The sequence below is a fragment of the Tripterygium wilfordii genome, chromosome 13 (assembly GCF_013401445.1).
Source record: "Tripterygium wilfordii isolate XIE 37 chromosome 13, ASM1340144v1, whole genome shotgun sequence".
In the NCBI taxonomy this organism is placed as follows: domain Eukaryota; kingdom Viridiplantae; phylum Streptophyta; class Magnoliopsida; order Celastrales; family Celastraceae; genus Tripterygium; species Tripterygium wilfordii.
Window position 1 is genome coordinate 10,879,429 of NC_052244.1, and position 105,888 is coordinate 10,985,316.

General features: G+C 37.1%; 13 protein-coding genes and 2 pseudogenes across 21 annotated transcripts; 8 read left to right on the forward strand and 7 right to left on the reverse strand.

The window, feature by feature from the left end:
• Window positions 1-6,933: 6,933 nt before the first annotated feature.
• Window positions 6,934-12,956, forward strand: LOC120013241 (annotated as a pseudogene).
• A 250-nt stretch (window positions 12,957-13,206) lies between these two features.
• On the reverse strand, window positions 13,207-18,574 carry LOC120012569 (origin of replication complex subunit 2-like). Its single transcript, XM_038864012.1, has 9 exons — window positions 18,509-18,574; window positions 18,226-18,333; window positions 17,580-17,650; window positions 17,184-17,323; window positions 16,764-16,786; window positions 16,474-16,722; window positions 16,251-16,357; window positions 15,049-15,431; window positions 13,207-14,655 (listed from the first exon to the last, which is right to left on the reverse strand). The coding sequence occupies exons 1-9, from the start codon at window positions 18,572-18,574 to the stop codon at window positions 14,363-14,365; spliced, it is 1,440 nt and encodes a 479-aa protein (XP_038719940.1). The 3' UTR covers window positions 13,207-14,362.
• Window positions 18,575-23,984: 5,410 nt separating this feature from the next.
• Window positions 23,985-26,272, forward strand: LOC120012570 (protein FAR1-RELATED SEQUENCE 5-like). The gene is made up of 3 exons (XM_038864013.1): window positions 23,985-24,217; window positions 24,467-25,709; window positions 25,791-26,272. The coding sequence occupies exons 2-3, from the start codon at window positions 24,479-24,481 to the stop codon at window positions 26,270-26,272; spliced, it is 1,713 nt and encodes a 570-aa protein (XP_038719941.1). The 5' UTR covers window positions 23,985-24,217; window positions 24,467-24,478.
• Window positions 26,273-27,988: 1,716 nt separating this feature from the next.
• On the reverse strand, window positions 27,989-28,801 carry LOC120012571. The gene has a single exon (XM_038864014.1). It carries the CDS (start codon window positions 28,799-28,801, stop codon window positions 27,989-27,991), a length of 813 nt encoding a protein of 270 aa, XP_038719942.1.
• A 4,159-nt stretch (window positions 28,802-32,960) lies between these two features.
• Window positions 32,961-39,660, reverse strand: LOC120013238 (kinetochore-associated protein KNL-2 homolog). Of its 2 annotated transcripts, none has more exons than XM_038864983.1 (9): window positions 39,413-39,660; window positions 39,215-39,288; window positions 38,628-38,772; window positions 37,917-38,049; window positions 36,344-37,263; window positions 35,148-35,223; window positions 34,566-34,624; window positions 33,837-33,891; window positions 32,961-33,264 (listed from the first exon to the last, which is right to left on the reverse strand). In XM_038864983.1, exons 1-9 carry the CDS (start codon window positions 39,500-39,502, stop codon window positions 33,257-33,259), a joined length of 1,560 nt encoding a protein of 519 aa, XP_038720911.1. In that variant the 5' UTR covers window positions 39,503-39,660; the 3' UTR covers window positions 32,961-33,256. The 2 variants fall into 2 exon arrangements, with proteins under 2 accessions (XP_038720911.1, XP_038720909.1); XM_038864981.1 differs by having other exon boundaries at window positions 39,215-39,300.
• Window positions 39,661-43,962: 4,302 nt separating this feature from the next.
• LOC120013246 lies at window positions 43,963-44,599 on the forward strand (annotated as a pseudogene).
• Window positions 44,600-47,765: 3,166 nt separating this feature from the next.
• On the forward strand, window positions 47,766-51,660 carry LOC120013243 (anamorsin homolog). 2 transcript variants are annotated; one of them, XM_038864990.1, is made up of 8 exons: window positions 47,766-47,919; window positions 48,739-48,886; window positions 49,534-49,700; window positions 49,773-49,877; window positions 50,539-50,698; window positions 50,797-50,933; window positions 51,207-51,281; window positions 51,372-51,660. In XM_038864990.1, exons 2-8 carry the CDS (start codon window positions 48,751-48,753, stop codon window positions 51,408-51,410), a joined length of 819 nt encoding a protein of 272 aa, XP_038720918.1. In that variant the 5' UTR covers window positions 47,766-47,919; window positions 48,739-48,750; the 3' UTR covers window positions 51,411-51,660. The 2 variants fall into 2 exon arrangements, with proteins under 2 accessions (XP_038720918.1, XP_038720916.1); XM_038864988.1 differs by having other exon boundaries at window positions 47,770-47,933.
• Window positions 51,661-51,926: 266 nt separating this feature from the next.
• On the reverse strand, window positions 51,927-55,483 carry LOC120012572. The gene is made up of 5 exons (XM_038864015.1): window positions 55,409-55,483; window positions 55,127-55,216; window positions 54,325-54,529; window positions 54,163-54,206; window positions 51,927-52,632 (listed from the first exon to the last, which is right to left on the reverse strand). The coding sequence occupies exons 1-5, from the start codon at window positions 55,481-55,483 to the stop codon at window positions 52,096-52,098; spliced, it is 951 nt and encodes a 316-aa protein (XP_038719943.1). The 3' UTR covers window positions 51,927-52,095.
• A 70-nt stretch (window positions 55,484-55,553) lies between these two features.
• Window positions 55,554-57,540, reverse strand: LOC120013244 (large ribosomal RNA subunit accumulation protein YCED homolog 2, chloroplastic). The gene is made up of 7 exons (XM_038864991.1): window positions 57,330-57,540; window positions 57,066-57,251; window positions 56,338-56,427; window positions 56,142-56,225; window positions 55,984-56,064; window positions 55,853-55,898; window positions 55,554-55,776 (listed from the first exon to the last, which is right to left on the reverse strand). The coding sequence occupies exons 1-7, from the start codon at window positions 57,468-57,470 to the stop codon at window positions 55,700-55,702; spliced, it is 705 nt and encodes a 234-aa protein (XP_038720919.1). The 5' UTR covers window positions 57,471-57,540; the 3' UTR covers window positions 55,554-55,699.
• Window positions 57,541-58,055: 515 nt separating this feature from the next.
• On the reverse strand, window positions 58,056-62,555 carry LOC120013239 (eukaryotic initiation factor 4A-3-like). Of its 2 annotated transcripts, none has more exons than XR_005471382.1 (8): window positions 62,199-62,555; window positions 61,090-61,330; window positions 60,890-60,970; window positions 60,209-60,316; window positions 59,986-60,105; window positions 59,085-59,398; window positions 58,469-58,555; window positions 58,056-58,327 (listed from the first exon to the last, which is right to left on the reverse strand). XR_005471382.1 is itself a non-coding variant. In XM_038864984.1 (8 exons), exons 1-8 carry the CDS (start codon window positions 62,522-62,524, stop codon window positions 58,214-58,216), a joined length of 1,245 nt encoding a protein of 414 aa, XP_038720912.1. In that variant the 5' UTR covers window positions 62,525-62,555; the 3' UTR covers window positions 58,091-58,213. The 2 variants fall into 2 exon arrangements, 1 of the variants encoding a protein (XP_038720912.1); XM_038864984.1 differs by having other exon boundaries at window positions 58,091-58,327; window positions 59,231-59,398.
• Window positions 62,556-62,717: 162 nt separating this feature from the next.
• LOC120013240 lies at window positions 62,718-66,313 on the forward strand. 2 transcript variants are annotated; one of them, XM_038864985.1, is made up of 7 exons: window positions 62,718-62,923; window positions 63,732-63,896; window positions 64,094-64,154; window positions 64,279-64,414; window positions 64,530-64,845; window positions 65,326-65,454; window positions 65,538-66,313. In XM_038864985.1, the coding sequence occupies exons 2-7, from the start codon at window positions 63,803-63,805 to the stop codon at window positions 65,990-65,992; spliced, it is 1,191 nt and encodes a 396-aa protein (XP_038720913.1). In that variant the 5' UTR covers window positions 62,718-62,923; window positions 63,732-63,802; the 3' UTR covers window positions 65,993-66,313. The 2 variants fall into 2 exon arrangements, with proteins under 2 accessions (XP_038720913.1, XP_038720914.1); XM_038864986.1 differs by lacking the exon at window positions 63,732-63,896.
• A 1,101-nt stretch (window positions 66,314-67,414) lies between these two features.
• LOC120013236 (probable splicing factor 3A subunit 1) lies at window positions 67,415-71,823 on the forward strand. 5 transcript variants are annotated; one of them, XR_005471380.1, is made up of 7 exons: window positions 67,415-67,586; window positions 68,134-70,365; window positions 70,490-70,786; window positions 70,943-71,011; window positions 71,222-71,311; window positions 71,410-71,482; window positions 71,594-71,823. XR_005471380.1 is itself a non-coding variant. In XM_038864979.1 (4 exons), exons 2-3 carry the CDS (start codon window positions 68,236-68,238, stop codon window positions 70,757-70,759), a joined length of 2,400 nt encoding a protein of 799 aa, XP_038720907.1. In that variant the 5' UTR covers window positions 67,415-67,586; window positions 68,134-68,235; the 3' UTR covers window positions 70,760-70,786; window positions 70,943-71,117. The 5 variants fall into 5 exon arrangements, 2 of the variants coding, with proteins under 2 accessions (XP_038720907.1, XP_038720906.1); XR_005471379.1 differs by having other exon boundaries at window positions 70,490-71,011; XR_005471381.1 differs by lacking the exon at window positions 70,943-71,011.
• Window positions 71,824-73,221: 1,398 nt separating this feature from the next.
• LOC120013242 (protein S-acyltransferase 11-like) lies at window positions 73,222-83,797 on the reverse strand. The gene is made up of 4 exons (XM_038864987.1): window positions 83,630-83,797; window positions 82,473-82,695; window positions 80,284-80,582; window positions 73,222-73,968 (listed from the first exon to the last, which is right to left on the reverse strand). The coding sequence occupies exons 1-4, from the start codon at window positions 83,645-83,647 to the stop codon at window positions 73,486-73,488; spliced, it is 1,023 nt and encodes a 340-aa protein (XP_038720915.1). The 5' UTR covers window positions 83,648-83,797; the 3' UTR covers window positions 73,222-73,485.
• Window positions 74,996-80,276, forward strand: LOC120013237. The gene has a single exon (XM_038864980.1). It carries the CDS (start codon window positions 75,675-75,677, stop codon window positions 77,907-77,909), a length of 2,235 nt encoding a protein of 744 aa, XP_038720908.1. The 5' UTR covers window positions 74,996-75,674; the 3' UTR covers window positions 77,910-80,276.
• A 1,718-nt stretch (window positions 83,798-85,515) lies between the features above and the next one.
• Window positions 85,516-105,085, forward strand: LOC120013232 (MAP3K epsilon protein kinase 1-like). Its single transcript, XM_038864973.1, has 24 exons — window positions 85,516-85,819; window positions 86,568-86,702; window positions 88,004-88,024; window positions 88,457-88,530; window positions 88,646-88,736; window positions 88,819-88,902; window positions 89,911-90,012; window positions 90,548-90,679; window positions 91,169-91,240; window positions 92,368-92,471; window positions 92,645-92,759; window positions 92,837-93,235; window positions 94,871-95,203; window positions 95,297-95,341; window positions 97,352-97,531; window positions 97,647-97,730; window positions 98,711-98,802; window positions 98,892-98,975; window positions 99,592-100,478; window positions 100,886-101,274; window positions 101,374-101,508; window positions 102,575-102,981; window positions 103,514-103,628; window positions 104,727-105,085. Exons 1-24 carry the CDS (start codon window positions 85,760-85,762, stop codon window positions 104,901-104,903), a joined length of 4,317 nt encoding a protein of 1,438 aa, XP_038720901.1. The 5' UTR covers window positions 85,516-85,759; the 3' UTR covers window positions 104,904-105,085.
• Window positions 105,086-105,888: the final 803 nt, after the last annotated feature.

Below are 105,888 nucleotides of genomic sequence, written 5' to 3' on the forward strand. Positions count from 1 at the left end.
GCAGAGCTGTATTTCAACTCAGTAAGGATGTAGTAGAGATTGTCATAGATTTTGGTGACGAGTTTACCATAAAGAAGACTGGTGTCTACTTATTATATGAGGAGGAAATGATTGTTGATTACACGTTGAGTTTAGTTACTGACAGTGAAAAGTCCAGTTTAGTAACTGATAGTGAAGATGAAGTAAACGATGATGCAAGTGTTACGGCCAAGAGAGGCCGCGATGACGCTGGACCTAGCCATGGCTGGTCTAATGAGGACCAAGCACCAAAGCACAAAAGCTTAAGGTATGAACCTAACGTTTGAAAAATGAGCATCATTGATGGTGAAGAATTCATGGATTTGTAAAAGGAGGCCAGGTTAAGCAGTGTCTCAGTACTTGATGCTTCATTCTATGTATAACTGGCAACAATATGATTCTTACCACTCGATTGGACCTTTACATGGTATATATGAAATTTTGGCATTTGTTCTCAAGTGAAATGACATGCATTGCAGTGAGTTCTAAGGATATTCACTAGTTTTGCTTTCTTTTGTTTTATCATAGATTAAGAAGACACACCTCTAGATGGTTTTAATACATGCTTGTCTTCCTGAATTCCAATCATATTGCGATCCTGAAAATGGGAAAACAAAAAATTTCAGGTCCCAATAAAAATGACCAAAAACATTTGTTCACAAATCATGCACCTACCCGATAACTGATAAATATAATATCACAAATTGCAAGTTAAATGAGGGGACATGTCATAACATAAATTAACAGAGATACTCTATGAAAATAAGATCCAAATATTACAAGAATATGCACAATTTAGGGTCTGTTTGGTATCACTTTTGTTTTTTGTTTTTTGTTTTAGTTTTCAAAAAATAGAAAACAAAAGCAAAAAATATTGTTTGTTTGTATTTTCTGTTTTGGTTTTTATGAAAACCAAAAACAGGTTTTCAAAATTTTTGAAAACAAGAAAAAAAGGTTTTCAAAAGTTTTGGAAACAAAACTAGTTACACTTATTATAGATTACACTTTCTTTATGATTTCAGATTACAAATTGCATAGAGATATGAAAACAATGATCAAGTATATTTTGCATTATTGTTTCATTTCTTATCTTTTTTTCTTTCTGCTGATGTTTTCAATGGTGAAACACGACAAAGACTGCAGTTATAAAAAATATAATGGTGTGCATATATTCCATTATTATGAAAATAAAAGCATAAACACATATTTTTTTCCTTCAGTTTTTGTTTTCAGTTTTAAGTGTTCAACCAAACAAGTTTCAATTTTATGTTTTCATTTTATGTTTTATGTTTTTGTTTTCAAAATTTTTGGAAGTGATACCAAACACAACCTTAGTGTACCAAGAATGATAACATGAAGTTTACATCAACGAGTGTAAATATTGACATCCACGAGTATATAGCACACTATAGATGGTGATTGGTGAACAGGCTTGGTTGCACATGTTCCTTTTAGCGTCTTATGCCTTTTATTACAGATCCAGAGGCCTCCATCATAACCAGATAACCACCAAAGAGAAAAAATTGAATAGCAAGTAAAAGAAATGGCAGATGTCATGGCCACAATAGAGTACAAAAGCAACATAGAAAAGCTTTTAGCTCTTCTAACAATAGGACTATATCATCCCTCCAGATAGTAGAACTTTAAGCGAATATAAAATTACCATAAACATTTTAGTGCCAAATTTTATACTTATGCTTCATTGGGGAACATAAGGTTCAGTTCCATATTTATACTACCCAATGTTACTGTCCAGATTTAGTTATCTCAGCATCTAAGTGGAGCAGCTATGCACATGCAACAAAAACACTAACCAAATCATATATGGGGATTTGGTTGCCCCAAAATTGAAGCGGTGGTACAACTAGTCTCCCTGCAATATATACAAGTAAATACACGGCTTAGTAAGCAAAAATGCAGATGCAGAGAAAATGATAAGTACCCGTAGATAACATTTAGACATCTACAAAATTGAATGTGATACTATTTTGAGTAGGCTTGTTTGGTACTCCTTCATATTGTAAATGAACCAGCTCAATATTTATTGCCTTCTCTCTCAGATATACTAAATATTCAGAACGTACATCATTATGGTCTATGCTTTTACATATTCTTTCAAATCAGTGCTATTTACAGCTTATCTGAAAACCTTTTTCGTTAAATCATTTTGTTTGTAACTGTGTGTTCATTCATTTAACATGTTCCTTGCTAGCTTGTATACTTGAAGTTCATAAATGGCCTTGTTTAAGTACTTGTGAGCAAGTTCATCAGATATTCATGAAAAAGGTCCACTCTTGTCTAGACAAAAATCATGTCTACCCTACTTTTCAGCAGGTAAAGCTAGATATGTGGAAAATGAGATATCATTCCAGAGAATCTAGACTTGATGGCTGATATTAAAATCACCTGATCTGGATCTTTTACTGCTCAGGGATTCTGGAGAAACAATACATACTTCTTTTTCCTGAGTAAGAGGACTTACCTGAGTAGACATTAAAATTGTTAGGTTTTTGGAGTGGAGGAGAGAATTGTCACAGTAACTCACTTGTTGTATTTCATTCACTTCCAACGCAGATACATATATAGACAAGCATGTTACTCTAAAATATTCCTAGAGACCATATACCCATGACATATGGCTTTAATAATGACCACACATAATAAGTGTTGACTAACATTTCCAACACTCCCCCTCAAACTCAAGTTGGTATACAAGTATACAACATGAGTTTGTTAAATACAATCCAATCCAAAGAAAATAAAATACACCACACCCACAATGGTGTCTAAAATATCCATCCTACTTGTTACATCGAACCCATGCTCAGAGGTACTAATCCACTTGTCACATCCCTTCGTGTGCTCAGAGGTGATAATAGACTTGTCATGGTCGTGTCCGTGTACTCAGAGGTAGGAGGCCTAAAATTTTTCTTTCGGTCGGATCTTAACTGGTTCACACATTGGGGATAAACATTACAACGACACCATCATATCGCAAAACATTAAGTGGGGTCCACTAACCCATCAATCAGTCCCACATTGTCTAAACACTCCATCTTCTTACTCTCCCAAAGTCACATGTTGGGACCACCATAAAAAAGTATATTCAACACAATGTCTCTCCACCACACATTACTTGCAGTGTTGGACACGACACATTACACACTTCTTCCATCACACTTATCAACATCACATAGTCGCACATGGCCCACATATCTTTTCTCAATACAAAACACAACACAGCTGTCTCCCTCTTTTCCACTTCTTGCCCATCTCCTTAGAACAACCGGTCTTCCAACCCACATCGTCGGACGCCGTCGTCTCTCAAATCCAGTGTTGATCTTGGTGTACCTCCACACACAACCCTTACCTTCAATTTAGGGTCAACAACAACAGCCCCTTCCATAGAGCCCTTCAACATTCTTGGGTCACTTGAGAGACCCTTAAAAACATAGGACCACGCTGGCCTTCCACAATACAACCTCTGTTAGGCTGTCTGACATACGGACTCTTTGGAACGAAACTTGTGAAGCATAACCTTCACCGGAGATGCCACCAAAAAATTCCATCATGAAGATAAATCAATTCTTCAGAGAGATGACCTCCAGTTTGCTTAGCTAAACGCTTTTTGTGTGGTGAAACAAAAAATAATTTGGTGAAGAGAGAAACACGACATCATAAAAACAACATAAAACATGAATGCTACCACCACCCCTAAGGGCAGTGGCTGCAGCGGAAATCACTCACAAAACCTCTTAAGATCAAGGGGCTCCGATACCACTTGTTAGGTTTTTGGAGTGGAGGAGAGAATTGTCACAGTAACTCACTTGTTGTATTTCATTCACTTCCAACGCAGATACATATATAGACAAGCATGTTACTCTAAAATATTCCTAGAGACCATATACCCATGACATATGGCTTTAATAATGACCACACATAATAAGTGTTGACTAACATTTCCAACAAAAATGAACACCATATTAAAAGAAAGCCAGAAAAAGACAAGTGCATATATCAATACATATAGTGGAATATACCAATAACTTCCAGTCAAATGCTAAATGGATTGGTTTAGTTGTATCAAACTCTAGACTTCCCTTTGTGAAAACTTATTAGGGGCCATTAGCTTAGCATCCTAGTAATTATTCTCTGCACCTTCTTGGTGCTTTAATAAATTGACTTTCCATTCCAAAAAAAAAGTTATCTCAAACTACAATTACTACAGTCACATGCCTTGGGAAACAAGTTTAGTAATAATGAGGGCTGATAAAGATTATTCAACATTTGAAGCATCAAAATAGTCAAACTGTATGCAGAATCAAGCCTCTTTCCTTTGTATATTCTTTAATACACACACACACACACACATAGAGAAGCCAAGCTACTAAAGTTGCTACAACAATATTGTTAAGTGCAGCACACTACACACAAAACAAATGCAACATATGCACAATAAAGATGAGGTGTAGATATTTATATAAAGGCTTAGCAATAACCAAGATAATGAAGGATATATTGATAATCCTCAGTCAGTCAATAATGGAAGGATTCAAATATTAGACGAGTTCCACATTGATACGCATGTAGCATATCCATAATAATAGAGTTTGTTCCAACTAATGTGCAAAGTGTTCTACAGAGTTCACTCCTTTACTTACTATTCCAATTAAACTCTGTACTTTCTATTCCAATTCAATAATTTTTTGGCTACTGCAGTCTGCCAAACAAAATTAAAGTAAGCAATGGAGCTTATGTATCGAGGCAACATAACATGTAGTTGTCTGCACTCCTAGACATGGAAAATACTTATAAGTCCAGATAAGTGACAACACTAAGTACGAATATGCATATTAAGGTGGTCACATACTTACATCTTAATCAGTGATCAAAGTTGTTTCGATTAAGCAAACATTATTACTGGAAAAATATGAGCTTGTTATAGTCACACAGTATGTGATTTGTGCGTCACAAAACAATGCAAACTAACAAATCCCAGATGCGGAGCACGTGTATGAAACTACCATCCACAGGTTAAGGGAATAACCAATTACACATACAAACAGACAACTTTCCTCTTAGATTTGTTTGCCGATGAGTGTTGTTTCCTCCCTTTGCTGTTTGGTGTCCTCAACGGCTCAACTTCCCTTTGCTTTTTGGTGTCCCCAACAAATTTCTTGACCTTTGTCTGACATACTGACTAAATACTGCCTCCGATGCCTTAATTTTCACCCTAGAGCGGACAGCTGATTGTGATGAATTGTCCTTTGGTCTTTTTTCATCAGGGAGTTCAACTTCCTCTCTTACATACATTTTGTCTTTATCCTTCATGGAGCATCTGGATACAGGGTTCTCTCTCTGTTTCCTTCTCAAGTAGTTCCCCTTGATGACACTTCTTTTGCCATCGGAATTCACAGGAGTAAAATTTACTGCATCTATTTCCACTGCGTTTGGAGTTGCATCTATTCTTGATTGCACCAAGGGAACTGCCATGGTAGCAGTAGAATCAATCTGATTTCCAGACAATTCTGGAATGTTAAAATCTCCAACAACTGGAAATCTGGACACTGATCCATGAGTTACTCCAAGACACACACCAGCATCATAGGAACTATTGAACCCACAAAAATCCTTGTCTTTATAGTTCGAGGAACGCCAAGATGCAGGGTTCTCTTTCTGTTTTCTTCTTAGGCACTTGACTCAGATGCTACTTCTTCTACCACCCGAATTACTTACAGGAATAACATTTTATGCATCCATTTCTACCGCATTTGGAGAATTACTATTTAAATCTATTGTTGATCTAACCATGGGAACTGCCATTGTAGTATTAAAATTCTGATTTTCAGAAAATTCTGGAATATTAAAATCTCTAACAGCCGGAGATCTGGACACGGATCCACATGTTGCTCCAAGGCAAACACCAGCATTATTTGTCCCACTGACGCCACAGAAATTATTGTCTTTTATCATTCATAGAACATGTAGATACAGGGTTCTCTTTCTGTTTTCTTCCTGAGTAATTCAGCTCAATGCTACTTCTTTTACCACCATAATTACTTGGAGGAGTAACATTTAGTGCATCCATTTCCACCGCATTTGGGTTATCATTATTTCCATCTATTCTTGACTGCATCACGCGAACTGACATGGTTCTCTCAGTAGCATTTCCGTCATCCTCCTTTTCGTTGTCTCTTGACCTATTCTCCGATCCTGTAGGTTGTTCTGTGCCTTCAAGGTTACCATCTGAAAATTTGGAATCAACACTGACCCTTACCTCTTCAACAGATCTTGAAAATCTAGCTGCATGATGAAGCAAGTTAGACCTTTCTAACACCACCAAACCTACCTTCACCGTTAATATATAATACGATAACCACATAACATTAACACCACCACCAAACCTTAAGAATAATGTTTGATACCTTCAAAATATCACCCAAAAAACTTCAATTAATGTAAAAGGTTGGATGTGAAGTGTTTGATGTGAAGTGGGCTCTATATGCGCGTGTTTTTAATCAATAGTTATTTTAATAACACATAGACTTGAAGAAGTTTTCGGGATGATATTTTGGGGTCTCTAGCATTGTCCAAACCTAATACCATAACATTAACACCACCAAACCTACCTTCACCATTAATACCATAACATTAAAACAAAGGCCAAATGTCAAGGAGACCCCATGTGGTTTAGATCATTTCTACATACACCCCCTCATTTTGAATTTGTAAGAATTAGACCCCTCGTACTTTATTTTCGTGTAATGCATGGTCCCTCCGTCATTTGACTAACGGATGTTAGTACGGTGTCGTTTTAGACTTGAAAGAAGACAAACTCAAGGGCAAAACGATGTGTTTTGGCTTAAAGCAAAAAATAAAAAATGCAAAAGTACTATGTTTCTTCTCTATTAGCCACAGCTCCTCGCCACCGTCTCCCTCAACAATTCCAGCGAAGTTTTTGCAATGAAGTCAACAGAGTTTCTGTCATTCTCGAAAGCAAGAAGTGGCACTACTAGATTTTGCTCAACATTATGCAAATCCAAGCTCAACCTCCTCCTACTCTCATCAATCAATGATTGCTGCAAAGGTTTACCCATCAAGTTCAACCTCCAACTCGATCACCTTACTCTTATCTCCACTATAATCCAAACTCATTGACAAAACATATTCGTCCTTGAATTTACTTCTCGGGATCTGCTAGGTCACCGTTGTTTTTCGATGGGCTTCGAATTGTCTGTCTGATCTCTCACTGGGGTCGCTTTGCCCAGCTCGGGAGTGGGCATCCCGTTCGAGTAAGGGGTTGTAGTTGTCTTGGCCTCGCTAATCGGAAAGCTAACAGTGAATCAGAGAAAGACAGGAGTGAGACCTGGATCAAGAGTGAAAGCTGAAGGCTTGAAGGTGGGGGTTCGTAAATAATGTTTTATTTGAGTTTTTTTCTCAAATTTATTAAGTTGATATGACATCGTTTCATCCCAAGCCTTGTTTTAGAAAAAAAAACTCAAAACTGTGACGTTTTGCAGTCAACGTTAGTCAACTGATGGTACGGAAGGATCAGGTATGACACGAAAATAAAGTACGAGGGGTCTAATTCTTACAAATTCAAAATGAGGGGATGTATATAGAAATGACCTAAACCACAGGGGTCTCCATGACATTTGGCCTAAAACAAACTACTTATTTATTTAATTAAAAGCTCTTAAAACTACGGGTGTGAACCTAAGAGCATCTCCAATGCTAAAATAAATATCAAGTACTTCAAAATCATTCTCTCTCTTTTCTTTTATCCTGGGTGGCATAATTTAATTGGGTGAGTGGATCCCACAATATACATTATTCATCAACACTTCATACTTTCCAACACTTCAAACTCATTTCTCTATTTTCTCTCTCTTTCTTTTTATCATCTCTTTGTTACTTTTCATCATCTCTCTCTTACTTTTCATCACTTCTATCTTCATTTTCATCACCTCCCTCTTCATTTTCATCATCTCTCTTCACTATTCCTCAACTATATCCATACTTCATATTTCAAGTGTCATTTTCCACAACAACCTATAAAACAAGTGTCATTATCAATAAAGTGTGTTTTCAAGTGTTCATTTTCATCCATTGTAGAACTCCAACACTCTAAATTTTCCATAAAGTTCACTTTTGAACACTTGAAAACTATGTTTCAAGTGTCCATTGGACATGCTCTAATCCTCGACTGCTTCTGCGACCTCGTCCTCGTCCTGGGGTAGGTCTTCATCTGCAATGTAGCCCAGGCCCCTCAGCTTCTTCAGAACCTTGGGTCGGACTGATTTTAAGACGAGATCCTTCATGTCCTGGTATATTTCCTCAACGGATTCACTCATCTCCTGAATTATTCCACCTAGTTCATCCAGTTCGCCGGCGACAAGATCGGGATCGACGTTGCGAAGCTTCTGCGGCAATTCCTCCTTCAGTACACGTTCATCATCTTTCATACCTTCTTGAATATCATCGAGTTTGTGCCCAATTCAAGTCAGTCCCTCGATGAAGGAGAGATATTCACGAGAGGGAGAGGCCATTGCTGTTGCGGTAAATTTTCTTTTCTTTTGTTGTTTGTTTGTGCATAGAGATGAGCTGACCCCAGACCCCCTGAATTACTGTTTATAGCCAGAGAGCATGCTGCCCTAGCTTTCACTAGTCCAAAGCTGAGGCTTTTCAGCACCAGGCCGGCCCAAGGCGCAAAGGGGCACCATATTATTTTAGATAAAGTATATATATATATATATATACAAGCACATTACAGAAAACGAAAGTTGGTTTGGTGGTTCCAATGTCATTTCCTCTCGTTTGCCCTGTAACCCCAATTCGAACCTCCCATCCAACCCCATTAATTTTCGTATGTCTAACCAAATCCCATGTGATGTTCAGTTTTGTGTAGGCAGACGTGCTGCAGTGTCCTATCCCACGTGATGTTTGTTTTGTGTAAACACTTAATAGTTGGACTCACCTCGCCACAAATTTTGTACATATCAAATCAAATTTGATTGAGTAGTTTGATCTCTCATTTTATTTAGTGTTTCAATTGAATTAAGCATATGCCTGCCAAACGTTCAAATACAATGAGAAGCAATGAAATAATGTTAAAATCCAAACCGAATGCGCCGAACTGGTTCGGAACTGTTCGATAATTTTTGGGTAAAGCTCACGCTCATTGGTTTTTTTTTTTTACCGTTTTCCCCTTTAACAGGCGGGTTTTGAGAGCGCTTCCCGGTAACCCGGAACTAAAGGCGGGAAAATGAGGAGCAACTAGGGTTGGTTCAACTTTTATTCTCAGTATTCGTATTTCGTTCTTATTCGTTCAGAGGTTTTGTATTCTCTCTCAAATTGGTTTTGCACTTTGTTTGCTCAGTCCGGCTATTGGATTATCATGGACGAAATCTCCGACAGAGATGATGAGGAATTCGGATTCTCTAGAAATTATTTTCTGGCGAAGGAATTGGGCGGGTCCGGCAAGAAGTCAACTAACAAGGTCTCCGATATCGGCCTCGTTGATGAGCAGGTGTCCTTTTCGATTTTATCAATTAATATCTAATAGAATTTTATGGTTTTTTTTTTTGTACATTTTCCAAAAGAATGTGCTCTTTCTTGTATTTTTTATTTTTTTTTATTTTCAATGTACAGGAACTAAGAGCAGCGATGGTTAACACTGAACCCAAACATGAGAAGGAGATTTTGGCTTTGATGGGCAGTTACAAAAGTTTATATCCCCAGTGGGTTTTGGAGTTGAGGTATGATCTTGATCGACTGGATGGTGCAAGGTGAAACAGTTGCTTTGCCTGATATATAATATAACGAATTTGGGGGGTTTTCAATTCTTTTACTTGTTTCAGGTTTTCTACTAAATGGTTTTATATGCTGCTATATATTCTATTGGGTATTCCGCGGTCTTGAGAAGATAATATGACGATTAATTTTACTGGATGAGATAATTTACAAAATTGGAGTATAGAGTAAAATATATGCATATATAGGCACTTAAACCTGTATTGATTCTTGTTGTTGTGGTTGATATTTTTTTCTTTAAATATAAATTGACAAGGTTGGTTTAGTGGCGATTCCTTTTTCTCTGATGCATAGTAGATTTCCTTCATCAGTTCTATATATTTTGATGATTTTATGAAGATTAGATGGAACCTGTTAAAAGTTGTATGAACTTCCCTCATCAGTTATTTAGAGAACTATAGTTTGTTGTATGCCCTTCCCGTTGAAAGGGATTAACCCAAGCTATTGTTTTGATGGAACTTCTCTTTCTTCTTCTCAAAGTCCTTCCTCCCTTCTTTTATAATGCGATCATGTATGCATTTGTTTTTGTAATTTTGTCTTACTCAGTTCCAGACACTTTTGTTGTTGTGGTTGATATTTTTTCTTTAAATATAAATTGACAAGGTTGGTTCCACATTTCTTTAATATGACATGCCAATTTGCCTTTTTTTGTCATTTGCAAATTGATTGTCTGTGGGATATATCTACTAATTTGCTATTGCTTAGGCAGCCTTCCTTATCGTACCTTTTTGTATGTTATTCACTAATCATCTCTCATGTGTCAGATGTGGTTTTGCGCTTCTCATGTATGGATTTGGATCTAAAAAGGCCTTAATTGAAGATTTTGCATCAACTGCATTGATGGAGTGTTCTGTGATAGTAATCAATGGCTATCTTCACTCAATTAATATAAAACAGGTATGATTTACTAAAATTCATTTCCAGAGCCATATATATTTACCCACATTGACCACACACATATATAGATTAGAAGTTTTTACTTTTTACTCGTATGCTGTTTGGTACTTCAGTACTGTTTTTTTAGCTTTTGGTGATTTGTTCCCTTACGATTAGTTGATTACCATATATTGCGCTACCTAGTGGCACTTTCAGGTGTTAATATGTTTCTGCTAAATATATTTATGTTATTGTTCTTAGCTGATCTGACCAGTATTTGAGATAATAGGTGCAAACTATATTGTCTTTCTATTCACCTTCTGCTCAGTTACATTTCTATTATGCTTCGAATTCAGGTTGTGGTGGTCATGGCTGAACTTTTGTGGGATCAATTGAAAAGCAGTGGAAAGACTCCTTCTGCAAGTCTGGCCAAAGTTCAATAGCCCTTTAGTTCTCGATCAATGGATGATCTTCTTTCATTTTTGCATGGGTCAAGACAGTACGAAAGTGACTTTTTTGTATGCCTTGTTATTCACAACATTGATGGGCCTGGATTAAGAGACTCTGAAACGCAACAGTATCTTGCACGAATTGCTTCTTGCTCCAATATTCGTGTTGTTGCTTCTGTCGATCATGTGAATGCACCTCTTTGTAAGTATGTTTTTCCATTGTTTATGTTGTTAATAATAAGTTATCGCGTGTCAATTCCAAGTTAGCCATAATTGCTTCTGCCTTTTTGTTGGAATGTTGAGGTTAGTTTAGGAAATTTATTGTAATTTGTTTAATGAATGTATGCTAGATTATGACAGATGTATGGTTAGGATATATTGTCTAGAAGCTGCTCTGTACTGTCTTTTGTACTTGTGTTTTCTAGAGCAAAAGGCTTGTATCTTGTGTGTGTTTTACGAATGAAAAAATGTCAGTTTTTGTGGGTGATTCTCAGCTAAGTTCTTTGTTGATTCTTGTAGCTACTAACTGTTGTGCTGCTGGACTTGTATTTCAACTACTCTTGTGTTACTTCCTGAGTTGATTTGGATCACTGGTTGTTGATCGTGAGTTGCTGGAATCACAGAGTCAGTTGTGTTTGTTGATTTGTGAGGCAGTCAAGCTTACACTTTTCTCTTAAGTCCTCTTACCAAGTTTTGAGCATTTCAATTACTTCATGCATGGTCCTTGAAACTTGAATTGTATAGTTACTTTTAGATGAAACGTTCTCTTACCTTGATGAATTAAAGTATATGGTCTACATAAGGGTGGCTTTGGATGTACATTTTTCTTTCCGAGTCTCTAATGATGTAGGCCGTGATTCCGCCCATCATCTATTTTTCAATGTTATTTTAGCGCCACAACTAGGGTATAGCGATTTTGTCATTCTTCATGTGGTCCTACTACTAAAAGACGAAGCCTTTCATTTTGATTCATAGGTGATAATGTTGGTTTGCTTGCTTAATACTGTTTAAAAGTTTTCTGCTCTACTTACCTCGAGAAGAAGAAAAGTCCAATGGCACTCGTTTGCTTTGTTTACAGTGTGGGACAAGAAGATGGTCCATACGCAGTTCAACTGGTATTGGTATCATGTTCTGACCTTTGCACCATACAAAGCTGAAGGAGTATTCTTTCCTCTGATTCTGTCTCATGGTAATGCCAGCCAAGGTGCCAAAACAGCGACAATTGTTTTACAAAGTTTAACTCCTAATGCCCAGAGTGTGTTCAAAATTCTTGCAGAGTATCAACTGTCACATCCCGACGAAGAAGGCAAGTAGTAGCATTATTACAAAACATCGTCTATAAAACTTTTCATCTTTATGTGCTCTCATATTTATATATATATTTCAGGGATGCCAATTGATAGTCTGTTCTCAATCTCCCGCGAGCGCTTTCTTGTGAGTAGCCAAGTTACACTGAATTCCCATTTGACAGAATTCAAAGATCATGAGTTGGTCAAGACCAGAAGGCATTCTGATGGCCAAGATTGCTTACACATCCCCTTGCAATTGAAGCCCTTGGAAAGATCATAACTGAGATCAGTCAATAGTTGTGTTCTTTGACAACTTCAGTGCCTAACATTTAGAACATACGGCCCGAGCCTAACAACCAAAAAAATGATTTCTTTGAAATACATACGGACTGAAATTTCCGTAGTCAAATGATTCCCTGAAAATTTATGTTTCCTAACAACCAAAAAACGATTCTCTCTTAAATATATGCGGACTGAAATTTCCGTAGTCATGCCATCTTTGTTTCTTTTTGATTGTTGAGCCTCCTTGTACATAAGATCGTTGTAAATGTGTATTGAATTTGCGTGCTGTGCAGGTCTAAACAGACCTAAAATGGTTATTTTCTCTGAAATACATTCTGTGGTCAAATGATTCCCTGAAAATATGTTTCTGCTGAAAGATTGCAATATCTCGTGACTAACTGCTGCTCTGCCTATAAATCCAGGAGGCCACTAAACCTATATTATTCTTTTAGGTAAATCCTCAACAGCTACTTCCTAAGCTCATGAAACACAGAACAGAGACAACTAGGGTCAGGGTCGATAGTCTTCGGGGAGGACTCCATCAGGGACACTAAAACTATCGTCTGCGTGGATTGTCTCCAAGCTAAATTGCCTGTATGATGCGTTCCGTCATCTTCAGGCGAGCACGCTCTCGCTTTGCTAGCAAATCATCAATATTACTATGGATTCTTGCCAGCCAGAGTTCAACATCATGCAGATTTCTTGGGTATTTTCCATCACGAATCTCCTCATAAACTGAATCCGGCCGATACAAGCTCCCAGTAGCCCAAATTCACTAGCATGTCGAGAAAGAAGCTCAGGAACAATAAGGACATCAGCAGCAGAGGGACGGTTTCGACGGGGAGAATCAGCCATTGTTGTTGCTATAAGTAAATTCAAAAGGAGTTTTTTGGTAGGTTGGGTAGAGATGGCCTCTTGGATTTATAGGCAGAGCAGCAGCTAGTCACGAGATATTGTAATCTTTCAGCAGAAACAGATTTTCAGGGAATCGTTTGACCACGGAATGTATTTCAGAGAAAATAACCATTTTAGGTCTGTTTAGACCTGCACAGCACGCAAATTCAGTACACATTTACTACGATCTTATGTACAAGGAGGCTCAACAATCCAAAAGAAACAAAGATGGCATGACTACAGAAATTTCAGTCCGCATGTATTTAAGAGAGAATCGTTTTTTGGTTGTTAGGAAACATAAATTTTCAGGGAATCGTTTGACTACGGAAATTTCAGTCTGTATGTATTTCAAAGAAATCGTTTTTTTGGTTGTTAGGCTCGGGCCGTATGTTCTAAATGTTTTTCAATTACTCCTTTTTTTTTGGCCCTTTTTTCATCTTCCACCTCCTCTTCTGTATCTCTCCCTTCTGCAACACCATCACCACTTCACTGTCTTGAACCATTCTTTTCCGGTGATGGACCAAACACGTTAGACGAATAAATTGATCCTTGTAATTTTCCGGAGATGGACCAAAGGTTGAAGAACTGCAGATGATATGGTGATCACCTTTTAACTGTTTAGATCGGGGGTTGAGGATGAAAGCTTGCACAAGTGGTAGGTTAACTGGTATTTTGTGGGGAAAGTTATCCCATTCTGTTATTTATTAGAATCCTTTTATGCATATGGGATTTTAATCGAAGTTATTCCAGGTTTTTGTAAAAGAAGAACCCTTCTGGCCGTCTCTGCCATGCCATTTTATTTTGCTTAATCGGCTGCCTTTCCTTAAATATTACTAATTTGTTATAAAAATCTGTCTCAAACTCAAACAAACAGTACATATTAATACGATAAGTGGCTGTTTTGGCACTTTGGCTGGCATTGCCATGAGACAGAATCAGAGGAAAGAATACTCCTTCAGCTTTGTATGGTGCAAACGTCGGAACATGATACCAATACCAGTTGAACTGCATATGGACCATCTTCTTGTCCCACACTGTAAACAAAGCAAACAAGTGCCATTGGACTTTTCTTCTCTCGAGGCAAGTAGAGTTGAAATTTCAAGGTGTTGTGTTTTAGTAGGACCACATGAAGAATGACAAAATCGCTAGACCCTAGTACATCATTCGAGACTCAAAAAGGAAGATGGACAAAGCCACCCTATGTGGACTATCTAATCTCCTAATGACAAAAGAACTTAATAGATATCCCATAAACTTTAATGCATCAAGGTAAAAGGACGTTTCAAGGACCATGCGTGCAGTAACTGAAATGCTCAAGAACTTGGTAAGAGGACTTCTAAGAAAAGGCAGAAGCAATATTGGCTAACTTGGAATTGCCGAGTGATAACTTATTACTAACAACATAAACAATGGCAAAACATACTTACAAAGAGGTGCATTCACATGATCGACAGAAGCAACAATACGAATATGGGAGCAAGCAGCAATTCGTGCAAGATACTGTTGCGTTTCAGAGTCTCTTAATCCAGGCCCATCAATGTTATGAATAACAAGGCATACATCAAAGTCATTTTCATGCTGCTGTCTTGACCCATGCAAAAATGAAAGAAGATCGTCCATTGATTGAGAACTAAAGGGTTGTTGAACTTTGCCCAGACCTGCTGAAGGAGTCTTTCCACTGCTTTTCAATTGACCACACAAAAGTTCAGCCATGGCCACCACAACCTGAATTTGAAGCATAAAACCACAAAAGTCTTCAATTAAGGCCTTTTTAGATCCAAATCCATATATGAGAAGGGCAAAACCACATCTGACACATGAGAGATGATTAGTGAATAACATACAAAAAGGTACGATAAGGAAGGCTGCCTAAGCAATAGCAAATTAGTAGATATATCCCACAGACAATCAATTTGCAAATGACAAAAAAAGGCAAATTGGCATGTCATATCAAAGAAATGTGGAACCAACCTTGTCAATTTATATTTAAAGAAAAAAATATCAACCGCAACAACAAAAGTGTCTGGAACTGAGTAAGACAAAATTACAAAAACAAATGCATACATGATCGCATTATAAAAGAAGGGAGGAAGGACTTTGAGAAGAAGAAAGAGAAGTTCCATCAAAACAATAGCTTGGGTTAATCCCTTTCAACGGGAAGGGCGTACAACAAACTATAGTTCTCTAAATAACTGATGAGGGAAGTTCATACAACTTCTAACAAGTTCCATCTAATCTTCATAAAATCATCAAAATATATAGAACTGATGAAGGAAATCTACTATGCATCAGAGAAAAAGGAATCGCCACTAAACCAACCTTGTCAATTTATATTTAAAGAAAAAATATCAACCACAACCACAAGAATCAATACAGGTATAAGTGCCTATATATGCATATATTTTACTCTATACTCCAATTTTGTAAATTATCTCATCCAGTAAAATTAATCGTCATATTATCTTCTCAAGACCGTGGAATACCCAATAGAATATATAGCAGCATATAAAACCATTTAGTAGAAAACCTGAAACAAGTAAAAGAATTGAAAACCCCCCAAATTCGTTATATTATATATCAGGCAAAGCAACTGTTTCACCTTGCACCATCCAGTCGATCAAGATCATACCTCAACTCCAAAACCCACTGGGGATATAAACTTTTGTAACTGCCCATCAAAGCCAAAATCTCCTTCTCATGTTTGGGTTCAGTGTTAACCATCGCTGCTCTTAGTTCCTGTACATTGAAAATTTAAAAAAAAAATACAAGAAAGAGCACATTCTTTTGGAAAATGTACCAAAAAAAAACCATAAATTCTATTAGATATTAATTGATAAAATCGAAAAGGACACCTGCTCACCAACGAGATCGATATCGGAGCGCTTGTTAGTTGACTTCTTGCCGGACCCGCCCAATTCTTTCGCCAGAAAATAATTTCTAGAGAATCTGAATTCCTCGTCATCTCTGTCGGAGATTTCGTCCACGATAATCCAATAGCCGGACTGAGCAAACAAAGTGCAAAACCAATTTGAGAGAGAATACAAAATCTCCGGACGAATAAAAACGAAATACGAATACTGAGGATAAATGTTGAACCAGCCCTAGTTGCTCCTCATTTTCCCGCCTTTTAGTCCCGGGTTACCGGGAAGAGCTCTCGAAACCCGCCTGTTCAAGGGCAAAACGGTAAAAAAAAAACAATGAGTGTGAGCTTTACCCAAAAAATTATCGAACTGAACCGAACCAGTTCAGGGCATTCGGTTTGGGTTTTAACATTATTTCGTTGCTTCTCATTGTATTTGAACGTTTGGCAGGCATATGCTTAATTCAACTGAAACACTAAATAAAATGAGAGATCAAACCACTCAATCAAATTTGATTTGATATGTACAAAATTTGTGGCGGGGTGAATCCAACTATTAAGTGTTATTTTGTTTAATTTGGGTCCTTTTGAGAATATTCTTTTTTTTGACCTATTCTCAAAATTTATTTTTTTGACCTATTTGTGGTGAAGTGAGCTAAATTTCAAACTAAGTAAAAGGTGAAACGCAATGACAAAATTTACTTGACGCACCATTAAAAACATCAATTAGTATTGACCGCGTCGCCAACCCACCCCAATGAGTCCACAACGCGTAGGCGAGGTCCTTGAAAATCCCCAAATGCGAAAGCGAGGTTCTTGAAGATCCAGGCGAAAGCAAGGTCCTTGATTCCAGGTTTGGTTTTAACTCCAATCTATCTTAAAGCTAGGGTTGAAGATGAATCTAATTTATTTTTCATTTTTTAATTTTCTTTAATCTCAACGGTTGAGATTACCGGGTGTAATTTGTAAAATTTTAAAAAAGAATAAAATAAGGTGAAGTCATAATTATTATAATTTTAATTTGGTTTTATTAAGAGTGAGGTGTACTCAATAAATAATTGGTGCAAATAAAGTTCATCCAATCCAATTGAATAATACCCCAAGCCGAGACCTATTGGTACATGCAGAGCTGGCAGGCGCGTAGGGGCAACATGTCTTTGGCTAATTGGCTTTAATGAATCCATCAGTTAGTTAGTCAGAACTCGTAAATTAAATTCACACTTAGACCAATCATAATAGTAAAATTTTGTTGGGTCAAAAAAATGTATTGGATTTTGTGTTTTATTGATATGATTGTATTGAAAGACATGTTTTGTTGATGTGGTTATATTGAGATTTTGTATTTTGATGTAGTTTTGTTGAGGACAACATGGAGAAATGTTGTTCATTCCATGTTGAGTGAGAATGGATAATATATAGGAATTTATGTTTTGTTGATGTGACTATATTAAGAGATGTATTTTGTTGATATGATTATATTGTGATATATATTTGGCTTGATTTTTTATATAATAGAGTTGAGATTTTTGTTAGTCTAGCAAAAATATCCTATTGCATTTGCTTTTAGCCAGCAATTTATTTACGTGATTTGCCACTGCAACATATTTTTTAAAAAAAGACAAAAACCGCTTCGTTACTTGATGCGTTGGATTCCGAGCTGGTAAATCCAACGGATACTACTTCTCGTCGTGTATTATAATTGTGGGCCCCATTTTCCAGAAACTGTTTCATGAATGTTAAATACCAAAAATGCCACTGGCGCAAGAAATTTTGAAAGGTTGTCGAGAAGGTCAAATTTGTCCTTACACGAATAATGTTCTAAAAATGTCCTTGTTGCCGAACAAACAAAAACCTGAGAAATAACTACAAACAAGCAAACTCTGAAACTCATGGGTATGCAACCTGCATACCAAGTACAGTAGGAAGTCAAGGTAGTAAACTCATAGGAAGCAACCTCCATACACAAAAAAAAAAAAAAAGTCTGCCTACACAAAACTGAACATCACATGGGATTTGGTTAGACATACAAAAATTAATGGGGTTGAATTGGAGGTTCGAACTCGGGTTACAGGGCGAACGAGAGGAAAGGACATTGGGACCTCCAAACCAACTTTCGTTTTCCCTCGTAGTTGAACCCTCATATATATATATGTATATAGAATTACTTTATCTAAAATAATATGGTGCCCCTTTGGGCCTTGGGCCGGCCTGGTGCGAAAAGCCTCAGCTTTGGACTAGTGAAAGCTAGGGCAGCATGCACTCTGGCTATAAATAATAATACAGGGGGTCTAGGGTTGGCTCATCTCTATGCACAAACAAACAACAAAAGAAAAGAAAATTTACCGCAACAGCAATGACCTCTCCCTCTCGTGAATCTCTCTCCTTCATCGAGGGACTGACTCGAATTGGGCACAACCTCGAGGATCTTCAAGAAGGTATGAAAGATGATGAACGTGTACTGAGGGAGGAATTGCCGCAGAAGCTTCGCAACGTCGATCCCGATCTTGTTGTCGGCAAACGGGATGAACTAGGTGAAATAATTCAGAAGATGAATGAAGCGGTTGAGGAAATATACCAGGACATGAAGGATCTCGTCTTAAAATCAGTCCCACCCAAGGCTCTGAAGAAGCTGAGGGGCCTGGGCTACATTACAGATGAAGACCTACCCCAGGACGAGGACGAGGATCTGAAGAAGCTGAATGAAGACCTACCCCAGGAGGACGAGGATCCCATTGCAGAAGCAGTCGAGGATCAGGTTCACACCCGTAGTTTTAAGAGCTTTTTATGAGCTTTTAATGAAATAAGCAAGTAGTTTGTTTTAATGTTATGGTATTAACGGTGAAGGTTTGGTGGTGGTGTTAATGTTATGTGGTTATCGTATTATATATGTACTGTTTGAGGCAGATTTATAACAAATTAGTACAAACTAGTAATATTAATGTTAAATGCCTAGAGTGTGTTCAAAATTCTTATCAACTGTCACACCCCGACGAAGAAGGCAAGTGATAGCATTATTACAAAACATAATCTTCAGAAATTTTCATCTTAGGTATTCTCAGATTCATATATATTTTTCAGGGATGCCAATTTATAGTCTGTACTCAATCTCCCGCGAGCACTTTCTTGTGAGTAGCCAAGTTACACTGAATTCCCATTTGACAGAATTCAAAGATCATGAGTTGGTCAAGACCAGAAACATTCTGATGGCCAAGATTGCTCATACATCCGTCTTGCAACTGAAGCCCTTGGAAAGATGATAACTGAGATCAGTCAATAGCGTGTTCTTTGACAACTTCAGTGCCTAACTCGGAAATGCAAGCTATGATCAGATCGCTCTGCCCAAGTCTGGATCGCTTTACAGATTTTATCTCGTTAGCAAGAATTGTGAATGCCAGAATGGTTGTAACCAAGCAATTTACCAAGGAAGCCTCACAGAAGGGTTTAGGCATCATGGTTGATTGAGAAATTTTCCAGTTATGTACAAATGTTGTTCTCATAACCATTGTTTCTGGCCAAGAAAACGGGTGTCATGCATTGAGTTGCTTGTTTTGAGTCATCTTAATTAATGTAATTACAATCAAGGAGATTCAATTGATTTGTGTATACGGAGATCACGTGATCATGAGATCTCTAAATTTATTCTCTATCAGATCCTCTCTATTTATAGTGTAAAATCTACTATAACTATCCCAAAGTTCCAGTGTACAAAATAACAAAAGGGGGTAGTTGAAAAGTCTGAAATCAAGGACTGAATTGATAGTACATATATAAATCCTTAAGGGAAATAGTTTGATCTATGGAAACTTGAACATTAGGCTGTCGTAGTTGCTGGTGGATGTGGAAGCCGAATTTTGTTCTGAAAATGTTGAATTCTTCTTATCTTGGGAAAGGGAAAGTTGAATGGGTTCTTCTGGTTCCATTTCGTTGAGGTTTCAGTTGCTAGGTTACATATGATGACGGGGTTCCTTCCAAAGAAGGATCTCTCTGTGCCACTACCAGCCCATCAGAATGCAATTCACTTCAAACCATTTAATTATTGGATAATGCCTAATCTTAAATATATATATTTCCACAAATTATATGAGTTATATGAGATAAAGTCTATGTACATTCAGCAAGTCCTTGATCCTGTCCACTACGGAAGAAGATTTGTGTGTAGTAGTTGTTTACTTGTTCTTTTTGTCATATAATAACAACCCATTTGCAAGGGCTGGTGCCTAATGGCTATAGAACCCAAAAAGAAAATGAACAAAAAGCAATCTCCGTATCTTTGAGGTCTATCCCACTGTGGTAAATTTATGACAGGTCAGCCATTTTTGATTAGAAATTGACCAAAATTGGATCAGATCAGCCATTTTCGACTAGAAATTGACCAAAGTTGGATCAGAGTTACCTAATTGTTGAAATTAAAACATTCATGACTACCGATCGTTTTGGATGCAAGGTGTATATATATATAGTTTATCTATTGAACTTCTATTTTTTTAAAATGGTTCTCACACTTGTGTGGTGCTTCATGTGCTCCTGTCACTTTTGTAACCTACGACTGATTTTTTGATGATCCAAACCCTTGTTGCCATGCCATCTAATTTTTGCTTAATTGGCTGCTGCCTCATTAGTCATATATATATGAGTCCAGTACTCCAGTCCTTAAATATTACTCTTAAGTTGTTATATAAGTAGATAATTATACGAGATAAACATTGACACCACCAGTACCACCAAACCTAACCCATCAACACTTGCTAATTAAGAGACATTAAAAACAAACAGAGATAGTATTTATTTAATCAAAACGTCCTAAAATTAAAACTATGGTGAATACCATATCTACCATGCATGAAACTAGGTTGAATCCTCATCCTGTCCAACGTGGACTGCATCTTCGGCGAGGTCCAGCTCCTCCATCGGCTACAGCTCCCTCAGATGCTCGGGTACGAACGCATCTCCTCCGACCATCTCCTTCAGCTCCTTGTGTAGTTTCACAATGGTTTCATTCATCTGCTTAAACATTACATTTATTTGCTTCAGTTCGGGTCCAACTTCAGCCGGGTTGGACTGGTAAAGCACCGTCAACGCATCAACATTCACCATACTCCCTATTTCTCCAAAACCATCTTTCAAATCTTTCAGTCGGAGGGTAAGTCGAGCCATCTGCTCGTAGAAGTCCGGACAATCAGCAGGGGGAGAGGCGGCCATGGCTTGTGAAAGGCTTTCTTTTGTTTGTGGAGAGACAGAAATCCCTAGCCTCTCTATTTATAGAGACACTGCCTTTGCTTGTTCACAAGGGCGGAACCAGGAATTCACCTTAGGGGACTGTTAAAAGTTGGTGGGGGTCCGCTGCCCCCTGAATTTTTTTTCAGGCTATTTACATTACATCTATTTAATTGATAGTACAAGTTACTGAAATTAATTTATTAGACATTTAGACTTATTGTTAGTTGAGAGTCTTGAGACGAACTTACGAAGCAATACGGTTACACACTTGCACCAACGAATGAGAGTAGGTACGGAGTGTGTTTTTTTTAGGTGGCTAAGTGTATATTTAGGTATGAACCTGTATATAATTGTATTTTTATTTATTTATGTATAATTATATTAATATATATCTATATGTATATGTATGTATGCATGCATGTATCCATATATATGTGTATATATGTGCATGTATATATGTGTATATATATGTAAGTATATATATATAATTACCAAACATTTGGGGGGACTACAGCCTAGTGTAGTCCCCCCTAAATCCGCCCTTGCTTGTTCAGCATATGCGTTAAGAAACTGAATTTGTATGAAATTTGTGTTACCATATATATATATATATATATATATATATATATATATATAGTGATGTAGTTTCCTATAATTACGATATACGAGAGGAAATTGAATCACACACTAGTTAGGAAACTAAATCATCTTATGTAACTGATAATATGAGAGGAAACTGAGTCACAAACTAGTTAGGAAACTAAATCGTACACTAGTTAGGAAATTGAATCATCCTAATTAATATAATTACAATCTAGGAGATTCAGATTCAATTGAATAGTGTACAGGGGGCAGACGCAAGATTTTACCCTAAGATGGATAAAACAGGCCGAAAATCTTTTGGGGTTATTTTTTAGTTTTTAGGGTAACTCAAATTTCGCTTCCGAATTAATTTCACATGTAATGTCATTCAATACCAAAAGAAACCCTCCTCTTACAAGTCACAACCATGAAATCATGGCGCAAAATTTAGAATACATACAGGCTCCTCCTTCCTATATTTGTACTCAAAACCCATCTCTCTATCTAAGTGTATGTGTGGTGTGAAAACATAGTAACTGTAACCCTCAAAAGCTAGAGACAGTAGATAAAAAATATATATATATTAGTAGAGTCATTTTAAATAAGGGGTACTATCATATTGATGATCTCATATAAATGCTTTGGGGATCACTTTTTAACTGTTTAGTTGGGTAGATTGGAGGCTGAGGATGAAAGCTAACGAGTAATATAGTATCACACACTGGACGGCCCTCTCTCTTCCTCTTCCAATGCCGTGTTACTTTGCTTAATTGGCTGCCTCATTATACATTGAGTGCTTAAATATTACTAATTTGTTAGAGAACTGTGCTTAAATATTGCTAATTTGTTAGATAACTGCCTCAAACAGTACATAATATGATAACATTAACACCACCACCAAACCTTTACCGTCAATACCATGACATCAACACCACCAATTACCAAACCTACTTCACCAACAATTGCTAATTAAGACATTACTAAGACATTCACCATAAGTAATAACAATGATAGTACCCCTTATTTAATTAAAAAGCCCTAAAATTAACTATGGTGAATACATCTACCATGAAACTAGGTTGAATCCTCTGCATCTTCGGCGAGGTCCAGCTCCTCCATCGGCTCCAGCTCCCTCAGATGCTCGGGTACGAACGCATCTCCTCCGACCATCTCCTTCAGCTCCTTGTGTAGTTTCACAATGGTTTCATTCATCTCCTTAAACAATGCATTTATTTGCTTCACTTCGGGTCCAACTTCAGCGGGGTTGGACTCGTAAAGCACCGTCAACGCATCAACATTCACCATACTCCCTATTTCTCCAAAACCATCTTTCAAATCTTTCAGTCGGAGGGTAAGTCGAGCCATCTGCTCGTAGAAGTCCGGACAATCAGCAGGGGGAGAGGCGGCCATGGCTTGTGAAAGACTTTCTTTTGTTTGTGGAGAGACAGAAATCCCTAGCCTCTCTATTTATAGAGACACTGCCTTTGCTTGTTCTGCATATGCGTTAAGAAACTGAATTTGTATGAAATTTGTGTTACCATATATATATATATATATATATATATATATATATATATATATATACAGTCCTTCTCATATGCGCGTCTGCGTATTTGACAAATTATGCGAGCTTCCAACACCAACCGTTAGATCAATCTAACTGCTGGAATTTTCAGTTTTAATAAAAATTCAAAAGCCCAAAAAATCTCATTTTTCTTATGTCTCCCACACACATCTCGACAGAAGACACAGCTTTGTGACTTTGGCAGCTCCGTCTCCCACAGATTCCACGACGAAACTACTTCCGTCTCCCTTGGGTCTTTGAACATTTCGATAGACAGAAACGCTTTCTTCCTCACGAAGCTATTCTATGACGTCAGCGATTTCGCCTCCATCTCCAACAAAGGCATCACCGCACTGCAGACCCGTCCGATTAGGTTTGTTTTCCGAAGATTTATTTGTTGTCTGATTTGTTTAGTGAAGTTCTCTTTTGTTTGTTGTATGAGTTGTCCGTCATCTTCCTCTTCCACAAAGCTTTACCTTATTTATTTTGTATGTGATTTGTTTAGTGTTCCTTTTATTTTGAATTTAATTTAACTATATGGTTTGAACTATTATGCTTTATTCACCTCAATAGTAGCAGATGTAGGACAATTTTTTAGACCTCTGAATGAAATTTTATGCAGATTGTTTTTCAAATGGATGTCAGCTCTTCTTCTTCCAATGATTTATCTTTTATTCCTCAAGTAAGGGCTGAAAAAATTCCAAAAATTGGGCAAGAATTTGAATCATTGGATGAAGCCCAAAAATTTTACAATGAATATGCAAGGGAGGCCGGATTTAGTACTCGAATGTGGACTACTAATCGAAACAAAAATAATGAAATCATTAGGAAGGAATTTGTTTGCTATAAAGAAGGGGCTCGAGAAAAAGGGGAATTAATATCGGATGGTAGTAGAAGACGTGGGACAACTAGAGAAGGATGTAAGGGCAAAATGGTTGTTGTAAGGTCAACTTCTAAACTGAGTTTCATTGTTTCAATATTTTGTGAGGTCCATAATCATGTGCTCACAACACCTAGAAAGGTGCATTTGCTTAGATCTCACCGTTCTATGTCAACTGCTAAGAAGGCTTTGACACAACAACTCTCTGCAGCGAATGTGCCTATTCACCAACAAATTAGTATTATGGAGTTAGAAGCAGGAAGTCTAGCAAATATTGGGTGTATAGAGAAAGATTTTTATAATGCTCGAAGGGATGAGGTGAAACTATTTGCTGGACATGATGCTCAAATGCTATATGAGTATTTTGAAGCAGAAAAGGAAAAAAATTCAGAATTCTATTTTTCAATCAATGTGGATGTAGAAAACAAGATCAAACATTGTTTTTGGGCAGATGCAGAATGTAGAAAGGCATACCAGACTTTTGGGGATGTAGTAGTATTTGACACAACTTATAATACAAATCGTTATGGTATGATATTTGCACCCTTTGTTGGAGTTAATCATCATGGACAAACTACTCTATTTGCATGTGCATTCTTATGTGATGAAACATCAGAGTCGTTCCGATGGCTTTTGCAGCAGTTGTTGATAGCTATGGTAGTTGGTCCACCTAAGATGATTATCACTGATCAAGATCCTGCAATGAGTAAAGCTATAGCTGAAATCCTTCCAAACATTTTGCATAGATTTTGTATGTGGCATATCTTGAGTAAATTTTCAGAAAAACTAGATGCAGTCAAGTGGAAGGAACATTATCAACATTTTCATAGATGCATATGGAATTCAGATAGTCGAGAAGAGTTCGATGTTCAATGGGCAAAGGTTATCGAGTCAAGTGGGTTGAATACAAATGAGTGGTTGAAAGCATTATACGATATTCGTTCCAAGTGGATTCCTGCATATGTTAATGATATATTCTCTGCAGGTATTTATAAAGTATTTGTTGTTTATTGCTTTTTTTTTCTATAGTAATTACTTACAAAATAATTTGTTTTGGTTGTTATAGGTATGTCGAGTAGTCAAAGAGCAGAAAGTTGTCATGCATTTTTCAAGTCTTATGTTTCAAAGAAAAATACTTTGATGGATTTTGTGGTTAGGTTTAGTAGAGCTCTAAAACGCCAAAGACACCAAGAATTATGTCTTGATCACAAAGATATTAATGAACAACCTGTCATGAAAACCATGTTTGGTGTTGAGAAGTCATTAGCTGAGTTTTACACACAAACAATGTTTTACAAAGTTCAAGAGGAGTTATTCCAAAGCATGGCTTATATAGCGACATTTGACCATGAGTCTGGAAACTTGAAGTTCTACATTGTTCAGCGTGTTGAAGGGAATCAGAAAAGTGCTAGAAAATTAATTGAGGACAAGTCACTGAATTATATGAGTTGCAGCTGTAGGAAATTTGAGTCCTATGGAATTATATGTCGTCACATTTTTTCAGCTTTCAGCAAACAACTTCTACATCAACCACTGTCTGATATATAGTGATGCAGTTTCCTATAATTACGATATACAAGAGGAAATTGAATCACACACTAGTTAGGAAACTAAATCATACACTAGTTAGGAAATTAAATCATCTTATGTGATTGATGATTGATATATGAGAGGAAACTGAGTCACACACTAGTTAGGAAACTTTTTTTTTTTTTGAGGAAAGAATTCATTAGATAGAAGAGTCAGCAATAGCAAAGATATTACAATAGTGGGGAACATGTCCCATGAGCATAACAGAATCAAAACAGTTCATTCCATGACGCGCCAAAGAGTCAGCTAGCTGATTGTTGCTCCTAGAGGTGTGGACTATTTCACACTGACAGTCCTGCAGAAGGAGAAGAGTGGCATCCACACAAGAACCATAGGGGGCAAGCACGGTTCTATTGGAATTCAGGTCAGAAACAATAACAAGCGCATCACCCTCAAGAATAAAGCTCGTAAGATTCAAGGCCACGGCTAGCTCAACTCCGAAAAGAAAGGCAATAGCTTCTGCATAGAGACTTCCCCCAGCTGAGGGAATGCGTTTGAAGCTAGAAGCTAATATTGCCCCATTAGCATCTCTCACAACCGCCCCCACACCTGCATAAGAATTGACAACCGACCAAGCTGCATCAACATTTATTTTCAATCTCCCTATTGGAGGAGGAATCCAATGGCTAGGCGCAGGAAGAGGTGAAGAGTGTTGAGGAGAGGAACTGGAATAGTTAGACTTGAGAAAGGATGCCTTAATGATGACATCTTGGATGGGAATTAAAAGGTTCTCATGAAGTAATATGTTCCTTCCAAACCAAATGTAAAAGAATAACCTGAAGCAATCTTCTAGCAAATCCTTTGGAAGAGAAGCAACCAGTTGTGCCATCCAATAATGAGGAGAGAGAGCAGAGCCAATTAAAGAACAAACTGTAGCAATTTTTTATCTCCATATTGGAGCAGTCCATGGGCAATTCCAAAAAAGGTGGAAGCTAGATTCGAATTGCAGCAAATACAGCTACCATTAACCTCAATGCCTCTCTTGATTAAATTGTCTTTCGTTGGAAGTGCATTATGAGCCAACCTCCACACAAAATTAAGAACCCGAGGCGGAAGAGATAGCTTGTTTAGCTTGGTCCACGAAACCTCCTGAGATGAAATCTGAGTTTGCTCCAAAGGAGGAGAGATACCAAGAGCAAGTCTATAAGCAGATTTTACTGTGAAGTGGCCATCCCTATTATGAGTCCACATGTAGCTGTCCCGAGATCTCCTTTGAGAGAGAGGAATCCTTTGTATTGCTGCAACTGAGTGTGAATCAAAGAGAGAAGAGAGCAGGCTGCAATCCCAAGTCGCGGAAGTTTGATCAAAAATGTCGGAGACTTTCAAACCTTCTGAGACATAGTTTAGAGGGGTAGGAATGCCAGAGTGATGGTCAGGGATCCAGGGATCACTCCAAACATTAATTGATTCTCCATTCCCAATTCTCCACCGAACCCCACGAGAGACAAGATCCCTGGCAGAGAGAAGATTGGACCACACAAAAGAAGGATTAGATCCTCTAGAAGCTTTTAAAAAAGATGTGTGAGGATAGTATCTAGCCTTCATAATCTGACTGCAGAGAGAGGACTCATTTGTTAGAAGTCGCCAACCTTGTTTTGCCAAAAGAGCATAATTGAAGTGGAACATAGCCCTGAGGCCCAAACCCCCACTGGTCATAGGAGTACAAAGCTTTTGTCAACCAATCCAGTGCATCTTTCTAACATCAGTCTTTCCACTCCAAAAGAAGTTTCTAGAAAGTCTATTGATTTCCTCGCAAAGGATTTTGGGGAACCTGAAAATACTCATGGCATAGGTTGAGATAGCTTGAATGACAGCCTTGATTAGAATAGCCCGCCCAGCTTGCGAGAGAAGCTTTTCGTTCCAACCTTGCAACTTGCCCCAAATTCTCTCTTTGATAAAGCTAAGTAACTCTCTTCTGTTGCTCGTGACCAGAGTAGGTAAGCCCAAATATTTGGAGTCAGTTCTAGCATCATTCATGCAAAGCAAATTTTTTATAGATACTCTAAGCTCCTCTCGAACATTAGAACTGAAAGTAACCGAAGATTTGTTAACATTGAGGAATTGGCCAGACATGCGCTCATAAAGATGAAGAATATCAAGCAATCTCCTGCCCTCCACTAAATCTGCTCTACAAAAGAGGAGACTATCATCTGCAAAAAGAAGATGTGAGATAATGGGACCCCTGCTGCTAATTCTAATCCCATGGAGAGAAGAGGATCTAATACTTTGGTGAATAAGATGAGATAATCCCTCAATACATATAAGAAAGAGAAATCGCGATAGGGGATCTCCCTGACAAAGACCTCGAGTAGGATGGATACAACCTCGGATCTCTCTATTTATAATGATTGAAAAAGTAACAGAGGTCACACAAGTCCTGAGCCGAGAAATCCATTGGGCATTAAACCCCATACGGGCCATCATAAAGAACAAGAAGTCCCATTCAACACGATCAAAAGCCTTACTCATATCGAGTTTGAGAGCCATATAGCCTCTTTGACCTTACCGAAGGCATTTCAGATAATGGTAAGACTCAGCTGCAACCATCAGATTGTCAGAAATCAACCTACCAGGGATGAAACCTCCCTGTTCTTGAGAAATAATTTTAGAGATAAGAGGCTTCAATCTGCTGCATAAGCACTTAGCAATAATCTTGTACATAGTATTGCAAAGACTAATGGGACGAAAATCAGTTATATTTTCAGGGGAACGCACCTTTGGAATGGGAGCAATCAAGGTGTGGTTTATGGGTTCATGGAAAATCCCTCCATTTAAGAAATTGAGAGTAGCTTCAGTGACAGAGTTCCCCACAATATGCCAATATTTCTGGTAAAAAATGCCTGGAAGACCATCAGGTCCATGCGATTTTGTAGGATGCATGCTGAACACAACGGATTTGACCTCCTCCACAGTAAAGGGAGCCATTAGATCATCATTCATTTCATTGGAAATTCGAGGCTCAAAATCTTCAAAAAGGTGCTCAAGCAAGGCCGGATTAGAAGTAGAATAGATGGCATTGAAGTGGTCCAGAATAATGGGCTCAAAATGACGAACCCCCTCAATCCAAGAACCATCAACCGAGCGAAGACCAGAGATGAAATTCCGTTGTTTACGTTGGCTAGCTTTTCGATGGAAATATTTCGTGTTGCGATCACCAAAGCGGAGCCAATTCTGACGAGAACGTTGCTTCCTGGCAACCTCCTGCCAATAGTATAATTCATTAAGCTCTTTTTCCAATCTAAGCAATTGATCACGAAGGACATGAGAATGACGAAAGCCAACACTATTTTTTAAAGCTAAAAGAGATTTTTCTTTGCTGCGAATATTTTTCTCAAGTGTCCCAAAGGAAGCAGACTTCCAAGAGGCCAGGGAAGAAGTACAAAAAGACTGACAAGCTACAATATTGCTTATAGAGTGGTCATCCTTTACAGACATTCAAGAATTCTTAATGATAGATTCACACTCTGGAATGTTACACCAAAATTCCTCAAAATGGAAGCGGCGGGATCTGTTAGAAATAGTAGGACCTCTGGAGATAGTGAGCAATAAAGGAGAGTGGTCTGAGGCTGGGGAAGCCAGATGGCGCAAATAAGCGCCCGAAAATTGTTGACTCCAGGAATCCGACGAAACAATTTTGTCCAGGCGTTCCTCAACCAAGGCAGTCCCACTGCGTTTGTTAGACCAGGTAAAAGAGTAACCAGAATAATCAATATCACAAAGAGCACAATCCTGTAAAGCATCTTGAAAATTCTACATCAAGTATTTGGCCCTGCCATTACTACCGGCAATTTCAGAGTTTGATAAGATTTCATTACAGTCCCCACCGCAAACCCAGGGAAGAAGACTAGAGGCAGCAGCTAACCGCCACAAAAGAGACCAAAAAGCCAGCCGAGAACCAGTAGAAGGAGAACCATAAATTCCGGTGAATCTCCAGGGAAGACCATCCGGTAAATTAATCACGGTATCAATGTGGGAAGAGGAGAAAGAGGACACTGTCAAAGGGCAGCTAGCATTCCACATGACCAACAAACCACCACCCAATCCAGAGCGTAAAACAGGAAAGCAGAAGCTAAATTGTAATTTGAGGCGGAGACGTTCAGAGGAGGAAAACGAGAGACGGGTTTCAGAGAGAAAGAGAATATCAGGGGAATTTTGTTGCACCAGCCGGAGCAACGCATGAACTGTGCGAGGATACCCCAACCCCCGACAGTTCCAAAGTAGGATTTTCATTGCTCCCGGCGTGGCTGATTCTGGTCAGCCACTGCCGATAAAGAGTGTGAGGGTGTTGTTAACATTGTTAACAACACTTTTTTGGATAAATATAGGTTCGTTTGGTGCATCATTTTGGTGCGCCATGTATTGTATTTTGACAATAAATTGTGTTTGTCAACCAAACAGCAATAATAGGACCCGAATTCCAAGGCATTTTGAAGACAATTTATTGTCAAAATTGGAATTGTCCAATTTGGGACCATCTCGGGACAATTTCATACCCCAGTTCTTACTTTACCTTAAAAGTTGGCATAAATTACAATTATACCAGTTATGTATTTGTGGACAAAATTTTTTCTTAATTTACGTTTTAATAAATATGTATGATATATTTGATTATTAAAAAATAATATAATTATATTATAAATATTTGTTTTGCTTATTAATGCTATAATCAGTTTTTATAAAGTATTTACAGTTAAAATTGATGTTAATTAAAATATGTTAACACTTAAATGCATAATACCCCCTAATGTAATTTGCACACTAATTACAACATCATATATGCTACTAGCAAAACTTACACCAAACACCTACTAGCATTTTAGAAATCATTTATGCTACCATTTATTACCACCATTTATCATCTACAATATATGTTACAATATATGCTACTGATAAAATTGTGTACCAAATGGAGCCATAATGTTATACCATCACAATGGATATAATGGAGTGTATTTCAAGTACTTAAAATGCTACTTTTTCGATAAATATAGCCCTACATGCACACAATGAGTGAAAAATGATATTTGAAAATTTAGTTGTGGAAAAATGATACTTAGAGTTGGAATATATATATATATATATATAGTTGATGAATAGTGAAGAGATATGATGAAAAGAAAGAGAGAGGTGATGAAAAGAAAGAGAGAGAAATGAAAAGGAAGAGAGATGATGAAAAGGAAGAGTGAGAAAATAGAGAAAATGAATATAGAGTGTTGGAATTTATGAAGTGTTGATGAATAGTATTTATTATGGGACTCACTCATCCAATTAAATTGTGCCACATAGGAGAGATGAGAAGAGAAAGAATGATTTTGAAGTGCTATATTATATTACTATTACTGTGGATGCTCTTACAATCTAGGAGATTCAGATTCAATGGACTTGTGTACAGGGGCAGACGCAAGATTTTACCTTTGAATGGGTAAAACAGACAGAAAATTTTTTACATACACGCTCCTCCTTCCTATATTTGTACTCAAAAAACCCATCTCTCTATCTAAGTGTACGTGTGGTGTGAAAACATAGTAACCGTAACCCTCAAAAGCTAGAAACAGTAGATAAAAATAAATATATGAGTAGAGTCATTTTATAGCCTCACTGAACCATTCTTGTTGGACCGTAAACTTGGCTGATATAGCAACACAAAAAAGAACCAAATTTGTTGACCTATGTTCGTATGGGATTCACAGTCAATTGTCCCTTAAATTATTAGGTGGAATAGGTCAAGAATCTATATAATAATAGAAGAATAAACCAAAAAATAAAAAATAGAGATAGGGCAAAACATAGAGATATTCAAAGGCTACTACTACTCTACTTGTACTAATATTTTTTTAAAAAAAAAAAATCAGGGAGGGTGAGTACAAGTAGATCCGCCTCTGCTTGTGTAGGATTAGGGGCTCTCAAATTCCTAAAAAATGTGGGAGTCTCAAATTCCAATCTAAAAACTGTAATTTTGTCTCACATCATCTCGTAGAAAAAACAATTTTGTGCTTGTCTCTATATTTGTTTCTCTCCCATTCAAAAATCTCTCTCACAAGTTTGCAAATATAAATTCATATCTTTACAATTGGATAAAACCTTATGTGTCAAAACTACAACCTTTACATTTGAATTTGAGACTTAAAATTTTTTAGGAATTTGAGAGCCTCAAATCCACTTGTGTATACAGAGATTACGAGATCAAGAGATCCCTAAATTTTTAGTCTATCAAATCCTCTCGCTATCTATAGTGTAAAACCCCAAATTTTCAAATAACCAAATGGCGTAATTGAAAAGTCTGAAATCAAAGACTTAATTGCTGGTGGATGTGGAAGCCAATTTTGTTCAGAAAATGTTGAATTCTTCTCATCTTGAGAAAGGGAAAGTTGAATGTGTTTTTCTGGTTTCATTTCATTGAGGTTTTAGTTGCCAGGTTACATTCTCATGACGAGGTTCTTTCCAAAGAAGGATTTCTCTATGCCACTACCGACCTGTCAGAACTCATTCACTTCAAACCATTTAATTATTGGATAATGCCCCTCTCTGTCTCTGTGTCTCTCTGTCTCTCTGTGTCTCTGTGTGTGTGTGTCTGTGTTTACGACTTATATGTCTATGTACATTCAGCAATTCCTCGATCCCACCTACTGCAAAAGACTTGTGTATAGTAGTTGTTTACCTTTTTATCATATAATAACAACCCATTTGCATGGGCTGGTGCCTAATGGCTACAGAACCCAAAAAGAAAATGAAGGAAGAGTAATCTTTGTATCTTTGAAGTCCCTGATTTTAAAACCGAAAGACTTTCAAACTATTAGGATATGCATTAAAATTTACAGACAATACAAGTTGTCAATCAAAAAAGGTAAAGAGTGTGAGTGATATTCAGCAACACAATTACCAGCCACCAACACCGCCACAGGATCAGCCTCCTCCATATACACAAGCTTCCTGTTCTGATCTTCAAAAACCTGACAATATTAAGCAAATAATTCAGACCACCGTTGAAGAGCAACATTTTTCAGCTTGTGTATTCTGAACAAGATGGAAAAAGAAAGACGGTATAACATTATGCAAAACTTGTGCGTTTGAACTCTATTTTGGCATTAGAACCTAGCTTGGAGGGGTTCATGTCACCAAGAGGAAAAAAATCTATTTTCATTCTGCTGGTCCGTTCTTCCTCCTTTCTAATGTCAAACCAGATGGATATGCAAATGAGTTTTGATCATAGTTAATTATATTATTATAAACACTTAACATTGCCCATTCGGCTAGGGTCTCTGCTAAACACTCGTTAATAATACATTTCTGTATCAAACTACCAACCAAAGCTTTTAATTTTTCTCTGAAATGCATATAATGTAGCAACCCTATTTTAATAGATTTAGAAGTTAGAATCATAAATCTTCTACTTTTCCACTGTTGTCTACAACAAATCAGCCAAATTGGTTTTTCCAGCTAGTAACACTTGAACTTAAGACCTACCCAAAACAAATTTATGACACTACTCAAGGAACACTTATCATAGATTAAGAAGACACACCTCTAGATGGTTTTAATACATGCTTGTCTTCCTGGATTCCAATCATATTGCGATCCTGAAAATGGGAAAAAAAAATTTCAGGTCCCAATAAAAATGACAAAAAAAATTTGTTCACAAATCATGCACCTACCTGATAACTGATAAATATAAAATATCACAAATTGCAAGTTAAATGAGGGACATGTCATAACATAAATTAACTGGGATACTCGATGAAAATAAGATCCAAATATTACAAGATGCAAAATTTAGTGTACCAAGAATGATAACATGAAGTTTACATCAACGAGTGTAAATATTGACATCACAAGAATATAACACACTATAGATGGTGATTGGTGAACAGGCTTGGTTGCACGTGTTCCTTTTGGCGTCTATCCCTTTTATTACAGATCCAGAGGCCTCCATCATAAGCAGATAACCACCAAAGAGAAAAAATTGAATAGCAAGAAAAAGAAATGGCAGATGTCATAGCCACAATAAAGTACAAAAGCAACATAGAAAAGCTTTTAGCTCTTCTAACAATAGGACTACATCATCCCTCCAGATAGTAGAACTTTAAGTGAATATAAAATGACCATAAACATTTTAGTGCCAAATTTTATACTTATGCTTCATTGGGGAACAAAAGGTTCAGTTCCATATTTATACCACCCAATGTTACTGTCCAGATTTAGTTATCTCAGCATCTAAGTGGAGCAGCTATGCACATGCAAGAAAAACACTAACCACATCATATATGGGGATTTGGTTGCGCCAAAATTGAAGCGGTGGTACAACTAGTCTCCCTGCAATATATACAAGTAAATACACGGCTTAGTAAGCAAAAATGCAGATGCAGAGAAAATGATAATTACTCGTAGATAACAATTAGACATCTACAAAATTGAATGTGATACTATTTTAAGTAGGTGGTACTCCATATTTGTTAATGAACAAGCTCAATATTTATTGCCTTCTCTCTCAGATATACTAAATATTCAGAACATACATCATTATGGTCTATGCTTTTGCATATTCTTTCAAATCAGTGCTATTACAGCTAGTACTAAAAACTTTTTTCGCTAAATCATTTTGTTTGTAACCGTATGTTCATTCATTTAACATGTTCCTTGCTAGCTTGTATACTTGAAGTTCATAAATGGCCTTGTTTAAGTACTTGTGAGCAAGTTCATCCGATATTCATGAAAAAGGTCCACTCTTGTCTAGACAAAAATCATGTCTACCCTACTTTTCAGCAGGTAAAGCTAGATGTGGAAAATGAGATATCATTCCAGAGAATCTAGACTTGATGGCTGAAATTAAAATCACCTGATCTGGATCTTTTACTGCTCAGGGATTCTGGAGAAACTATACATACTTCTCTTTCCTGAGTAAGAGGACTTACCTGAGTAGACATTAAAATGAACACCATATTAAAAGAAAGCCAGAAAAAGACAAGTGTATATATCAATACATATAGTGGAATATACCAATAACTTCCAGTCAAATGTTGAATGGATTGGTTTAGTTGTATCAAACTCTAGACTTCCCTTTGTGAAAACTTATTAGGGGCCATTAGCTTAGCATCCTGGTAATTATTCTCTGCACCTTCTTGGTGCTTTAATAAATTGACTTTCCATTCAAAAAAAAAAAAGTCCTCAAACTACAATTACTGCAGTCACATGCCTTGGGAAACAAGTTCAGTAATAATGAGGGCTGATAAAGATTATTCAACATTTGAATCATCAAAATAGTCACTGTATGCAGAATCAAGCCTCTTTCCTTTGTATATTCTTTAATACACACACACACACACAGAGAAGCCAAGCTACTAAAGTTGCTACAACAATATTGTTAAGTGCATCGCACTACACACAAAACAAATGCAACATATGCACAATAAAGATGAGGTGTAGATATTTATATAAAGGCTTACCAATAACCAAGATAATGAGGTATATATTGATAATCCTCAGTCAGTCAATAATGGAAGGATTCAAATATTAGACGAGTTCCACATTGATACGCATGTAGCATATCCATAATAATAGAGTTTGTTCCAACTAATGTGCAAAGTGGTCTACAGAGTTCACTCCTTTACTTACTATTCCAATTAAACTCTGTACTTTCTATTCCAATTCAATAATTTTTTGGCTACTGCAGTCTGCCAAACAAAATTAAAGTAAGCAATGGAGCTTATGTATCAAGGCAACATAACATGTAGTTGTCCGCACTCCTGGACAGGTGGAAAATACTTATAAGTCCAGATAAGTAACAACACTAAGTATGAATATGCATATTAAGGTGGTCACATACTTACATCTTAATCAGTGATCAAAGTTGTTTCGATTAAGCAAACATTATTACTGGAAAAATATGAGCTTGTTATAGTCGCACAGTATGTGATTTGTGCGTCACAAAACGAATGCAAACTAACAAATCCAAGATGCAGAGCACGTGTATGAAACTACCATCCACAGGATAAAGGAATAATGAATTACACATACAAACAGACAACAGCTTACATGTGCATCAAAAACGATTTTCCTTTTAGATTTGTTTGCCGATGAGTGTTGTTTCCTCCCTTTGCTGTTTGGTGTCCTCAACTTCCCTTTGCTTTTTGGTGTCCCCAACAAATTTCTTGACCTTTGTCTGACAGACTGACTAAATGTTGCCTCTGATGCCTTAATTTTCACCCTAGAGCGGACAGCTGATTGTGATGAATTGCCCTTTGGTCTTTTTTCATCAGGGAGTTCAACTTCCTCTCTTACATACATTTTGTCTTTATCCTTCATGGAGCATCTGGATACAGGGTTCTCTCTCTGTTTCCTTCTCAAGTAGTTCCCCTTGATGACCCTTCTTTTGCCATTGGAATTCGCAGGAGTAAAATTTACTGCATCTATTTCCACTGCATTTGGAGAATTACTATTTAAATCTATTGTTGACCTCACCATGGGAACTGCCATTGTAGTATTAAAATTATGATTTTCAGAAAATTCTGGAATATTAAAATCTCCAACGGCCGGAGATCTGGACATGGATCCACATGTTGCTCCAAGGCAAACATCAGCATTATTTGACCTATTGACGCCACAGAAATTATTGTCTTTATCATTCATACAACATGTAGATACAGGGTTCTCTTTCTGTTTTCTTCCTGAGTAGTTCAGCTCAATGCTACTTCTTTTACCACCATAATTACTTGGAGGAGTAACATTTAGTGCATCCATTTCCACCGCATTTGGGTTATCATTATCTCCATCTATTCTTGACTGCATCATGCGAACTGACATGGTTCTATCAGTGGCATTTCTGTCATCCTCCTTTTCCTTGTCTCTTGACCTATTCTCCGATCCTGTAGGTTGTTCTGTGCCTTCAAGGTTACCATCTGAAAATTTGGAATCTACACTGACCCTTACTTCTTCAACAGATCTTGAAAATCTAGCTGCATGATGAAGCAAGTTAGAACTTTCTAAAAGACTAAAACATTAATTGTGATTTTCCAGAGACATATTGAGACTAATCTTTTCCTGAGGTTGATGTCATGCACACCTTCATTAATATCCTTGAAGTTTCTTAAACAGACATAGAGGAAAGGAAAACAAGGGGAAGCGATTCTTGTTAGTGAAATATGAAGAAGAAAAACCGAAGGAGGAGATTGTGAATTTTCCTTAAATGAAAGAAATCTGCGCCAAGATGAACGCCGGATTGAAGCTAATGAACAAAGGGGGGCTGAACGACAAGATGGAAGTCTCTTTTCTGCTAAGGCTAAAGCCGGGACCCATAAAGTTCCGGCATAGTAGCGCGAAAAGCCAAAGAGAAAGCCAAGCTGCAAACGAAGACCCACAAAAGGTACAGCAAGTTACAGCCACCTAGGAAGAGGGTAAGCGCGCTCAAATGGAGGCTTGGCTTGAAAGCTTTCTTGACTTTGAGAAAGAAAAGCCAACTATTTTTATTATTAGTCAAAGTAAAGGTGCGCAGCTTTCGAACCCCTTCTCGGAGCTGGCTGCAAAGCCCTTACGTCATAGGGCTAGCGGCATATTGTACTAGATCCGTACCCTACATTAGGAGAGCTAACCACAATGACAAAGTACTAACCTGGTTTGGTAGTTGCGTTCTCCGCAGTAGAGATGTTTCTTAAACCAATGCCCTTAGAAGGCTCTTCCCTGAAATACTTTTTAGCATATTCTTCCCAATACATTGGAAAGCCGAACAAGAAATGACTAGAAGCCTGTTCAAGTGAAAAACATAAATGTCAATTTTCCGTTTCAGAAAAATATTACGATGAATTAGTTAAAGAATATTCAGCCATTTATGTTTTTTTCTATGTTGGCCACATGCTTAAGATGGTGATTGGAAGTTGGGTTTTTTCTTTGTTTCATTTTCTTTGAAGAGAACTAACTCCCAGCAGCTTGACACATGATGTACATTGACGACCTAACAAAGAAGCCCAAGGATTCATTCTTTACGTGCTGTATTTGGAGGGAAATTTAGCCCAACACACAAGCTCGTGACATTGTACTATTGTAGGATAAACTTAATTCCTCACTACTGTTTTTTAACTCCTTTATTGAACATACATGGATCTTAATGTTTGTTAATTCCTCACTACTGTTTATGCAGCTCAATGCATACAATTGCTAATGTAAAGGATAAAGGCAAGCATGTTTGCAAAAATCTAATATTTGGAGCTTCAACAGCAAACTCTAACATTTATAATCAATGTAACATGAAATTGTAATCTAAGCCATAGCAGATGAAGTGAACATCAGACTCCAATTGGGTAAGGTAATCATTTCAATGAATCACCTCAGAAGAAAAACCATTTTCTACGGTCCTCAACTTGTTCAATAAGCCTTGGATCATGACATAAATCCCATCAGCTGTTTCAAGGGTGAAGATATCAAATCTTCTGGTAATGGGTGCAGAGTAAAACACTCTCATTTGTTGCTGCCTGTGGAGTAAAGAGTAAAGTGAGCCATTCTTAAAATGGAAAGAAAAAAGAAGTTCCCATATCTCTTTGCCAATCTTTATCTTCAAAATCAGCCAAAACGCATCACAAATATTTATCACAGTCAGAACCATTTGACTGCAGAGAAACATATATTTACAACTACAAGATTAAATGGAGGGATATAAACCAATACAACTTCAGCAATCATAGAGTTACACAAAATTGAGTTCATCTAAACAACTAAAGAAACTATTGCGCTCCCCTTCTTTTGAAAGAAAAACTAATTACATCCCCATGCCCCCAAAATTCTTATTAAAAAAATGTGAAACTTATAACAAACACGAGCATGGTACTTCAAGGAGTTATAATAGAACCTGAGTTGCAAAACTATTAAGGATTGGAAAAAGAAAGAAGAAACCCTAAGAAAAAAAAGAGATCATACCCTCTAGATGTCAAGCCCGCGACAGCCAGTCTTTTCCCCTCAAAGTCCTTATCGGCTTTAATCAACCACCAATCCTGCAAGCACACCTTTCCGACAGACATAAAAACTAAAAAAATCAGCACCAAGAACAGATGAGAAAAAAATTAAACCGAAAATTTGCTTGATGTTAAATTATTTTTAAAGGAGAAAAACGCTAACAGTTTTCAGAAAGTGAGATGAGCAGCCATCTTCTTTGTTTCCGTCGTTGTCGGTGGGGACACTTTGAGGGGGGAGAGGAGAGAACGCCATACAGATTTCAAAGACGTATTGACTGACAAGCGGAGCTTCGACCTCTCATTTCAATTTTCGTTTTCAAATTAGGGTGTTTCTCATCGAGAGGTTTTAGCCTTTTAGGATTTCTTTTTCCCGCTCAGAAACACTGGCTACGACGCCATTGCCTTGTTGTTACTGTGGGACTGGCTCCAGCAGTCAAATGCGATTCCGCATGAGCCCATTTATACGAAATAACACTAAAAAAATGATGCAATATTATTTGACAAACCTTAATTGCATCCCATTATTTGTTTTTTTTTTTTGAGATACAACACAAGCAGTATAAACAAACCTACAACTTGACACCTACGAAGAACGCAGGCAAAAAGTCAAGAGGTAGAAAGAGCTTATAAAGTGCTTGTGAGGGACACACACAACCGATGTGGGATTTATTTGTTGAGTACACACAATCTAAATAAACCTCAGTGAAAAATAAAACAATTATGAGTTCATCTTATTTTGTGTTTTTATCAAATTTTACATATTGCACCCTATAATTTCAGTCGTTGAATCTCATCAACGACTGAGATTAAACAAAATTAAAAAAACAAAATAATTCATCTTATTTATTAAAAAAATACGATTTTAGTACTCGTTTTCACGCCTTTTCTATTGGTTTCCTTTCCGGCAAGCAAATATGGAAGCGAAATTGAAATAAATAATAATCCTTTTGATTTACTGATGTAAATCCAGGCCCAAACCCAGCAACAAGCAGGCCCTAACTACCCACTAGAAAATCGGTTGACTAGTGTTAGGATTGGCCCACTTATATACTGCAACTTGGAAGCTGAATCCACCGATGTAGGATTCACGAACGATGTTCACATCATTCACACCCCCTATGACTCGTCGCTGCTACCCCTTGGGCCCCGGCTGACACGAGTTTTCAAAACCTGCTCTGATGTAAATCCAGTCCCAAGCCCAACAACAAGCAGGCCCTAACTACCCACTAGAAAATCGGTTAACTAGTGTTAGGATTGGCCCACTTATATACTGCAACTTGGAACCTGAATCCACCAATGTGGGATTCACGAACGATGTTCACATCACTTGCATTTCTTCAGGAGGAAGCTCTACCATCAATGACTTCGTCGCAAAATCGTTTTCCACCCCCTGAGGCGCCCTCGGGCTTCAAAAACCCTCCTCCTCCCCCTCCTTTCCCTTGGTCCAAGCTTAGCCCCAAAGGAAACAATGAACCATGGTACGCGCCACCACCAACAATGTGAGTCGAGCCGTCTCCGGAGCTGAGTTGAAGCGTCATAGGCGGAGGAGCTACGGGATCAAACAGAGGTGATAGAGAAAAAAAAAGAAGAAGAAGAAGATTGAAGTTGAAAGAGATATGGAGACGATTAGACGAAAGAGATAGGGAAACAATAGGGTCAACTGGGGGTGTGTATAGATAAGGGTTTTTTTGTGTTTTTTGGGGTGTACTTAGTGAAAGTTGGGGTGCAAATAAGATTCATCTATTATTTCTCATTGGATATACCAAATTAATACACATAAATGATTTTTTTTCCTTCACTAAGGTTTTTATCTTTCTTTCCTTTTTTTGCTTAGTAAGATTTTAGCGAGGCACATTCTATGTGTAAATGATCATCGAAGGAGGAGTGTTATAATCATCGTTACAACACTATAATTAGCACATTGTCAAAATAATATTATTTCTCAGGGTTTATGCTTCGCCCATAATTATGCTGCTGCAATGGAACTGTTTAAGAAAATTAAGAACCAAGGTTGCTTACCTGATGAATTTACATACAATATGTTGATTGACAGCTTCTATATTTAAGGTAAACTAGATGAAGCTTTCAGCTTGCTGAAAGGTATGGAATCCAATGGATGTGCGTGGAATGTTATAACCTATAATACTTTGATGGATAGTCTCTATAAAAACAAAAGGATTGTAGAAGCAGAGGAGATTTTTGATCAGATGGAAATGATGGAAAAAGGTGATCATTTGTATTCAGTTATGTATGAGATTATTTCCGTGGTCTCTGCAGTGGTGGTGGACCAATTGGGGAAGCTGTTGATTTTATGATTTAGATGACAGGAAAGGATTTCTACAAGAGTTCTCATCATTCTATATGCTCGTTGAAGGGTTGTGTGCCTTGTTGATAGAGGAAACCTTAGTTAAGCTTGTTGAAATGGTGATGAAGGCAGCAAATTTATCTAATGACAAAGTTTCCTTGATAAGGGGTTTTCTCAATATTCGTAAATACCAACAGATGCCTTGGCCACTCTCGGAGGCATCTTGGATCAACGAAAGCAAAATAATCATTGATGAAGATGAAATTCAATAATCATTGGTGGTCGAGGTTTACACGGTTAAGCCCACTCAACTGCCATAAGGGCATGGGCATGCTGGGTGGTGTCTCAGTTACAAAAAAAAAATCAAACTAAGAGTTTTACTGAAAGATTATTTAATTACTACTATCAATGTCAAGTGTCAACCCAACAACAATTCTTGGCATCAGTGCTAGTGAAAGGACGTCATGTATTGTAGTAACCAACGTTCTCTAGATCATAAACATCGAAACATGTGACTTCTTCAGATGGATGTAGAAAATAGAATTTACCACCTGTCGTTCTTGTTGCCGAAGACAATACAGGCTTCTTATTATCAACGAAAAAGCTCATATCATTGATTCGTTCTCTCTTTAATTCTACCCACAATCCTCTGTAAATTTTAAAGACCATTAAGTGCTTTATACACATATAATCATATTAATCCTTCCAGTTTATGCAAACTCTCAATATCTCTCCATCACTTTCCACAATGCTGACCAAGTAAGTCGAAATGACTCCCAAGGAGCATGGTGGGAGTGTCGCCTCGCTTTCTTGCGCTTGAAAACTATCCCATTGAAGATTTTTCATATTGAAACCAATTGCGCGACCATTAGAGACAACCAGATAAACATCTTTGCCTTCCACATTCAAACTAGTTTGCCACTTCCTCAAGTCTCCAACTGGGTTGTATGTATACTTTCTCTAGCATTCATCACCAGGGCAAGCGATTGCGAGAGTGAGAGAAGAACAGAAAATAGCTAGAACGACATGGGTATGAGTATCATTTACCACAGAGATTTATGCTATACGAGGATTCTGCAAGAGTATGATTTTCGCATTCACTTTGGCATTCCGCATTCGGCATCAAGACCTTCTCCTTACTGAAAAGGTGAAATAAGAACAAAGAGGTCGAATTACTTGCGTTGAAGAGTAATCATCCTTTTTTTTGGAACAAAGGAGATTGGCTCTATAGAAATCTTCAAGGTTTGTGGTATATTTCTTTTGAGTATGAAGACGGATAAACTCCCTCTAATTTTTGTTGATATCTTTGGTGGTCATTTGCCATAGCAAATCATCTCGGATGCTAAAGAGGATCTTTTTCGAGCCATTCTTGAACTCGTAGTGAAAATGTTTGCAGACCACAGATAAACTTAGAATGTCTATAGTATGTAGCCTTTCCATGATCATCCAAACCAGCAAGTTGGTAATTCTGCCCAATCTTCACTTTCACTCTTTGTTGCTATCACCATTATAGCAACACCCGAGGCTGAACACAACAAAATAGACTAATTAGCCAATACTCTTTTTTGGTAACCCAAAAATAGGACAAGCCCACAGAACTCGACTCTTAACTTCGAGTACCGTAGAATTTAAGTCCGGAGAAATAACCAATTAAGCTATCGCCGAGTGATTAATTAGTCAATACTCACCTAGATGGATGTGAAAAAGTAGAATTGCACACAACAAAAGTGAGAAATCAGTGGATCTGAAATTTGGCAAAACAAGTTGTTTATGTCTTATTGTGATGATGATGATGATGAGAATTGAGAAGGATTATCACAAAGCAATAATAAAAGAAACATACGGGATCGGGATGAATTAGTGCCAAGACTGATTTTAACTTACCTGGGCGAATGAAGTGGTTTGCTCAATAATCTCTGAGTAACGTAACCTTAAACCGATAGATAATTGCAGTCATGAAAAAAAAGAGAAACCTTCTTATTGTTTTTAATTTACAAAGTTCCCACCCCACCCCACTCTAATTCTAATCCTAATTAATTCTCCGACTTTATTGTCGTAAAACAAGTCATCACAAACACACAGACAATAAAATAACACAAGAACAATCAAAGCACTAAAGGGAAAGAAGAACAACCCACAATGGTTCGACAAATTATCTACGTCCATGGTTGTTTTCAATGATGGGATTTCAGTGGTGCAATTGTGCCTAGAATTCCCCCCTTATAATAAGCTACCCAAGTACCTAAAATATAATTATACCCGTATTAAAAATAATCAACTCACATCACTGGTATCCCCTCTCGCACAACTTTCCCCTTCCAACCCAAGCCCATTAAATTAAGTACCCTATCTTGGGCCCAAATAGCAATGATGTCATCCGGATCTTTATCAACAAACTTACACGACTCTCTCTCGTTTTTTGTTTCTCCAACTAATCTCTCTCTTCTAAACTAAAGTGGTTGAGCATTTGAGCTTCTCCTACTCTCTTTCTCGGTTTCTCCATATATTAAAACCCCAAGTTACCCACTCTCTGTCTCGTAATCGTCCACTTAATAACAATGTCCGTTCCCTTCTTCGCCTCTCTCATTCATCGACTCGCTACGGAATGGCAGATCCTATTCTACGCCGCCACGTGTACTTCTCTCCTGACGATGACGGTGGCTGTGGCGTCGTTCACTTCTGAGATTGCATTCATGTCCGCGATTTCCCCAACGTCGTCTTCGCGAGCATGTAAAGCCATTGGCGCCGTTCGGGTTCCGATGGACTTCCCAGGAGACGTTCTGAGCGTTCCGTTTCATTTGCTTGAGAATTCCAAGATTTGACTCCATTGCGCCGCCCATTTTCGCGGTCGTTTTGGTTGCGGGCTCTGCTTGGGTTGTGTGGTCCATGGCCTTGCGGGAGACTGACGAGGAGCGTTGATATTGGGCCTCTTGTCTATTGGGCCCCCTTCTTTCGTATACTGTTATTGGGCCTAGTTTTTATTTATTTCTGTTTTTTTTAATCTTTTTCATTCAATGATATTCATTTATTTGATCGTGACGTCCAGTGAAGCGCACAGATTGGATCTTTATTTATTTTTTATAATTTTATTTTATTTTATGTATTGGATATCAATCTAAAGTTCAATGCCTATAAGATTAGCAAAATAGAGAAGAAAAAAAATACAAAGTTGATTTATGTCATAAATTGTAAGAGCACTGTATAAACTTAACTGAAAAATTCAAAAACGTATTTTCCGCTCTCGTACGATTTTGTTTTTAAAAATACCCTTTTGGTTGAGATTAATTGGAGATAATGACTAGTCCTGTAGTGCACTTGGTATTTGGTGGATTATTTCCTTATCTATTAATAACCACAGCTCACAGAAACCACTGCCTTGATCATCTATATAAACTAGTTGCATGCCCGCGCTTCGCGCGGCACATATTTTGATTGGAAAATAGAGATGTGTGAAAAATTTTCAATACTTTGTTAACATGAAGAGCAGTAGAGTAGAGTTTTAATTGTAGAAAATAGAGATGATTGTGAGATGAATATGAAGATAAAATATATACAATACCTTTTTTTTAGTTTGCTAAGAAAAAAAATTTCTAATAGGGTGTAAGAAATTTGATTCATAAGAAATAAGTATGTTAAGAGTTTATCAATTTTTATTTGTGTCGTTAGTATCTACAAAGTGTTATAGGTCACCAAAACATGTTTATGAAACAATATTGTATGGTTAGTACAACATTCTCTATAAAGTGGCATTCAATATCGAGAAATACAATGTAGCAAAAGTAATATTTTTGAAATTATATTTTTAGAATAAAATTCTTAATATTTTTAGAATAAGACTTTTGAATTTATATTTTTGAAATGTTATGTATGACTGGTAGATTTATGCCTATAATCACTTTGACATTCAACAACTCATTGAATTCTATCATGCTTTCCTGTCACCACTTACATGTTCCAATACCAAATGTGCTGAATTTACTTACACATTGGAACAATATAACGTGAGAAAAACCTCTCATGTTGTGTATGTTGCAATCCAAACAGACTACTAAACCTGACCAAACTCTAAACATGCACAATACATCAATTAAATACTACAAAAACACACAAAATACATCAAAAACACACAAAATGATAAAAACACACAAAAATTCCCACAAAATGATGATAATTAATGCCAAAAACATACAAAATATTTTCAAACTAAATACTACAAAGGAGTTTCATTAATTGAGTAATATCAAAAGACTCTCATAATTAACAATACATGACCTTAGTGAAGCTGAAACAACATCAAACCACTTCCATGAAACATTAAATCCCCATTATGGGTCTTAAAGTTTTTCAATATATTTTAATTTTTTCTTTTGTCCTTTACATTTTTGTTTTTTTAAATTAATTCTCATCACTCAAGTTGTCAATCATTCCTTTTTATCAAGTTTAATTAGAATGTGTAAGTTTTTTTGTAGAGGCGTCCACGTGGCACCAAGAATTAAGGAGAAGCCTTGTGGATCCTCAGTTATATATATATAAACTAGTTGCATGCTCGCGCTTCGAGCGACCCATAGTTAATTTGACAAATAAAGATTTTTGATAATTTTTCGATATTTTGTTAACATGATAAATAACAGAGCTTGAATTATAGAAAATAGAAATAATTGTGAGATGAATAAATAACTATAATACCTTTTAAAAGGTTTTAAAAGGTTTTTAAAAGTGACAAAGTTTGAAGTGCAACTTACTTCACAAAGATTTTAATTATAATGTGAGTACATTCAGTAGCAAGATAATAGCAGTGTTATATATAACATCACATTATTGAATTGTAACATATGGTTGATCATATGAGACGGAAAATACATGATTATTGAAAGCGTTTCTTAATACAACTTCAATTTAATTTAATTTAATTTTTTTACATGTGGCAAGAGTTTGAACCATACAGAAGCAAATGTGGCAGCTTCTAAAGCACTTTAGTATTTTGTAATACACTTATCTTAATTATATGATTATGATTATGATTGTTCAATTGCTTAGCCGTAACTTTTCATTATTTTGCCTTTTTAATGACTTTTTGTTGTTCGTATTAGTATTTATGCACATTTAATTGGTGTTTAGCCGTTACTTTTCATTATTTTACATCTTTTATCACTTTTTGTTGTTCCTAATAGTGTTTATGCACATTTAATTGATTATCATTGAAATAACATTGATTTTCCAATAATTAACATCTTTAATATTATGTTTATTTAATTTTTTAACATCTTTAATATTATGTTTATTTAATTTTTGGTAGGTCTTTATTATTAGTATTGATGGTTTTCCTATAATTAAGGGGAAGCTTTTTACCCCTCTTTTAGCTATTCTCCACAATTCAAGGAGAGACATCCTTGAGGCTTCCATTTTATATATATAAATTGATGATTGATTTTTTCAATGAAAAAGATAATAAACTTGAAATCTTTATGAGCAGGTCAGAAGAAAGTCATTTATTTTAGAAGTTGGAAAACTAGGGAGGGGGAGGATGGAAGTTTAGATAAAAACAATAATGTTAAATTAGGATACAAATATATTGTGATTACAAAAAAAAAAATGTTAAGAGATAATAAAGATATTAATAAAGGATGCATGTTGAAAATTTTTAGAAAATTTCGTAAAGATGTTGAGTAATTTTTGAAGATTTAACCGGTTGGTCCAAAAGATCAATGATTCTGCATATTTTTAATACTTTATTTGATTTTAAATAATAATAATATTATAAAATATATAATTAATAAAAGATTCACATAATTAGTCAATTATATATGATTGTGTTGTGTGACATTTGTACTAACCAGTATGAAATTATCAATTAAATAAATAAACCTGTTGAATACTCAATTCTTTGTATCAAAGTAACGATAATGTCTTATCAATAAGAGGCGGTTCGGTTGATAATCGATTGGATTAGACATATCTGTGTTCAAGATTCGATTCTAATTAAAAGCAAATTTCTCAATGGTATTTTAAAAAGAAAGTCATGTCTTCATTCTCAAAAATAAATTCCAACAAAAAAGTAAAATTTAACAGCCCAATCCATTTGTGAGCAATTTGGGCTTATTATTTCACAATCAAAGCAGAACTACACAAATTAAAGCCCAAGAAGTCCCGGCCCACCTAGGAGTGACTAGAATAATCCACTGACGTGTGGCAGATGCATATCCCCCGGACGACATCTTGACCGTTCGTTCTCCAGAGAGCACTATGGAGCGGCATCCTTATTGCGCGAGTCGCCTAGTCGTTGTTCGGCACCGCTGTTTCGTCTTCACCAAAAAATACCAAGTTGAAGACTCTATTCTCTAGGGTTTTTCAGGCTTTCTGCGGAGGTATCATACACATGGTGAATAGCGCTTTCAGCTTCTTTTTCTGTCTTTCTCCTGTGATTGAGGCAATTTTAATGTTGTTGGTTATGTGATTGGCGCTTCTTATCGTCGTTTGGTAATTAGAATTGGGAGTTCCGTTTGTTGGAATTTGTCTGATTTTATTGCCCTATCGCTTTAGGGTCCCCCCCCCTTTTCTACGTTGATTTGACGTCATTGTTTAGATTTCTGTGGTATTACGCTCCTCATTTGAGAGTTATACTGCGTGATTGAAATTTGATTTGTATTTTATTGGTAGAGACGGGCTTCTCTTTTTAAGGGATTAAGACAAGTGAAATTTCTGTGGTGGCAATCAGTTTCAATACTGTGATTGATGTGTAATGTAAATTTTTTGTATGATTGAAATTGTTTGCGTATGAGAAAGGTTACTTTATTACTCATTGAATTCTGTTTCATTAGTGGCGTGAGCATTATTATATAAATGTAGTATGAATCTTGACTTTTTAAGGGATACACGATTCGATGTTTTAATGGATTTCCATTTTCCAAGTTCTTTCAAGTTTCGACATGGTTATAATTTTGTATGGCCATCAATTAACCTGGATATCAATGTTAAAATAGTTATTTGATTAATAAGTTATTGCATTTTTCCGCATCAAGGACCTGCTTATTGACTTATTGTCACTTTTACTCATTTTTTGTTTTGATTATAACTATTACAGTCTTGCACAACGGTGCAATGAACCGGTATTCCTCCTTTTTATTTGGGATATAGTGTTCAGGGAATCACTTACCACTGTTTGTTCTGGGGTCTTTGCTCTTTAGGATCCCGTAAAAATGCAGGGTACTGTGCTTGCATTCACGGATGATGCTGTTCTGCCATTGAAGGCAGTTATAAGTGCAATGAGGGAGCTGGGATATGAAGGTGCTGAACAGTGTGATCCTCAAATTATCACTCAAGCTTCTTCTTTAAGTATGTTGCTCAAATCTCATGGTTACTTTTAAGCATGCTTTATGCCTTTATCGATATTTTTTTTCCTGTATCCTTCCGAGGATTTTACCAACCCTATGTATGCCCTTATCCTCTCCAATTTGGAACTAGTTGTTTGTTTGTAAACAACCATGTTAGTAAAATAATTTTCAGCTATTTCAAATTGCTTTTTCTATCCTGTCCTGGCTTTATCAAGGACCATTATATTGAAATTGGAGCAGACGGGGAGGAGCTTTGAATTGAAGGGATCCCAATTCTTCTAAGAAGGACATTGCTAAGTATTAGTAATAATTTTTTGAGTTGTTGAAATTTAGCTAAGATAGTGAATTAGTGATGACCTTATTTGGATACCAATCTTATTGACTTCTGATTTTAATTTAAATCATGTTCTTGTTTTGTTTCCCTTTCTTGTGTTGTTAAATTGAAAATGACAGGGATATAGCATCCTTTCCTTCACCAAAAGCTTCTCGGTTGCCTGGTTTTACTTTTCGATACCTCAATTTCCTTTTTTTAAATCTGTTCCTATTATTTCTTTCCTTCCTTTATTATATTATTCCTTTCTTCTTGTAGTTATTTTAGTTGTAGTGGCTCATGTCCAAATGTTTGGTTCTGCTTGTAATTTATGACAGGTCGGCTGCCAGTGGAATCTTCCTCTGTCGACGTTGTAATTTCAATCTGCGGGTTGCTCGAATCTTCTGGAGATTTTTTGTTTGAGGACGTTTTAAGGGTGTTGAAGCCAGATGGGACTGTCCTTGTTTACAAGACTTTGCCGGCTGGTTCTGGGGAGACAGATAAGGTATGAATGACGCTGTTGTCGACCTGATTAACTTTACTTTATGAAGATATCTCATTAAAATTATCTTTGTAGGCAATCTCTGCTCTTGAGCGCAAGTTGCTTTTGGCTGGGTTTCTAGAAGCACAATCTCTAGAACCAAAATTGGTTGGACCACCCAACAGCATTCAGTCTTTTGTGGTGAGCTTTAGTCTTTCTTTCTTGTTGTGCTAGCTTGCGGACAGTAGAAATCCCAATGGCATAGTGTTGGGCCAGAAAATAAGAAATTTTAGTAGCATCTTCTCAGTTGTTTGTATTTTAAAGATATTGCTTCCCATCTTTTGGATGATAAAAGGAAGAAACAATCTTTTGGCAGGGAATTTTCCTGGATTTTAAAAAAATTTCTGGGATGGGGTTGCGCTATCATGTATTACACAGATCTTTGTAATAAAATTTGGAGTGCATGTTCAATTGAGCTGCGATTCATGGATATTGACCCAAAGGAGAGAAAACCTTTCGTTGGAAAGATCTTGCAAAACCGGAACTTTTTGATCTTCTTTGCTACTATTTGTAGACACAATAGATACTATAAACTATATAATCTGAAGCTTAGACTTTTCTTCCATGTCATGACACAGCACTTGCCTTTTTTTATCATGGCATCCTGTTTCTTGTTATTTGACTCTCATGTATCATGTTGTCTCTGGTTTTGACTATTTTCAACCTTGTGCCTCAATAGTTTTACTGGGATTCCAAATCTGAGAAGACAGGGAAATTTCTGATGGTTTTTAGTGTGTGAAAGTTATTTGTGCTGCAAGTTTCTCATATCCCAATGGCTAAATTTCTCTCTCTCCCCTTTTAGGTTAAGGCTAAGAAGCCTTCTTGGAAAATTGGATCATCCTATGCTCTTAAGAAGCCTTCAAAAAGTACATTCAAATTACAGATTGAGGATGATTCAGATTTCATTGACGAGGATAGCCTTTTGACCGAAGAGGATTTGAAGAAACCTCAGCTACCTACTGGTAAGTTCACGAGATCATAAGCTTATTTCTTGGCAAGTCTCTCATGCATAAGGATCCTTGGGATAACGATGTTCCATGCAAATGCTATGTTTCTGAAGTTGGCGATTGCGAAGTTGGAAGCACACGAAAAGCTTGCAAAAATTGCACATGTGGGAGAGCAGAGGAAGAAGAGAAAGTGCAAAAGTTGGGACTGACAATGGATCAGCTGAATAATCCTCAGTCGTCGTGTGGCAGTGTATGTACTTCTATTTTCTTCTGATATGCATGGACCATATATTTGTAGGGTCATTTTCAGATTAGTAATATGATGAGTTATTAAGATGATATGATAGGAAAATGCAGTAGAAGCAACATGGTTACGGTTGCAGTGTTTTGCCTCTATCATGTGGAATTTTTCAACCATTTTAGGATCTGTAGCTTGTGGAATGTTGACATCCCCCCATTTCTGAATTCTGCTATCATTGATCATTTTTTTATTGGTTCTGAATTTTATGTTTGCACTATCCAGTGTGGATTAGGGGATGCTTTTCGTTGCGGTACATGCCCTTATAAGGGTCTTCCACCATTCAAGTTGGGTGAGAAGGTATGTATGTCTCTGATTAAAAGTAGTTTCAGCTGGCCATTTGAACATGCGCAACAACAGATAAACAATAAACCATATTCTTTCTTGCAGGTTTCCTTGTCCGGGAACTTTCTTGTGGCGGACATTTAAACGTGAACTTGGAGTTTTCTAGTTTCCCATTGCGTTTTTCTAGATTCTTTATAAAAGGCCTGGCTGATGGGTGTCTTATTTTCACTTGAGATGTAGTTTATTCACTCTTATAGTCTTTGCCGATCCTACTTGAGTTCTATCATTTGATGTGGGCATATATACTGCTCAGTGATTTGTGTTATTTGATATATAGACTATATGCTATGCATAATGAAATAAATCATGAACTTTCTCCCTTGGAGTAGTGTTATTGGTGTTATCTGGCATTGCCCTCTGTTGGCTATGTAATATTGCTTTCAAAAGCACGTCTTTTTACTCTTGACTGGTTCGAACTCTCGACCTTAGCGACATACATTGAACTCCTGACCTTAGCGACATACATCCACCCTAAACCTAGAGATATAACCATCAACTCAACTATTGCTCCGTGGTTCACCTTTCCATCTCCATTGGTATTCTTATGTTTTTCTCTGATCATTTGCACAAAAAAAAAGTGTACAACAACAACACTGAACATTAGCAAAAACTATTAACATCACACATTTTTCTTCTTTAAACAAAGAATCATACACTCTACAATTAGTCCGGCAAAGAAAACATTTAAGATAGTCTTTGCAATGCTAAGCCCCTCATGGATGCCGGAGAAAATTCGACAAGATAAAAACCCCAACCATTGTCCAGTACATCAATTGACCTGTTGAGAGAGAAGGACAAGAAGCCCTTGAGGGCCTAGCAATATTTCGTTTAGAAAACTAATCAATCCAAACCACATAACAGGAGATACATCCACTCCTCCAACTGGAGGAATTAACTTTCGCGTCGGACCCAACAAAGGTTCTGTGGGAGCATAAGCTATCACATATGGAAATTTCCCCAGCGGGAGCTTGGGGTACCAAGACATCACTATTCTCAATATGAATAGAAAGGCAAATGCTGAGAGAAAGGGCCCTAAAATACTAATTGCTAGCTTTGCTGTAGCCGGGTCCAAATCTGCCAACAACAACAACTTATCCATAACATCTGAGGCAACTGCTGATATTTCTGGTATGTTTAGATTGATATTCCCCACCGCCCCCAAAACGACACTGGCGTCCCCTGTCATGCTTGCATCTATTTGTGGGCATCCAATATTATTAGAAGCTGTCACTCCAAGGAAACAGCATGCGCTGCAACTCGAGACTTGAGAATTCCGACTAGGACTTTGTGACCGGTTCGCCCATTCCTGCCACAAGAAAGAACAGTTTCAGACAAAAGGATCTTTGGAAAAGAGATAACTTTTGATAAAAGACATAAAGATAGTCTGAACGGTAATGAATTTTTGAGTCACCAATGGATCATGTACTTATTCAAAGCATTTGCAACTATCATTAATCCTCCAAAAGATACCAATTGCCTATTCTGAAAACTACAGAATGTATTTTTCTCTGTACTTTTCTGGAAAGCTTGTTGAAGCATAAGCCAAACAGATTCCAGAACTCCGTAATATATGGCCATTAGCATGAACATTTGGATAGTTCCTTTAATTATTTACACAATACATAATCAACAGTTAAAAAAAAAAAAGGAACTTTAGGACCACTATATTAGTATAAATATTATGACTCAAAATACTACGTTAAAATTTAAACCATTTTGGAAAATTGAAACTAGTGACCAATGACCGATAGCTATCAGGGTAAATACGGTGCCTTTATGAAATGCTAGCATAGAGAGAAATTTTCGATAGAATATCACAGCAACCAACTTTCTTTTAGTCATGGACACGTAAGCTATTCTACTGTCTCCAATCCTTAGTTTAGTTTCTTAACTAGTGTAAAACAGTCATGGAGGCTATTTTAATCAGTACCATAAATTGGTTTACGTTGGGTTCAGCCTTCAGTCATGGACTCAATGCATACAAGTACAAGTCTAAGATTGTGTATCTATCTGACTTCTAGATATCTCCGCCAATTTTATTTCCTAAGAATCTTGGGGGATGAAATCTCGTTTCTTTTGTCATGCCAAAGTCTACCTGAGATCTTATTTACAGCTTTAATGAGACCGAAATTGATAGCCAAAAGAAAATTTGGTCCCTAGGGTAGCCCAAAAAAATCAATGCACATCATGTTTTAGCTATGTCTAAGTTCTAAGAACCAATACCTACACATAGCATTTAGCTATTGGACGTGAGACAAGATAACACCATTTTCAATACTTCCATCTTTGTTAAAGCACAAGATGGAGTAGAGCCCTACGTCATTTAAAGTGAATCTAATTATATTTCATAGTATCATGCTGAGCCTATCAAATGTCATAGTCGTTACGTGACTCAAGGAAATCTTCTGATAAACATGTTCATGAGTCATGAGCTTCATAAGGGGCATTTCTTTTTCCATATAGAATCAATTTAAGGCTGAGGGTGAATCATCTCATTTACGGACGTTGCAACCACAATTTTACATGCTAAAACAACAGAAACAATGAGGGTTCCCGGAAGAAACTAATCACACAGACTGAGTTGGGTTTCAACAGGGCAATCAATCATACATCTAGTAGATTGCTATAATACCTAAAAGAATCCATTCCTTATTGCTTAAAAAATCAGAATAAAATCATTTGAGTCCTAAAGATTGAAAGACAAAACAGACAAAGAGTTACTAACCCAGTTACAATAAAGTGGGAAATTTAGCAAATTTTTCACTGAAAACACTGAAACTAAGAAAGAAGTACACAAAAACCAATAATGAAAGGAAAAATGTTAATGGGTACTCACGCAGACTTTGAATTTCTCTTTTTTATGCACAAGAGGAGACCATCCTACAAAATTAACCCACAAAAGCAAGTTCAAGAAACAAACCCAATTAATCAGGGAGGTTTTGATAATTGAAACAATAGAGATTGCGTGAAAGAAAATAGAGAATTCTTAAAAACAAACCTTTAACGTGAACACTGCTTAAAAGAGTAGAGCAAGTTGCCATCTCTGAGGGAGAAAGGCAGAGAGCGAGCCGGGGGAGGATGGTGAGAGTTATCCTCCTAAGTCCTAACAGACCAAATGACTTGCTGTTACGGGTCGGGATAGAAGACCCGTTTAGTATGACTTTTAGTGATACAGGATCCGATTGGCTAATGTCTTTCTCATTCTTTTGAGGTTTATCGTTTTATCATTATTTATTTTGCTGTAATTTTTTATTTGTTGTTAATATTGTGTTCAATTTCTTTTTACATTATTTGCACCCAATTTTTTACTAAGTACACCACAATCTAGTGTGTTTTCAAATGGTGAATAAGGTGTACTTAGCAAAAAATGGGGTGCAAATAATGTTCTCTTCTTTTTTCATAAACCCAAAAACTCAATTAATGTGAAGTTAGATTGTTCTCAACATTTTTTCAATTAGACAGTTATTTTTTTTTAACCGATAACAATTCCATACGAATTTGTCATTTGGACATCCAATATGAGTCTAAACTCTAAACTCTAAACTCAAACCGTCATGCCCGTGCAAACATAAGTTTCCTATTTGACAAATATGAGTTGAATTCAAGACCTCCTATGTGCATACAGTTTGACCCTAGAGAGATTCACCTCTAGGCTATCATTTAATACCAAAAAAAAATCACGAAAACAACTCTCCACTTGGAAATGAAAATGACCATTAATTAACTTGCACATCTCAATTGAAAATTTTCAAAATACTATTTTGAAATAATTCACACAAAGCAGATATAACGGAACAAACTTGGTCCGTCTGAGCTTGCAACCGATCCCAAGCATGGATAAAGGAGGAGGATTGCGATAGGTTGACAGCCAAAGCAAAACTTTCCCACGCCTATGAACATGAATCAAAATAAAAATAATTTTGTCATAAACTCAGGTAGTCGACTCCAAACATTTGGGATAAAAGCTCGGATGGTGATGAGGAGATAGGATGGAATAATTTATTCCTTTATAACTAAAACTATTATGGTTGCCATTCCTTAGTTCCACAAAGTGGTATTTCCATTCTGAATCGATTACTTACTGCAGGAATTTGAAACAAATTATGGAAAGTGTTGGTTAATCTTTCATATCCCATAACTTTCTCAATCTTCAACATTTGGGAGAAGGGGAGAAGAAGAAAAAAAAAACAATACCATACACACATATACATTTATCGTACAAGAATATGCACATTGTAAGGAGCAAATCAATGCTTTCCACCATTAACATCTGCTAACTAATCACTCAACTTATTAACAGACCAACTGTTGTAATGAAAAACAGGAATTGTATTGGATGGACACTTCATGTAATCAACTAAAGCAAATGCACGTCATGGATTTGCTTTTCTCCACTCCAGGAGCCTGGACCATCTCTTATCAATGGATGCAGCTTTCTTCACACCGATATCTGCACGACAGATTTATATATTAAACGCGATCTTACAGAAACCAGTTTGCTTCTAGATCTCTTGTGACACACTTACATTGCAATTTGGGTTCAGATTTTTCACACGACTCCGAGCAAGTATCCTGCGTAACATGAAGCGTAATGAGTAGAACAAAGGTTTAATTAATAACATTGATTCTCTCTATGTGAATGACTAGTAGTTTATACTTTGGAGGAGGTTGTAAGCCTGATTGTGTCCTGAACCAGCGAATCAAGATCAGCTTCAAATCCCGGTTTAACGTAAATGACCTGCAAAATCAGTTTATATATAGTGCAGTTACTTTCAATGCTTGAGGGGCAAAATAGAGTGGCTTCAAGAGTCTTACTGATGGATCATCTACACCAATTTCAGGTAATTGAATTGTTCGATTACTCGATGGTAGAACCCAGACATTAAAGTTTGTATCAATCTGACAAATGAGGATAGAAAGTATACTTGATTAATGCCAGAATCACTTTTGAATCTCAAGAGTGACATATAATGCCATAAGAACATATACTCAGTTTTCAAGAAGAGCAAACCTCTCTGCAATATGGGTTTGAGCAGTAGCTGCATTTTCTGGTGAAGGATGTGATGATTCGTCCATCCACAGATAGACCGAAGCTAGCATGCTGGCAATTAAGAGGTAGAGCCGTAGAGGACATCATCAGACATGAATTGTTTTACTGTCCTAATATAACAGAACCAAATTACAGAAAATGCTAATATCATAAAGAGCAGAACTTTCAAAGCATAGATGAATGTGCTAGGACTATGATTATGCTTTGCTAAAGCCGCTCGTTGAGATGCAATAAATCCAGTCATCACTACCTCAAATGACAAGAATAGCAATTCATTGATTGTATATCTATGCCTTATATCTTATTGTTTTGGTTCAGTTGAGTATGATTTTTTAACAAAAGAAGTTTTAGTTGGGATGGTAAATTTGACTGTGAGCAAAAGGCTTATGGGATGTTCTTCCCCATGGGCTTCGGCCTCGTCTAACCTGTTGCCAGTGCAGAGCGGATTGTGTTGGCGACCCAAATTTAGAACTAGTCCAAAGATCATATGGGTATTTGGGTTGGGAAATTCTCCATTACTAAAACAAAAAAAAGTATGATTTTGCGAATAAATCTGTCATTGGGAAGCTCATAAATTCAATTGCAACCCACTAGTTTCAAGACTATGATTTTGTCCAATAACAGTTCATTATGGAAGAACTGTTTCATATAGAGATCATCAAGAACATAAATGAAGTTAAAAGTGGGACCTTTTGGATGCATAGATTGATTAAAACCTCTGCATCTTTATGCTGTTCATCTTCAACCAAATCTCCCAAGCGCAGCTCCTGAAGAGTAACAAGGTAGTCACGGCTCCAATTCCCCTGCCATTTCCCATCTGACGTTGATATTTTAATCAGACGGCGGGGAGTACTCCTCGAACTTTTCTTTGTCATCTGCCAAAAAACAGTATTAATAGATGAAATTGTAAAGACCATGACTATATATATATATATACACACACATCACATTACCATGGACAAGTCATGTTTTCTTGAAGAAGCAGTGATTTTGGGTGTGGGAAATGGCGATTTCAGGGTATTGGAGTTTGGTGTGGATGGAAAGGGAATTGGGTTAAAGCTTCTTTGGGAAACCAAATGTGCAACTTTTGCCATTTCTGAGTTCTCTTTCTCCCTCACACCACCAAGAAGAATTGAAGTTTTGGGTTTATGTATTAGCCTTATCTTTTCATTACTGGTACATAAGAACCAGGAGAATGACAGAAAGGGGATTTTTTTTTCGTTTGCTAATTTGGATATTTTCGTATCTTAGGACTTTTTTTAAAAAAATTATGTTCCTGTTTAACAAAGTGATTTTTTTTTATAATTCCATTAATATCAAATATCTCCATTTTCCAATGGACATTTTCTTCATCAACGAGATGTGACTCATTTGATAATCAACTGAGTAAGCCGTGTGATTCAATTCCAATGAAAAACATATTTCCAAGTAATATTAAAAAAAAAGGGCATTTTCTTTAAATTCCATTTATTCAGTATCTTTTCGATGGTGGCCTACCCTTTTTAATCTGATTATGTAATCCTGCACATTCCAGTTTACAATTCTATTTGGCATGGGTGGAAGATTGCTCTCCTGATAGGTAGAACGGCAAGGAGGAGAGCAATCTTCGTAATTACCACCTCTTTGATGAGTTGCAGTACTAGACTGCTGCAAAGAACTTGGGAAATCCTGCATAAAAGTCTTGCCTTCGTCTCTCATTTTCCTTTTATGCAGATTAGGAAAAAGAATAAAAAGGGAAATCCATATTCATCTATTTATTGTTTTGCATTGTGCGTTGCAATCAAGCTGATTGTAATAGAAAAATTGAAAACAGTTGGAACTGATTCAACAGTAACATTTATACGAGATCAGCAACATTCATCGGCAGCTCTTCAACGTGGGTACTGTAGTACTGCTCTATGTCTCTTAGAATCTTGATTTCATCAGTCTTGACGAAATTTATGGCCACACCCTGGAAAACATAGTAAAAGCCATCATTCCCCAATCCCCAATCCCCAATCCCCAATCATGAAAGTAAAATCAGCCGTAGGTTGTAATGGTGAAAGGAGCACATGAATGAACACACAAGTGCGAGAACCAAACATATAGATACCTTGCGTCCAAAACGGCCAGTACGACCAATCCGGTGTATGTAAAGCTCACGATTGTTTGGAAGGTCATAATTGATCACAAGATTAACCTGAACAGTACACCATAGACAAGTTAAGAGAACCATGCTTAGACAGCACCATCTTAATTCTCCTTGCATTGGAAATCAGTGCCTTACACCTCAAGATGTGTACACAGGCACAATTAAAAACCTCAGCACATGCAAAGCAGAGTCGTAAAATCGAAATTCATAATTTAATATATCTAGAAAACAAATCCAGATTCAGGCTTTTTTCTGCTGAAAGAATTACATTCCACCTAAATCCAACTTCAATGACGCTATCATAATAGTTCTTAACATCTACGAAATAGAGTTTTCTGGAGAGCACAAATTTTGTGCATCATCACAAGACTTCTCATGGCTTACACCACTTTTCTTGAGAAGTTCAATCAATTGAAAAACCTAGAATGGCTGAAGGCCACCCTTCTCAGGACAAGGCCAATCAACACAAGATTTCGCTCAAGACGGCAGAGGCATCTAGGAGATTCTTTTAAGGCGTAACTAAGCAGTAGAAGGAAAAAGGAGAGAAGGAAAGAGGGGGGGGGGGGGGAGCACTAACCTGTTGAACATCCAGACCCCGAACCCAAATATCAGCTATGATCAAGACACGGGTTGCCACAGACCGAAACTCTAGCATCATGGCATCTCGCTCCTCCTGTAAGCAGTAGAAGAAAAAAGGGGGAAAAAAAGGAAAAAAACACTAACCTGTTGAACATCCAGACCCTGAGCCCAAATATCAGTGGTGATCAAGACACGGGTTGCCCCAGACCGAAACTCTAGCATAATGGCATCTCGCTCCTTCTGTGGCATGTTCCCATGCATAGATGACACAGTAAAGTTAGTGCTCCGCATCTTCTCAGTTAACCAATCCACCTGTATCACCAATGGGAATTCCAAAAATTCATATATTAGAATACAAAAACTCAAATCAAGAACTTTGCTGAAAGCAACACAAAACTAAGAATTAAAACTATGACAGCAGGGTGTCAAAGAAATCCATGAAAAATATTGCCGTCCCTAACCAGTGCAACGTTATATTATATCCTCAACAAAATAACACTTGCTTCACTAACGTTATTTTTTTTCTCTCCGTTATCCAACCATAGCCCAGTTAGCACTTCAATATCTTCTATTTCCTTAAAAGTAATGTCACATCATATACTGGAATCTTGCTCGAGCTCATAGGAAGATTTTGAACAGTGTGTTTACAAACAACCCATAGCTAGTCTCCAGACCATATATCAAGAAAGAGGAAACCCCAAGCACTCTTTTCTATGTCAAATATACTGCATAATGCTTCTAATGAATACTATACAATACACAAAACATGTGAATTCTTTGACACGTAGTTACAACTCCATCCAATCAGTATGTCTTCAATATTATATCGAAGATATTTTTTATTTATCCATGCCATTACTACAGAGTTAAGAAAAGATACTAACAGAAAAGAATATTACCTTGCGCTTGGTATTGCAAAAAATAACAGCTCGGGTGATTGAAATGTTATCACAAAGGTCGCAGAGAGTATCAAACTTCCAATCCTCTCTTTCAACTGTAACAAAAAACTGTTCCATGCGCTGCCACCACCATCAATAAAATGGAAGTAAATAAAGCTTATCTTGGATCTCAGATTTGCATTCAAAGTAAGCTTACAGAACTGATATTCAAATCTTTAATTACCTCCATAGTCAACTCATCACGTTTCACAAGGATCTTTACAGGGTCATTCATGAACTTGGTTGTCATCTCCAAAATTTCATGCGGAAGAGTGGCTGAGATCAAGACAACCTGTGACAAAGGCTCAATAATGTAAAAATTAACAGGCACCACATGCAGAACAAACCTTCACCACATGACTTTCAGCTGTCAACAACATCAAAACTATTTTATGCTGAAGCATGTAAATAAACAATAACTTAATTTCATTGCACAACATCACCAGCTCGTAAAAGAATCAACCTAGGACCTCCCACGCTTTGTTAACCTTCTGAACATAATTACAAGTAGAAAAGCTGATTGAAGAGCACAATATATAAACAGAAAACAAAACCAGGAAAACATACAGTGCCTCAGAATGAAAAATTCAAACCAGTGAAATGTCTGCGTTTGCAATCAGCAGAAAGCAAGAAAATAGCAAACAAGAAAACAAACCAACACACAAAAATATGATATTCACACACAACTCAAATAGAGTGGCATAAATTTCATAAAACACAGAGGCACAGTGGACTGAAAAGCAGTAAATGGCCTTGGGTTGCGTTCTTCATTTTATTGGGAAGAAAAGGGCAGTAATTTAAAAGACTAATGAGAGAGGTCACCATGTCAACCAAATATTAAAGCAGAGAGAGAAAGAGAGCGCACCTGAAGCTCTGGGGGAATGTATCTATATACATCATAAATTTGGTCCTTGAAACCTCTGCTCAATATTTCATCAGACTCATCCTATTAGAACATCCAAATTACAAAAGGATTAGGATAGATTAAGCTTGGCCTTCCCAACAAAAAAATATAAATCACGTCTTAACATAACAAAAAGCACAACTAATTGAAAGTGAACTCACAAGAACTAATAGTTTAATGGCTTTGGTACGTAGAGTTCTCCGCTTGATCATGTCACACACCCTGCCTGGAGTTCCGGATACCACATGAACTCCATGTTCTAGCTTTCTGATATCCTCACCCACGCTTTTTCCACCAGTACACGCAAGTGCTTGTATGTTAATATAATCACCAATGGCCAATATTACCTTCTCTGTCTGAGATGCCAGTTCCCTCGTAGGTGACAATATCAAGACCTGGACCCTGCATAATTTAGCAAAACACGGGATCATAAGTACGTGCTTCTACTTTATTGGCATCACTGAGACCTGCTTAAAAATTGACTGACCTACTTTGGACGAAAAATCATAAAATAACAACAAAGGAATAATAGAAGTCCTTCCCTAATTATTTTTTCAAGAACCTTCACATGGAGCTGGATCCTACTAGTACTAGACATGTGAACATGTGAACATTAAGCTGCATGACCCAAAATATTGTTCCATCCTCTGTTCAACCAAAACATTATTCCATTCTCTGTTCATCACTGTTATCTACAAACTACATCCTCAACCATGCGAAAACCTCAAAGTCTAAATTACTTTTGCGAAGGGTACAAATTGCAAAATACTTTAACTAGACAAAAAAAATGGCATAAAACTACAAGGAACATATTTAAGGTTATCAAAATCAGATTCTCCACCAGAAGCCCCGAAACACAAGTAGGGTAAGAGCCCCTCCAAAGACATTGCTTTACTAGCACATTTTAGGACAAGTTATTCAAACTGAAATGTGAGAATTTACTCGGTTTGTCGCACGTATAGTGAGGGGCAGGGATCTAAGTTATTGTAATTGAGTGGAATACGTAGATGGTTATAATTGCATGGCGCAACCTTGGTGGCATTCTACTGAATTTCTCATATCTCCGACATAATTATATTTGGAGGAAACGCTCACCGTAAAACCCCACATAATTTAGATTCTAAGTTAACAACATATCAAGGAGTAAGGACTATGCAATTAACAAACAAAAAAAAATAAAGTATCCGCGCATGAGTAAAAAACAACAAAATTAGGGTTTCACAACCATAAACAAAAAATACAAAAGATTAGAGAGAAAAAAAAAAATTACTCTCGGCTAGCTGTATCAACCATCTGGCAAACAGTTAGAGCAATCATGGAGGTCTTGCCAGTACCGGACTGTGCCTGTGCGATGACGTCTCGGCCCTGAATAATAGGCATGACGGCCCTCTGCTGGATTGCAGAGGGCTTCTCAAAGCCGTATGCGTAGATTCCACCAAGCACATCGTCCTTGATTCCCATCTTATCGAATATCATAACAGGGTCTACACCAGGCGTCGTCTCAAAGACCAACTTGTCATCCTCCATCGCCCTCCGCGCCGCCCTCCGCGCCGCCCTCCCCGCCGGCACCACGCTTCCTATCGCTGCAGCTGCCATCGGAATTAGGTTTCCCGTACACAAAATACCTGCCGGGAGTAGTTGTATCTATTTTTGGTTCTATTTTGGTCTTTTATAGAGCCTTGAGATTGGGGCTGATTTCAATTGGGCTCTTATTTTAGCCTCAAATACAGGTAACGTCAAAGGCCAAGGCCCAAATCTATTTAATGTCTCTCGCTCCAGATTCGGGCCCGACCCCAAGAGAAGTTAAACCCACCGCAGCTCCGTACTGCCCCATCTCTCACACACACACGTGAAGCCTTTCGACTTCACTCCGTTTCGTTTCTCGCGATCGGAGTTCCACGATTCGAGTTCGGTCTCTTTTCGTCTCTCGGGCGCGAAGCCTGCTGGTGGCTCCTCTTTCCGCCTCCTGTGTAGATAACAAAGCATTGTGAATCGGTAAGTTTCAAAACCTAACCTTGTTAATTCTCTTAGGGTTTTGTTTATTGAGGAATTGAAATTTGTGTCTTCAATTTGAAGTTTCTGAAGTTCAATCTCAAGGGTTTCAATTGAAACTGAGTTTGGGTCTTTTGTATTAGAATCTTATGTGTAGAATTTTTGTGTTTGATTTTCTTTTTCTATAATCAAATAATGGAGCTGTTGTTGTCTATCACTTTTACTTGTCACTGTTTTGATCTCTTTCTTATGATTGTCAAATTTCTTAATGGGTTATTGTTCTGATATTGGTTGTATTCTCTGGTCGACTGTTGACTGAATGGCTTTTAATTCCTTGAAACAAAGCTTGCAACTTCATATATTATTCCTGAACTTCATTAGAATGATGGATTTCTTTCCTAGTTATTTGGCATGTGCTCTCTCCTTATTCCAGTAGACTTTTTGACACACTAGATTCTCGAATGAAGATTTTCTATGCATAGGTTTGTTTTCTGCATTATTTCAATTCCAAAAAACATTGGGATCCATGCCAATGTTTCCTTTGATGAAGCAAGCAAACACATAACTTGCTTAGGATGCACTTGACAACTACTTGTATTAAGTTGGTTGAAAAAGTGCACTGCATTTTTTTTGAATGGGGAAAACGTGCACTGCGTTGAAGGATAGATTTGAGTTATTTTGTTATACTGCATTGAAGTTCCATCCAGGAAATTTATGATTCTTGTGATATCTTGGTGTAAAGATGACTAGCCTACCTTATCCAGTAAAGATCAATTTCTTTGTGTAAAGTGAATGAACATTTGTGTTACAGAATATACATACAAATTGGTTGAACTGCAAAAATCAAGAGCTTGAGAATTAAGGAAAATTGGGTGAAGAAAAATGCAGCAACGGTCAGATCGCATGGCCCTGGAGAGTAGGCCCGGAATCTTCATGATCGGATCCCCTAACGTTGGCAAACGCACCCTTCTCTCCAGTATATCTCTCTTCAGTTAAACTGAGCAAACTGATTTCTTATATTCCAATTTGGGGTCTTTTGTCTTTTTGGATTATTTTAAGCTTTAGCATTGTAAATTGGACAAATGCCTAGGCTTGAATACGAAGATTCACTTCTTGAACATTTTTTGTTTTGGAATATTATGTTTTGAAATTCATTTTTCTTGTCCATTGTAGGATTACTTTCTGTGGATGTTGAAGATGATTTTTACTCACCATCTCAAGTTATTGTTCATGGGTATGTTCGCTGTTGTTATGCTAGTCATTTTTCATTGGACCTTTTCAAACATGATTTGTTTGGTGCCTCAAGCTTCTTAATTACTAAAAAAATGATTTTTTTCCCCTTTATTTTCTTAAAATAGGTGGACTATCGATACTAAGTACTACACAGCTGATGTTTCTGTGTGGATGACTCATCTCAATGATGAACTATCTATTGGGACTCTGCCAATTTGCAATAAGCTCACTGCCTTGGTCATGGTTTTTGATATGAGTGATGTTAGCCTACACCAACTCATTCTGAATATTCGCTAAATTATGTCACCTGCAATCTCCTTATGCATTGGAATGCATTGATTGATGCTAAATTACATTCTCTTTGTTTCATGTGCAGCTATCAACACTTGTTGCACTACAAGAATGGGTGTCTGTTACTGATATTCAGAAATTTGAGATATTATTATGCATTGGGAACAAAGTGGATCGTATTCCTGGGCATCCAGTTCATTCTGAATACAGAAGACACCTGCAAAAGCCTAATGAATCTCCTGAAGAGTTCACCGAATATGGAATTTCTGAAACTGAAGGAAGTTCTCTATTAGACCATGAAGAACCATCTTCCAAGATTAGGAAGTCATGTGTGGAATGGTGCTGCGAGCACAACATTGAATTCATTGAATCTTGCGCTTTGGATGCTGCTTTTGACAAATGTAAAGCTTGCCTTTCAACTTTGGCTGCAACAGAAAAATCATATCGATACTTCTTCTTTGTCTCTGTCTTCTTCTTTTCCCAGCTGAATGAGATTTGTGCAAAATTGTGGAGCATCAACCCTTGCAAAATCTTTCTGAGTTGCCTATGTGACAGTTATAATGTTTTGTTACCTTATGAGTAATTAATTTGATATCTATATATTCATGTGCATGTAGGACAAAAAATATTGTGGCAAAGCTAATATTTTTATTCAGTCTGTCAATAATGTTTAGAATATAATTTGAGAAGTAAACAGTGGCATAAGGGAGTGAAAAAGAAGTTTAATGCATCTTTGTTGAGACAATTTAATGTGATATTCAATTGACGGTCGTGAATCATGAAAAATATAATGTGGATTTCCATGACATCCATTTAGTTACGTGATATAATTTTTTTCTTGTGATGTTTGGCATTACTGATGAAGAAGCTGATTCTGACAGGTCTATCTATTGATGGTGACTCGCAAGGGGTTGAACGTCTATTCGGTGCTCTTTCCGCTCATATGTGGCCTGGAATGGTCCTGAAATCTGGCGATAAGATCACTGAACCATCATTGCCTGAGAAAGAAGGTGCTATACATCACCTTCCTTTAGTTCAAGTTCTTGTTTGTTACTTTTTTTTTAATACTGTGTTTTATATGGTTTCTGCTCAGAATTGTCTGAAGAAGAATCAGATTATGAATTAGACTACGAAAGGTTATCTGTAGGTTCTGCTGAACCATGGGATGACACGGATGTAGCATGGGTTTCTGCTAATGATCCTAATCCAGTAGCTAGGAATGATGATTTCTTGGAAGGCGATCCGGAGAGTGGGAGAAGGAATGATAAGGAAGAGTTGGAGGCTTCAACATCAAAAGCAGCTTTGCAGAATGGGTCTGACAATAGAGTTTTGTCCGATGCTGAAGAACCTGACAAAGACCCTGAAACAGACGAAGGGACACCTTTTGACTTTGAGGAGTTGGAACGGTTAATGTCTGAAATAGGAAATATGCGTGGCACTTTGAGATTAATGCCTGATTTTCAAAGGAGAGAGATGGCTGCAAAGCTGGCCATGAAAATGGCCTCCATGTTTGGAGGCGGCAGTGATGGTGAAGAGGAATTGGACTAATTACAACTCTGCTCTTCACTGGTCTGTCAATGAATTAGTTTGACATCAATCATCCTTCAGTCCATTCTCAGTGATGTTGGGAACAAAGCTCAGGTGCACTAGTATACTCTGTAGAATATGTGGGTTAAATTCTATGTTGCTTTCACTTCTTTTTTCACGGATGTGGATCTTGCTTTCGCATTAATGTCGCCTTTTACTTGAAGAGATTATTTAATGAGAAATGAATGCTTGTATGTCAATTCTCTGCAACTCCAACGATTATAGTCAGATAATTGATGTATGACTGGAGATTTACTGCTGCGCGTAAAAGATAAATGATCATACTAGTTACTCTATGAAGCTGATGATGTGTGCCTGCATTTGCAATAACTTGATTATGTCTCAGATGAAGTGGAGCTTGGTCTTCACTTTGGTCGATTTCTTTGTTTTCTGCATGTAAAGATCAATTGCACATAGGATATTAGCATGCATTGTGGTCTCAATAGCTGAGTTGATTGAGCTCAAGAGAGTTGCACATCATTTTTGACTTGTTCAGTTCCTTGCAATTGAAGATCTTCATTAACTTGCTCTGGAGGTCCACTAGCTGATGCAATCTGAGCATGCAGCGGCGTCGCTCCTTGACCTCCAAACATGAACGGAAGTGTTTCTCGATTCTCAGTGCCGAACTGGTTAACCTTAATTTTTCGATCTAACCATTCGTTATCAGCTAGCAGGGTTCCATGCACATTGTCCCAATCAAGCCCTGTCTTACCAATGATTCAACTTCTCCCGCACACGCTAGTCTTTCTGTACATTATCCCGCTTGTTCTTCAGTTGGGTTTTTGGTCTTATGATCTACCAGTTCTTTCAACGATGCAATCAACTTTCTTCATCCTTTACGAGTGAAGTTGAATGTTGGGCTTACCACCGGCTTAACTCGATCAACACATATATCAACAAAAACTTTTGTTAAAAGTCTGATCCCATTGTGCCTTGTCAGCTTTACTAAATCATATACAACAATTCTAAAATGACAACAAACATGAACATGAACGTTATTAATTCTGAAATAAGGAGTTTTGACGTAGGAGAATTTTAAATTGGAAGCTTATCAAATTAAGCAAAAGGACGAATAAATTTGAAAGCCTTATAAGTTGTAAATTCGAACATTCACAGCTATCATTTAAAATTTGAAAGCCTTAAATGTGAACAATTTATTGACAATTAGGTCAAAAAAAGTGAAAAACTATGTCAATCCATTGTTTGGTTAGTTATTGTCAAATGTATATTAGTGAAGATTCATCGAAAAATCGATTAAATCACCGATAGCCGATCGATCAGTTAAATTTATGTCAAAAACTGACCAACATACGGGTCCTCAGCCGAATCCGAATAGAATATGCCCTGGTGCCCCGACCCGTCTGAATGACAGTTTGTCGTTGCGGGTTGAACCGTGGTCGGCTTGAATTTCCGTACCGGTTCCACACATCTTACAAAACCCTTCCGCCCCTTCTGGCTCGTATTCGTTCAACTTTCACTCCTCCATTGCTGCTATTGCCGCTGCTGTCTTTCTTCTTCGCCCGGCGAACGCAATATTGCCGCTTCACTAAGTCAGGTATACCTCTTTCGGCTACTCTCTCGTAGTTTGGAATTTGACCCATTTTTCGTATCTTCAACACTGGTCGGGGAGAGCTCTTCTGCACGCAGTTTTCTTTCTCTTTAAAACAAACCCTAATTCCTTCTTTACTCGACTAGTTTCGTGATTTATCTGTTCTCTACTGTTTTGAAGCTTAATTTCTAGTTCCTGAAACCCTAATCATCAGAAAACCTTGATAGAACTATAATTGCTTAAAATCCCTTCATAAGGAAACTGTCATACGACACGATTCTAATCGTTTATCTGTGATAGAGTATCGCTGTTGTTGGTTTTCTCTAAGATGACTGAGTAGAGACTTCTTTTTGTTTTCTAATATGTTTTGAGCATACATCTTAAACTAAAAACATCGAGTGAAATTTATGTTGTTGAAACACTATTTCAGAAGTACGTGTGTATTGAATGTGAAATTGCTAGGTTTGGAGTTGTGAATGCCCATTTGATTCCCCCCCTGTTAGTTCTTTTTTATAAGCTTCCCCTGACAGTCGCTAACGAATAATTGATGCAGCGGCTGTGGTTCCACTGAAGTATTCTTTTGGCAGAGACACTTGTTGATGCTATTCACTTCTTCTGGTTCTTCATAAGTTTCTCTGTTTGAGGAGAACAAAGAATGCTAGGCAATTTGCCAATCTTGCCTCTTCCAGCGCCACCGGCTGATGGAGATCTTGGGCCTCTTCCACCATCCCAGGTACCAAGTGAAGAAGAGAATGCTACAAATGAAGAAGAGAGCAGGTCAAATTCGGTTCCAACACCTGTTGCGACTCATACAAGGACTATAGGGATTATACATCCTCCTCCAGATATCAGGAATATCGTGGACAAAACTGCCCAATTTGTTGCAAAAAATGGACCTGACTTTGAAAAAAGAATCATTGCCAGCAATGCTCATAATGCCAAGTTCAACTTTTTGAGCCCTACAGATGCCTACCATACATACTATCAACATCGATTGTCTGAATTTCGTTCCCAAAATCAATCTTCTGCCCAGCCTGCTGATTCCATACCAGAGTCAGCTCCACTGGCTCCTGCTGCTGATGGCAGTGAAGCTGTTGCAAAACCCGACACTGCAGCTCAGTTTAAATTACCTGTGCGAAAGGTTCTTGAGCCCCCGGAAGCTGAGCAATATACTGTCCGGCTTCCTGAAGGGATTACAGGTGAAGAACTGGACATCATTAAGCTAACAGCTCAGTTTGCGGCTCGAAATGGTAAATCATTCTTGACAGGATTGGCAAGTAGGGAGATGAACAATCCCCAGTTCCATTTTTTAAAGCCAACTCATAGCATGTTCATGTTTTTTACTGCCCTTGCGGATGCCTATTCACGAGTTTTGATGCCTCCAAAAAGTTTGTCGGAAAAGCTGAAGAGGAGTGTTACTGACATGACTACCGTGCTTGAACGATGTTTGCATCGCTTGGAGTGGGAGCGTTCGCAGGAGCAAGCTAGGCAGAAAGCAGAGGATGAGATTGAACAGGAGAGGTTGCAAATGGCTATGATTGACTGGCATGATTTTGTTTTGGTCGAGACTATAGATTTTGCTGATGATGAGGATGAGGAGTTACCTCCTCCAATGACCCTTGAGGAGGTTGTAAGGAGGAGTAAGGTGTCTGCTATGGATGAGGATGAGTTTGTTGAGCCTGGAAAAGCTGTAGAAATGGAAATGGATGAAGAAGAGGTGCAGCTTGTTGAAGAGGGCATGAAGGCTGCCAGCCTTGAAGAGAATGATGGTGAAAAGAAGGTGAAGGCGAACGAGGAGCCAGAGCCACCAATGAGAATTGTAAAGAACTGGAAGAGACCGGAGGAGAGGATCCCTGCTGAAAGAGACCCAACGAAGTTCACCGTATCCCCAATTACTGGTGAACTAATTCCAATTAATGAGATGTCTGAGCACATGAGGATTTCCCTTATTGATCCAAAGTATAAGGAGCAAAAGGAAAGGATGTTTGCTAAGATTCGAGAGACAACTCTTGCGCAGGATGATGAGATTGCCAAAAATATTGTGGGACTTGCACGAACCCGTCCTGATATCTTTGGTACGACGGAGGAAGAAGTTTCTAATGCCGTCAAGGCAGAGATTGAGAAGAAGAAAGATGAGCAGCCAAAACAAGTCATATGGGATGGTCACACTGGCAGCATTGGACGCACTGCGAATCAAGCTATGTCTCAAAACATCAATGGGGAAGATCAGAATGATGCTAGTAACAATGATGGGTGGTCCCTTCCTGGTCCTATGGCTCCTCCTCGACCTGGTTTGCCATCCATTCGTCCCCTCCCTCCACCACCTGGTCTGGCCTTGAATCTTCCTCGACCCCCTAATGCAGTTCAATATTCAGCTCCAACTAGTGGTGGATATCCTGTACCCCCACCCCGGCCACCAGGAATGCCAATGATGCCATCAATTCCTCCACCACAGCCACCATTGCCAACTGGACAGCAACCAATGATGATGCATCGTCCACACCAAATGCATCCACCTATGTCTATGAACCAACCTGGTATTTCTGTTCCACCTCCACCTGGATCTCAGTTTACTCCATTACCAGTTCCCAGACCTTTTGCCCCTTTGGCTGTTCCTCCTCCTACCATGCATATGATGCCGCCACCCCCACCTCCTCAAGGAATGCCGCCACCGCCACCACCTGATGATGCTCCTCCACCACTTCCAGATGAACCAGAACCAAAGAGGCAAAAGCAAGATGATTCTATGCTTATTCCTGAAGATCAATTTCTGGCTCAACATCCGGTATATGTCTCACAAGTTTTCTTGATATTTTTTTTCGTGAAATGTCCTAAAACAATTTTTTTTGCTTCTTATCCTGGAGAGTTTTCTAGTTCACATTATTTATTTTTTTCGCCTTTTCTTGCAGGGACCTGTTCGCATCAATGTGTCTGTTCCCAATGTTGATGAAGGAAATCTCAAAGGGCAAGTCCTGGAGATTACAATGCAATCCTTGTCTGAAACAGTTGGCAGTCTGAAGGAGAAAATATCAGGGGAGATCCAACTACCAGCAAACAAACAGAAATTGAGTGGAAAAGCTGGTTTTCTCAAGGACAATATGTCACTTGCGTATTACAATTTTGGAGCAGGGGAAACACTCACTCTGTCTTTGAGAGAGCGTGGTGGTAGAAAGAGATAATTGGGCTTCTTGACCAGATTAATTAAGGTTTTTGTTGGACCATTCTCATTTTGATGAGAAATTCCCTAGTTTTTAACATTTTATTTGGGATCATGGTATTTTTGCTTATCATGCTATACTGGATATTATATTGGTTATGTATCACCAAAATTTCTATGTGAAACTATTACTGCTTCTGAACAGATGGAAAATGTGGTATCTACTTCAGATCTGATGCCAATGCGAGTCTCTCAAGGGCAATGGGAAGTAGAGGTGTTCCTTTTCTTTGGCAGCAACTTATATCACAAAAGATTCCTTCCTTTCGCCTTTTGTAATTGATACTCTGAAAATTATTTGCTATGCAGTAGTATTATTTTTTTGGGTACTTACTCTCTGGTTATTGATTTTGATATCTTGATATGTTCATGATGGATTATTTTCATTTGTAAAGGTAGTGATCAAATGATTGTTTTTTGGAGGTAGGTTATTCTTTTGTAGATAGGATGTGAGTGTACATGGCACGTGGATCTGCAGATGGTTTATACAGTTTTTACCTGGGATGTACACCAATAGGTTGTTCCTTTTAGTCGACACCACTTCCTTAACCAGCTATTGTCATAAAGTGGTTAAGGTAGTTTTTGTCTATCTAATTTCATTGTTTTCCAATACAGAATGCTTATTTGTTTGGCTGGATAGTTTGTGTGACCCATCAGATACCACATGTCTAAAGAATGTTTGAGGCAGGTGGGTTATGTATTGATTTATACTAAACTGCTTGAAATATCTCTACATGTTTGCAGCATCTGCATCTCATTGGCTGTCTTTTGAATTCGTCTACTTTGATATATTTTGCAGCATTGACCTGGATTGGTGGCTGTTCAAGGTGGAAGAGAGTATATTAAAGTTATTCATTCAATTTTTTCCCGTTAGGTTGTCTCCTGATTATGGTCTTGCAATGCGTATTGAACTTTCTGATATCTTCTAGTTAGAACTTGGATGAGGCATGCAATGTGGGCTCAGTCAAGCTAGTAGTTTTCGTTCAGACGACAACGCTGAAAAGATTTATGGATCTAACTTCTAAGGCATTCTGTGTGTTGTTGTATTGGACTGTCGATTTGTCCCTTGAGCATTAGCTAGGTAAAATGCAGTCCTGCCTTGGAAAATCAGTAAAGTAGAATAGGTTATGGGTAGAGGTAAATTTTTAGATTTTTATTCTTGTAGCAATTCACATTTTACAGGAGTGTTGCAGCTAATTATGCCCTAAAAATTTCTTGTTGAGTAGAAACTTCCCTTGATAAGAAGTAAGTTCACTACTTGCTAAACTACGGACTAATTAGTCTTTCTTGGTCTTGCCGAAATATGCCCATAAGGCGCTAGCGTTTATGCTCTTATCTACGTGTCTCTCTCTCTCTCTCTCTCTCTCTCTCTCTCTCTCTCTCTCTCTCTCTCTCTCGTCTCTTTTGCATCAATAGACAAATCTCTTACATGTCCATCAGACTAAAATAAGTTTATAGGGAACAGAAGTATTCCTAGTGGTCTTTATCTATCAATTTTTACTTGTATTCCAGTAACTACTGTTCTTTCATTCTTTGTATACAGCCAATGTCTCGTCTAGCTGCTGGTATGGTATCATCCAGACAGTATTTGACATATTAAATGATACCAGCTAAATATGTGAACGTACATGCACTACCACTTGACCTGGGGCTTCATAATTTTCTCAATAAATAAGCTTAAACGTATCAAAGGTCAGCTTTGGTTCACCTGGTTTATACTCTTGCATTTTGACCACCACCACCAAGTAGTTCCAATTATGACCCTACTGTGCCTGCCTATGTGAAATGTATCAACCCAAATTGGGTTGAATTACAAACTAATTATAGGAATGGATGGTCGTGTTGGAATCTTACTTTTGCCATTTAAACTCACATTTATTGTTATCCCAAATATTAGTCTTTATGTGTTTTTTGTTGTTCCAAGTTTATTGTGCACGTGTGAGGAGGAATGTTAATAATTGGTAAAATACGTATAAGTGATAGCAAATGTCCTAACCCAATAAGTTAATTGTTAACTCATTAAGTTGAATGATAAAGTAATTAATTTTACGACCCACCAAGACCGTAACCTAACATTACCAAAAGGTTTAAGGAACAACACATGGATACAAAGGGAAACATTTAACCCTGCAGCCTGGCTTATGTTAGAGAAGGGATCCCATTAGAGAATTAATCTTGCTAGAGTGCAAACATAAAAGACCACGTTCACACACAAAGATTTGAGTTGAAATCAACCTAACAACCCAAAAATGGGATGCAAGCTTTGTGGTGGTTTGATCCAAAACTGGGAAAACAAATCACCTGGATTCACGTTTCAGTTTCGCCCTGTCAAGGAAGTATAGTGAATCAACCTCGTTGACATTCCATTTCCGCTAACTGTAACTACACACAGATGACAAATCTTGTCTGACAAGGAAACAAGATATGTAACAGAAAGCATAGCATGAAAATAGTTTTAGCATTCAAGTATCAATGCCCACTTCATTCGCAAGACATAAATCTTCTCTTTTACCTTTTTATCATACAAATAAGCACCAGACAAGAATACCATGCAAAATTGGAGACAATTTATCTTCTCTCTATGAGTATCAACAAAATCTATAAACCTGGAGTTGGTGCGACTGGAATAAGAGTTTATATTGAATGAAATGAAAAGGAAAAGACAACATCCTTATCACTACAAAACCCACCTCACTTCTTGTGTCTCTTTGGAGCATTCCGAGCATTTGGCAAGTATCTCAAAACCGAATATGGGCAGCCGAAAAAACGAAAAAGATTTTGGCAATCTTTCTTCCCCGGCCTCTCACTTATCTGCGAATTTAAAAGGCTCAAGTAAGTTTCACCTTCATATATATAGCACAACTGCTGCCACAGGAGTATGATTAATCCAATCTCCAGAGAGACACTTGCAACAAACAGATAAACAAGGACAAGTCCTCTCGCAGAAAGAAACGCTGCTGAGCCCAACAAAGCAAGAATAATTTCCTTCAAGGCTCTCAAGGCCAAACCACGACTAATCCCATTTAGAGGGCCAATGGATTTGTATTGCAGAGGTGGCCAGACACGATACCCTGCATACACAGATATGATTGAAACATATACTGTACTGACAACGGCACAAGTCAGGAATGCAATAAAGTGTCGATGATTCGCTGCACCAACACAGTTACCAATCTGCACATGGCAACGTTCAAGGGTTAACGGCACACACAGTACAATAACAACATTCTAATTCTAGAAAACTTGAAATTCAAACATGATAAATCAGATGCGTACATAAATATATGTGTATATATTTCTCTATTTCTTTAATGAAGAACATTGTAAAGTATTGTGCTTTGTGAAACTGCCAAGGAAAAAAAAACAGAGGCTTGATAATAAAATATCTTAAACTATTCAACAAAGCTATCCTTTTGGATTGTTGTCTTGAAGTTCTCAACTAAAAAAATTCACTTATGGAGAAGAACTAATGTGGCAAAATATCACTTAGAACATGATGGTAGAATATCAAAAAGAGGGAAACAATATGGAGTGGGTGTTCAGAAATTCATAAATGAAGAATGGAAGTACTTGATATCTCTATGGTGTACTGATTCGAGTAGAATAATTTGAAGAAAATAAATTTTGAGGTCAAAGACCTATAATAGGGCCCTTTGGAAATGAGAAAGAACTGAGTTTTCATGGAGAAGTATTTGGAAGACAAAATTTCCAACTAGGATTGCATTCTCTACAAGGGAGGTCTCCTGGGGGAAATGAGATAGCGATAATCTACGGATTGAAAACGCATGCTATCTTTGTGAAGACGTGATTGATACAGTGATCATCAATTTCATTTGATGGGCTAAGAGAACAAAATGCTTGGTCCTTCAAGCATCTCAATTAGCGAAGAAATATGGTTGCAAATTGCTTTAGTTACTCGCTTGAAATTTTGGGAGGGCACTAAAGAGCCTTTGACGGGAATGATGTACTTTCAGCCACCCTATAACAATGAAGAGAAGAATAAATTCAGTATAAAGCAAATTTTAAACAAGATGAGAGGTTAAAAAAATAGAAAGAGGAGACAGAATGGGATTCAAGTTATAACTCGTCCATATTTGTGTGATAATAATATGCATTTCTCACATTAAGTTATAATTCACGCCATATGAATACAGAATCAAAAAGTAAAAAACTGCAAGATTTTGCTATCAAATTTTATACCTTATCCATTTTTTCCTTTTTGAGGAACACCTTGTCTACTTATACTGAAGTCCTCAATCACTTCTACCTTCAATTACAGACGTGTTAATCATTTCAGCAAATTTCGTTTCTTCAATGTCATATTGACATAGGACAGGCAGTAAATGGTTGAAGATGTCTATGTTTCAATGCATCGTAGAGAACCTAATGACGGGAGCCCATCCAAAAGTATTTTAGGCGTACTCCTTCGGCTCATAAAATTACGAATTAGTATTTTATTTTAATTAATGATATTTTCCTTAATTAGTCCTTTATTTTTATTTGTATGGGTTTCCTTAATTATTCATTTCAGGGTTTTTTTTGGGTTGACTATATAAACTTGATGTTGAGAATATTCGACTACATTTGATGACTACTGAAATCATAGCATTGTACTACCAAAAGGTGTCTTCTCAAAATTCTACCCCATTTCCCCAGATTTCTTCCCCTCACAGGTTCTCTTTCTTAATCTCAATCCTCCTACTGATCTTCTCAATTACAGCCATCTACATCAATTGGAGTTTCTTAACCGTAGCTCCCTCCTAGATCTGGTTTTTGCATCTCAGATTTGCTGTTTTCGAAGGCGATCTGTGATTTTTGTGTTGTGAAACCAACCAAGAGTGAAATTTCAAAGGATCTACAGAAAGAGAAACCTAAGTGAAATGATGGATGCTTCGGAAGATAAAGAGATTGAGCAGCAGCTTATGAGAGCAGGGAATCGGCTGGGTGAACCACCGTCTTCTGTCAATGAACTCCTTGCTCTCCTTGATCAACTCGAGCAATGCCTAAGAAAGGTGGAGCAAGCGCCCAAAAAATCTATGCTAGATGCACTTGATCCATCATTGAAAGCTTTGGTTGCGAATCAACTTATCAGGCATTCAGACGTTGATGTCAAAGTCGCGGTTGCCTCTTGTATCATCGAGATCATGAGAATAACGGCACCTGAAGCTCCTTATTGTGATGACCGGTTGAAGGAGATCTTTCGGCTGATGGTATCATCATTCAAAAACCTATCTGACAAATCCAGTCGATCATACAACAAGAGGACCTCAATTCTTGAAACTATGGCAAAGGTGAGGTTATGTGTGATTATGATGGATCTTGAATGTGATGCATTGATTATTGAGATGTTTCGGCATTTTCTAGAAACAATCAGGAATTACCACCCTCAAAAAGTATTCTCACACATGGAGACAATTATGACCTGTATTTTACAAGAAATTGATGATATTACTGTAGAGCTAATATCTCCAATATTAGCTAGTGTAAAGAACAATGAAGGAGTTCTACCTATTGCTCGGAAGCTGGGAGAGACAGTACTCAAAAATTCTGCTAGTAGACTTGAACCATGCCTGATACAGGCGGTGAAAACATTGGGCATTTCTCGGGATGAGTATAGTAAAGTGGTCTATTTCATATGTGAAGAGTTATCCATATATGAACACAAAGATGTCCATTCTGCCAATGAACATATAGCCGAGGGAAGCAAGATGGCAAAAGCTTCATCTGTGGGTGAAGCAGAGCAGGTTAAGGAAGAGATAGAATCAGAAGCTGCTTCCCCTGAACAGATTGGCCCTACAAATGGCAAGTCTTCCAAGCCAGTTGGTGATCCACAAATTAGTGAATATGCATCTTTAGTAGATTCAGACTTAGGAATGCCTTCTGCTGAAGATGGGGATAAAAAGGCATCAGAGGGAACTGACAATTCAGAAGCAAAACTCCATAGTTGTTCTGGGATAGAGGTGCCTACTCGGACCTCTAATGAAACACCAATCATGGTAGAAGCATCCAAGAGGGAAATTCGAATAGAAAATGATTCAGAGGCTAAATCACCAAAACAGTTAGTCAAGAAAGTAGACTCCCTCAGTAAGATTGGGGATGGGATTTCTCCCATTCGATTAGAAGATAGAGGGCAGGTAAATGCAGTCTATGAAAAAGTTGTAATTGAAGATTCAACCAAAGATGATAAAGAATTGATCTCTTCTCCAAAGGCAGCCGAACACTATTTAAAGGAGAGTTCAAAGTCAAAGTCCAAAAGGAAGCATACCTCGGTGAAAGATAAGGAACCTGATGCTGAGGGTTCTGGTGAGAATCTGGTTGGAAAGAAGGTCAAAGTCTGGTGGCCGATAGACAAGACGTACTATGAAGGTGTCATTGGCACTTTTGATTCTGTTAAGAAAGAGCATAAGGTTTTATACGTTGATGGTGATGTAGAAATGCTAAATCTCAAAAAGGAAAAGTGGAAGATCATTGCAGATTTCTCAGGTTCAGATGGTGAAGGAGCTGATCAGCCAAGTCCAGATGCAACCTCCGAAATGCCCCCGAAAAAGAAACTGAAAACAAATTCTGATCAGCCAACTAAGCATGGCAAGTTTGATGCTTCTCATAAAAGGGTTGGAAGTACTTCCTCCGGCAAATCCAAAGGGGCAGGGACAAAGGGCAAATCTAAGAATGTTAGTAAAGCTGGTAGAAAATCCAATGCTGACTCTAAGATTATCAACAAGTCTGATGATGATGATGGTAGCAAATCCAGACATTATACGCCAAAAAGTTTGCGTAAATTGAAGAAGGATGACAAAGTCGCAGCAAGGACTAGCAATTCAAAGGAGGAGAGAACTATCGCATTGAAAACCTCCAAGCCCAAACAAGACAACTCTAAGAGTCGTCAGTCAAGAAAATACACCCCAAATGCAACCTCCAGTGGCAAGGGTAAAACCCCAAAAAGTGGTCAGAAGACTAGAGCTAATGGTAGTGTCAAGTTGCAACCTGGTTCATTGAAGGTGAAAGGAGCCGAGGATATGAAGGGTGACTCCAATGATACTGCAAAAGTCACTGAAAAAACAAAGGGAAAGTTGGCAAGCTCATCAAAGGCACAGAAAAAGTATCGAAGAGCCTAGATTTAATGATCTCTATGCAGTTTCTCTTTACTCTGAAGTGGTCTGTTTGTTCTGCCCTGCAAATCGTTTAGGAACCATTTGCCCCCTTTTGTTTCTTGTTTCTTTTCCATGTGCATGAGATTTTGTAACCAGCATTACAGTTACTAGTTTATGTCTTCGGATTGTTATATACTTATATCTGAAACTGTTAGTCTATCTTATGTGCAGCTGTGATTACTTTTTCGTATTCTATTACGGTTTCCTAGAATGTCTACATGTTATTTGACAAGACTATAATATAGTGGAATGTGGATAGGCATAATTAAGAAGATTAGAATATATTTGGATGTGTATCATAATTTTTATTTCTTTCATAGTCATTGCTTAATATTTTCATGAAAGGGTAGGGATGATGCCAACCAAAACTAAAATTCAAGAAAACCATTGAGATGGCTTGAACAAGTAGCGTACAACATATAGATAATGGAATACTATTTACAACTAATGCTTAGGATCCAAAACTAAACCAAAACACTCGATGACAGAACATCTCATCATCATCATCCGAGCCTTTATCCCAAAAGTTTGGGGTCGACTACATGAGTCTATGAGAAAAATCACATCCACTATGTGTATTTGTTTTCGCCATTTGTTTCTATTTAGGATCATACTTCCATAACTCATATTGATTCCATAACCTTTGTTACTACTTCAAGCCATGTCTATTTAGGTCCTCCTCTCCGCTTCCTATTCTCTCTTATACAAATTTTCTCGATTCTCTTCACCACCGCACCGTTATCTCTACGTTGTGCATGCCTATACCATCTTAAATTGTTTCCTCGCAACTTATCTTCAATTGGTGCTACTCCTACCTTAGATCTAATAATCTATTTTCTTATCCTAGCTTTCCTCGCGTGGCCATACATCCAATGAAGCATTTGAATTTCTACTACATGCATTTTTTGGATATGTTGTCCCTTAATAGCCCAACACCCAGAGCCATACATCATCACGGGTCGTATAGCTGACCTATAGAATTTTCCCTTCAACATTAAAGGAATCCTTCTATCGCATAAAACCCCAGGATGCACTCCTCCACTTCATCCACCCGTTCTTAATCCTATTAGCTACATCTTCACTAATATCTCCATCACATCATCTTGGAAAATCAAGTCAAAATATTTAAAAACTTTACTTTTTGTTACTTTTCTCCCATCTAATTCAATTATTCCTTCGTTCCCTTTATATGTTTTAGTCCTACTTAGTTTAAATCCTTTAAACTCTAAGGTTTGCCTCCACATCTCGAGTTCTGAGTCAACTCTCAATCTTGTCTCATCCACTAGAACTATATCATCCGCAAACATGCACCAAAGTACCTCATCTTGGTTGTATCGTGTGAGTTCATCCACCACTATAACAAATAGGAATGGGCCTAGTGCCGACCCCTGGTACAAACCTATTGTGATGAAAAACTCCTAGGGAAGCTACGGATAGGGATTTTTTTTAACCATGTTTACATGAACAAACAAAAGACATGTTAAGATTAATTATTTTGCCATTCAACCCAATAAGTTAACTTGTTAGATTGAGCATTTCACATCATTGAGGAGTGATTAGTGCCATGGAATTTGGGGAAAAGAAAATTTGGGGAGTCATTCTTAAAGTTATGAATTTTGATTGATTGGTGGTGATTGGTATCATGGAAGAAGAAATTAAAGCTTGGAACTGAAAAAAAAAAATCCGAGGAAAAAGAAATGGTTGTCGTGATTCCACTCATAGTTCACCGGATCACATGGAGAAAAAGGAATACGAGGGGAAATAATTGCAATCTTCAAAATATTTAACACTTTAATCTAGGAAAATAATAATGTGACATTTCGGCTTAGCAAGATAATGAGAGAAATATATGAGTTCGAAATCTAAGTTTATGAAGTCTGGAATACTTTGATCATCTGATCATATGCACTTAAGTGGGTCTGTGCAAATAAAGAAGTTTAAAACAGCATTTGAGGGCTTTCTTTCGGTGTTCAGAAATCTATTTTGTTGGTAATCTGTAAAATAGTTTGAAGTAATTTAATTGTTGCAGTGTATAGTATTTACGTCATTTGGGAAAGAGATTTTCATCAAACGCTCAAGATGTCATTTCCCTTAATATTTTCGCAGCATAGAATTAAAATCGCGCCAGGAACTCCTAAACCTGGAACATTAATAAGGTCTCACACGCCTCTCATTTTCATATGAATGCAGTTTCCCAAAACTATGAAACCAATACCAGATCAAAAAGCTCACTTCTAGACAGCAACATGTTTCAATCAGATAGCAGGAGCTTCCATATAACAGATATTAAGTGCATCACATTTCAAAAATAAATATTCAAAAGATCGGAAATTCTTACAAAAGGGCAATGATGATCCATGTCCAATATGCACATTCCACATGAACGGCAATGGTGGGTTCTTGGTGACTTTGGCTTTGAACAATAGTTGCAGAAGGTATAGTTCTCAAGGTGACCTTTCTCAACAACTGGGTAGCTTCCCCATAGTATACTTGGTGGCTTGCCAGCGCACTTGAATGCCGCTAAGCTGAATGTTGAAATTGTAGAAATGGATAGGATCACTGTTATGATTGAGTGCAACATACCACAGAAATAGCTAATAGAGAAAACAACAGGGTACACCGCCCACACACCACCACCTGCATATTAAGAAAAATCTACTTAAAAAAGATGGTAAAGGCTCCATGAAATATTAAAGCAGAAGTTGTGAAAAGCAACTGGTCAACACCAATTCTTAGACAATAAATGTGAGTCTGAAGATTCTTAATTATAATAATATTTCCCAAACAACTTAGCTGGTAAAAAAATGAGCATATGTACTGAACTCAACAGTAAATAGGCAAAGCGATTGACTGATAGGACTGGAAAAAAATCATAGCTGAGCAATAAGCTTTCCATCCACCTTCAAGTCCTCATTGAAAACATACACTTCAGAAACATGTCTACAAAATCAGGAGAAAACTGTGGGGGCAAGGGGAAGAATCTTTCAAATAAAGATTGAATATATGAGGGACAACAACAAGGATTACTAATGAAATGTATTGCAAAATTAAGCCTTTATATCCTCCAAGGCCTGCCACCTCTTTCTTTCTCTATGCATAACTAAATGGAGCCATGATTACCTTCTTTGGCCAGAGTCAAATTTTACACAAAGAGCAGGCGAAAGAGAGATAGACAGAGAGGGAGGGAGAGATTGTATTCACAAGAATCCTTTCAGGCAAAAACAATTATGGCAATTACCAAGTTTCGAACTTCCAAGAACTACTTTAAAGCATGAAATATGTTGTGCACCACTATAACTCTGACGTTCAGATAAGCAACACCACCACCATGAGAGATGTACAACAGTTTATGCGATAGAACATAACTTAGCACATAGATTAATATATATGCATCTCAAAGATATATGCATACATTGTATAGAAAATCAATCAAGTTACTAGCATAAAATAGTGTATATATATATTTGTGCTCCAATTCTACATCCCATATCTGGACGGCATGTCGGCCGTTGTGCCTTTTTACAATTCAGAGTCACTCTATTCATGAATTCTGAAATGCAACTCTAGGTTATGAACACAAGTTACATAAGTACCCATGCAATTGGCTAATTTTTTCTACATATATGACTGAACATAATGCATGAATACATGCCTTCATATGTGTCTGTTATGTGCCTATCAAAAACAAAGTTCACTCAAGCAGCTTCGTCACTTTTTTTTTTGGTCTGTTCCAGCTTCCTCACTTGCACTTGAGAAAATATGACCCAGCATGTTGTAGATAGAGGAAAGGCAGTCTCACTATTGTACAGTGGAATTAATCTGGTGCCATTCAATCAACAGCTAGAGAAGTTGTGCATCCAGAGATTATATGCAGAAAAAATGCACTTTCTTGCCAAAATCTTTTTTTGCAACAGATTTTTGCATTTTTTTTTATCAATGCTTACTAATCTAAAACACACTCAGCAAGAATTTGGTGCAGAGCTTTCATCATGTTTGGGGGATGAGGTCCAGGTACATGGCAGTGGAGGCAAGAAAAAAGCAAGTACTTCCAACCCCTTCTCCACCTGCTAAAACCACGTAGGGGCCCCATAATAAAATCAAGCAATCTTCAAGAAAAGCAAAACTGGCACATAAGCACCCTGATGAGAAATACTCTTATCTGGTGTTCCCTCCATATAAAAAACCCATTGTTTTATAAGACATTCGCAGGTCCACATGCGATCAACACACAAGTGAAAACAAAAAATCTTTGCCTAAATTGCAGACAACCAGATCGAAAGATGACAACAACAGTTACATTGTCTAAAAGAACTTCTGTCCAGCCAAAATGGTCCCTAAAAATGGAACAGTTATCTTCTTCTTTTGAAATTAAATAAAGAATGCCCCAAGTGCAATTGATGGTAACTCTAAAATTGGTGAATTAATTAATAATAAACACATTACAAAGTCAGATGAGGAAGAAACTCAAAGGAATATCAATCACATAGTAATGATCCATGAAACGATAAAGAAGTTAACGAAACATACATATGATAAACAGCATGAACCCAACAAGCACACATACAAAGCATCGATCACGCAAGCGTCTCCACCTAAAGACACTGCTTTCATGTTTGTGTACATCTTCATAAGTTATTGCGCCACACCAACCGCACTTGAAAGTGGATGAGTTGGAAGTAAGAAGAAGGCGCAATCCACAACCCCAGCATGTTGTCTCATGACCCTCAATAACTGTGGATATGATATGCTCCTGCATTTGATATTAATAAAGTCGCATATAAAAGAAGTTAGTTGTTTCCTTCTGGCACTTTCTTGACAGAAAATGAGAAGAGCAAGAAGAGTAGCAGCAACAAGAAATATAACAAAGAGTCAATTTTGCAGTCAAAACTGTAACCGAATAATCCTAATTGCCCAATTCTGAGCATATCAAGAAGTGAAAAAATATTGAGATGCAACTGACACTTGAAACAATCCCAAAAATAGTTGAGTTTATTCAAATTGGGAATTTGGCAGAAAATAGCAATTTGGTGGCAAAATCTTGGTATGCAAACACTTCCTATTTCCTACGTTGGTCTTCCATCAGGAGCACATACTAAGGAAAAAATTACCACTTTAGTACATGTCCTTGTTCCTTAAAAGATGGAAAACTAAAATAAAATTGATGGAAATGATAAAAAATATTACATGAGCATTGCGCAATATCGCTCTAGGTAGAAATTAATGGTGAAGGAAAATCCACATAATGGACTTAAACTAATTTTACTCACGAATTCAAGTAGTGACCCCAAACCATTAGGGAAAAAGGTTTAATTATGGTAATAATGATTCAGAAATAAATATAGCAAGAACAAAAAAAAAGGACTAAAAGGAAAACAAGAAGACATATCCAATATAGGCCCTCCCATAGAACCTATATGAGCAACTAAGAGTCATATGGAGTATACTATTACTTGATGCACATATTAAGAAACCCATATGAGAATTCCATAAAAGAGATAAAAAAAAAAATAACAACAAAAGAAAGTAATTTAAGCAAACTGCAGAACATATTTCCATAACCAAAGAGGGAAAGAGAACGCATCATGTATGTAGAAGCTCATCATTTAAACTCAATATATACAAAATTGAAAGGAAAACAACGGCGAAATTGATCGAAGATAGAAAGAATTGAAGGTTGAATTTACCTGAGGGAGGTCAGCCATGCTGGGGCTTTTGATCGTGGAGGTGCAAACCAGATGAGAAGAACATTTGAAAGCTTAGTCTGGTTGATCGTTATTTACGTAAGCGTGTGCCTCCATGGAAACCCGAAAGACAAAGTCAATGGATGGAACTCTCTGTCTGTGGCCGGGATTCTATATTCGCCGCCGGTGCAACTTTTATGGGTTTACAGTTTACTCTGCTGGCCCAAAGTGGACCAAATTCAGTATTGGGCTGGGCTATTCGTCTCTGGATTTGGGCTTCGAAAGGAGGATTTGGTGCATTGCAATTCTTTCTAGATATAATTTCAATCCAATGGTTTGAAGTGTTCAAATTGCTTCATATTTTAAACTTTCCATTTTAAAAACTTTTTCTACAGTATCCAAATGTCAAAATTCTCGAATCCATCAAGGGTCACCTCTTTTATAAATAGGTCATGTTACAACTCAGTTCCTTACGAATCAAACATTGCAAATTGATCATCGAATTAATTGAGTCGTTCCACGGTAAATTTTTCTTGTGTTTTGGTGAAATAAAATTTTATCTATACACCACTAATATAATATCTTTACACAATTTTTAAAATTTTTATAGTTTACATAAATATCTTTGTATACAATGACATATTAACTCTTAAACTAAAAATTTAAAACCAAAAATTATATGTGTCCATAATTTTGGTGTCCATAATCTAGGTGGCATGCTAACTTTAAATGGTCCCCAAACTTTTTCCACGCCACTTAGTTATTGACACATTATGGATGCATAAATTATGGTGCTTCCGAATTTAAAATAAATAATTTTTACATATTTAATTAGAAACCACTAAGTTTACACTATAATTTTCCAAAGGGAAAAAAACAATAACAAGATGTCATTTTTCTGAAATAAAAACATCACATGTCGTTTTTTTGGATGAAAAACAACACGGTCTTGTTGTTTTTATTTCGAAAAAAAATACGGTATGTCGTTTTTCTTTTAGAAAAACAACAAAACAACACGACCTTACCGATGGAGAGATTACAAATGGACAGCAGCTGTCGTTTTTTACGAATTAAAAAGATGGATGGTGTTGTTTTTTTAACAGATAAACAACACGATGTTATCGTTTTATAACCCTATAAACAGACATGGTGTGTCGATTTTTGTTTCAACCATATTCTAATCAGAAATCGCCCAATGTTTAACAACTACACGCTCACTCATGCTATATACAGAAATCGACAAACCCACATGTTCAATTTGAGATATTTCATTAGATATAGAAATATTTAAAAGTGAATTCACAAGACTTTACTTTTCCTCTAAAGTTTTTTGACGTTGATAATGATAAATTTTTTGTCGTCTACTTGCATGATTTTGGACGTAGATTCAGGTGTGAAAAATTGGTGGCAGCTGGAGTCCCAATATGGGGAAATCGGTAAGAGACTTTAAGTTTTTTTTTTGAATACATAGGAGACTTGAAGTTTGAATGTTTGTAAATTTAACACTAATATTTCTAATATTGTATAAAATAAGGGTAATTTGATATTTTTACTATAAATTTGTGTGTAGACTTATAAATATATGGTGTAAACTTATCAAAGAGTAATGTAGAGTTAGTAAATTAGTGATGTGTTTGGTGAGTCAACAAACTTTTCTTGTGTTTTTAAATATGCAGCTCTTCCTCTAAAAAAAAGGGTAAAATTGCTCTTGTTCAAGATTTTTAAGGTACAAATTTCGAAGGTGCTTCTTTTTTTTAAGAAAAAAAACCAAAAAAAGCACATGAAACATGTGGGGACTCTAATACGTCATTAATATTAGTAAAAGTAGTAATACTTACAGTATGTAATTAACGGGTTATATCATATACTCCACATCTGGAGGGACCTGTGTGTGTCCTCAAAAAATGGTTTCCATCGTAATCTGAGCTGGAGTGCGCTTTCTCTTTATATCCTTTTTTTTTTCTTTTTATTTTCCCCTTCGCCTCTTGTCGGAGCCCTGGCCTCGTTCCGGCCGATTGCAAGCCCTAAATCACAGTTTCGGTGTCAGTTTCTTCGGAATGGAATTATTGTAGGTTTTCTCTTGCTCGAGGACGAGGAGAGAGCCAGTCATTGGCTTTTCAAGGAGAAGGAGAAATGTCTCGCCAAATGACATCTTCTCACTTTCACAAATCCAAGACTCTCGACAACAAATACGTGAGCCCAATCTTTCTCTGTTCTAGGAATTATGTATTTTCTTGTACTTCTGTTTGGTTGTCTTGAAAATTGAAGGAAATAAAAGAGGAATTGGAGATTTCCCTTTCTGTTTTATATTACTTGTATTATTCCTGCTTTCGTGTTTTCTTTGCTATTGCGGGAATTCTTACTGGAATTGGGTTTCAGTTTGGTTTGTGGGTTCTTAGCTCAGCAGATGAAGGAATGTTAGACAGAAAAAGGGGAAGGTGGACTAAAATTTCGAGTTCATACTTTCTTGTCCTATTGTTTTTGAATGAAAAATGAGACAGTATGCTGAACTGAGTTAAAGTGTATTTGTTTGTTTATACATTTTCCCACCCAGGAAACTGAGTAGCAGATGGAAAACCCTGAGCGCTCACCACACTATGCTGCTTCTGTTTATTTTGTTGGTTATGTGTGAAGTCTTGCCTTTTTACGAAGAAAGAAAATAGATACTGGCATGCAGAATCTTATATCATTCTCATCATCCTCAAAATATTTAAGTAACCCTTGTTATTGGTTTAGGGTTGTGTTAATGGATGTTTAACTCCCGGTCTTGCTTTAAAAAAAGAAAAAAAAAGAAATACAAGTCCGACAGCTTTTGTTTTTCCCCAAATACCTCATTTCCTAGTTCCAAGTAGCAAGAAGTACAGACATTATTGTTTAAGTGACTTACTTGAGTTTATTTATTTATTTATTTTATAAATTTACACACGATAACTTGTTGTAGATGCTTGGAGATGAGATTGGTAAAGGGGCATATGGTCGAGTTTACAAAGGCTTGGATTTGGAGAATGGAGATTTTGTTGCGATTAAACAAGTGTCATTGGAGAATATTGCTCAAGAGGACCTCAATGTCATCATGGTTCGGTTTTAACATCTTTTTAATTTTGTTTTACTCTCATCTTAGTTTAATTTTATGATCTTTTATCACTTGAATCATGGAAACACCTTTATATTGCTGTCTCCTAATAGTGAGATATAATAATATAAAAAACAGCATCTAAAAATTATGTGAGATGATATTTCACATATGTAAGAAAATATTAATCCATGAGGCTATTTTAACCTCTATTTAAATAGTGTTGATGACTATGCTTTTAGTTTAAGTGAAGGTGTGTAACTCAATATTGAATTATTTATGTGTTCGTTTAAGTTAAGCGTTATTGGAGTACTTATTGGAATAGCAAAGACATATGATGAACCATTGGACTTGAAGTTGAATTATTGCTTCGAGAATTACTGCTTTGTCTCATGTAGAATGTGTGGGGGAAAAGTGGAAGGTTAGATTATTTAGGGGATAGGACCCTTAGTTGATGAACTTAAGGTTATGATCCTGGAGAACCTCTTGTTATGGTTAGTTCTTTTTCTTTTATGTTTTCCTTTTTATTGAGTTTTTATTGGTCTGTTGAAGTTCTAATTCTCACGACTTATTCTTTTGATTTTAGATTGGGTTAGTCAGGTAGAGTTATGTAGAGTATCGGGATATATGGATATTTAGTGAAAATGGGTGAAAAACCAAGCTGAATTAGGGTTTTAGTGTGGGGATTGAGTTGTGAAACGATTATTTTTGGAATGCAAAGAAGACTTATTAAGGCCTTAAGGAGGTGCAACCGGAGACAGAGTCACAAAAAAGGATTGATCAGAGAAATTAACTTTTTAACAATTTCAACAATCCAACCTTATGCTTACTCTCAGAATGATAAGAAATTAAGAGTAACTACTTCGGAAGTTGGTAAACCCCATAAAATGGAAGTTCCATCTATTTATTTGTATGTAATTACTATCACTAGTACTTCCTTTAGTAAATTCCAATCTTACTCTGTCTTGGGCGCGCACCCTATACGAATCGCGGTGCACCTGCACCCCAAACGCACTCAGTGCGGGTGCCTTGCAGTGGTAGCCGTACTAGTGTGTCTTAGGTTTCTAGGAATACTATCTTATAAAAATGTGTTCTGCTTTCATTGAAAAAAGAATCTATTTTTACTTGACAGTGTAAGTGTTGACTTACCAATTACTGGTTCCCTTTTGCATACACATACATACTCATTTTGTACAAATACTATCTTATAAGAATGATTTTTTACTTGACTGTATAAGCTTGACTGACCAATGTCTATTTCCCTTTTGCATACGTGCTCTTTGGTGGGATGCTTAACATTTCAGCAAGAAATTGACTTATTGAAGGTAGCCCTTTCCATTTCTGCATTTCCATTTTGTTTTCATTTTATGTTGTTGATGTACTTAGCTGATGCTTTACCTGGAGTTGGGTTATATCTTAATCAGGGAGTTCTTTGAGATAAGATAACATTGTTATACTGTTGTTGGGCTATGGCTGCCCTTGTCCATCCATGTTCGATCATTTCCCAATTTGGAATTTATAATTTCTGCCCCTGGAAAGTGGTTAACTTGGAATTTTTAACAAAATTAACAGGCTATACATAATAATTGAGATGGAATTTACTGATCAAATATTGATTGTACCTTCTTGTTGTCGCCCTGCGATTGTTTAATGTGCTATTATTTGACAACCCTCTTGACTGTTTATGTCAATAAACTTATACAACTTTGGAATACTATCGTGACTTTAAATACATTATTTTTCCCATTTGGATGCAGAATTTGAACCACAAAAATATTGTGAAGTATCTTGGATCACTGAAGACAAGAACTCACCTTCACATTATTCTAGAGTGAGTGAACTTATATCATTTCACTATATCGTTTCACAAGGAGAAATTTGGCTTTGGTGCATCATGGAACTATGCTTTGATTACTCTCTTTTTTCTCTGTAAATTTATCCTGTAGGTATGTGGAGAATGGTTCACTTGCAAATATAATAAAACCGAATAAGTTTGGTCCTTTTCCAGAATCATTGGTCGCTGTGTACATATCTCAGGTATGATAATTTTTTTTCCCCTGCTTTGTTCAAGGGCTTACTTTTGTTAGGTCATGCTAATTACTTATGAATTATGATGCAGGTTTTGGAGGGCTTGGTTTATCTGCATGAACAAGGTGTCATCCATAGGGATATCAAAGGTGCAAACATTCTGACAACCAAAGAGGTATTCTAGTAGTGTTTTTTTCTTTCTTTCCTTTTCTTTTTAATCTTGATTTTTCAAATCATTTTTTTGGTGTTAGCAGGTGTGTGAGAATTGGAATCTTCCTGGTTAAAATTTTCGGTAGGGGTTTAAGTTATAAAAAACATAGATTTCTACTTTAGGATCGCATCCAAGCCCTTGTAGGACTTCCAAACCAAAAATTTAAATTTAAATCCCTCTATTCCAACTGAATTAAGAGATTTCCATTGCCATCCTTTGTAAATATTTAGCTGGCTTGTAGCTTGTGAAACTACTCTCACAAGTCACAAGTGACACTCTAATATGAAGGGGACTGGTTCATGTTAGCTGGTGTTAGCTGGCATTCTAGCAAGAAGAGCGGGGAAGATGTTCATCATCCCTTAATTCACTGGCCAGTGGGCTTGGAACTATGATAAACTATCATAGGGATCAGCTGGGACATGCCAGAGTACGTAGAAAACCTTCTAGTTTACTGTAACTCTGGTTGCCCAACCAAAAGCGAGAGGAAAACTTGGAATGGCAGCTGTTCAAAATGTGTGATGGACTATTTGGAAGGATATTAACAGGAGATGCTTCAACAACTTAAAGTAACATCAGCGTAAAAAACATTGTTGTTTAAACTTTAGTTTTTTGGCTCGTCAAAGAATATTTACCTAGTGCAACATTATTAAAACATTTCCTTATCCTTTTTTTCTACCTCGACATAATTTTTTTTCCTAGTGCAGCATTATTAAAACATGTTCTTATCCTTTTTTTTCTGCTGTTTCTTGCTTTCTCGCTTACATCATTAAATGAAATTGCTTATTATCTATCAGGAAAAAATAATCTCTACTATCATTTGCTCGTGTGTATCTTAGCTTGTTTGAACAGCATCATATATTTCAGCATGATCAATTTTCCTTTTTAATCTAGTCAGGTGGTTGTTTTAATTTGTGCATCAAGGGTTTTCTTTTGGCTGGTTTCCATGAAATAGCTGGTTGAATTTGTTTTCAGGGTCTCGTAAAACTTGCTGATTTTGGTGTTGCGACAAAATTAAATGAGGCTGATGTTAATACTCATTCAGTTGTTGGGACACCATACTGGATGGCACCAGAGGTAATTCTTTCATAATTGTTTGTCGGTGGAGTTGCTAATTTTTGTTTTTATAATTTTGTTTGGACAAATATCATTAGTGTGAGGTGGACCAATCATTTTTGGCGTTTTTGTTTATGCAAGATCTTTCAAATAATACTGAATGGTTGAAAGTTGAAACATAGATTTAGGTAGTGTCCTATCACTGGAGTGTTGATTTACAGTGCTTTATTTTGGTTGTTGAAAGCAAATACATATTTATCGTTGTTATGTACTGGTTTGGATCGTTGATGTCTCATGTCTAAATTTTTCAATAAGTTTTCACTTGCATCGTGATTGTATTATTTTTGTTGTTGTTACTGCTGCTGCTGCTCCTCTTCTTCATCTTTTTACTGTTGCATACCTCCATTGCCTGGGCATGGATCATGCGTGAATGACTAACTGACTAAGATATGCGTAAAAACAATTAACATTACTGGAAATATGATATGTGGGAGATGTTTATGATGCATTTTGTCTGGTATCCGCTAGGCCTTATGTGTATGAAACTGATTTTCAGGTTATCGAATTGTCTGGGGTTTGTGCTGCTTCTGACATTTGGAGTGTTGGGTGCACAGTGATCGAACTTCTGACGTGTGTGCCTCCTTATTATGATCTTCAACCTATGCCAGCTCTCTTTCGTATTGTTCAGGTTTGCTCACATTCTTCTCTGTTACCACTAAAGAGCAATGCCTATTGTAAATTTTACCAAGTTATTTTGATTTCTTTCCACCATTATTTATTGCTTATGTTGCTTGCTGTTTGCCGATTTCTTTTTATTGCTAGAACTTCTGGAATTTTTCCGATGAAGAGGAGTGTCTCTTACAGATCCTACAATTCTGTTTTGAAAAAATTTCACCATTATCTCTTGCTTGTGTTGCTCAATGTTTAACCTACTTTTTTTTTTCCTGAGGGGTCTTCTTGAATAATTAGAACCGCCCTATGTTTTATTTCTTGCAAATTGTTGGTCTGTTGAATACAATTGGGATTATTTTGAGAATTTATGTTATAAAAATTCTAGATGACCGTGATGATTTTTTTTTTCTTTTTAACATTGCCTCTTTATCTAGATTACCCCAACGTTTGTCATAAGGGCTTCCATGATTGTGGTGATTTCAAAAATTATTTCCGATTTATTCAGGATTTGCATCCTCCACTACCTGACAGCTTATCTCCAGACATTACCGATTTCCTGCGCCAGTGCTTCCAGAAGGTAATTTGGATCGGTTCTTTTGAATGCTGTATGCCTATGGTATTCAGCAAAAACAAGGAAGTATTTATGATTGAATTTAACTTTATATGATAATTGTCGTCTCACAAGCTCCTCTATGTAAGTTCCAAACGAAGGTCAAGGTGGATGGAAATGAATTTATGTTATAATATTTATGAAGGCGATGTGATTAAAGTCTAGAAAACAACCAAACCTTTTTAGTTCTTTATTCTTCATTATTTATCTTTCCTACATAGCTTCGAATTTTCATTTGCATGGAATTAAACACAGACAAGGAGGTATAAGTATTTTATTTTGCTTTTGATGCATCCTTCTGTCTCATGCTTTAGAACAACCCATGCGAAGCTTCTGTAGGGAAGTATTGTGAGAGATTAGTCAAATACTCAAGTCATTGTGTTCAGTGTGGGCTGTGAGTTAGATGTTTAGGCGTGATTAGATAACCTTGTTGACACCTGATGAGAATTATGCAGTTTGGTGTGCCTGATCATACTGGTTTTTCATGAGGTATTGTAGACAGGTGAATTCCATCCGATTTTAGAGGCAAATAGCTAATCTGTCTGTAATAATAAAGGAACAGGTTAATTCCTCCAGAAATCATTTTAACATTTTCTAAGAACAGGTTAATTCCTTCAGAAACCATTTTTACACATGCCAATATATTACATGTTACTCTTTAGAAGCTGAGAATTCAATTTTCTTTGGAAACTGTACACAACGTTGGTTTTTAATAGTAAAGTGGAATAGTACCTCGTGGAAAACTGTAGAAAATGTGGAAGTGGCCAAAAATAATTTTTGGAACCGAAACATTGTTTTGCAATTCATAATGGCCCTTAATTGGTAATCTGCATAATTTTGTGGAAAAAAGGTTAACTCCGTTGTGACCATTTTCGTTTTGTAGATGCCACTGTAACCCTTATCTTATTTCCAGAATCTTGAGGCCATTGAAGAGTGAAAAAGATGGGAAAAAAAGTTTTTATGGAATGGAAATTCAGGGACACTAGCTAAGTGGTCAAAATATACTTGCCTGGCCCTAAAGTTACATGTGATGTGTACTTTAGTCATTAATGTTGTTCTGTACATACTGTCATATTATGAGTTCCATATATCAGGATGCTAGGCAGAGGCCTGATGCAAAAACTCTGCTGTCTCACCCGTGGATACAAAATTGTAGGCGTGCTTTGCAGTCTCCTCTTCGGCATAGTGGAACTCTAAGGTATATATTATGAAATGTGTCAGTTTCTTATTTGGGTTTTTGTCGTCAGGTAATTCTACATAAAATGTTTCTTTGAGGCATTTTCTGTTAGCTGCCTGACATGGTTCCTTTTAAGATTGTAGTATAAGTGATTTAGAAGATGCATTTCCTTTTCTTTTGAATCTATTTGGCAGAAACATAGAGGAAGATGTTCCTCTGGATGAAGAAACCTCAAATGGAGATAACCAGAGCACTGGTGGAAGCCATCAAATGGAGAAAGCTGAAGGATCTCCCTTGAATTTCGGAACAGTAAGATGATATTACTGTCACTTTATAACTCAGAAGTCTTTGCGTTGCTCTACTTACTTGGATATCTCCATTTTCAGGATTCGAACACAAACTTATTGTCAACAAAGGTTGCTGATGTGATCGAGTCTAATAAGGATCAAGTTTCTAATGGTGATGTTACTGAGGAAAATACCAATAATTTAGAAACTGATCTTCAGTCGGATCAAGTTCCCACCTTGGCTATCCATAAAAAGTTGTCTTTACATGCTGGTTCTAGTATATCTGACAATGAAGTTGTGGCTTCTCATGATCAGACTGAGCTTCAAAAGGCAACGCACAGAGGTGATCAGGTTGAAGTTCTTATGAATGGTGAGGTGGAATCTTCTGATGCCGGAAGGAATAAGGTTGCTGGAAAGCATGGGGGAAAAGGAAGTTCTATAGAAAATAGCGGATCATTTGGTTTCGGAACAAGAATTGAAGACGAAAGCCTTCAAAAGGTGAGACTACTATTCGTTTCTTACAATCTCTTGCCTAACATTTTATTTTGGTTATGTCTAAAGATCCACGTGTTTTTTTTACTTTGTGTTACCGTCGTTAAGGGTTTCACATAGCTTGGCTAAGGACTTGTGAAGTTTTTTTTATTTTTTATTTTTTTATGTTTGGGCCTCTCTCCCTCCACTAGTAGGTCCTTTTGTGGAGGTGTATGGGCCTCTTGACATGGTATTGGATCAGGCCTTACCAGGGTCTTGATGTTAGGTTGTCCAGGTGTTGGCCGTTGGGTAGGCATCCCATGTTGGGCCCTTCAAATGTCCAACCCACACATGTGGGGGAGTGTTAAGACTTAAGAGTCACATTACTTTGTTAAGGACTTATGAAGTGTTTTATATTGGGCCCCTCTCCGTCCACTAATAGGTTCTTTTAGTGGAGGTTTATGGACCTCTTGACAACGGTGTCAGTCGAAGGTTATAGTTATGAAGGTTGTTTAGATATGCTCCTCATTGATGAGTGGTTTGTATCTTGCATTCTGTTGATATGTGGTGAAATGTTTGTGTGTTCGAATTTTGGAGATTATTCACTTGTATTCTTTATGTTATTCTGTTGTTGCATCTTTGCACAATGCACATGTGTGTGATGTTGCCTGCATCCATCTTTTTGTGCTACTAGGAGTTTAATTGCCAATTGCTTAAGTGAAAGTTACGTAAAATTATCATGACATGACTATGTGCATCTCGACATTCTCTTATATTGTGCATTGTTGTGTTTTCATTTATCAATTGAGAACATGTAAAGATTTTTTTTAATTCTCCATTCAAAGGGTGGGGTAAAGCTTTTTCTTCAAACTGTGTTGTGAATTAGGTGTTTTCCTGGGACTCTTGTTGATTTCTCTTTTAAATGCTGGCTTTTTTGGAAGCTTATATATGTAATTCATGTATGAGAGGTAGCAAATTGCCGGGGGACCTATGCTAAACAGGTATACACGTATATGTAAGAGCAAAATTACTTTCTAGAAGTTTTCAAAATAGAGTGAGTTAATTGGATTTATGGAAATAAACTTTCGTTTTAGAAGGTGGAAGGCATAGCATACGGAAATATGATGACTAAAGTGTGTTATTCCATTAAAGATTTAAAACTCTATACCCTCGCAAATCTTAAATCCCTGATAAAAGTGTCAGATTTTAATGAATTTAGAATCTTGTATGGAGCATGACACTCAACTGTGTTTTGCTGTCCTTGTTGTACACATGAAAGTGATATTAAGGTGAAGGATTTTGCTAGAGTGAAATGCCTGCTTGTATAATTTTCAGTGACTTTGAGCAGATTGCAGTTTCTGGCCTTGGTAGCCTGCGAAAAGCAGAGTTGCAATATTGTTTTCTTGATAGTTTTACACTTTTGTGAAAATTCTGCACAATACACCAGTTCTATGTGAATTTTTTTTTTTTATAAACTTCGACTGCAATCTTTCGGTGATGACAATTATTTGGACTAAAATTACATTTAGATTTTTTCTATCCGTCTTACCCTATTTTTGTATTTTCCCGGTACTTTTTGGTTATGGTACTTCTTCTGTTACTTTATGGTGGTTGATTTTTATTCATCACTGAGTAATGATTTACGCGAGTCTATCTTTGAAGACTGCAAAGGAAACAATGACCTTGGGAGGAAATGGGTTGAGTAGATTCAGTGACACTCCTGGAGATTCTTTGCTGGATGACTTGTTTCGTCTGTCAGGTAAGAACCTAGGCAATCGAGCAGCTGAAGCTTCAACTTCTGCAACAACATCAAACGTCAACCAAGCCAATGCTAATGCTGCTGAAGCTGACAAAAATGATTTAGCTACAAAGTTGAGGGCTACAATTGCCCAAAAGCAAATGGAGAATGAAATGGGTAAAACAAATGATGGTGGCAATTTGTTGCGGCTAATGATGGGTGTTCTGAAGGATGATGTGATTGATATTGATGGTTTGGTATGTTAATAGATGATGTGTCTAAATTGTGATTTGCATATTTGTTTGCTGTTCTTAACATTGATCTGTAAGAGAATTTGCTCTGTTTAACAGGTTTTTGATGAAAAAATGCCTGCAGAAAGCCTATTTCCTCTGCAGGTAACAAGGCTTTCTTCTCCTTTTTTATGGTCAGCAATCTTTAGGGATTCATTTTTTGTCATTGTATGGATATTGGATTTGGACTTGTGATATATATTGTGATTGTTATTTGCTTTTTCCTTCAGAAATTCATTTGATGCTTGTTGAGAATAATGGATTTTCAAACTCATTAAGTTGTTTTTAGACTTATGGTATTTTGCTTTGTTCCACACATGGATTTGATGGTGTCGTAATTCCTTTTTGAATATTCTTCGAGGGTGATTGCAAATTCACTCTAAAGCTGCCTCACTCACGTTAAGTCATACGAGTTCTATGTTTTAGCTGTTAGCTACAGTTGTGTGTAAAAACTGTTGTGATGTGAGAAAATTGTCCATATGCTTGATATATGGTTTTCTTTGCCCATCTCCTTTCAACTGAAATGAAATCTACATGCTGTTCTTTTTCGTATCCTAATCTCTAGGCCTTATTGACAATAATTACAAGTGACCTACTTCTAATTTGCAAAAACAAAATGTCTAAACAAGCTTTAGTCACTCTTTCTGTTGCCATGATGCTTCGGTTCCTTCCTTGCATGAATCATACAGACCCATACCCGGACTGGAATACCGCGTAGCCATATTTATGTTTGACACACTTTTTTGTGGCTCTGCTTTGAATTTGTGAAAAACTAGATCTTAGACATTTTTCTCGTCTGGACAACTGCAAAGAAATGTAGTTTTTCCTTTACTAATTGTATAATGATCTCAAGAGACAAACTTCATCTTTTAAAGCAATAGATTACCTTAGTTTTCATATATATATATATATATATATATATCTTTTTGTCTTGGTCATGATTTGCTCTTTCTAAATGGTTTGGCACTCTCTTGGAGATCCTATGCAAAATTTTACTCATTTAATATCTGAATGGGACAACTTGATCTTCTTGAACATTGGGGACTCTGGTATCTTATTCATCGAAGCAATGGAAAATAATGGGCTGCCATGTTCTTATAATTGTTTAAGGGAAGAGAAGGTAGGTTTTGCGCTCTTTTATTATGTGTCTACCATGTGCTTTAGGAGTTCGTTCATAGGTGTCCCCCTTATTGCCTTGCAAGTTGCAACACCATAGCCACTTTTATGAGTTTTAATCGTCAGTCTCTCCATTCTGGGATGTCATTATTTTCACTGTGAAGAAAGTTAAATCATTATTTTTCTGTGTAGCCCTATTGGAAAAAACCTTAAACATCATATTTCGTTGAAATCATTTATCTAAAGTTGTTTGCATAAAAGACCACTATGGTATATGATCAATATCCATGTCTTTGTAGAAAATGAACTAGTCGAATGCCCAGAAGATTCAGACTTCAGAGGGAGGAGGATTTTTTTAACTGAATGGTGATCAATATCCCTAGTGTTACGCAAAAGTTGTGGAGAATGCTTTTCCTTGATATCTAGTGGCAAAATGAACTTTATTAAATGTGGTAAATTATTCAGCTGGAACTCAAGGATAAGATCTTCTTGCTACAATGCACTAGTATTCTGATAATTATACATTATCAGTCAAGTAGATGCTGCATGTCCATTCTGGTATCTGCAGACGATTTTAAGAAAATCCGGTACCATGTTATGGACCGTTCTAGCAAATACCGGAAGCAGTTTTTTTAATTAGTCAACCATGTGCTTTCTCCTTTCTTTGCTTGCTATATTTATTTCTTACTGGAGATCTTAATCTATGGGGTTTTTTTCACTTCTTTCGCTAGTTTTTGTTTGATTTCTTTCTTTTTTTCTTCTCAGGCCTTAATGATGTACTGAAACCCAAAACTGCTAAGGAATATTTGTACTTCATAATGTCTTCTTTAATTCATTCCTTTAAATGTGTTGATGTCCCAGTGTCTATTATATGGATTAAACAGATTATGGAAAGTAACTTTGGGAATGATGTTAGAGTGGTTAGTTAGAGCCTATGAATTTATTGGTGTTGTTATTAACATGGAAAACTCATAGCATTACTTTGTTTTTGCTTGTTAGGCAGTTGAATTCAGCAGGTTGGTTGGTTCACTAAGACCCGAGGAATCAGAGGATACTATCGTGTCTGCATGTCAAAAGCTAATTGCTATCTTTAACCAGCGCTCTGAACAGAAAATGGTTTTCATTACCCAGCATGGTTTGCTTCCTCTAATGGAATTGCTTGAGGTTCCTAAAACACGTGTAAGTCATTCAATAGGTCTTTTTTTCCTTACAAGTAAATTGCTTACATCATTATTAGCTTTATCATGAAGCATTTCAACAGCAAATTATGAGAATAGAAATATTTGTAATGCAGGTCATGTGTTCTGTGATTCAACTTATAAATAACCTCGTAAAAGATAACACTGATTTCCAGGAAAATGCTTGTCTTGTTGGCTTGGTAAGTTTTATGTGTAATTTTTTTCCTTTTTGTTTTATAACGTTGAAGAATGGTTAACATTCTGTGGTGACTGCTATATTCTTCTCTTTCACTTGCTTATTGCATTACTATATGTTACTCTGAGAAAAGTCATCCTAATTATTAGACGATTCATTCCTGGAGGAAAGCTCTATTTTCAACTATTAGGTTGTAAAGTAGGTCAACTTTTGTTTTTGCCTCATATTTGACAAACGTGGGAATACTGGGCAGAACTCTGTCTTCTTTTTTTCTTTAGTACACTGGTTGATTTATGCTTGCATGGATGTGCTTTTTTCTTTTGGTCATCAAGTAGCATGTTTTGTCTTTTTTTTTTCTTGTGTTCGAATATGTCAAATGATGTGAAATGCCAACCCAATAAGTTAACTTATTGGGTTGAATGGTAAAGTAACAAATCTTAACATGGTTTCAGAGCGAAAGGTCTTGAGTTCAAACCTTAACTTCCACAATTTAAATCCCCATTTATTGTTGCCCCAAGTGTGGGTCTTTGTGTGTGTATGTTGCCCCAAGTGAGGGCCATGTGTGAGAGTAGCCCTAGTGTTGGGCCTCATTTGTTGTGCATGTGTTGGGCCGTTGGATTGTCCGGCTCACACTTGAGGGGGAGTGTTATTGTGTTAGAATATGTATACTTGATATGAATGCCCTACCCAACAAAGTTCACTTATTGGGTTGAATGTCAAAGTAACAAATCTTAACACTTCGTATTTTTATATTTTTTATAATACTCCTTTCCTACAGTTGATGTTCCTTCGGCTTAAGGAAACAATTACATACCCATAGCTGTATAGTCCTAAGGAATATTCAACACAGGAAATCCTCGTAAAAGCGACTGAATTCTTATCTGGCACCACCAGCGTACATTTCTATTGAAGTGCCCATGACTTGGGAACATGATTATAATTTATGTTCTATATAGTTTTGTTTATTTCCAAGTTACATGACAGATTCCTGTGGTGATGAGCTTTGCGGTACCGGATCGTCCCCGTGAAGTTCGCATGGAGGCAGCTAATTTTTTGCAGCAGCTTTGCCAGTCTAGGTTTAGAGTTTGTTCCATATGTTACCTTTCCTCACTCCCAATAGCAAAATAAAGGTTTTGGACTGAAAAAGGTGTATTCTTCCATGCAGCTCCTCGACGTTACAGATGTTCATCGCATGCCGTGGAATACCTGTCTTGGTTGGCTTTCTGGAGGCTGATTATGCAAAGTACAGGTTTGTAGTTCTCTGATCAATGAATGGGACATTTTATTGTTAAGGCCTAAGGGTGTGAAAAAATTCCTCGTGTGTCATTTTGGTTGGCCATACAGGCAAAAGTCCGCCAAAAGATAAATCATAGCTGTATTAAGCTTGAGTTAAAAAAGGAAAATTTTCTTACATGTATTGATAGGCTTCCCTTAATTGTCATGAAAAGAGAAATATGTCGAGATGTTTGAATACTTGAAACGTTGTGGCAGATAGTAGATGTTGTAGATCTTCATAACTTTGTAGAAACAGAAAGCGGCTAGCTTTTACGAGTGAACGTGACATATTTCTATCAACATGAAAATTAGGAGCAGACACTTTAAATTATGAGTATTCAGTACCAAAGGACATGATTGTGAATCTGGCATTAAAAGGCAATTCTTAATCAGGTCTTGTATTATTATGTTTCTCAACTAAAGTAAATGTTTGTGAGAAACTTTAACATATGTAGCGCCACCTTCAGTGGTTAGCCTGTCCTTTTGGCGCATCATTTAGAGGCTCATCTCTAATATCATTTTGTGTTGTTTCTATGATATCCTCACTTTCCTTTCATTAACTTGTGCAACGATTCAATTTTCACATCCAGGGAAATGGTTCACCTTGCAATTGACGGCATGTGGCAAGTCTTTAAGCTTCAGGGATCAACCCCGAGAAATGATTTTTGTCGAATAGCTGCAAAGAATGGGATATTGCTTAGGCTTATAAATACGCTTTATAGCTTGAATGAGGCCACTCGATTAGCTTCAGTATCAGTTGGTGATGGATTTTCTGTTGACTGTCCTGTCCAACAACCACGTTCAGGTCAACTGGATTCCAACCATCCTATTTTCGTTCAGAATGAGACGGCTCTTTCTGCATCCGATCAGTCTGATGTTCGTAAAGTCAGGAATGGAATTGTTGATCCAAGTGGTATGCTAGAACCTTCACGGGCTTCAACTTCAAGTTTGCAAAGGTTGGATGCCAATCAAACAGAGTCCCAACATCTTCCCTTGGACACTGATAGATCTCAATCTAGCAATGCAATGTTAGAAACTTTAGCAACCACAGAAGTTCCAGACCCATCACGTTTGGACCAGACTGTGAATTTAGGAACCAAGGATCTGTCAGCCACTGCGTTTAAAGAGCGGGATATTGTAGATCGTTGGAAAAGTGACCCTTCCCGAGCGGAAGTTGACCTTAGATTGCAGCGAGTCCCTAACTCTGGTAGCAGGACATCTATAGATAGATCACCAAAAATGACAGAAGGTGCATCAAATGGTTTTCCTACTTCAATAGCCACCCAACCTGAACAGGTCCGACCTCTTTTAAGCTTGTTGGAAAAGGAACCCCCTTCTCGGCATTTGTCTGGGCAACTCGAATATGTACGCCAGCTACCAGGGATGGAGAGGCATGAAACTATATTGCCTTTACTCCATGCATCTAATGGAAAGAAAACCAATGGTGAATTGGACTTTCTGATGGCAGAATTTGCAGGTATTTTGAATGCTGCCCCATTATATTCTTTCTGGAATCGGTGGAAGTGTTAATATATGTTGCCTTATTTTCTGATCAATTTTGTTTGCTGTCAGGATAAAAATTTTCTTGGAACCTGTGTCTTCATGATTGTGTTTCTATTATTTGGATCTCTTTTCCCTAATTGCTTTGCACCATTCAACTTATGATGCATCTCTCTCTCTGTAGTCCATCATATGGTTTATTGATTTGAACATTGCAGACTTTAGATCCAATTTCCTTGAGGATTCTGAATCCATTGTTACTGTTTTGGCTCCTTACCTAAGAAAAAACCGGTTTCGACAATGTTTTCTAATTTCTTGTCGCCATTCTGTATTTGTGTTGTATTTTTCTTGAGGTTAATGAAAAATCATTTTATGATTGCACAGAGGTATCTGGACGTGGAAGGGAAAATGGACATTTTGATTCTGCATCCAGAATTTCACGCAAAACAGTAAGTAAGAAGGTTGGACCACTGGCCCCTAGTGATGCTGCTGCATCCACATCTGGTATTGCATCACAAACAGCGTCAGGGGTGCTCTCTGGTTCAGGTGTGCTGAATGCCAGACCAGGGAGTGCCACATCGTCGGGATTACTTTCGCACATGGTAGCAACAATGAATGCAGATGTTGCCAGGGAATACTTGGAAAAAGTAGCTGATCTTCTACTCGAATTCGCTCAAGCAGATACAACTGTAAAATCCTACATGTGTAGCCAAAGCTTACTTAGCCGGCTTTTCCAGATGTTCAATAGAATAGAACCCCCTATTCTATTCAAGGTATGTTGGGGAATCTTTTTTGCTGAGTTTATCCAAATCTTATTAGAAGTCACTGTTCTTTACTTCTTTCTAATGTTGTTGCTTCTTATCAATTTACAGATACTAAAGTGTATAAATCATTTGTCAACCGATCCAAACTGCTTGGAGAATCTTCAGCGTGCAGATGCAATTAAATATCTTATCCCAAACCTTGAACTCAAAGATGGGCCTCTTATATCCCAAATACATACTGAGGTCAGCCTTCACAGCTTACCTGCTTTAAGTAACTGTATATTGCATGGCCACCTACTCCTAGCCACATGGCTTGGTTAATGCCTCTTTCTTCCTGTTGGGGAGAGATCCGTAAGTTGAATCCCCTGAATCAACGAGCATATTCCAGAATTTTTGCATATGAATAAACAAAATTATTGCATAGTCACATTCTCTTGATGTGTTCTATGTTTGGTTTTTCTTGTTTGAGCATTTGATTATGTTTATTAGAAAATGTATGGCTGGTTTGAGTGTACTTTTTCTAGATCCTGATTTACTGTGGATACTTTTCTGTTTGTGTAGATTCCCTGTTATGATTTATTATTACCTTTTCTCTTTGTGATAACTTTATTGACTTATTTTCCGACTTACTAAACTGATTAGGACTACTTGTTGATGACGTCTTTTGATATACTAAGTGTTGTAACTTGTAAGTCCTTTGATATACTGTATTCTTTTGAAGTTTGTGCTGAAATTAATTTCAGTTCTTGTTTTGTTCAGATATGTTCATTTGCTGGAATAACTCTAAAACAACGTTGTCTGCATTTATAATATTCTGTTGACATACACTACTCTTAAACTGATGTGAATTTAATAAACCTTTTTTTCCTCCTTAAAATGTTCTTCTTTAGTTTTGTAATATGTTCTATCAATCTTATTGACACTGTAATTTTTTTTTCTATTCATTAATGAGTAGTTTTTTCTGAACAGTATTCAATTTTAAGCATTTTTAGACCATTCAATTGATGGCAGAGCCATTTTTTAACCTTCTGGTGGAAAAGAAAAGTATTGTGGCATAGAGGATATAACAGCCACTCTGCTCTTTGGAAACTTTCGTTTTACCATTATCCACTGTATTGTGTTAGAATTTTCCTTTGTTTCACATAAAAACATATGTACATGATAGCAGTACCGCAAAAGCTACGGTAGATCCTGCTAGAATGTGCTGAATAGTTGATCTTTTACCAATAATATTTCATTTCATTTATTTTCTGTAGTTCTTTTCTGTGGCTAAATTCTGATATTTTTGTGTAATTTTTGTGCTCTGAAGGCCCTCAATGCGCTATTTAATCTATGCAAGATTAATAAGAGAAGACAAGAACAAGCAGCTGAAAATGGAATTATACCACACTTGATGAATTTTATTATGTCAGATTCTCCATTGAAACAATATGCATTGCCTCTACTGTGTGACATGGCTCATGCATCACGTAATTCAAGAGAGCAATTAAGGGCTCATGGTGGTCTGGATGTGTACTTGAGCCTGCTTGATGATGAGATTTGGTCTGTGACAGCATTGGATTCAATTGCAATTTGTTTGGCTCATGACAATGACCACCGCAAAGTGGAACAAGCTTTGCTGAAGAAGGATGCAGTTCTGAAATTAGTGAAGTTTTTCCAGTGCTGTCCCGAACAACATTTTGTGCATATATTGGAGCCATTCCTGAAAATTATTACGTATGTACCTTCTCATCTCCCTTTATATCTTTCTCTATGCAGGGTGTAGGTTTACATTAACTTACCAAAAAAAAGTGTAGGTTTATGTTAGAATCAGTGTACTGGTTGATCTCTGCAATGATGGTCATATGCCAATTACTGGGTATATAAGAAGAACTGAGACCTCTAATTTTGAGTATGATTGTTGTTCTCGCTTGTTACCCTATATCGTTCTCGCCTTTTACTCTACATCAGAAACCCAGCCTTCTTGCAACCTACTGGTTCCCATCTAATAAATCTGTGTTTTCTTTAGAAAACTTGTCAACTGATGCATTGTTTAGATACCCTTTGATATGCTGTAATCTATCATTTATATGATCTAGAGAACAGGTAATCATCGTCTCATTTTTGTTTAATGTACTGGCTTCTAGGTACTATTCTTGGGATTCTTTGTACTGCTCAGTAGTATTTCACTTTCAGTTTAAACTTGTTACTTTGTCAACTTGTTGTTTTCTCTTCTTCTTTTTTTCTTTTCTGAATCTTTGGTATGTAGGAAATCATCTCGGATAAACACAACTCTCGCTGTTAATGGGTTGACACCATTACTCATCTCAAGGCTAGACCATCAGGACGCTATAGCTCGTCTTAATTTGCTGAAGCTTATTAAGGTGAGAGATCGGGTTCATCTTGGATTTCTGTTGTCTTTATTTGTTTGCTGTACTTTTTTTGTATTTCATCTGGAAACTATGATGCAGTATTGCAAACCAGTAATTACGATTTAATATTTGGTCAATGTTATTAAACTCCTTGGAATAATATCATTGATTGATGCTGACATTTCAATGGTTGAGAAACTTCTTCAGGTCACCCAAGTTTTTTCATTTCGGAAGCAGCTTTCTAAGTGTTTTTGACCTAGAACGGTAGAAGTTTAACTAGTTCTTTGGAATTGCTGGTTGTTATGTTGTGGGAAAATGTTCTTTACTCTTGCTGTTTCTGCTCCATCTCCGTCTCTCTTTCTCTTGCGTGCACACATACGAAGTGCTGGGTAGGTTTAGGAGTCTATATAATCTGGGAGTTGCACAAGAGAAAGAGAAGCTTTTTCTCATTTTCTTCCTGACTGCCTGTAATATATATGATTACGAATTTTATTATAAGGTCTTTTTTTCTCCGCCAAAAATCTCCGAAGAATGAGGGGCTTCTGTATTTATTCATTCTGTCTTTACTTCTCATGGTTGTAAACGGAGTATACAGGTCAACATTTCAAATTATTATGTGGAGTCAGCGTGTCTCCCACCCATGTCTTCTTATTATAATTATTATCCCATTTCATCTGCTGCTTGAAGATACTGTTAAATCACCAAATTCATTAAAAAGGGTGATTGTGACCTAGTGGTAGCAACTTCCATACATTTGCACAAGGTGCAAAGTTCTATTTCCCCTCTCTCAAAAAATTAAGAGTATTACTCCATAACGTATTCATAAGACAAAAAAAATCACCAAGTTCATTGCACTGATTTGGGTTTGTCTTCTGGGCTATGATTGATCACTTTGGTTAGTCTTCTATGTCAAACAAGTTTTTTTAAACGTATTTGGAAAACATATTCTGCTTGTTGTTTGCTTTATTGTCACTTTTTAAGATATTTTTAATCGTATATTATTGTCCATGCCATATTTTACTTAATTCCGAATTGAAAGTTGGGTAAAATCTTTTCTTTTTGCCGTGCATAGTTATTAAGACGTGTTCTGGTTAAAATTTGTTATGGCAGGCTGTTTATGAGCACCATCCTAGACCAAAGCAGTTGATAGTAGAAAATGATTTGCCTCAGAAACTTCAGTGTTTAATTGAAGAACGCAGGGATGGGCAACGGTCTGGAGGCCAAGTGTTGGTTAAACAAATGGCTACTTCGCTCCTTAAAGCACTCCACATCAATACTGTTCTGTAAATTGATGTGTTAAAAATTCTTCTTTACACGGTGTGTGTATAACTGTATATGCTTTTCTGTTGAAACTCCCCCGCCACAAAAGAGAAGGCAAAAAGACAGCCCAAACAAGAAGGGGTAAAGAATGCATATGTAATTCTTTTGGAAGAAATTCTCAAGTTTTGCCAGATATGTTGTTTCTATTTTTTCGCTTTTTTGATTGGGGTTTATACAGTTTGCTTCACTTGTTTTTTTTTTGCCAAGTGAAGGATGTGGCAGCAACAAAATTTGGTGGCCTACAACTAATTCCTTTTATTTGATTGTTTAGGGTTTAGAATTTGGAGTTATACCCCGTACTTCTTTGTCTTGCGATTGCTTTTTGTGGTGGTTTCTGCTGCTTCTAACACAATTTTTTTTTTTTTTTGTTTATTTCATTTCCCAAGTTTTTTGAACTATTGGTTTTGTATTGGAAAATGATAATCATGCATAAATTATTTGTACACAAGTGTACATAATCTATTTGGCAAAGAGCAATACTACAGTACCCACATTGAAGATCTGTCAATGAATATTGATGATCTGATATAAATGTTATTGGTGATCACTTTTTAACTGTTCAGTTGGGTAGATTGGGGATGATGCAGAGTTGTGTGGTTGAGGATGAAATTGTGCACAAGTGGCTGGTTAATTGGTATTTGTGGGGAAGTTCTGGTGACGATTGCTTTTAGGATTTTTTTTTTTTTTCCCATTCTGTTCTTTAGTAGAATATTTCTAGCTCTTGTTATGTTACCTTTTACGCATATTGGGATTTTAATTGAAGTTATTTTATGTTTTTGCAAAAAAATTTAAAGAGCGTCAAATCTTTACAAGATGGAAGCCAAAAAAGAGGGAAAAATTCACTCTAGCAGATCATGTAAAGATAAGTTTTGCTACAGTGATCCACTAGAGCTAGCGGAGAGTGATCTGCTAGAGGTTGTGGATCACTGCAGATACATACCACTTTAATAGT

What these genes read in the sequence shown, in the direction of transcription:
- LOC120012572 (XM_038864015.1), bottom strand. Translation starts at nt 55,483, where the DNA reads ATGTTGAAGATTGAGAAAGTTATGGGATATGAAAGATTAACCAACACT. An exon ending in ATTTGTTTCAAATTCCTGCA is followed by an intron (nt 55,217 to 55,408) that starts GTAAGTAATCGA and finishes TCATGTTCATAG; the next exon opens with GCGTGGGAAAGTTTTGCTTT. An exon ending in AAGAGAAATTCAAAGTCTGC is followed by an intron (nt 52,633 to 54,162) that starts GTGAGTACCCAT and finishes TTCTTGTGGCAG; the next exon opens with GAATGGGCGAACCGGTCACA.
- LOC120012569 (XM_038864012.1), bottom strand. Translation starts at nt 18,574, where the DNA reads ATGTCCTTTCCTCTCGTTCGCCCTGTAACCCGAGTTCGAACCTCCAAT. An exon ending in ATTCAACCCCATTAATTTTT is followed by an intron (nt 18,334 to 18,508) that starts GTATGTCTAACC and finishes GTTATTTCTCAG; the next exon opens with GTTTTTGTTTGTTCGGCAAC. An exon ending in GGTTTCGAGAGCTCTTCCCG is followed by an intron (nt 16,723 to 16,763) that starts GTAACCCGGGAC and finishes AGGAGCAACTAG; the next exon opens with GGCTGGTTCAACATTTATCC.
- LOC120013236 (XM_038864978.1), top strand. Translation starts at nt 68,236, where the DNA reads ATGCTAGGCAATTTGCCAATCTTGCCTCTTCCAGCGCCACCGGCTGAT. An exon ending in AATTTCTGGCTCAACATCCG is followed by an intron (nt 70,366 to 70,489) that starts GTATATGTCTCA and finishes CTTTTCTTGCAG; the next exon opens with GGACCTGTTCGCATCAATGT.
- LOC120013240 (XM_038864985.1), top strand. Translation starts at nt 63,803, where the DNA reads ATGCAGCAACGGTCAGATCGCATGGCCCTGGAGAGTAGGCCCGGAATC. An exon ending in CAAACGCACCCTTCTCTCCA is followed by an intron (nt 63,897 to 64,093) that starts GTATATCTCTCT and finishes TGTCCATTGTAG; the next exon opens with GATTACTTTCTGTGGATGTT. An exon ending in TGGTTTTTGATATGAGTGAT is followed by an intron (nt 64,415 to 64,529) that starts GTTAGCCTACAC and finishes TTTCATGTGCAG; the next exon opens with CTATCAACACTTGTTGCACT.
- LOC120013238 (XM_038864981.1), bottom strand. Translation starts at nt 39,502, where the DNA reads ATGGCGTTCTCTCCTCTCCCCCCTCAAAGTGTCCCCACCGACAACGAC. An exon ending in AAAATGGTTTTTCTTCTGAG is followed by an intron (nt 38,050 to 38,627) that starts GTGATTCATTGA and finishes TCACTTGAACAG; the next exon opens with GCTTCTAGTCATTTCTTGTT. An exon ending in CAGTAAAAGATCCAGATCAG is followed by an intron (nt 34,625 to 35,147) that starts GTGATTTTAATT and finishes TATATATTGCAG; the next exon opens with GGAGACTAGTTGTACCACCG.
- LOC120013244 (XM_038864991.1), bottom strand. Translation starts at nt 57,470, where the DNA reads ATGGCAAAAGTTGCACATTTGGTTTCCCAAAGAAGCTTTAACCCAATT. An exon ending in TTGGTGTAGATGATCCATCA is followed by an intron (nt 56,065 to 56,141) that starts GTAAGACTCTTG and finishes CTGATTTTGCAG; the next exon opens with GTCATTTACGTTAAACCGGG. An exon ending in GGCTTACAACCTCCTCCAAA is followed by an intron (nt 55,899 to 55,983) that starts GTATAAACTACT and finishes CATGTTACGCAG; the next exon opens with GATACTTGCTCGGAGTCGTG.
- LOC120013243 (XM_038864988.1), top strand. An exon ending in ACAGCATTCAGTCTTTTGTG is followed by an intron (nt 49,878 to 50,538) that starts GTGAGCTTTAGT and finishes CTCCCCTTTTAG; the next exon opens with GTTAAGGCTAAGAAGCCTTC. An exon ending in GAAACCTCAGCTACCTACTG is followed by an intron (nt 50,699 to 50,796) that starts GTAAGTTCACGA and finishes ATGTTTCTGAAG; the next exon opens with TTGGCGATTGCGAAGTTGGA.
- LOC120013239 (XM_038864984.1), bottom strand. Translation starts at nt 62,524, where the DNA reads ATGGCAGCTGCAGCGATAGGAAGCGTGGTGCCGGCGGGGAGGGCGGCG. An exon ending in ACATTCCCCCAGAGCTTCAG is followed by an intron (nt 60,317 to 60,889) that starts GTGCGCTCTCTT and finishes CCTTTGTCACAG; the next exon opens with GTTGTCTTGATCTCAGCCAC. An exon ending in AGGGTCTGGATGTTCAACAG is followed by an intron (nt 58,556 to 59,230) that starts GTTAGTGTTTTT and finishes TGTACTGTTCAG; the next exon opens with GTTAATCTTGTGATCAATTA.
- LOC120013242 (XM_038864987.1), bottom strand. An exon ending in GTTCATGCTGTTTATCATAT is followed by an intron (nt 80,583 to 82,472) that starts GTATGTTTCGTT and finishes CTTAATATGCAG; the next exon opens with GTGGTGGTGTGTGGGCGGTG. An exon ending in TGGATCATCATTGCCCTTTT is followed by an intron (nt 73,969 to 80,283) that starts GTAAGAATTTCC and finishes TGCCATGTGCAG; the next exon opens with ATTGGTAACTGTGTTGGTGC.
- LOC120013237 (XM_038864980.1), top strand. Translation starts at nt 75,675, where the DNA reads ATGATGGATGCTTCGGAAGATAAAGAGATTGAGCAGCAGCTTATGAGA.
- LOC120012570 (XM_038864013.1), top strand. Translation starts at nt 24,479, where the DNA reads ATGGATGTCAGCTCTTCTTCTTCCAATGATTTATCTTTTATTCCTCAA. An exon ending in TAATGATATATTCTCTGCAG is followed by an intron (nt 25,710 to 25,790) that starts GTATTTATAAAG and finishes TGGTTGTTATAG; the next exon opens with GTATGTCGAGTAGTCAAAGA.
- LOC120013232 (XM_038864973.1), top strand. Translation starts at nt 85,760, where the DNA reads ATGTCTCGCCAAATGACATCTTCTCACTTTCACAAATCCAAGACTCTC. An exon ending in CACCTTCACATTATTCTAGA is followed by an intron (nt 88,531 to 88,645) that starts GTGAGTGAACTT and finishes TTTATCCTGTAG; the next exon opens with GTATGTGGAGAATGGTTCAC. An exon ending in CGGCATAGTGGAACTCTAAG is followed by an intron (nt 92,472 to 92,644) that starts GTATATATTATG and finishes TCTATTTGGCAG; the next exon opens with AAACATAGAGGAAGATGTTC.
- LOC120012571 (XM_038864014.1), bottom strand. Translation starts at nt 28,801, where the DNA reads ATGGCTCTCAAACTCGATATGAGTAAGGCTTTTGATCGTGTTGAATGG.